The sequence below is a fragment of the Gossypium raimondii genome, chromosome 9 (genome assembly GCF_025698545.1).
Source record: "Gossypium raimondii isolate GPD5lz chromosome 9, ASM2569854v1, whole genome shotgun sequence".
Taxonomy (NCBI): Eukaryota; Viridiplantae; Streptophyta; class Magnoliopsida; order Malvales; family Malvaceae; genus Gossypium; species Gossypium raimondii.
This window is the reverse complement of record NC_068573.1, coordinates 1,210,414-1,354,592: the sequence shown is the minus strand read 5'-3', so window position 1 is coordinate 1,354,592 and position 144,179 is coordinate 1,210,414. Positions and strand designations below refer to the sequence as shown.

The following is a 144,179-nucleotide window of genomic DNA, read 5'->3' as shown; positions in this document are numbered from 1 at the left end:
TGTGAATTTGGATTCAGTCAAGAAGTACTTCACCTAAAAAAAGAAAGGCCAAGGAAAAAACTCGCAAAGGGCGCCTTGAGACCAAAGGGGTTTTAAGTTGAAAACCCGAAAAAGGGCAGCTCAAATTTGGATTGAAGATTGAACATGTGATAATCAGGTCTTCTCAGAAGGAAGAACGTTACATCTTGGGACATCAACAAAGTACTCTGGATCTCCTAAAAACATATCAAGCTCAAAATGGTCTTTAAAAAGTTAGTGCAGAGAAGCTCATGCTACAATATCTAGGGCACCTAGTTTCATTTTACTCATTTTGTATTTTAGCAATGTTTGCTATTCTGATTAATCTATTCATTTCGAGCTCTGCTCCCAATAAATTTCAAACTTCTCCATTATTACGACCCTTTTCAAGCATTTTCATTAAAATAACGATTAATGGATAAATAATATTCAAGTAAAAAGATTTCTGCATATTGCTCTGAAAGGTTTTCTAAGTAATACAAGGGCCTGAAACAGGACCAATAGTCAGAACTAACCAAATCTAAGGGCTGGAAATATTTGGGAACGAATAGTTTGAATTACGATTATTTCTTCGAATTTCCTGTCAAAGATACCAGATCTAAACAAGAAGGCATGACAATACATTAGTGAAGGAACCTTGAAAAACAACAAGCAATGTCAACCTAAGCATTAAAAAGGGAATCATTCAAAAAAAATGACATTCTGCATGTACACAAATATCATTCATATACATCTAGTTAGGAGCATTTGATTCATTCTAATCATAACATCCTAATCGCTTGGCATAAATATAGTCTCATAAAATGGATTCTACAGGTCATGTTCCCCAGAGAACATTGTAACAGATCAGTGAAACCACAAATCCTATACCCCTAAAGTTGTAGTGAGACAGATTGAAGTCATCGTGATGAGTCTTATCTCCCTGAAGTTGCAATAGAGTAGATTAAAGCCACAAATCTTATCTCCCTAAAGTTGCAGTGGAGTAGATTGAAGTTACAAATCTTATTTCCCTGAAGTTGCAGTAGAGTATATTGGAGATACAAATATTGTCTCCTTGAAGTTGCAGTGGAGCATATTAAAGCCACAAATCTTATCTCCTTGAAATTGCAATGGAGTAGATTAAAACTACAAATCTTATTTCCCTGAAAGTTGCAATGGAACAGATTAAAGTTACAAATTACAAATCTTATCTCTCTGAAATTTTAGTAGAGCAGATTGAAATGATAAGTCCTATACCTCTGAAGTTACAGTAGGTCGGATTAAATCTACCATAGTAAGTATTATCTCCCTAAAGTTGCAGTGGAATAGATTAAAACTACAAGCTACAAATCTTATCTCCTTGAAGTTGCAATGAAGTAGATTAAAGATACGAGTCTCATCTTCCTAAAGTTGCAGTGGAGTAGATTAAAGCTACGAGTCTAATCTCCCTGAAGTTAAAGTAGAGTAGATTGAAGCAACCCCTGAAGTTGCAGTAGAGTAGATTGAAGCAACAAATCATATACCTCTGAAGTTGCAGTGGGTTAGAATGAAGCTACTTGAAAAAGAGGAGCACCAAAGAGATCAAGATTCGGCGAAACCAAACGAAATTGGTCATTTTTAAAAGTCTTTGCTCCATTCTCGTTACACGACAACGAGCAAAGAGGGGCAGCTATGAAAGCCCAATTTCGCCCGGCCCACTAAACAAAATAATAATAAATAAAACAAAATATTAAAGTCTAATAAAAATAAATAATAGTCCATTTACAATATGGCCCAATATGGCCCAAATAAAAAAAACCCTAACCCAAAGTTACAAGCCCAATAGCCCTCATACAATCAAGAAGGTGATTTTATTTTTTGTTTATTTATTTTTTTCCGAAAGCAAAAAAAGAAAATAAACATATATATAAAAGGGGGGAATCGAAAAAAAATCAAAGCTTTTTTTGTTTTTTTTTACCTTTTTAGGCTTTTAGCCCTCAGATCCGAGCTTTGGAAGTCAAAAGGCCAAAAAAAGAAAACTTTTTCCATTTTTCGGCCACCGTGGACGGCGAGCCATCGCAGGCACTCGACAACCGTCACGGTGGAGCTCGACGGCTCCCTTGGCTGGACTTGGGGGCTATTTCAGAGAGAAAGCAGAGAGGAGAGGATTTTTTTTTAAAAGGCATGAAGGAAATGAACTTTTTCTGAAATTTTTGGCTTATATAGGCTCCCAAAGCAGCGTCGTTTTGGGAGTGACCTCAGACGCTCAAATCGGCGTCATTTTAGGACCGACCCGATCATCCGACCCAATAACCTCAGGGTCTGCGTGTTTTTGTTACTAGGGTATAATTGCAACCCTAGTCCTTCCGCTTTTTAGGCGGTTTTCAATCTGGTCCTATTTCTTTTTTTTCTTTTTTTTAAAAATTTACCGTTTAATTTTGTCTTTTTCCATTTTGGTCCCTTTTGAAACGGTGTGTTTAGGGGAGTTTGGGATAATTTTCCATTTAGTCCCTATTTCTTTTCACGCATTTTATTTTAATCCTTATTTCTGTTTTATTAGTTATTTTTATTATTTACAATTTATACTCCCTAATTTCATTCTAGTTCCAATTTGATCCTTGGTTTGATTAACTTCAATTTTTTACAAACTATTTTATTTATTTATTTATTATTTCTTTAACCTTTTCAATAATTAAAATCCATTTATTTATATTCCTTTTATATACTTTCATATTTTATTATCATTGTTATCATTGTTATTGTTATTGTTATTGTTATTATCATTGTTATTTATTTATTTTCCTTTATTATTTAATTAACATTAAAATAGTAATTAATGTGATTATTGCCATTGTTATTATTTGGTGCTTTATTATTATGGTTATATCATCATTTACTAGTATTTTTTTTATCGTATATCTTCGTTTCAATTTTTCATTTAATTTTATTATTGCTACAACCATATCACGAACTGTATTCGAATATATTTACCCATTTCTATACTATGCTCAAGTAAGTTAAATACACATTTCTTTAAATGTTACATTTGTTTTTTTACTCGATGTATAAAAAAGAAAATTTTTAAATCGAGGCAAATGTTCATTATTTTTAGAATTAGAAGAGTCATGTTTCTAACTTACGGAATATGACTTCCTCCTAAAACCGAAATAGTCGAACATCTATTTCTAAAAAAAAAAAACGAGATTTAAGTAACAATCCAATAGCGTTTGTTCTCGCTTTCGAGAATTCAAAGTATTGTGTTCTAACTTACGGGGCATGGTTTTTCTTCTTGATCAACTTGAAATAAGCCCTTTTCACGAAAATAATTTTAGTTAAGTAATGTCTTAATACAAAAAGGGGATCGTATTTTAAACTCTCTTCAAATTTTCAATTATCGACGCTAGGACATCAAGTAATCAATTAGGTATCAATTTTAGGCGTAACGAGGGTGCTAATACTTCCTCATGCGTAACCGACTCCCGAACCCATTTTCTGGATTTTGTAGACCAAAAATTATTGTTTTAGTAAATCAAGTCTTTTATTAAAATAATCAAATTACGAGGTTATCCGATCACAACTCATAAAAAAAAGATTGGTGGCAATTTCCATTTTCATTTGTTTTAAAACCAAAAGTCAATTTCAAAAAAGTTTCAATATTTATAATTTTTAATTTTTAAAAAAATATTTTCGAAATTTACACCCAATAAGATACTATCATCTCCAAGGCCAGAGTCAGTCAACGTAAATGACCATAAGCATGCTATAGAGGCATGAAATTTAGATAAGTAGTTTCAAAGAAAGAGAAAAAAAAAAAAAAAAAGAGGAGCACTCAACATTCAGAATCAATTAAACCATAAAAGCACAAAAATACAGAAAAGAAGAAGGATTTATATTCGTCTATAAATTCATAAATGTATGTCTCTATTGTAGTTTATGGTTAATATTAAACCTTTCCATTACCAGAAATTTCAATGTTCCTAACAGGTCCCTTAAACCATTTCCTAGCATCCACCCACCACCAAACCATTACCAAAGACAAACCCACACCTAAAGCAACAGGTGCATAATTAAATGTATCCCAAGTAATTGGGTAATATGTTGGTAAAAGGAACACTGAACATGTGTAACAAATCCAGACAAATGCTACAAGACAAACTGGTCTTCTTGCTCTGCCTAAATAAAATGGACCAGGTTTGAAATTCTTCTCTGGCATTACCATTCTTGCAAATATTGGAACTGCATACCCACCCACCCATCCAATGGTGCATATTGAAGTTATGGCTGTAAATACTACATTTACTTTCAAGATTGGTAGCCCCATTACAATACATATAGCTGCACATAACCATACTGCATTTGATGGAACTTTGCGCTTTGGGTGAACTTGTCTCCATATTGATGAATAAGGGATCCCTTTATCTCTTGATAAAGCATATACCTGAAGGGTACCAATGGTGACATAAGGCTTGGATTAGAGGTTTTTTTGTCAAAAACACTCCAAAATGGATGAAAATTCTTTTTTTTTCCTAAATAATGCAAAATAATTTTTAGAAAAGAAAAAAATAAATCATGGAAGAAATATATAAATTTTAATTCTTTTCTAAATTTTTTAATAATTTTTGAATTTTTAAATAATTTAAATATTTTTTATAATTTTGAAATTTTTACAAAATTTTAAAAAATATTCCATAAATATGTAGCAAAAGAAATATTTCATAAACTTTAAAATTAATTACTGATGTGGCATACGCATCGACCGCTAATGGCATGTCAGCAAAGTTAACATTTGTTAACTTTTCCGTCCATTTCGGATTGTTTTGCCAAAAAAAATACTAATTCAAGAGTTAAAATAAGTTTTTTGTAAAGTTAGAGAACTAAATAAATCATTATACTTACAACTCTGGCTGCACTGGTAGTGATTGAAAGCCCACCAAAGAAGAAAGAGCCCCAAATGACAAATAGTAATACAATTGCTCCAGCAGAATTATGATACCTCCCATGGAATGCATCATACAGTATTTGTGCTGGCACAAATGCACCCGCAGTTTCATTGCTTGGATCATAGAGGTAACTAAAATCCTGAATAAAACAAAATATAATGACATTGAAGAGCTATCTATATATTCATATGTAAACATGTATATATTCAGAATCTACTGATAATTTTCTAGACAGTAAAAGTATTATGAAACTCTTTATATTAAGACTCATATTGTATCTTGTCCTCTTTACTAAAAAATGAGTAAATAAGTCACTATATCTTAGATTAAAGAGCAAATTGATCTTTCTGTTACAAATTTCATCTATCCTTATACGTGTCAATATAAGGCATACATGACACGACACATGTCATTACTCCATTAGTCATGCTAGTTTTTAACCGTACAAATGGATAAAAAATTTTAATAGAATGACTAGTTTGTTTTTTTATCTAACATAAAAGAAGTAAAATGCAATCTAACTCTTAATATAAATTGTTATAGTACTTTTACCATTTTTGGACATACCTTAATGCTGAAAGTAAGGGCCAAAATATAAGCCCATCCAAATACTGCAATGATCCCAATGCTGGAGAGAATTGAAATAGGACCATTCTTATCAGCACCTTTAGTTTCTTCAGTCAAATGTGCTGCTGCATCATATCCATACAATGAATATTGACTGACAAGAAAAGAGAGGATGACTGCATAAGGTTTGCTTGATACTCCTGTTGAGTCTACCCCCATTTCAAAACTTGTGAATACATATGCTGCAGATTTTCTAGTCATTGCAACCAATGGGAGCATTATAACTATCACTAAGCCACCAATTACCTGTCAGGGAAAACTTTGGTTTAACTAGCTTATCACTATATCTGAATTATCATCTTATTGCACATCAAAGTATATAAATGAACCACAAGTTGATACAATGAAGGCTGTAAAAGTTACCATAGAGACCTATTTATTAAGAGTCACATGATATTTGACCCCCTCTACTTAAATATAAACAAATTAGTCTCTTCACATTAGATCAAAGAGCAGATTGTCCTTTTTATTAAAATTTTTGTCTATTTACTCTTATGAATAATCAGAAAGTGAAATGTGGCGTGCCATGATGCTGACATACAGAGATTAATTTTTAACAGTAGAAATGAATGTAATTTTTAACAAAAGGATCAATTTACTCTTTGATCTAATATACAGAGACTATTTTGCCCATTTTTTTAATAAAGGAGGCAAAATGTAATCTAACTCTGAGTACAAGTGCCTCCGTGATATTTTTACTAGTGAAAGACACTATGAAGCCTTAAAGTACGCAAACGTAAAACTTGTACCTGCCACCAAATTGAAATTATGTCGATGAAAGCAATCACTTCTAATGCAAAGGTGTTGAGTACTGCCCATATTAAAGTAAGGCTCACATACATGCATAAGAAGAGCCATTTTGGAGCAAAATATCCACCATCTTTATTAGTTCCAGTGCTTAATAAGATGATGCTCTGCAGTGTTTGTGATCCTGCATAAGCCTTCCATATCAAACACAAACACAAGGTTAAATTCAAACAATTTACTAACAGATTGGACTGTGTATTGTTTTGTTTTTTATCATTTTCAAGTATACCTGAGTACCTATGCCAGCAATAAGCCCTATGGTCTCAAGCCAAGCACAACACCATGATGAGAAAGGACCCCATTTGGGACCAGCTAAATGAGCAGCCCAAAAGTAAAGAGAACCTGTAGTCTGTTAAAAGTTTACAAGAAAGAGCAAGTCATTTCCCTCTAGTTGTAGAAGCTCTTTTAGAATTAGCTGCATTATGATTTTTCATGGTTGGATTAGGAGATGGATTCTGTCATGTCTATAATTGTATACAGCATATTAATGCTCTCACAGATCATGTTAGAAGGTAAAAGTTACCATGGAAGTCCTGTGTTATGAGTCAGATTGTATTTTGTGTCATTTATTAAAAAATTGGACAAATTAGTCCTTGTATATTAGATAATTTCATCCATTTCTTTTATTAAAAACTGATGTAATTGACAAAATAACTAAATAAGTCACCTGTACCTTATGCTCTGACATATAAAGATAAGTTTTTAAAAGTAAAAATCCATGATACTTTTACCTATGTTAGGACCATTTGGCTTCATTTTCGTGCAAGGCTTTAAAACATCAAATACCTTGGAGGCTAAACTAAAATTGTTTAACCTCTTGGGGCAGATTTTCCAATTGAAAATGAAAGACAAAAATGGAACAAGAGTGAGAAAGGAGACAAACAGGAAATGAAGAACAGATCTCAGCCATTGCAACTCCAACAAAGCAAGTGAAGAAAGAGACAACAACCCAACCCCAAACAAGACTAGCAGGACCTGCATATTGAAGGCTTGAACCATACAAGGGAGTTATCCCAGTGAATAGTGTCATTGTTGAAAACGAGATCGCAAGAGTCTTGAACAGAGTCTGCAATTCATAAATAAAGGAACAAATTAAGAAGTTACTGCATGTATGAAAACAAAGAACAAAAGATTAAAAGAAAGAAAAAAACAAAAACCATTTCTCTTCTGAGTTCTTGCTTATATCCAAGTTCATTAAGTCGTTTCTCCCCAGAATCCATTTCTTGGAATTGTGTTGGTTGCTGGTTGTGCTCCATCTAGTTTCAGGTCTAAATGGGAATTAAAGATGGTAAGATCCCAAAAAAAGAAAGAATCAAGATGGAGCTAACTAGAGAGAGAGAAACTAAGACAGGTTGACTCATGCATATACATATATTAACTACAAATAATACCATCACGCATTGACTGCTTCGGTTTATTATTATTATTTTAATATAATAATATTCAACTTATAATATTATTTTTTTATTAAATTTATAAAAAGATTTATGGTTCATACTATTCTTCAATATTAACATTATGTTTTTATAAAGTTAAATTTCAATGAAAATCTTAAAACCAAAAATATTATTTCATATCAGTTATTAATTAAAAATAATAAATGCAATAAAAATTAAACTTATAAATATTAGAAAGAAAAATACTTTATATTTAAAAAAGCAAGTTGTCGATTAAGTCTTAATTTGTTTGGCATGAGTATTATTGTCAATGCAGGAGGACACGTTCGAGTGCGCTCAAGCGCATTATTCTCCTATTTATGAGTTAGGGAAGAGCTACGAGTAGTTCTAGACATTATCTCCAAAAAAAAACATATATAATCGGATTGAAAAGAAATTAAATGTGTTTCTTTATGAGATTTAATATTCAATTTCATGTATGAAATTATAAAACAGACTTTTATACAATTTTAAAATTTTAAATTTATTCTAAAAAACTTTAAAACTTCTTTTAAATTTAGTTTTTTAAATAACATGATATATCAACTTATTTATTAAAATTAAAATATTTTTAAAAATAAATAACAATGATGAAAACAATTAATATAATTCCTTCAAAGAAACAATTAATTTGAGTGATATAAATATAGCTCAACAATAACATTGTAAGACATCAAAACAAAATAAAAGTTAAATTTTTAGGAGATAATTAAAAAAATTAGCAAAGAATAAAAATAATATATTAATTAAAAATATGGAAAAAAAATTTGGCACTATTTTATAGAACCAAATTGTCCATATTTACTCCTAAAAGAGTTATAGATATATTATACAATAGCTTAAAAGGTTTTATTAAAAATGAAAATATTGATAAAATTGAAAGAGAAAAAAATGAAATTAAAATGGATAGAAACAAACAAAAAAGAGAGATATTAAGAACTAATATAAAAGTTTTTTTTTTATTAACTCAATTAGTATTGGTATTAAGATCGATCATGTTCCATGCTATACAAGATCTATTTTCAAACAAAAATAAGCTAAGTTTCTAAGTATGATTTCTAGTAAGTATATGCGAAACTGTTTTTAAATTTAGATTTTTTGGCAAACAGGTTCTGTGAACTGGGTCTCATACCTTCTCCGCGAATCTAGCACGTGACACGATTTTTCAGATTAAGTCTTCTTTCTGTTGTAAACTCTGTGTTTTAAGCATACTTTGCTGGTTCTTGATTGTTCATTGAGTTCACAATGAACTCACCCACTCCTTTCTTACTGTGCAGGTAAGTAGGTCGCGGATGATAGTGGTGAGGTAGAAGAAGGGGAAAATGTTTTGACTAATAGATATAAATTGTATGTAAGTTTGTCGATTAAGTCTTAATTCGATTAGCATTGATAATATTGTCAGCGTAAAAAAACAAGAATTTGAATGTGTTGAAATGCATTTATAAGTAATTCTAGACATTATATATAACTTCAAATTTTAAATGATATTAAAAAATACATTTGCAACTAAATAAAAAAAAGCGCAAAATTTATTTATAGAATAATATTCAAAATGCAATATTAAAGTAAATACATGAATAATTATAACATTTATAAAGTAGATTTAATTAGTAATTTATTTGTAATTTATGAATATTATATAATAATTTAGTTAGAAATATTTAATTTATCCTAATAATTTTAATTGGAAATGAGAAAATGATTTTATTAGAAATTTAGTCTAATTTACCCTATTTATTTTACTATTTAAATTTGAAGTTAGATTAAAATGCTCTAACTGTCCCTTTTAGTCTAAAATGAGTTGAAAATACTATATACACATTTACTAAATTAAATATATATATTTCAAATAGTAAATTATATGTTTAAAATGCATTATATCACTCTATTTCATAAATTAAATTCACAACATTTTGGAGTGCAATATTTTATTATTTGTTGGTTTCAGTCTTTTTTTACTTAAAGATTGGTATAAACAATATAGGAGGACGTGAGTTTCAACGCATTATCCTCTTATTTATAGGTTGAGGAGGGGCTATGGGCAGTTCAAGATGTTGTATCAAAAAGAGTAAATATGATAAAAACATATTATGAGATAATGGCTATATATACATGGTAAAAAAATATTTTTGAAATTAATGTTGCTCATACATTATATTTATTTGTTATTTGAAACGGACTGAATCAAACATTCAACAACTCTTACCCTTACAAGGAAAAGACTATAACAACACATGTAAGGGAATTAAGGTTATTCATACAAATTCTCATTTTTCTTTAAATATTTTTCCAACAAATTTCAATTAAATGCTAAATGTATTTCTGTTTAATTGAACTGAAACATTAAATTGTCAGTCTAATGGATTACAACATGAGAATTAATTTTAATATTAGATTTATTTAAAAATAGAAATAAAAATTTACTTAATTTTGAACATATTAAAAAATCACCAGAGATCCTAAAATCAAAAAAATAATAATTTGTTTAAAATTAATAGACTTAGTGATTAGAATAAAATAAAAGATTTTCATGTGTTACAAAAATAAAATTGAGTGTTTGAAAGACAATTCTCATGACAAAGTTTTGAAATAAAAAGTGAATTTTGAGGTTAAGGATGTATAAAAAAAATAGATAATTTAAATATCAAAATTCAAAATATAAATTAAAAAAGTACACTAACCTTCCTATTTACATATACCACAAACAACTTTCTTTCATTAGGTCAACTCATCAAACGCAAAGCAAATCCCATATACATATATACTAAATCCATCCCATCGCCTCATTCATTTTATAGAAAGTGATATGTGATCAATTTCCGAGCTAACATCCTTGTCCATCATTAACTTCACCATATAATATTATTCCGTAGAAATAAATAATTTTTTTAATAAAAATATTTAGTTTACTCTAAAATGGAAAATTCCTTTAAAACTTAATAGAAGTAAAATTATATTTTGGCCCCCTAAAAATGATAAAATTTAATTTAATCTTTTAAAATTATAAAGATATAGACTATTAAAATTGTAAATTTACATTTTTATTATCGTAAAATTATGATTTCTCTAAAAAAATTCCTGAATTAACGCATGTGGACGATTTAATTTTATTTTATTTTTTAGTAAAACAAACAAAATACAATTTGATTTTTAGTATCTTGTAATTTATATAAAAGTAGTGAAAAGGTGCGTGGTTATTTGTTCCCCCAAGCAAGCTGGTTGCTTTCAGCATGTAACATATGAATGTGAAGTGGTGGAATATCCTAACTTGCAATTCGGAGACCCTCTAAAAGTCCACATCACGAGGGCGCGTAACTTTTGGAAAACGGAACCCCTTAAGACGTACCGACTTTGACTTTAAGCTTTTCGTAAACTATATATTATTAACTTTATAGATTGGTTATTTAATTTTAAATTTTTTTAAAATGGTCACTATCACTATTTGAAAAGTTTTATTCAAGTTATTGGGTTGTTATTTTGTTTTTTAAATGTCTTATTAGCAAGCTTCATACGACGATTCAATGATCGGTACAGTAGATCAATACTCATTAATACGTAGAACATGCCTTAGATCCAATTAGGAACAAAGTTAGAAATTTATCTTTAGAGGGGCCAAAATTAAATTTTAAAATTTTAAAGGTGTTAAAGTATAATTTTTCTTTGTATTTGCTTGTTGATTTAGAATTTTAAATGGGTTAAATTGAAATTCTTTTCATATTTGGGGGCCAAAATGTATTTTCAACATTAAACTAACTTATAATTTTAAAATTTTCAAGAGACTAAATTGATAATTTTCCATTTTGGGGGGTACCTACCCTCTTGGTGTCGTCCCTAGCTTCAATTCGATATGATGGTTAGTATTGAATACCGAAAAAGAAAAAACTATTTGGATTTTGATTCGTAAATTTGTGATGTTCAAAGCTGTTTCATAAAAAAAATATTGAATTGTAGAAAGGAAGGAAAATGATAGCTTTTGATTGGTGCAGGTGGTGCAAATAAAAAATGTCATATAATAGTGATTTTAACAACCCAATTGTTTAAATAAAAATTTTCGAATAATTCAATGACTAATTTATAATTTCTTAAAATTAAGTGATCAAAATGTAAATTGAATGATTATAATTTAAATAATTGAGTTACTTTATATGAAAATCACTTTAAACATTAGAGCAACATGGTCAGAGTTGGACCATTTGTTTGACTGGGACACTAATCTCTTGTTCGCCTTTTCTTCGTCTACTTGTAACTAGATTTAATTATGGGTTGGGTTAGATTGAGATATATATAAAAATTTAGATTCAATTTTAAATTCGGTTTGGCCTGAAAAATGAATCTAAAACTTTACTGAAGCCTAGTTTAGATAAAAAAAAAAAGAAAGATATACTTAAGCTCGGTCTCAATTAAAAAAATTCATATTATTTTTATATAAAACAAATTTAAAAAGTATAATACATCAAATACACTAAAAACATTAAAATAAATATTTTCCAAAAATTAAAAATACATTAAAAAATTATTTATACTTAAATAACACTAAAATATGTGCAACTTAACAAGCAAATGCCTCTAAAATAGTAGCAAAATTAAGAATAAAATAAGAGTTATATAATATTCAAATAATAACAACAAAATAATAGTAATATAGTAGCAACATGATAATAAAACAATAGCAAAGCAGTAGTAATTAGTAAACAACAAAATAGCAACAGGGAAAAAAGTTAGCTAAATTTGGGTCGAACTCAAGCCAAAAAATCTTACTCAAGGCCCGACCCATTTAAAAAATAGACTTTATTTTATTGTCTAAACTAATTTTTCAAACCTATATTTTTATTCAAAATCTCCTATTTTCCAAACAAATCTTCAAATCTGGTTGAGGTGTACCCCAAACTCACCAAACCGTGAACAAAAGAGGAAATCAAATATTGTTCCAAACACACCGCAATTAAATGAATCCCTTCACTTAACTCTCATACTTTAAGAAAATATCTACCTACTTTTTTAAGGTTTATGCTTTAAATAAATATCTATTTACCTTTTCAAGGTTTGATTTTAAAGTTTATTCATTAAATGAATTCTAAATTAAAGAATAATTTTACGTTTTATTAATTATTACTAAGTTTCGATTAAAGATAATAAAATTTTGATTAATTATAAAAACATTTTAATTATTATTAAATTATATTATAAATTTGTTTTATGTTAAATAAATATGTATTTTGGGTAAATAATTGGTATATTGGCATAATATCTTTTTTATTCCACAAGCAACTTTAAAAATTTGAAGTATGTCTTTGTTTTAATATTTCACTATACATTTATAGAACACTTGTCAACCCTCTAACACTACGTATGGAGTTTAAAAACCCCACTAATTGTGTACCAAATATTTTTACAAAGAATACATCCTCAAAATAAATCATTACAAAGAAAATTTATAAAATTATACAATATTATAAGATATTTTAAATATTATAAAATGTTATAAAAATATGAAAATATTATATAAATACTATAAATAAATTTAGAAATTATAGAAATTTTCAAAATATATAAAACTATAAAAAATTTATTGAAAGTTGTATATAAAAATTTATAAAAAGTTATTAAAAGTATTAAAAAGTTATAAAAATAATAAAATATATATATAAGAAAATTATAGAAAACTCTTGTTGTTTTGAAGGTTTGGATTTGGTTTTAATGGAGAGCTCAAAGTGTGATGGTGATTAGACTTGTATGAGATGCAGAGGAAGGATATGAGAGATAATAAGTTTGTGATGATTTGGGTAGGTGATGCGAGGGAAGTTTATAAAGATGGAAAAACAAAAATGAGTAGTAATTTTCTATTAAAAAGTATTAAATATTATAAAATAGGAAATATAAAAAATTATAGAAGTTATTATAAATGATTAGGTATTATAAATATTATAAAAAATATTATTCCTTTTATAAATTTAATATTTTTTTTTATTTTTTAAAATTTTTTTATATATTCCCTGAAAATCAATTTAGCCCTTATAAAATAATTAAAAAATTAATTAAGTTTTACCAATAATTTTATTTGTCAAATGCCACATCAGCACACACATCATCATTTTTTCATGTCAATTGTCACATCAATTGTCACGTCTACACTTAACAACCCATTAGGGGGTTTGACGGAAAATAATATTACAAGCACTCAAGTTATTACACTTTTCAATTAGGGACCCAGTTAATTTTTTTAATTATTTTGCAAGGTTTTTTAGTACTTAAACTTAAATATTAGTTTGTCTTTTGATTTTTTACCGGTTGTGCATTGTATTAATTAGATTTTACATTATAATTGATTGAAGATGTATTTATACTCATATTTTAAACCCATGAAGTATGTGTAACTGTATTATCTTTGTATTAATAATAAAGAAAAAAACTTTGATCCAATCCTAATATCCTTACATTATCCTCAAGTACGACTTTCTGTATCATTAAAAAAGACTGGTTCAATCTTTAATATCCTTACACTATCCTCAATTATCAAACGGGAAAATGTGTATACTTTTTTTTATTAATGTATAACAAGATTTAATATAGCATAACTCCAAATAGATATTGAAATAAAAACCCCAAAAGAAATAAAAAATGAAATTAAGATCAACACTCTTGATCAGTAATTAATATAGCAATAGAAATACATAATTTACAATAATGTTTGACAATCACTAGATACCAAAGGAGTTCAAGCATAGAAAGATTTTAGGCCAATTCCCTGTTGACTATCATCCAACCATGTATTCACACAACGATTTTCCAACCGATGAAAAATTAGGAGCCTGTTGTCGTCCAAGGTACTATTATAATAGCTGACGAAATAAATTTACCACTTCCAATATGGGAAGCAAAACCCATCCTCATCTCACTAATTCTGGGCCATCCATGGTGCTGACAAGGTTATTTGAAGTCGATGTCTGTCTCTGTCTAGGTCTTCCCCGTCCTGAAAACCACCGAAACCAGCAGGGTCAAAGAAACATTTTTTTACCAGTAAAAGTATCATGGAGGCCCCTGTACTAGGAGTCAGATTGTATTTTATCCTATTAATTAAAAGAATAGACAAATTAGTCCTTATATGCTAAATCAAAGAGCAAACTAGTCCTTTCGGTTCAAAATTTCATCAATTTCTACCGTTAAAAACTGATGTGGTTGACAGAATAATTTGACAATTACACTAGTGTGCTACATGTACCTCATTCTGACGTATAGAGATTAATTTTTAATAGTAGAAGGACCAATTTACTCTTTGATCTAACGTATAGGAACTAATTTGCCCTTTTCTTAGTAGAGAGGACAAAATGCAATCTAACTTCTAGTATAAGGGCCTCTATGGTACTTTTAACATTTTTATCTTACAATGCATACATGTTGAAGTTTGAGTCTCTCATTGGGGTGTAATTGAGCAGAAGTGAGCCCATATACTGCCAAGCTCGAGCTCGACTCGAAATTCGGAGCTCAATACTCGAATTGAGCTTAGTCAAACATCTATTTTCAGCTCGAGCTCAGCTCAAGATATAATCGAGCTACTCGAGCTCAAGTTCGACTCAATAATTAAACTTTGGGTTAATAATATACATTAAGGACAATAACGTAATTTAATAATATAAAAATATAAAAATTTCGAAAATGCTTGCGAGCCGTTCGAGTCAAGTATTACTAAGCTCGAATTTGGCAAGTTCGGTAGCTCGAGCTAGAGCTCGGCTCGATAATTACTGAATTGAGCTCGAATTTTTTTCGAGTCGAACTCAAGTAGCTTGTGAATACCAGTGTCTCAGTTACACCCCTAGACTCTCTCATCAAATCTGGAAGTATTAAACTTGACAATGAAACAAAAAAATTTAATCAAAATTCCTCATATTCAACGTTTGCTACATTGTCCTAGGTGAAAATGGTACAACCCTTCATCCTCCTAAAATACAAAATTCTACTCTGCAAGTGGTTAATGGAGTGGGAAGAGATTGAGAATCTAACCAGAATCCTTCTTTTTCTTCAATGAAGTCTGCTTAGATTTCTTATGACCTTTCTCTATCTTGGTACAAATATCTTCGTATTTTTCAAGAACCCTTTCTTTCTCTTCAAGTAAACCTAACATCTCATATGCATCTGCTACCCTTTGAACTATTGATTTGTCTGTAGGCTTGCGACCAAAAGCTTCCAAGCCTTTGAAAAGCTTTATGATAACAATTAAAAATAGACCAACACAAAATATTGGAAAAACTAGTTAGTTATGAGAAAATAAGAATAAGCTGAACTTTTAATTAAGTAAAGCTCGAGAGAAAAAAAAAACGAAAACCTATCAAAGATCTGAAAACCACCTGTACAATATTAAGTACTAACTTTTTAATATGCATATAGTTGATAGCTAGGGAACAAAAACATACCTTCACAAGATTCTCCAGCATGTTGTTTCGATAGTATACTGATATCATGAGGCCGCATAACTGCCAAGGCACTGAATGTAGATCAGCACCTACTTTCTTCACCCAGAATTGATGAGCTTCATCTGCTCTATTATCCATATCTAAAGCTCGTAATAATTGTCCATATGTTCCCATTGTGTTTCCCTGCCCCTTGCTTAGCATCCATTTAATAACCTAAGAGGGAACAATAGTTGTTGAACTTGAATTCATATCCAAAGAGTTCACTTGACATGACTCATTATATTTGATGCAGGAGGTATTCTAATATGCAATTTGCAAAATTTAATTTACCTTGTCTTTTACAAGTATAAGAATTATTTATGTATTTATTCTTTCAAAAAAGCAGAAAGTAGAGAAAAAGAGGTACTTGTAATGTGGGGAAGGCAGCAAGTCAAGCTTGGTATAGAGGTTGTTACCCTCTTTAAGAGGTTTGGGGTCCAAGATTGAATCCTCCCTCCCCCTTGTATCTCCCATATGTACCATAAAAGTAAAAAGTGAGGAAGGCAAATACTGAATGAAGAGCCCTAATCAAACTATTCTGATAAAAGTGAAACTGTAAAGTTAAACATGTGGTACAGTTGGTAGAAACATCTATTCCTGTTAAAATGAAAAACAATTCTCAATAATAAACATCTATTATCGTTGATATGTGCAGTTCTTGCCCTAACCTACATCAAGAAACAAAAGAGCCAAATGCCAAGAAAAATGTGCTCTTCTTACTACTAATTCACTTATTGATTCCAGAGCCCCAAGTAACCTGGATGGTATCTTCTTTCTTAACTTGAAATATAATTGTTAAGCATCTAAGCAAAAACCAATTGGAAATAGGCAAAAAGACCCCAACTTAATAGATGAACAACCTCAAAGGGGTGGTAAACCTCACATGGGGTTGGACAAGAAGAACAGAACATGCCTAAGCTCCAATACCAATGCTAAGCATCCACCTAAAACCATTTCACAATAGATAGACTCGACTTGAGGTCGACCAGTTGAAGTGGGATACACCTCTTAACAAACAAAATAGAATCACAACTAACCAGTTCAAGTGACTTTGTAGCGTCCGATACAAAGAAAAATAAATCATCCAGTGAGAGAGAGGGAAAGCTGATTAAAATTAAAAAAAACCAAATTGGAAAGAGTAATTGCTGATACCTGAACAATTCTATGCCACTGATGCTCCTTCTCAAGAGCAAGGATTACATTTTTAAGAGGTCCAATAGGAAAATTCTGCTCCCAAGCAACCCATGCATCAAGAGCACTGTAGATAGCTTCTTTACTGTCTTTAAGATCAAGAAGCTGCATAGATGGAGTTATTTTAGTAATTTAACAACCCAGTTTAGCATGAAAAATTAAAGCCAATAAGGAAAAAAAAAAAGAAGATGACATGCTGTTATACTTACTGTGGTGACAAGAAACTTAATTTTGTCCTTTCTTGAGACATTCTGCCCAATTTGGAGCTTCTGTTGACCTCCAACATTTGGCTTGGGATAAAGATTCGCGACTTGGTTATTACATTGATCCTTAAATAATTCCCATATCGGTTAAGGCAGTCAAATAAAATGAACTCAACAACTCAAAAAGTTGAAGAACTTATCCAAAATAAAGCAGCATGTAAAAAACAGATTAACAAATTAATAAGATAAGATATCTGTGTAAACCTCTATTATATTTGATAAATCATGCTTGTCCAAAAGATAAATAAACCCTTTTTGTACAAGAAAGAAATATGAAAAACTTCAAAATAATTGCTTAACCCTTCTTCCAATCATAGAACACCGTACTCAAACATGTTTCAAACTTTAAGGATCTGTCATGTTCCCTTCATTCTATTTTTTGCAAGTCAAAAAAGTTCCTATGCTATTTATTCCTATAAAAGTTGATATACATGAGAAATGAAGGAAAATAAATAGAGATAAGAGGATGGCTTGAAAGATTAAATGGAAATTACAGAAAGATGATATTTGATGACAAATTGAAAATTAAAATTTGTGATAGATACCTATGTTGCTTTGTTTCTTCATAATCCCTAAAGAGTCTGTATTTGACATAAACCTAGACACTGTACGTAAGTATGACCTTGCAAATTTATAACAGGAACGAAAAAAAAACTTGCAAAACATTTCTGAGTATACCCATTCCAGACACATAATCGTATTCAACACTTACCAGGTGTTTGAGTGACATAGCTAGTTAATCATTTTAAGTACCACATAATATAATATTCCAAATTAAAACTTTAGGAATATTTAGTAGTTTAAATAAATTTATTTCATTCAACCAACAATATTTTACTTTTAGACCACATTATCCTAGTGTCTTACTAATGGACCTTCTGTGCCATCTTCTATTATGTAAAATCTCATTAGTTGTAAAATCACTACAAAATAATATATTACAACTTCAAAAACCTAATAAAAGCAGATTCATGCTTCTTCTCTTTTTAAGCAAATGCAGAATCAAGCTTTAGTTATTCAATATTTATCTTTTTTCAATTTATCAAATAAAATTAACTAAAAGTTGGTTTTTATTTATTTATAAAATTTGATTAAGAATGAATGAACCTCCAATTGAAACTCATCCTTACTAGGAGTGTAGGGAAGCCAAGTCTTGCTCATACATGTATGTAATTGAGCTGTTGACTTAATAACAAATCTCTCTGTCACAAAGTGTATGAGCTTGATTTTATCTTTAATGATATGAGGCTAATTGAATAACTTTTAGAATCAATATCAAATTTGAAGAATAAAACTCTATCAAACTTAGCCCTATTTTAAGTTTTTGCGAGTGAAGTTCAAACATTTAACTCTGTTGATCAACTTGGTTAGAGTATACCACTAACAGTAAAATGACAAAGGCTTCAACTTTTTGAAAAATTACAGCAACTCAATGGCAACATATCAAAGAACTTACCTTCACAACGTGGTCACAGTGTGCTTCTCTTCCTTGTCCTTTTGGGATAACCTATATAAACATAGTTAAAGAAATGAGCAAATCAGACGGCCTAGTTATTAACTGTCAAGTATCTCCCCCTTTTATTTTTCTAATATATGCATAAATACATACACATATTTATAAATTTTATACATTGATTACATGAAACCAGAAAAGGGTAACTCAAACAGAGACCGGTTCTTTACTTGGACTAAGAGAAAAACAGAGAAGTTCAGAAGCTGAGAATCTGAATAAGGAGTAGACATTAACCAGCCATCAAAGAATAGCAGGGTCTTCAAAGTTAGAAATATTAGCAGAGAAGGAAACCAAAGTTCTAACTAAAAAAAAAGTTGAATTACATTGAAAACTCATTTCGTAATTTAATCAAACAGGTGATGGGGGTGACAGATTTTGGCACTAGTTATGAAAGAAAACTTGAAAATAAAAATATCACCTCATATGTAGCAAAGGAGCAACCTCTCATCAACGTTGATGTTGCAGGAAGAAAAATCCTTTGCGTGGAGTGTCCAGAAATCTATAAATAATAATGAAACAAGTATGTAGCTTTTAATTATATAAAAATGAACATAAAAGTGCATGATTTACATGGAAAAGGAGAAAAGAAAGAGTACTTTTTGCAATGCAAATCGCAGCATCAGAACGGGTTGGATTCGATATGGCAATGGAAGAGCTAAAAGCGTGGTGGTGGCGCTGGTCTTTCAAGACGAGAGCAAGAAACAGGTGGAACTCGTAAATATGTTTATAAGTACCTACTGGTTACTGGCTAATTTCTTGTCATTCAAAATAATAATAATGGTATAACCGAAGACAAAAGAGGGAGTGAACCTGCTCGGACTGAATTAGGTCGAGACGGGTTTACCGTTTACCAAGGGTGGGATGTATTTGGGTCGTCATTACAATTTGTATTTCGGTTTGAGTTGCCTTTGGGCTGGAATTACTTTTTATTTATTTGTATTTGGTAAAAGTATTACTCGATCGAGTTTAAAAATGATATTAATTTATTCTAATTTTTTATATTTTCTTAAACTCAGTTTAAAATACAAATTTAAAATTTACTTAGATTTATCTATAATTGTAAATTGCTAACCCAAATTCATTTAGTTCATCCATAATTTTCTTAAAATAAAAATTATATTTATATTATTTTTTATTTTTTATTTATTACAATTTTATATATAGTCATCTTAATATTTTTTTAATGTTTATATTATAGTAGTATTATAGATTTAATTTTTATGTGCTATAATTTACATAATATATAAAAATAACATAATATAAAACATTACAAACTTAACAAAAGCGGGTGGAACCGAGCCGAGCTTGGGCCTTGAATGTTCAAACTCAAGCTCGACCCATATTTTAAATGGGCCTAATTTTTTTGCTCAAGCCCATTTTTCGAACTCAATATTTTTGCTCAAATCCTCTCAAAATTCTGGTGGGCTTTCGAGCTTGGGTGGATAACTTAACCATGAACAAACTTAGCATTTGAAAATTGGATAGTTAAATCAATCTCCCGATCCTTTCACAAATAATTTTGCCCAAATCCAATATCCTCTTCAGAATAATAAATTTCCTCCATTCACAGGTCAGTATCCATAGACAATTTTAGAGGGGGAAAGGATCAATCCTTTTTGATTTCTAATAGCTAGTTTTTCTTAAGGGCCATTTTCAAAATGATCGATCCTTTATGTTGAAATGCTACAATTACTTGTGTATTTAATGTTTCAACGACTATAATCACTCTCTAGCTACTTCAAATGACTAGAATTCAATGAGAGGATATAAATGAAGGTCCCTAAATATTCAAATGAGACCAAGATATAAGTTCAAAAGATTAAAAAGCAAATATTTAAAGATTTCATCCTTTATTCTTTCTATATTTAAATTTAATTTATAGACACTTGTTAGAGTTAAAGTTCTTATTCTTTGTTCAAGTGTTTATTTGTATATATTTTCCTTCAAAAGATAAAGATATTTGCAAATGTTCTGCCTTATTCGAAATTTGTAAATGTTATACATTATCATGAAAACTAAGGTAAAGTAACTAAATAATTGAGTAAAAATCACTATAAATTCTTATATTAATTTTTTATTTAAAATATTAAATACCAATTCACCTCCATCAGAAATGGGTCACTCATCAAGCTTGAAATTCTCGATCTTGTTTCAAAGAACCTCATTACGTGAAAAATCTTCCGTGCGCACACACAAATATCTAACTTTTACCAAAATTTTAACATTTTTTTGTTGAAAGTATTGGTATTGCGCACATACAAATATTTAATTCTTTTAGAAATATAGGTACAAATTAGAGATATTAGTAAAAGGTTAAATTTTTTGGCACAGCAGAACTGTCCGAAAATTTGAGCTCTTCTTTGCACATGTAACTGTATTTCCTACTAATGGAGATAGTTCAAAGTATGGTCATATGAAGATAACAAACAGAAATAGGATCATAGAAGCACATTTTGCAGCTGTTGATGTTGAAGAGTCTATCTTGTTTGAACTTAGAAAACAGTTTACAATGCAATGGCAAGAGTATGGAACCCCACAGGAGAGGCATGTTGTAGAACCTGCCAACTCTTTCAACAGCAGCAACTCTACATTCCTTTAAACATCCACAAAGTGCAGGGCCGACTCGATTAATAACAAACGAGCAGTGGTAACTCAATGATTTGCCCCTTCTGAATGTCATGGAAACAAAAGCAAAAACACCAGTGTACGTTAAACTTAAATAAGATATAGAGTTAAAGCTCATATATTTTGGCAGCCATTTATCTTTTATGGCAGACAAACGCACTTCTTCAGTGCTCATCACGTGATTGTAATGTTGACTGTATGTTAAAATTCTAGGATGAGCACTGAAGAAGTGTATTTGTCTGCCATGACGAGAACACTTAGAAGGTGAAAGCTGAGCCATGATGAAGAAGAAGATCACACACACAGCTGTTCTCAATGGTCAATGCAGATCAGAAAGATGAGCTTCTTCCATGTATCAAAGCATTAGCAGAGTGGTAGAACAACGAAGGCTGACATTTTACCATTAATTAGATGGAACTAAATGGTAACAGTCAGCACCAGCTCTAGCGATAAATTCATGGTCAAAGACTAGTCCAAAAGGCAAGTCAAGATATGCAAAAGATTGCCAAAGAGCACAATACTGGCTGCTGTCTGAATAAAGTTCTTAAGAATATCAATAATGTACCAGCAATATATGAACAAATAGTTGATATGCTCCAAGTAAACATTCGAAAGTGGTCATCGTAACCATAACTAAATCCTGAAGGAGAGTGATGATACTAATTCTAGTCACAGGGGCATTAAAACAGCCTCTGTTACTCCAGAATCCAGGGCCTGAATGGTAACTTACATCATCCAACTTACTTTAAAGTTTGTCAAGTAAGACATTATTCACAAGGAATACAGGAAAAACAGAAACTCAAAACTTGCTAATTACATGTACTATTGAAATATAATCATAAATCAAGATGTGCATTCCATATAGTACGAAATGGTCTGTACTTGCCACCAAACTTCAAAGCAACAAGTTCAAATAAGTTAAAAATTTTGGCTAAGCACTTCGATTTGTGCAAGGCCTATTAGCATATGCAGCTAGTACTACAATGATTTTGGATCATCTAGATGAAAGTTTGCTCAGAAAATAAAAAGCGGAAGGGTAACAATTTAGTTTAAGTGAGACAAACGCTACAAACTTGGAGGAGAAGTTTGATGATGCTGGTGGTGACCTGAGAGCTCAATATTGCTAGTTCACTGATTTTCCTAGTGTTTCCCTGCCATTGTGTAGCATCATCTAATAAAAGACTAATAATTGATAACATATTTTTACTTTACTAAAGCATACAAGAAGATGGGGGTTTTGTTCTGACAATACCAAAGAACAACTAAACAAAATTTAAACTCAAAAGCAGCAAGCCAAAGAGGTAGAGTCATAGAGAGTAGAGACTAGCACGGAACAAAAACTTACCACATCAGACCACGGCAATTTATAAGATCCCTTTGCTACTATCTGTGAAAAGTCACCTTTAGTCAAGGGACGGTTGAGGTATCTTTTTCATTTTCTAAGCCACAAAGAACATCCACTTGAGTCCCAATATATCAAATATCAAATATCAAAATCACAAACAGAGCAAAAAGAAAAGAGGAGACCAATATCCCAAATTTCCCACACCATGAATGGTCTCCTACTCCCCATTTGGCTCTTGAAGGCAGGGGACCAGCTGTAGAGAGAGAGAGAGAGAGAGAGAGAGAGAGAGAGAGAGAGATGATGGTTACCGCTTTACCTTTCTAATGAGTATTGTTTACATCTTGCTAGAGCATCATAGTGATGGTTGTCCAATCGCCATGGCAATTAGACACATGGAATAGCTTATTTCTTTTTAGATTCATATAACAAGCAACAAAATCGTTTCTCATTCAGTAATTCTTACAGTAAAGGCTCTTTCTCTTTCACTTAAGTTCCCTCTCCATCATTCCATGATACCATCAATTCACCTTCATAGGTTTAGAAATTAATGGGACCTCAAGACATCTGATGCCTATAGGTAACACATGATATATAAATGTGTGTGTGTGTGTGTGTGTGTGTGTGTGTGTGTACACGAAGCTCAAACATACAATACTTTTTTCACATCAGTTCCCTCAATAACTTCCAATTATAAACATCAATCTGATTTAAAAAGTCTAATCCAACCATACTGGGATTCTCAACAAACAAATGAAGTTGAAACTAAGTAAACACTGAACAAATCCTGAGGGGCAACAAACAAACTAATAGATTTAAACAAAAAAATGAAAACCAATTTGATGTCAAAAATCAATCAAGATAATAAGCTTGGTATTCAGCAAGTTTCAATCAACCGCCATTACTTTCATCAAAATCCAGCTGCACCAACAAGACAAAGATAAACAGAGTATGAGTGTAAAACCTATAGATCTTACAAATAATTCTGTATCAAACTTCTATTCCTCCAAAAATCTTACCTTATTATTATCCAAACACGGAGTATCTTTAGGTAGGACAATCCAATCTAGAAGTAGTCCACATATAAACAAGCAAAATTAGAGGCACCTTCTTCAGATTCATTTTGAAGTCTTAACACAGTTTAGATACACATGTATATTTGCATTTTACAATATGTAAACTCTTTTCATAACATTGTATAACTCTTTTCATAACATTGTATACCATTAAATATGTAAAGAAATTAGATTCAAATGCTGCTTACAGCAATCATTCTCCAAATTCATTCTTAACAATCTAATACAAATAAAAAGCTAAGTAAAGAAGCATTCAAAATAACATAGACCTTCAAAAGATCAAGAACAACCCAAAATTGAAAGGTAAAACCAATTACAAAAGAAATAATAATGAGTACTAATCCGGAAGAACAAGAAGCAGTAAAGTTGAACTTAAAGTTTACTAGGTGGTACTAAGTAAAAAAATCATTAAGCTGCTAAACTTTTCTTCTTTTTCTTATCCTTGACCTTGATGTCAATAGAGCATAACTTTTTTAGTGCAGTCTTCTTTTTCTTGGTTGAGATATTCGCATTGATTTCATGTTTTCCATCAGCCTCAGAGTTAGAGTCATTAATATGTTCTCGATCATCCATGTACTGAACATCGTGTATCCTCCCCTTGTTTTTCTTCTTCTTCGTCTTCTGATGGGAAGTATCATCTTCCTCTTCTTCAACTTCCTGTTTTTCCTCCTTAGAAGAAGTATGGTGATCAGCATCAGCGAGAATCTTCAAACGCAAATCAGGCATAGCTTGAAAAAGAGGTAAAGCCAAGCTATCGAGCAACTTCAAATGAAACGACCTGATATTACCCCACTTGCTCGGCACACGCTCTGCAATCCCATTAATAGCAGCAATCACGTTTTCAACAATCTCCTTCTTTTCCAACGAAAGCTTCGCCACCTTCACCACACAGCAAGTTCCGCTACCCAAGAATAACATAGCAGAGGAACAAGCATTATGGATCTGCTCCTTCCAGTTGTTATGCTTAAGGTCCACAGGCACTGGAATCTTCTTCTTCTTGAAAAACTGCTTCCCCAATAACCGAGGCAGAAGTGGGATAATTCTCTTATCAGCGAAAAACATATCATATGAATCACAAAGCTTCCTTTTGGCCTCGAAGGGCTTATAATCAGTCTTGAGCTTGGACAGCTTAATGACCTTGTTGATGGGTATGTTTTCCGACTTGATTTTCTTAGACGCAGCGTCTTTGGTGATACCAGACTTGGAGCGGTCATCGATGAACAAGCAAAGCTCGGCGGGATCATCGATGATGGGGTGAGGGAGAGGGACTTTGATGGGGTTAACGCGAGCCTTTTGAGGGATTTTCTTCAGGCTGACGATGAGATATAGGAATTCATCCTGTTCAAGAAGTTGGGGTTTTTGGGCTTGGGACTGAGAATCTCTCCATTTGAGCAGAGCATTCACAGCCTTCTCCACATTCAATTCGGATAAAGCAGCCGCTACCGCTACTCCCATGTTCTTCGCCATCTTCCTTCCTTCTTTCTTTCTTTCTTTCTATTTTGCTAGGGTTTTATTCACTTTTTCCCCAGCCGCCAGTTAGGGTTTAATAAACGTCACAAAAATTAGTCGCTTAGCCGGGTTAATGTTTTTATAATTATTTGATTTATATTTTATCATTTCTGTATTTTTGAGTAAATTACATAGATAGTCATTCAATTATCAAAAATTTTCATTTTAGGCATTTAAAATAAAAAAATTATAATTTAAACACCCACATTACATGGTTCATTCATTTGAGTCACTCTCTTAAGCTAATTATTTATATATAATTCATGCAAAAACAATAAATTTAAGTTATTTTTGGTGTTTTATGCCTGTTTGAGATTATTACCTTTTTCTTTGCCTCATTACTAGTTTGTCTAGAAAGAGGCTTCGGGTTGTTTAAATTCAACAACCCACTCTATTCAGCGGCAAAACTCTAAACTTGAGTTCAAACAACAGGGTTCATCAATTTAAAAAAATGGATATTCCCTTTCCCAATAATACTTATTTCAATTCTGAATTCGCACATATATTTTGTATTGAAATGATGACTTGATTGTTCTTGCGATGTTAATTCCAGAAATGGAACAATCTCCAAAGCGACAAGGATGTTAGTATTTCTCTGGCTACGATTCAGGAAGCAAAGGACAAAAATTTCTCAGATCAAGTACACCTTTTGAAGCCAACTGTATCCAAATTTCCAGTCGCAATGTAAAGCTCGGAGAAAATATCTGAAGAGGCTGAAGATGCATTGAAGAAGAAGTTGTAACATATGGCATTCATTGACAGGTTCATGTGTCAAAAAAATCGTGTCAAAATTTTGTTTTTTTTAATGTAAGTAACCAAAATGACTTATACAAGGTCAATGGTCATGCTCATACAAACCAAGCTTCTGCATTTTTTAGTTTTACTTTTTAAAATTAAGTTCTAACGTTAAATATATATTTGCAATAGATAAAAACTAATCTATAATTTATATGTAACACCCTTAACTCATTTCTGTCGCCAAAGTCGGGTCATGAAATGTAACACCCCAAACTCGGCCTAAACGTTATGGCCGAATCTGGCGATGTCACATTGTAACACCCCTTACCCGTATTTGACTTCGGAATAGGGTACGAGGCATTACTAGAACACTTACACTTATAAACGTATTAAACCAAGTTATAAAATTTCATACAGATTAAAACTTTCAAATTATTGTCTTTGAATCGCTAATTAGGGCTTACGAGGCCCAATATATACTCATTCAATCCAAGCCTTATAGCTACCACCATTGTAATATATTAAATATTCAATATCTCGTAACGATTCGCTAATCTATCCCATATACTTTCACACAGATTAATTCACAATTCACAAGTCTTATCATTTCAAAGCTTATAAGACACATGTACATATCTATACTAACTCGTATGAGTCTCATACTCATTCAAATGCTCAATAAATCCGTTAAATCATTTCAACATCGAAGAATCCACATTATGTCAGAAACAATACTAATAACAATCATAAATCTTTTCATATTAATTTCATGTATCATTTACTGAACTTCAATTATCATTTCATAAATAGGTAATTCACTAATACATCTTGCCATATACAATATCCAATTGGTGAAATCACTCAATTGAATTCAACTTCAACAATCACAATAAATCTATCACTTGAATATGAGTCCATGTGACACTTATCAACTTTGTCAAATTAGTGAACGTCTTACGGAATTGAGTACTTATTTTCTCGATGCCATAGTCCAACTATGGTCTTACACGTAATCACATAACATATACTGATGCTATAGCCCAGCTATGGTCTTACATGGAATTACATATCACTTATTGCCATGGTCCATTCATGGTATTTTCCGTCAATTCGTCTTTATCACTGAACGAAAGTATTCAACCCTGCGTTCTACTCAATTTGAACTTTCATTCCAATTTATCTATCTTTCTCAACAATCATAATTCAACCATGAATATATATATATATATAGAATAATACATTATGTCATGCATAATATTAACAAATAATTGTTTGGTTTTAGCCATATGAATTTACAATTCAATTAATAATAACTAATTGAAATGAAACATTATGTCATTTCTAATTCAATGTTTATCAAATATAATCGGGCATATGACCAATTTATATACAAATCATTCATATATTTCATTTTTCCTCCTTCTCCTCTCCATTCCACATCCTTAATGTACATAACACTCTTATAAATAACATTTTCTATAATTTTACTATTCACTCATATGTATATTCAAAGCTGTCTATCCGAGACAGAGTCACTAAATTATTTTTATTTGGAGCTACAAAGCTCCAAATTAAGATCCGTTAATTTTCCCTGAAACTATATTCACATATCTTCTTACCATAAAATTTTCAGAATTTTTGGCTTAGCCAATAAGTACAGTTTATTCTTTAAAGTTTCCCTTGTTTCACTGCTCGTCAGTTCTGACCTCTCTTTACTAAAAATTAATTATCTCACTGTACAGAATTCGGATGGTACTTATGTTTATTTCACTTGAAAATATACTCATTTAGAGTTCTAAACATATAAAGTTTAGCTCGTAAATATTTTTTTACAATTTTTAACAATTTTCCAAAGTCAGAACAGGGGATTCCAAACTCATTCTGACCCTATCTCACTAAAGTTAAAATATCTCAAAATATATAACTCTGTTGCTTGCTCTGTTTCTTTTATGTATAAAAAGACTCATCAAGATTTCATTTCATATCTTATTCACTCTCTAATTTTATTTCCACCATTTTTGGTGATTTTTCAAAGTCACACAACTGTTTCTATCCAAAACTATTTTGTTGCTAATTCTACTATTTCACAATTTCACTTTTTCACTTTCGATCAACATTCAATTCAATTCCACACATATATTCATCATTCAATTACACTTAGTCGTTACATGATCTCATGTATTTTCACTTAGTTAATTTCTCCTTGAACACTCGGAATATACACAGATACGTAGAGAATTAGCACATAAGTGCCACACTGATATGTAGCCGAAGCTACCACTGATATGTAGCCGTAGCTACCACTGATCAATAACACTGGAAATGTTCACGGGCCTGCTCACACAAACTGTCAGGTGTCTGCAACACATGCTAGATTACCCAGCACCCGGGACTCACTGTAACACTGTAACACTGGTCTCTAGTGACATGTCACTTGTATCCACTTCTATTCCTAAGTTCAACAGGGAATTTACACTTAACACTTTATTTTAAACACTTTATCACTTGAATAATTCATGAACAATTTTCCTTCCACATTTAATATTAATTCACATATCAAATATAATTCACAATTTATAAAAATATATTGCTATTATTTACACATAACTTACTTTGGTGCAACAATATAAAAATTTAGCAATTTAATCTTTAATCTTTTCTTTTCTATGATCAAGGACGATTCCACTTCTTTCTTGATTTATAATAGCACATTTGACTTATTTAATACTCACATTTATCAAAACAGTCCTTGACTCAAACTTTGGAAAAATTACAATTTTGCCCCTAAACTTTTGCATATTTACACTTTTACCCCAAAGCTCGTAAATTAAACTTCATCCCTTATTCTTATGTATTATGGTATGCTGAACATTTTTTGCTTCTATGGCAACATCAAATTCCCACTCTAACACTTACTTATGAACATTAGGTATTTTTACCGATTATATCGTTTTACTCGTTTTCACTTAAAATCACTTAGCAAAAGTTGTTTAACATAATTTCAAGCTTCATATTCTACCATAAAACATAAAAATAAACAAATTTCACCTATGGGTATTTTTCCAAATATAAACCATAGGTTAAATTATTGCTAGAATAAGCTAAATCAAGTTACTAAGACTCTAAAAAACGTAAAGAACATTTAAAACGGGGATTGGAATCACTTACTATAGAGCTTGGAAGCTTGAAAACCCTAACTATGGCTTCCCCCCTTGTGAAATTCGGCCAAAGCTTGAAGACGGAAAATTTTTTGGCTATTTTGGCCTTTTTAATTCTTTTAATTACTAAATGACCAAAATGCCCCTAACTTAAAAATATCCTATTTCACTTATCTTATATCCATTTTTGTCCAAAAAGTTAACCAATGGTCTAATTTCCATTTAAGGACCTCCAATTTAAAATTTCATAACAATTGGACACTTTTAACATGTAGAAGTCAACTTTTGCACTTTTTACAATTTAGTCCTTTTTACTAAATTGAGTGACCAAACGTTGAAATTTTTGAACGAAATTTTCACAAAATCATTTTGTGAAATTGTATACCATAAACATATAATAAAAATAAATTTTTTCCTCATCGAATTTGTGGTCCCGAAACCACTATTCTGACTAGGCCCAAAATTGGGCTGTTACACGAAATATTACGATGTCAATTTAAACCTTTATTATTACTTACTCATAAATATCCAACCATGAATATAAGAAATTAATCACACAGCAATTATAACAAACATACACTTACGAGCCTTAAATCGAGTTTACGGGGCCTTAAAAATAGTTTTAAAATATTTTGGGGTGGATTCGAAACAAAATGGAAAAGTTAGAAAAAAGCTGAAAATTTTGAGAATAGGGGACATACGACTGTGTGTCATAGCCCAGACCGTGTAGACATTTGAAACCCAGACACACGACCGTGTCCCAGCCCCTGTGTCCACCTGTGTGTGCATTTAATGTTGAGTCACACGGTCGTGTCGCAGGCCATGTCTCAGACCGTGTAACTAACTATTTTAAGACACACGGCCATGTACCAGGCCATGTGAAACCTGCACCTAAATCATTACAACACACGGTCGTGTGACAGCCCATGTCCCCGGCCGTATGCACCAAAATTTTCTTATAAAACAAGGCAATTTTTACATCTATCTTGGTTCTCAAGCCAAACCTAAAACCACATTAAAACCATGACCAAAATTGTCCTTAAGCAATTAAAAAATATATATACATATCAAAATCCTACAATTCATGTGTCTAACCAATATGCCATTCAAAGACACATTAACAAGGATTTAACATTCAATAAAGCAAGATAAGAAGACACATAACTCAAACCAAGCTCTCACATTCTAACATCAACCAAATGACCAAACATATATATATATATATATATATATATAGACATGAGTACATATATGTAGACTTTTTTTCTAATACTAATTCAAGCACAACAATAGCATAATACCAAAGTGACCAATTCACTAGAATAACCACCATGTGAAAACATTTACATAAATAACTCCAAACATCTATATATAACTATGTTTTAAAGTAACATATCATTCATAACTTATAGAACTACATTCAATACAAGTAACCTTCACTAGAATAAACCACAATCAAAATATCGTTGTTTCAATATCAGCAACCTAGGTACATGCCAAGACACAAAAGAAATATATCACCAACTTGAGTTCAGGATTGATGTGTTAGATACCGAAATGTCAATCAAAAGTAGGTACCTAACCTACACATGAGGTAACGATCAATTAAAAAATGCTTTGCTTGACTCAAAGAGCTACAATTTCATTTAATAACCATCATTTCATAAAATAATTCATATAAAGCTTAATCCAATTTGGTTATCATTGAATTCAACCCCAGTTTACATAATTATATATATCTTTCTTAATAATTCTCATTTACCAATCTTCTTTAATGTTTTGATTAAACCTGATTTGTACGAGTCATTTAGTGGATGACACTTAGTGCCTAACGGATAAACCGTAATAGAGATTTGCACCCAGTGCTAGTCAGATAACCGACGATAGAAGTGCCTAGCATTAGTTGAACAAATCGACAAAAGTTGCGTCCAGCGCTAGTCGGGTAAACCGAAAAATATAATGGTGTGTCCAGTACTAGTTAGATAAACTAACAAAGGTTATGCCCAGCACTAGTCGGATAAATCAACAAGTATAATGGTGTGCCTAGCACTAGTTGAATAAAACAACAAATATTGCGCCTATTGCTAGTCGAATAATCGACAATAGTTGTGCCCTGCACTAGTTGGATGTACCAATGATAAGTTGCGCCCAATGCTAGTTGGATAAACCGACAATTTCAACTACATAATTCCACATTCCATCAATTCATAATCAATCTTTCACATTAATCAATTATGCTATATCCAATGATCGAATTTCATAACATTCAATATAATTCCATTCAAGCAATTTAAATTCTAATAATTCATTGATTCATTTCATAATGCCACATTTAATATGTTGGGAATCAACCCGATTAAGCAGTGAACAATTAAAAATAGCGGAAGAAATTGAGAAATTGAACACAATAATTTAACGTGGAAAACCCCTCCAAAGAGGATAAAAAACCACGGGCAAAGATAATTCTACTGTAATGGCAAAAGAACGAAGAGTACAAAAGATGGAGATAAAAACTAAACTTCGAAAACCCAAAAATAAAGAATCCTCAAAACGTAAACACAAAATTCTCTAAATGTGTTATGAGTTCTAATCTCTAATGGATGTGTTTTCTAAGGTTGTAAAAAAGCCTATTTATAGGCTAAATTCATAGGTCAAATAATAAAATAATCTAGACTAATCAGAGTTTGATTGAAACAAATAAATAGAGTTTAACTGAAAGATTATTTCTTAAATTTGACTAAAATAGGAGTTATACTCAACAAATCTTCACCTTGACTCATATTTCCACAATGTCATCTTTGTCAAAGCCCGTCACGAGCCTATCTTGAACTATGTAGGGAATTAACTAAGTCGAATCTGTGCTTCAAAACTGGAAGACTTCTAGCCTTCGACTTATACACTGCCAAATTAAAACTAACCCGAGTCTGATTTTCACGAACACGGTGCCCTAACTTTTCAAAACTTGCATCTAAAAAAGAACTTTTCTTCAACGAAACGGTTATACCTTTTTCCCTCTTATGACCAAGTTGCATCCGCTCCAAACGAATTGGATTCGATTCTGTAACGGATGAGGGACGTCTGATTTTATCGGTCACTGTAGAACCTTCCAGAATATAAAGACTGCCAATTCTTTCACCTTTTAACAAAATAAGAGCTCCACGAGATATTTTAATGTCGCTCGACTCGATGTTGATTCTGCATCCTTTCAAGTCTAAAATACTCAATGAGATGAGATTCTTTCGTAAATCAAGTACATACCTAACATCTAAGAGTGTCTTAATTTTCTCATCGTGTATCCTAATTTTAACAGTACCAATACCAATTACCTTACTAGATGAATCATTTCCCATGCGCACAACTCCACCTTCAACCGAACTGTATGTGGAGAACCATTCTCTATTGGGACACACGTGGAAAGAACATCCTGAATCTAGGATCCACTCGGACGTGAGCTTGGAGTTATCACTCGTTGACACTAACAAGAAATCATCACCGCTTTCATCGGCCAAATTAGCACCAGCTACATCTTCCTCGTTACTCTTAGCAGCTCTTTTATTTCGCAGTTTATAACAATCTGCTTTGATGTGACCTAACTGTTTACAATAGCGATACCTTTTTTCTTGTTTCTTTGATGCTACCAAAACGGAAGCTTGCCTATCTACCTTGCTATCCAAACCAAACTCATTGTCGAGTTTGTCTCTACTCAAAAAATGGCCCTTCACTTATTTGAACGAGAGTTTGTCTCTGCCATGAATCAGGGCCTCCCTGAAAGACTTGTATGAATGGGGTAAATAGCACAATAATAGCATAGTCTGATCTTCATCGTCAATATGAACCTCAACGTTCTTTAACTCATTTAAAAGAGTAATGAATTGACTGATGTGATCTCTAAGAAGCTCACATTCGTTCATGCGAAACGTAAATAGATGTTTTTTCAACACTAAACGGTAGCCAGAGACTTAGTCGCATACAGAGTTTCTAACTTTTTCCACAAGGCGGATGGGATATTCTTCATCAATACCTCTTGTAATACCGTATTCGCGAGGCACAACTGGATTGCAGACAAGGCCTTTTCATCAAGCTCTTCTCATTCTGTTTGATTTAGATTCTCAGGCTTTTTCCCGGTAACAACCTTTTTCAAGCCAGTTTGAACTAGAATTGTTATTATCCAAACTTGCCATAGATTGAAATTTGTCTCACCATCGAACTTTTCAATTTCAGACCTTGTTGCTGCCATATCTGAACGGGCTGGTCTATGAAAATGGAACCAGCTCTGATATCACTTATTGGGAATCGATCCGATTAAGCAGCGACCAATTAAAAATAGCGGAAGAAATTGAGAAATTGAACACACAAATTTAACGTGAAAAAACCCCTCCAAAAAGGATAAAAAACCATGGGCAAAGATAATTTTACTATAATGGCAAAAGAACAAAGAGTACAAAAGATGGAGATAAAAACTAAACCCCGAAAACCCAAAAATAAAGAATCCTCAAAACGTAAGCACAAAATTCTCTAAATGTATTATGAGTTCTAATCTCTAATGGATGTATTTTCTAAGGTTGTAAAAGAGCTTATTTATAGGCTAAATTCATAGGTCAAATAATAATAAAATAATCTAGACTAATTAGAGTTTGATTGAAATAAATAAACAGAGTTTAACTGAAAGATTATTTCTCAAATTTGACTGAAATATGAGTCATACTCAACAATATATATAATTCACAATTTTTTCATTTCATAATTTAATCATTTGCATATATATAAATATAATTAAGATATCAAAGTAGTAATTAAATATTTAAATTAAATAAATAGAGTTTGAGTTCAAAGACTACGAACTTACCAAATTTACAATAGTTTCCGCTGATCGAGGTTGATTAATCGATAACTTTCTCCTTTCCTCGATTAACGACTGCTTTACTTGTTTCTTGATCTAAATACAATAATCTAATTCAATTAACTAACTCAAAACTTCAATAATTCAATCTAACTATCAGTTATAAAATCATATTTCAACATTTAACCCTTAATAATAAGTCGCTACACAACTAAATCCTTAACATAAAAGTTAACTTCATCTCATCCTTATTTAATTTCCATAGCTAATCGAATACACATATAATTCACTATCAGTCCCTAAATTCTTGAAATTTATAATTTAACACCATGACATTTTAATTTATAACACTTAACTTCTTTAAAGCTAATATTAATTAAATCACTACTTAAAGTAATAATTTCTCATACCATACAATTTAATAACTCAACCAACAATTTCCAGCAAGATAAATAGTCTCAAAACAATCCCTATGTTTATCATAATTTATCCATTTAGTCCCTCAATTAGCAAATTTTTATATAAATTAGTCCTTAATGCAAAATTTCCTAAATTCACTCTACAAAGTAGTCTCACTTAACTTCTAACCCCAAAATCTATCAAAGCAACTTCAAAAACTTAAATTTCTCAAAGATAACATATCCCACAACATTAACAATTCTAAAAACCACAACATGGGCAATCTACCTTATGATCACAAGGTTCCAAAAACATAAAGTTTATGCAAAAAGGACCAAAGTTTACTCACCAATTTGAGTTCCAAGGGTTAAAGATTAAGGCCGAAAATGCTTCTTCCCCTCCTGAGTTCGGCATGCAAGAAATACTATCAAAACCCATATAAATATTGGTCTATTTATTTAATAAGTCCCTTAATCTAATCCCACTTTAAAACTTAATATTAATTACTATTTTTATTACTCATTTAATTTAGTCCTTGTACTTAATTTTAAACATTAATAATTAAAATTATCTAACTATCATTCAATTCACTTCTAATGTACTTAAAAAAATAAATATAATAATAAATATTTACAATCATGGTTCTCAAAAACGGAGTCTCGAGGGTATGTTTCCTGACACCTCTGACTTTCGAGTTGTTACATTATATCTATAATGTATAATCTATAGCATATATTTATATTATATTTAAGCCCCTGACGAAGTTAGTGTCACGAGCCAACCGAAAACTAACTCTATTAGAGAAATTATGGAAATATCTTTTCGTTATTAAAATAAGTTATATTATTTAAGGGTACTTTAATCTTTTCATTTTAACAAAAATCAATAAAAATATGCATATGATGATATTTGAACCCACTAATTGGACTAGTGGTTCGGTATCATAGGTGAGAGCGCTTTTGTGTAACTCTAAAGAACCCACCGTTATTCTGATAGTACATGAATTTTATGCATTATTTAGGGACTAAGAATCTAGGAGACCTTATGATGATGTTTGGGAAGATATAACAGTAATGGGTCAAGAGGTGCACGTCACCCCTAGGAAAATTTGTGACTTTTACAATGCACTATATTATGTGTCTTATTTTCTTAACAATACTGATTTAACACACTTCAAAAACATAGACATGGATACCATTGTGAATTATCTGATCAATGGTAGGGGTGAATGGAAGCACCGATCGGGTACTGAATTCTCATATTCCTTTAACCAAGCGATCATGTTTCCCATAGCAAAAAAGTGGATGTAGTTTTCATGCACTCGAATTACACCTATTTTAAACGTATCTAACATTAATAATTTTTGAGTCATTTTGTTATATGTTGTTTTACAAAAGAAACAAGAATGTATCGTGAGGTGGATCTACCATAGTATGAAGTGGTGGATAAGGGACTAGAAGGTCAGGTTTTCATTCCCCACTTAGTGATGACACTATGCAGAAAGGTTAGGGTTCCAATGACAACAAACGAAAAATTTATGAGGTTGAAAAAGATCTTAATTGGAGACTCAATGTATACTCAATACGTCAAGCTTAACCAAAAACAAAAAAAAAGATTAGAACCAGCGGAGGAAACAGAAGATAGATGTACCAACATCCCTGAAAGGAAAAACAACATCAACAACATGAAAAAGGAACTGAGGGAAGCGATATCCTTGACCTTGAATATATCATTTGGTGGATGCAAGATATGGGACAAATTGGACAAGAATTTGCAAGGCAACACGTTATGCAAATACCGAATTTACCCCCTAAAAAGATGCCCTGATACAACACCACCAACAACCTGAGGAGGAAGAGGAAGAAAATGTGAAAGATGAAGAAGATAATGAGGATAAAGAGGAGGAGGAAGAGGAGGATGATACGGAGCATGATGATGACCACGATTATGATGCAACATTCTAACCGCAATAATCTTCAGATAGAGAGCTAGCCATCCGCAACCTAACTCGACAAGTACATGCGTCGGGTGCAGGCTCATTGCGAGCCGAAGTTTCGGGAAAAGAAAAAGCTCCGGTGGGGGGTGGCAGCCACCCCATTTTGACTATTAAAATGTTATTTTAAATTTTTATTTTAGAGACTGTAAACAATTATCTTGGATGATTTTTTATTTTATTTTAGAGTAGGAGTAGGTTAACAATAGTATAGGTATTTTGTTTTAATTTTTCTATACAGGAACCTACACGAGGAAAGCACTACATTTACGAGCTTTAACGAACAAGGAAGGAAAAACTCACCATAAGGCTACGACAACGTCACAATCAATCGGGTAACTTCTTTCTTACTCTTGACGGTTGCGTATTAGGGATAATGTGCTATCTAAAGTGGGGGTAACATAGTAAATATATGTTAGGAAAATTATGTATTTAGTTCATACTTTTATTCTTTGTTTTTATTCTTATTTTTCTTGTTGAAAGTGTGCTTGTGCTTGTCGAAATACAAGTGATTGGTTAGGAGTATGAATTTAGGTTGATTCTGTTTACTGTAAATTTGGCATGATAGTGAATTATTTTAAATTATCAACTATTAGACTAATTAGTTCTATATATTACACTGTGAATATACATTAAGTAATTAAGTATACCAAATGATAGATAAAATATAGGGAAACGAGCATTCGAGCATGAATAATAGATGACTAGAGTTGTGATTACTTAATAGATTAAATTTACAAATATTGAGATACCTAGGGATGACCTAAGGCATTTTTTGGTATAAACATAGAGCCAAAAAGTCAACCTTATTCGTTGACCTTTAAGACCTATAATTGAGCAAGAAATCACTTCTCGAGTAACCTCTATACAAAGTCTGAGGCCAAAATGTGAATTGTACTTGTCCTTTTTCTTTAGTCCCCAAATTGCACGAACTTAGACGTCAGGCCATACTTATTAAGGGATACGTAGAGACATAAATGTATTTTTGAAAAATTAAAGTGAAATAGGAAGAAATAATGTGATACAATAATTATAGGTCAAGATAAAGTGTGTAAATAAAGAAAAATTTAGAAAAAAGTCAAAACGAGAGGAAAAAGTACCAAAGCAATCAAAAAGAATTGTGAGTGAGAAAATAGTAAAAAAGTCAAAGTAACCCAAAAACAAGGTCACAGAAATAGAAAACTCAGTCATTAGTGCACCAAAACTCGTTAAGCTGACCATCAGTTGCTATGATTATAATGTGACTTCCTACATGGAGAAATATGGAAGGTGAGAGAATGAGAGATAAGACAGTGAGATGGAAATGGACACAAAAAAGGGTGAATATGGAACAATGCGATGTGTCAAACTAATTTCGTGCTTGAAACCGTTTTGATGCTCCCTATTCTTTAATTCCATACCAACCTTCAGCCTCAGAATGTTACTAGCCGAAAAGTCCTATGTGACCTAGGTAAATCTATTTTTGAGTTGACATTGTATTGAGTGATTGTAATAATAGTTGCATGTATTCTACTAGTATTATTGAAATTCCTATGTAATTTCTTGATGACTAATATATTTGATGATCTTTTTGCTTATATGCTTTGTAATATGTTGAACTGAGGTGTTTGAGGTTGACAGTGGTAAGTCATTCACATATCATGCCAGAATTATGTCTATTTACGATTACTCCTACTTATTTTGCTCCAAAACTAATCTTTCTATCATACTTGCTCAAGGGCTGTCATTTACATTATGTTTTTTTGTATGTTTTCTTGCTTGAAGACAATCAATGACTTAAGTATAGGGAAGTTTGATCTGCCGTATTTTATTGTAATAGATTAAACTACTTTATTCACTTAATGAGCATGTAGGAAAGCAATTTAGTTATGTTTTCGTTTATTTCTCACTTTCAATCTTTAGGTAATAAAATGAGCGATTCCGGTAATTTATACGACCTTGGGGGCCAAAGTAGGCCTAAAGGTAGACTAAAATGTTTAGTGAGTGTGTAGGACATTATTCGGAGGCACGAAGATAGTAAACTGCCCACAATGTTGCAACACGGAGCTGGATATCACAATGTAGTGAATAGAGTACCAAAAGGAGCAGTGTGCCAACGGTGTCACAATACAGCCACAGGGTGTCACAATAGAGCCCTGAAGACATACCCTAATTAGTAAATGATCTGTCGTAATTCAGTGTAGCAGATTAAACTAGTTTTCGCATTTGAAGAGCTTGAATACAAACACTTTAGTTAAGGTTTTAGTAAAGTTTTCGTTATCTTATTTAAATTCAAGTAATTGTGTAATTTGAGTCTTTATTGACCTTAGGGTCCCAATAATGCCTAAGGGTGAGCCAATATGCTTTACAAGTGTGCAGGAGACCATTAGAAGGTGTGCTAACTCGATACTGGCTGTTGTGTTGCAACACAGAATGTTGGATGTCACAACATAAGGAGCAGAATATAAGAATTTTAAGACTACCTTCGGTGTCACGACACAGCCTAAGTGTAATACCCCCTAAGCCCTCTCCCTCATCGAATTAGGGTCACGGGCATTACAACCAATTAGAACATTTAATTACATTGCAAGCTGTAGTAAAAGTGAACTAATATCGTCACAATAATGTCTTATACAATTGAACAACTAATCATGTTAAGTAATGCTAAACTTGGTCTTCCACTGTCTACACTCTTATCACTATTTATACCTTCTTGAATGCTAGAAGTTAGGTACATGCAAGACTATTCCAATTATTAGCATCAGAGTATTGGTCCATACTCTGACTATTTATTTTCTTTATCTTTGATGCTATTAGTAGAATGAACTTAATTTAAGGTTGCTAATCTATTCCAATTCAGGGTATAAGTTACTCTTATAACCCCTATTTTTAGTCTATGAGACCCTAAAAATAGTTTAGAAATAGGCAATGACTAATTTGGAACAATTCTAGAAGTTTAGGGTCATTTTTTAAGATTCCCAAAAACATGGGACACACGCCCATGTGGAATGCCCCAAGCCGTGTGACTCTCGAAGTTGAGACACACGGCCATGTCCCAGCCCGTGTCCTTGCTCGTGTAACTCACTAACTTGAGACACACATACATGTCTCTGCCTGTGTAACTCACTTACTTGGGTCACACGCCCGTGTATGTTGCTCAAGTGTGACACACGCCCGTATGCCAAGCCGTATGCACCTAAAAGTACCGTAAAACTTAAGTTTACCATTTTCTACTTGCTTGGACACTAAGCAACTCAATTACCAATCATTTAACTTATTCAAAACATGATTAAACATGCCCAAAATATACCAAATTCATTACCTAATATGTCTAACTAATGTACCCTCATTGGTACCATATTTTATATGTTCAAATACATGAACAACACATCAAACATTCAAGACTTCCATTCACATCACATTTACCATATTTCAACTAACTTTCAACTTCTAAATTTACAAAATTTGAAGCTAAGCACATACCAAGAATTATGCTAAGCTATCAAACTTTAAACTATCACATATCAAAATATAAACTAGGCTAACATACCAACATAGCCTCAACCACAACCATATATACATTTAACCATCCTTTCACTAGAAACTAAGATAACAACACCTCATCAAAGATATCAACAAAAGACTCCCTAGGTACATGCCATTACAAAATAAGATATCACCACACTTGAGCTCGGATTTTGTTATTTGATGTTGAGTCGAGGATGAGTCGAATAGTACCTAGCCTACGCACGGAAAATAAAACCGCACGCTGAGTATAAATCAGTGGTATTTCTATTATCCGAATAATATAAACTTGATATAAGCATGTAAATGCAAAATGCAACAAGTAGGCTATGTTTAAGAGTTTCAATTCAATAATATAATTTTGCTCATTCCTTATTCACATATACTAAGAGTTCACATATTCAAATAGATATATACATATCAATGGCGTTTCATATGACATTTGAATATATCAACTCATACAATGACATGATTCATCTATTTGATCACTACTTGAATTCATTTCAAGTTTCATATCTTTTTTCATCATTTCATATTTCATTTCTCATTTTATATTCAATTACCATCTTTGCCATTTCAATATTTTCTCATCTTATATTCATTTCTCATCTTTGTCATTTCAATATCAATCACATAAACTTATTATTTAATTTCCCATATTAACACGACTCGGACTTGGACGGACACACAGATCCAACCAACACACCAGTTTGACACCTGGTGCCTCATTAGATAAATCCGAAGTAATAACTGCACCTAGCACTATATAAATTGACACCCAGTGTCTCATCGGTTAAATCGAAGCAAATTGGCACCCAGTGCCTCATCGACTCAAAGTCGAAGTAATCCCTAAACTTTTCCTATCCTATGATATACCATTTATATTCGACTCAGTCTGATACAGTTAATAGGGTTACATTTCACTTGTCAATACAACCAATGTCTCAATTTCACATATATATACATCTTATCAGATATAAACATATATTCAATTCAATCTCCATATTTTCAAATTCATAATATACCAAATCAATCCATTTCAATCGACTACGGATTCAATTCAATTTCAAAGTAAAAAAGTATTCACCTCAAGTGCTTACCATATGCAACAATTCAAAATGCAATAATTTATAACTTAGTTCGGATTATAAAAACACAAACCGTGAATTCCGAGCTATTCGACGTCGATTTTATCCTTCCCTTTTTTACTTGAGGATTCCGGTACGACATTAGCTATGGAATAAAACAATTAAACTGCATTAATATAACACAATTAAATTTCATATTAAAATTTAATTTTCACACTATATTTTACTTATTCTTCAATCTAGTCCCTAAATTGAGACTAATTTTAACCTACATATTTAAACTCAAATTTTTATACTAATTTCACTCTAAGCTAAATTTAGCTTCCTCTTTTCCAATTCGACCCCTTAATTTTGAGTTTTTTACAATTTAGTCCCTATTGCTCAAAATCAACAATTTATTTCACAATTTAATCCTTTTCCATTTTAACTTAAAAATCTATCTATTTAATCCCTAATACTTAAACTATTCAACAATGTCAACATCTAAAATCTTAAACTATTCAACAATGTCAACATCTAAAATCTTGAACAATACTAAATTTACACCATAGGTCAGGTAGCCCTAGGTATCGGGATTCCAAAAACGTAAAAATTACAAGAAAATTACTAAATTGCATTAACCAATTTGAGCTTAAACCCCAAAAATTTCCTAGCCGTACGTGGCTATCTTCTTCTTTTCTTTCTTTCTTTTAATTTGCATGCACTCATCTTTTTCTTTCCACTTTCTTTCTATTTTTTTTGTTATGTTTTCATTTTATCATTATCATCATTATTATTATATACATTAAAGTTAACATAAATATATTTATAATAGGCACATGGATTTTATTTAGCCCATGGTCGGCCACCTACACACCATCATTAATTAAGTGGCATAATTGCTACTTTAGCCCCTTTAGTTTATTTCAATATATAATTCAACTTTTAAATTTAACGTGATTTAGTCCTTGTACCATAATAGCTCCTAATTCGCGATATTGACTTAACCAGAATCTAATTCACTACTAAACTAACCTCATAAATATTTAATAATAAATATTTACGGATCTGATTTACGAGTATGGAGTCCCGAAAATACACTTTTTGACACCCCTGACTATCAGGTCGTTACACTGAGGATGTCGTGACACAACCCTGATGATACCTTGAAGATGAGCATACTGCCATCGATGTCGCGACACAGGACCTGGTGTGTCGCGACATTGACTCTATACAAGAAATAATTACAAGCCAAGGGCATTTTGACCCGTACAATCAACCTTAAGCACGAGAGTGGCAACTGACTTAAGGTTAAGGATGACAACCACTCTAAGTCTATAAATAGGCTCATTTAACAAATGTTACAGACAACTTTTCAGATTGTATAATTTTCTTCATAGTTTTAGTTTTTAGTTTTCTCTTTTCTTAGCCTCTGGGATTATTTCAATTTTGTTGTTTGCTTTCATTGGGAGATCCGATCTATGAAACTCAATCAACTCTATGTAGATTCGACATTATCTTTAATACAATTCAGGCTTCTCATAAAATTTATTCTCTTGATTCATTATTCATGCCTATTTTCTATAACAAGTTTATCATGTTTACGAGATTCATGAGGAACTAATCATTTTATGGGGAATTAGTAAGTGGATGTATGTTTAATTAATTGTTGTGTAAGGTTTTCTTAGCGGATTAACTGTTCAGGAGAGTAAGGACTCAAACCCTAACCTTGAAGACTCTAGGAAATCATTTAGGTGAGAATTAACCCAAAATTCGTATGGCCTATCCGTGAACACCTTAGCCTCGAACCGGTTTGGATTGTGAGGTCAAGAGTAAGTAGTTCTTACCGACTCGTTATTCTGGTTAAAGATCAGAAGATCCTGTTAGGGTATCAACTACTTGATTGAACAAGGAACCCGAAGCTACAGTTAATTATGATTACTGAAGCGAGCTAATCACCCATGCTCAGATCTAACTAAATTTCCATAACAAATCTTCCAAGTTTTTCTATTTATATTATTTTATTTCTTTAGTTATTAAAAACCCTATCTTTATGTTTAGCTGTAATAAAGTTTATTTAATGTACTAATTCATTCTATTTATGCTTAGGTTAAGATTAATTTAGTGCTCACCTCCCTTGGGTATGATATTTGGAGTACTCATCTACTTCGTTGTAACTATATTACAACATGAAACGTATATTTTTAGACACCGCCATTTTAACATATGTTGTGTAGGATTTTTACTCTGGACATTGGTACGACTGGAGGCGGTTAGTAAACTGCCATCAGTGTCGCGACACAGGCCAGAGGGTGTCACGACAATGTGTCGCAACATCGATGTGACGAGGTCACTTAATGGTCTAAGAGTGTTTCCGTCTGCACAATGAACTTTAACACAGAATAGTCAGTCGAATTAGGTCAAGGATCAGCGGTCAAACCTAGGCCTATAAATAGAATTGCTCTGAACAGTTTATGGACAACTTTTTACTTAGTTTTATTTTTAGTTTCAATTGTAACATGGATTTCTTTTCAGTTGTAGCTTTCATTTTAGTTTTATATTTTGTTTTTTGCGAGGATCAGATTTTAGATCAATCAACTCTTCAATGGATTACGATTCACTCTTTTATAATTACATCAAGATTTTTCTTATCTATGTTTTTTTATCTGTTCTTAATGTTTTTATTTTCCATCAATTGCATTGTATGTGTTAAATCCATGGGGAACTAATCCGATAAGGGAGATTAATGAGTGGATGTGAGATTAATTAACATTTATGTAAGGTTTCTTAGCGGGTCAGCTGGTTGAGATAGGCAACGAAAGAAGCAATATGGCTTCGAAAGTTCTTAATCAATCTTGAAGTCATTCCTAGTATGAAAAGAGTATAACACTGTATCGTGATAACAGTGATGTAATAGCTAATACCAAGGAAATAAAAAGTCACAAGAGGACCAAACACATTGGTCGGAAGTATCACTTGATATGAGAGGAAATAGCAGTAGGAATAATAAATGTGGTGAAAGAAGCTTCTAAAGATAGCCTTGTGGATCTGTTTACTAAGACTCTTGTAACTAGGAGTTTTAAGAAACATGCCAAGGATATAGGAGTGCGAAACATGACACATTTACTTCAATGGGGCAAGTGGAAGATTGTTAGGAAATGTGTCCATATTGTAGTAAAAATGTAATTGTTTTCTACATATTTGAACGATGAATAAATAAATAAAGTTAATTTTATATTTCACTGTTATATTTTTTGTGTTTCTGTCTTTCATGTTTTTGCATACATAGCAAAATTATGACAAGCAAATATTAGCTCATTGATTGTGTAAGTTCAAACTGATAATAAGTGGCATTGTAAAAATGTTTATATTGCGAGAAAGATAACTTACTTTAGTAGATAAACTAAAAAAGTTTATAATCCTGTAAAAGAATCAAAGTGAACGTTTGATTCAAACATTTAGATATAAGTGGAGGCTTATGCTCTAAAGATGATCGAGCCTATAGTCGATATGTTAGGTACATGACTTGTGTATGGCATGGCTTTAGGTACATGACTTGTGTATGGCATGGCTTTACTAGAAACAATGGAATTCGTAACTCAATCAAAGATTTAACGATATCCTTTCATCGACATTGTATGGATTGACGACTATGGAATGTGGCCACGGATTGCTTATTCTCAAACGAACAATTTATCACAGTCATTTGTTGACAGTGATCATATTGATCATTAAGAGGAAATAATGGTGACAATGAGATAAATTAGGATTGTATTGAGTAAACGTATTTAACTTAAAGGAATCAAGGATATCATATGAGGGTAACACACACATGACGAGGTCATTGGACAAAGTAATTAGATGAATTATTTTCGTAAAAAGTATATAATAAGAAGTTTTCAATCATGGTACTTCTTGTGGACTGATTCCATAATTAAATAAATTGTGAATTATCAAAAAGATGCTTCTGGATATAATTGCAATTACTAGAGCCTAATTGTATATGTCCAGTTGTTCCGTCTGCTAGCTCAACAAAAGCTAGATCGGACTGCATTTGAATAAAAAAAATCTACAACTTTGGAAATAATTTAATTGAGTCGATTTATTTGATATGAAATTAAGTTGGGAGGTCGTGAGAATTGTTCAATTAGAGAACTTAATTAAATAATTTTCTTGAAAAATTACTTTTGGAAAATCTCAGTGATTTTTGAGAGAATGAATTTTGATCAAACAAAATTAAATTAATAAAATTAATTAAAATAAATATGATATTTTTTGGAAATTAGTTTTCAAGTCAGACAATTGGCCTAATGAGTAATTGAACTTAAAAATTGGACTTGAGATCGAAAGTTGGAATCAAGAACCAAAAATCGAGATTAAAACCTAAACTTAGTCGAACTGAGCCTAGTATGTGAAACCGAGCTGTCGATCCAACCGGTGGCTAGACCAGACCGGTTGGGTAATCATTGGCATGAACCGGTTAGGTTGTCACAGGCTTGAACCGAACCAGCAACGGTCGAATTGCTCGATGTGTCGTAAGGGTATCGCACCTACGATGACACCATCGAGCACGACGATTGTGACGGTAGCATTCTGGTGGCCGGCGGATGATCGACGGCATTCTTCGAAGTTGAGCAGTGGGAGAATTACACTCCTATTAGGACTCTATCGGATAATTTAATATTAATATGATTAAGTTTGTCTTAGTTGAACTATCTAAACTCTCTTTATATAAAGAGAGTCCCGTGTCATTATTTTACACAAAACTCAAGTTCAAGAGAAAGGAGTAGAAAGAAAATTCTCTGAAGAAATTATTTTAGAATATTTCTAGAGATATTTTTCTTATTTATAACTTGGCCTAGAAACGTTTGAGCGTGTTTTCAACTTAAAATTTGATCCTAGACATATCTAATCACTCACAAGTAGTTAATGATTTCGAGATTATTTTAAAACTCATAAATTGATTTTTACCCTATTTATAAGATTTATTTAAATTGATTCCACGTTTAAAATCTCAAACATTTTTGAGATTTCAACTTCGCATGTGTTTCAATGACATCTCTCATCCATATCGAATGTTGAGACGAGTAAGGAGTATTATAGCATTCTTGGTGTACGAAGTTGTGGCCTTGGAAGCAAAAAAATTCTTGCTCTGAGGCAAGACACGAATGATATAAGAGGAAAGTAATAAGTAATTCGTAAAAGAAAAAAGAAATTACGAAACAATTCTCAAAAAATTAAATAAGTTTACCTCTAACCTATTAAATTGACTATAGCTCATCATAATCTCATGTTAAAAGTGTTTATAGGAGAACTCCCCACAAATACATTTTAAAGGATTTTAAGTAATAATGAAACTATTAATTTATTTAAATTACATATCACTCAAGTTAAGTTTTGTTCTTTTGAGAGCCATAAGAGTAAACAAACAATTTTTTAAGCGTGAGTTTGGATGGGCGATTGGGTGCGATGCGGTGCGTTTAGCTTATTTTTTGTCTCACGCTACAGTATTACTACTGTATCTAACCTCACCACCACCATTGTTTTTACACTAACCGCAAGTAAACGCACTGCTCATCCAAACCCACCCTAAGTCAAAAGTTTTTTTTATTTTTTATTACTCAAAAGTTACCGCTTTTCGAGTTAAATGATAATTTTTAACTTTTATATAATATTTATATTAAATATACAATTATTTTTATATTGAAATTTATTTGAATATATAACATTATTTCTTTGAATTCGTAATAATTATATTTTAATATTTAAAATATAATTTATATACTCAAATTAAAATTTACAAATAATTAATATTAACTACTTAAAAATATTTAAAATTTATATTACAAATATATCAAAGTATCAATAATGAGTCAAAATAAATTATTTTTATATACTTCTGTCACAGCGGAAACTTAAAATTTTGAAAAACCTAGTCATTTTGTGATATTTATAACAATATTTTTTTTTCCAAAAAGTATAAATGCTTTGTGTGAAACAGATCCTAGATGTCCTCGGCTTTCAACCAAACAACCTTCTCCACTATTCTCGGACTACATCACTTCGAGTGTGAGTTTGAATAATCACGAATAAAACACAAATTCAGAAACATTTTATTAATATCAGTGGGAAAATATATTTCTCTCAATAGAAACTGACAAAATTGTTATTCCCAAAAAGTATAATTTATACTCAGAAACTAAATTATCACTATTTTCGAGTAGAATAACAATATCTCAAAGTTGTATTATTTTAGCCCTACTAGTGCAATCTATTTATAATGAGAGATAGAATAATCTTGGTTGAATTAGTAAAATACAAATAATACTTATATGATAGAAAAACTAGCCCCTTAGTTCAACTAGGAGAGAGGGGCGGCACACCCTAGTTAAATATACTAGGTTGTCACCCCTCATATGTATTATTGTCCTCACATGATTTTTGCATATAAATCAAAATAGAAGCAAATATTAGCTCACTAGTTTTCTAATGTTTAACTAATACTAAACGGTATTACGTGGTTGGATTGTAATATGGAAAGGCAACTTATATTAGTAGACGAACCTAAACATATTTTTAGTCTAATTAGAAATGAGCAAACCAATTGAAATACTAATATGTCGTCTATCAAGTTCAATTTGGGAGATGCCTTGTTTTGGGCATCGGAGCTGATGACTCCCAGAAGATAGAAACATAAATGTAACTAACTGGACTGACAATACATCGGACAGGACCCAAGTAGAATAGATCCTGAATTTGTTTATAGATTTATTCACTTGTGACGTTTAAAGCGTGACATACCTTAATCCTGAGTGAATGACAGACTATGTATGCGTGACTCGTATACTTTGATATAAGTAAAAGCGTGAGTTCAAATAGATAAGGAATCGAAAGCTGGTACGTTGGGTATACAACTTCTGCAATATGTAACGTCATTCACAATAGTGAAATTCATAACCCGAGATATGAGTAAATGATATTATCTTAATGGCATTATATGATAAATGAAAAGTAAATATGACCGTGGATCCTTCGTCTTTGTGATAAATGACTTTATTATTATTTGATAGTAATAGACTTTTCATAAAGGAAAATGTAATGGTTATCATGAGATAAAAATAGGATTATATTGGGACAACAGATTTATCTCAAAAAGATTAAGCATATCCTATGAGGGTGACACACTTATGACAAGGTCATTAGACGAGTACTAATAGAGTAACTTTCGTAGTGGTGTGTAATTAGAGAGAACTTAGTCATGATACTATAGTAGAATGACCTTCGTGACTAAATGAGTTATAATTAATAGGCAAAAAGCTTAAATTTAATTATAAATCATTGAGTCCTAATTACATATATCCAATCGATCCCTCCGCTAACTCGTTAAAACCAAAAATAAATTACATGTTAAATCAAATTACCAAAAATGGATAGAAATGAGAAACATTCGAAATGAATATGATTTTCTTATTAAATGAAAATGACCTGAAAAATTAATTTATGGTTTTTCAATTGTTATTTAATTAAATAATTAAAATTTGAAAATGTAATTAAATTAATTGGTTATTATGAATTCCTTGAATGTAGAAATATTAAATATATTTTCTCATAGATTCTTTTATGGTAAAGTTGCAATGATTTTAATGGAATTAGAATTGGGTTAAGAAAATAATTTAATTAAGAAAATTAATTATTTAAATTAATAAATAATGTCTATTTTGAGAAAATAGAAAAGTATGTACTAAGTTAGATTCAATTATAAAGTGTTGGGTTAAAAATCTAGGAAGCACATATAAATGAACCCAATACAGCAAAGGCTTCCCTATCATAATACTGTTGGAAAAATGGGTTTGGAAAACGCAACGGAAAATAAATATAGGAAAAAACCAGAGTTTTAATTTTTTTTCAAAACAAGATATTGGTTGTGATATCTAAAGTAATAAACACTTAATCAAAATTGTACTTTTTCAATTCGTCTTGGATGAGCATTTCGACCGAGTAGTCTTCTCCGCTATCCTCAAGCTCACGTCCGCCGAGTGTGGGCTCGCTTCGAATCGGAAAAATTTCACAAAAATTACTAGTGGGTAATTTTACAATTTCTCTAAACTTTTGGGTTAAGTTGTAAATCAGAAAAATATCTCTAGAAATTTAGAAATTTTCTAAAATAATCTCTTCATATAATTTTCTCTCTACAACTTTCTCTTGAATTCAAGTGTGTGTAAATAATGACCCAAGACTCTATTTATACTGGGAGAATTTAGAGAGTTCAACTATGATTAAACTTAATCACTTTAATATTAAATTAATATAATATTTATAAAGATAAATATTATATTAAATTTACTATTAAGATAATCACTTTAATATTAAATTAATAAAATACTATTAAGATAAGTATTAAATTTAATTTAATAGAAAACTATTAAAATAATATTATTTTTGGAATAATTAATCTGAAATCAAATTATCTGGTAGAGTCTTAGTAGGAGTGTAACTCTTACACTGCTCAACTACCGATGACCAACTGTCGCCGACACCAGGACGCTGTCGTCATAGCCATCAACACCACCATGTCCGGTGATGCAGATGCAACACCCCGAGCCGGTTCGATCTGGGTCAGTGATGACCCGACCGATTCAGTCTAGTCACCGGTTGGACAATCGGCCCAGTTCGACTAGTTTTTGGGTCTTGGTCTCATTTTGGGCTCCTAGGCCCAATTTACAATCTCAGGTCCAATTTTGAAGTTCAACTACCCATCGAGCCAATTGTTTGACTTGAAATTTAACTTCCGAAAATATCATATTAATTTTAATTAATTTGATTAATTTAATTTTACTTGATTAAAATTAATTTTTCCAAAAATCACTTAGATTTTCCAAATTATTTTTTTCAAGAAAATTCTTTAACTAAATTCTCTAGTTGAACAATTCTCGTGACCACCTAATTTAATTCCACATCGAATAAATCGACTCAATTAAATTATTCTCAAAGTCGTAAAATTTTCTTTTAATTCAAATGCAGTCCGATTGAGTTTTTGTTGAACTAGCGGAGGGACCAATCAGACATATACAATTAGGCTCTAGTGATTGCAATTATATCCAGAGGCATCGTTCCTATAATTTGTAATTACGTAATCTTGGAGTCAGTCCACAAGAAGTATAATGATTAAAAACCCCTTATTGCATAATATTTACAAAAGCAGTTCATCCAACTGCTTTGTCTAATGACCACGTCATGTGTGTGTTACCCTCATATGATATTATTGATTCATTTGAGTTAAATTTGTTCACTCAATACAATCCTATTTTATTTCGTTGTCACCACTGTGCCTTCTTAATGATTAATATGATCATTACCAACAAATGATTGTGATAAATTGCTCGTTCGAGAACTAGCAACCCGTGGTCACGTTCTATATTTATCAATCCACACAATGCGAATGAAAGGATATCATCAACTCTTTAATTGAGCTAAGAATTATAGTGTTGCTAGTAAAGTCATGCCATACACAAGTCATGTACCCAAGATACCGGCTATGGGCTCGATCATCTTTAGAGCATAAGCCTCCACTTATATAAAAGCTCATGAGTTGCATACGCATGGTCAGTGACTAACTCAAGTTTTAGGTAAATCACAACATAAATGTCACAAGTGAATTAATTCACAAACGGATTTAAAATTAATTTATCTTGGGTCCAATCCAATATATCATTCTACCAATGAATACATCTATGTCTCTACTCGTAGAGTCAATTGCTCCGATAGCCAATACTAGTAATCTCCCTAATTGAAATTGTAGACGACGTAATAATGTTTCTCTGTATTTGAATCAAATGCTCACTTTGATTCTTTTATGGAATTACGGACTCATTTAGATTATCTACTGAAGTAAATTGTCTTTCTCGCAATATAAACGTTCTTTATAATTCCACTTATCTTCAGTTTGAACTTTAGACAATTAATGAGTTAATATTTGTTTCCCATAATTTTGCTATGTATGCAAAATATAAAAAACAGAAAATACAAAAGATATAATAGTGAAATGTGAAATTAACTTTATTTACTTATTCATTCATCATTCAAATAAATAGAAAACAATTACATATTTACTACAATATGGACACTGTAATACCCAAATTTTACCCGGCCCGAGCCCAACTATTAAAACCCACATACATTTCAGAAATAAATAAATATTTAAATTTAGCCCAAATGTCCATTTACACAGCCCAATTACAATTACAATTAAAAAAACTAAAACTAAACTCAATACCTAAACTATTCAAATACTAGCCTAACCCGGTTGCACAAGCCCAACAGCCAGTAGCCCATTACATTTCAGGAAGCAGAAACCCTAAGGATTCTAACTTCCCCTTCAGCTGTCGACGCCAACACACGTCCGCTCCTCCCACGCGCGCCACGCCACCACCTCCGTACGACTGTACCTGTAGAGGACAAACAAACAAAGAAAAAATAGAAATCGACAGCAAACAGGGAATAACAAAAATAGCAAATAGAAAATAGAAGAAAAACAGAAGAAAATGGGTATTTTCGGGGGCTATAAAACCCCATTTTCTGTATTGTTGAGGGGCCTTTTTTTTCTTTCTTTTTTTTCTGTTTTACACGGAGATTGAATGTAGAACACCCACGATTATTGAATACAAAGAAAGATTCTTAAAAGAAAAAAACCAGGAAAGATTGATCATTTTCTTTCCAGAAGGTGGTTTTATTTCTTTTTTTTAGCATTTTTTTCTTTACTGTTTCTTGATTGTTTTGATGGGTTTGCATAAATCGACTAAAAAGGAGTAGTAAATAGAGGAGGAGAGACTTACCTTCTCGAAGCACGCCGTTAGATCTCTGCTCGCTTCGCCTTGATCGGAGTTTGGGGCAGAGGTTTTGAGAATACAAGTCGTTAAGGTTCGAAGTGGCAGAGGAGAAAATGTTTTCTAGCTTGCGGCTGAGATTGAAATGGCAGAAGGTTGTTTGAATCAAATTTTAGGGACGGTGCCGTTTTAAGCCTATGTTAGTGGCTTTAAAACGACGCCGTACTGGCCTGTAACTGATGATCCGACCCGTTTGCATATGTGATCCGCGTCTTTCTGCGGTAAAAGGGAAATTTTGCGCACTAAATCCCTCTGAGTTATTCCGGCTTTGTAATCAGATCCTTTATTCTATTTTATTTACGAATTTCCCTCCATTCTAGTTTTAAATCCAATTTAATCCTCTTTATTTTAGTTTATAGTTTATTTGATTGGATGTATGTTACTTCATTTTATGTAATTAATTTTAGATATAATATTTCTATATGGTTTAGCTTAATAATATTTTAAATTTATCATCAATATAATTAACATTATTTCATCTCGCGGTTGTTTCTTAAATTTATTATATACTATAATTTTAAGTCTTCATCAATTATTACTTAAATTTAACATTTATTTTTTATGATTTCCTATTATTATAATTATTATCTTTTAGCTTTCTTTTAGATAAGTTACTTTTATAATTCATTTTTAAAAACCCTACTTACATGTTTTGTTTATTTCAACCTTTTGTATTGTTATTATGTATATATTATTTATTTGAATAATTATATTATAAATTTCAGTTTTCTACTCATACCATATTTACTTTAGAATCATGTGAAATCTATTTCAAACTTTTATACGTGTTATTCATTTTAAAATTTTGTATATATAATTTATTAATTATATAATTCACCTGCTTTCATACCATTTGTTTCTTAATCTATATTTTGAACTGCTACACTTTATTTGTGTTTATTCGCTTGTTTTAATTAGTTCCCTCTTATTAGTCTTTGTATTTGTTTATTGGTTATTTGTTATTCATTAGTGTACATTCTATTTTCATGTCTATATTATCATGGTGTTTCATTAAAGCACTAAAATCATTCTATTTTATAATTTTCAAAAAAGCCTGGTTTTCATAGTTCTTGAGATAATTGTGCCCTAACTCACTGCGCTTCAATTCTTCTAAATAGCCAAGTGCTTACTTTGTTAAAACCGTGTAATTTCAAAATAAAACTTTATAGATTTCAAGATGTCGGATCCTAACTTACTGGTTATCTTGATTTTAAAATAAAGGCAATATTTGGTGTTTAGGAATTTCAAGAAATTGAACCCTAACTTATTGGATTCTAATTTCTCGATTGACCTAAATAACCAAATATCCTTTTCAAAACATGTGAATTTTTAAAATTTTAAAAGACGATTTATTTCTTACTGAGTGCGACAATTTATTTATTTGAAATGAGTAGGGCCTATTATTCAATTTGATTATTCAGGCTTTTATTTCGTGGGATTGTATTCTAAAATCTTTTCAAAATTTCGACATTAAGACTTTAAACAATCAATTCGGTACCAATTTTGGGCGTCACGAGGGTGCTAACCCTTACTCATGCGTAACCGACCCCCGAACTTGTTTTCTCAAAATTCGCAGACCTAAAGTTATTTTCAAGGTGATCCGATCACACCACAATAAAAGATCAGTGGCGACTCCCATTTTCATTTTCAAAGTCGATCCCTGTTTTTTTCAAACTTAAAAAATGGTTTCGACAGACACATTTCTCAACAAATACATATGAGGGAAAGTACACCCTATTAGCCCCTCTTTTCCCTAGTTCAACTAGGAACTTATTTTTCGATTAAATAGATTTCTATTATTTAATTAAGAGTTTCACTTTTTCTCCCTATAAATAGATGACACTGGTAGGGCTAAATATACAATAAGTTATATACAAATTTTAAGATATTGTTATTCTACCCGAAAATAGTGAGAATTTATTTCTAAGTATAAATTTTATTTTTCGGGAATAATAATTCTATTGGTTTTTATAAGAGAAAGATTTACTTTCCTGCTGAAAGTATGAAAATTATTTTTGATTTTGTGTTTGATTCATAATTATTCGACCCTACACTCAAAGTAGTTCGTGGTACGAGAATAGTAGATAAGGTCGTTCGGTTGAAAGTCGAGAATGTCTATGATTTGTATCGCTCAAAGCACATGTATTATTTAGGGAAAAGTTCACAAACTGGCACGATTTTCAAAATTTTTATTTTTTGTTGTGCAAGAAAATCGTTTTGGAACTGAATTTTTTCAAGCAATAACATCACTTAGTATTAGTTAAACATTAGATAACCAATGTGCAAATATTTGCTTTCATTTTGCTTTGCATGTAAAAACTATCGAGGACAATATACAAGCATATTAATGTAATTGATTGGTATTTTTATTAACCAATTTGTTTGAAAAAAAAATACTAGTATACAAATCAAATATACTACACATAGGGCACCAGGTCCAATAGTACCAACTAGCAGTGTTGTTTGAACCAGACAGGATCGACCGATTGAACTGATAACTGGCGGGGGTACCTGTATGAACTAGTTGAATTGGCTAAATAAACAGTTGAACTAGAATTTTTTTTATTTTTAATATTTTTTAATCAAATTGGTTGGACTAATTGAATTGATCGAACCGTTGAACCAGTAGCCTGATCGATTCGACCCCCAGTTCAGTTTAAAAAATGTTGTCAACTAGATAAAAAAATTAGGTACAAACTAGGTACTTTTAACAACCTGAGGCACAAACTACATATATTAGAGGTGTTCATGGATGGGATTGAGTTAGGTTCAGTGCGAGTCGAGTTGGGTTCGGGTTAGACCTAAATATAATATTAACACATTTTGTATTTACCCAAGCTAGACCCAACCTAAAACATGATCCTAATTTTTTGCTCAAACCCGTTCATATTTGCAAATGGCTAACCCATACTCATTATAATCCTGCTTATATTATTTAAAAAAATCTATTTCTATTATTTTAATTAATATTTAATAATTTATTATTGGTTAAAAATTATATATAATTATGTAAATTTTTTAATATTTACATTATAATAATATTATATATTAATATATATTTATAAATTACATATTTTTATTATTCAAACTCAATTTTTGTATTTAAGGTACTTCAAATTTGGAACCAGGTTGGAGCTTGCACTTTACCCGACACTAGTTTAGCCCTTAGTTTCCCCAATCGGCAAGCCGCTTATAATAAGGGCAAACATTTGACCAGAGGAATGCATATTCAAATCAAATTCAATGGATTTGTTTGAATAACACGACTTAAACAGCTTAAACCTTCTCTTTCCCGAGAAAGATCACAGTTGTTCATTTGATTATCGATGGCGGTAAATTCAACCCAAATGCTATAGAAATCGAGAATCTTCAAAGTGCTGATCCCATGGAGGAAGGTGATAAAAGCACTGGTGTTGGTGGAGAAACCTCTACGAGGGTTTCAGCGGGTTCAACATCTTGGTTATGTGCTAGCCGCCAAAGATTCACCATCGAACTCAGGCCTGGTGAAACCACGATAGTTTCTTGGAAGAGGCTTATCAAAGATGCCCAGGACACGTCTCCTCATTTGACTGCCCCAAACACTGAGGATTCTCTGGTGAGAGTTTGCGGTCCAAGCCTATCTTGCTAAATTGCTTGTTTTTACTTCTATATCTTTATTTTCTAGGATTGGATTTTGGACTTTATTGAAATTAACTTTGCAGGAATGGAATGTGATTATTAATTCTTATGGTAAATTTAATTATATGGGTTGGCTTTGGAGCAAAGTGTTATAGGTAAATGTATGGTTCTTTGAAATTAAAACTGCTTTGAATCCAATTAATTTTGACTTAACCACACTCCTTATTGCTTGACATTCAACAAAAAAAGAAGCAGCAATGCGACTACCTATATTTCAGTATGAAATCTGATTAATACTAATTGTGTTAGGATTCCTTGCAACCATTGGCTTCTTTGTTGTCGGAACTAAAAGGATGTAAATTCCCCTAACTGTCCATGCTTTAGTGGCTAAATGCTAATTCTTTATACCTAATAGGTTGATAGATTTAGTTAGTTGGTTTCTTGTTGTGGGTCGTCCATGAAAATATTACCTATGGCATCTTTTTAAACATAAGTCAGATTAATCTTGTATTTGTAGTGTTTACTGTTTTGAACTAAAACAGAATAATTGCTTAGGTTTCCTTTACCCAAAATAATTTTGGCAGATAACACTATTACAATCCGCTTCATGATCTAGAATGTTCTCTCTGCCTGGCTTAGCTGTAAAAGGCATTTGCATTCCTGAGTGGGCCTTTGTGGTTCTATAGGGTTTTATGATGATTTCTCCAACTACATTTTTTCAAATAGAAACAGTTATACTATACAAATCTATTTGTGATTCTTTGGTTTTTGGATGGGCAATGAGGTAGTATTTTAGATGAAGATCCTGTTTCATTTTAAAATTGCTGCAAATGAACCCACTTAAATGTTAAAATTTGAACAAAATACTGAGTGCTTTCGTGTTACAATTTAGCCACTAGTGGTTCACTTGATGTTTGTAAACTTTAGGATGCCATGTAGGGTAAAGCTAAGTTAGCCAGTTATAACTATTCAATGTGGTAAGCGTGAATCTGGGCATGATCCTTTTTCCTTAATCTTATTTAAGACCGCTTTATATTATGAGCAATAATTTCTAATTAATACTTGCTTTTGTGTCCTTGGACATAAAAAAGAAAGAGGAAGAGGCAATACCCCTCTAACTTGTTTCGTGATCTTAAGACATTGGACAAATGATTTGATAACCACATCTTCCTGTGTAGATCACTTAATTGCTACAACTTGTTCTCTATTGCATATATTTCTTAGACTCCATTTTAAAATTCAAACTCTTGTCCTTTGTTTCTTTGGTTATCTAAGACTAGTTTAACTAGATTGGTCAAGTACTGATGATTTGGGATGTAGTTTTTCCATAAATGACTAACCAAGCTGGAATTGAAGTTTGATACCTTATCAAATGCTTTAGAGTGCCAAAAGATTTAGTCTCAAAGGTTGCTGTGAATCTTTGACTTTTAAGGATGTGTTTGTGTCATAGAAAATGACTTAACAGAAAATGTTTTCTTTCTATATTGTCCTGCGTTTGTTTGATTGAAAGCAATTTGATCAACGAAAAATGACTTACAGGTCAATAGAAAATAAGTTTTTTTTCTTTCTAAAATTGACTTACCTTTTTTTAAAGCGCAAGTCATTTTTCGAAAAAGAGCTAGTTTATTAGTAATTTTATTTTTATATAAAATTAACTTAAATCAAGTTTAATATTATCATATTAATAATAAAATTTTAATTTTAATTTTAAAAAATATTATAATATTCAATATTATTAAACATATATATTTAATCATTTATATTCAATAATATAAGGGAAATTATTTGGTACTGCAAGTGAAGTTTTAGACTCCACAAGTATGGTAAGGGGGTTGACAAATGTCCTTTAGGGGTACAGTAAAATATTTAAAATAAATATTTTAAAAAAGAGACACATGTCAGTTTTTAAGACTTGTGGAATAAAAAATGCATTGCCAATATACCAAATATTCATCTATATAATAAATTGTTAATATAATTTATTAAATTTAATATTAGATTTTATCTTAATAATAAATTTTAACAATAATCATTTTAAATTTTAAATAATATTATCAATATATTATTTGAGAATACTTATATTAATATTTTAATAATAAATATATTATAACTTACAAATGTTTTATAGTTTAAAATATGAATATTTTGATTACATAAAATGAGTGTTCGTTTAAATTATGCTTAGTTTCATTTATCCTTCCAACTCGATGTGTCATTATCTACTCCAATATATGTAATTTAAATTAAAACTTAATTAGGAATTGTTTATTATGAAGTTTATATAAGATATTAATTATTATAAGATATTATCTTATTATAAAATAAAATTTGATTGTCAAAAGGACATGCTACTATAATATTTTGTAATAAATATATTTATGTTGTGTTTGTTTCATTAAAGAGCAACTTTTAGAAAAAGTTCTTAGAAAATTTTGCCAAATAATGAAAAATATTTTACACAGAATCATCTAAAATCTAAAAAATATTACCCTTTTTAGGAAATCAATTTATTTTTCAGAAATCATTTTACGGAAGTTGTTTTCAATGAAACGGCTTCAATCCATTATTTTATAATAATTTTTACGGAAATTGGATTTGGTACTTGCCTTTGTACCAAAAATATCAGCACATCTTGCTAAATGTAGGTCGAACATTTTGTTATGATTCAATTGGGTTTTGTTTCTTGTTTGTAATTTTGCAAGTATAGCTTGGTTAATATCTTAGCAATAGTACTAAATCATTGCATTCCCGCGTTTTTCATCTATTTAATGATCGCTAAAAATGTTCATTTGTCCATTGTCACGCAGGATGAATGTTGTCGAGATGACAAGTCAACAAGTAAACAAAATGGATTACTTGTAAAGTTTGATAAATTGGAATGCACGTGAGTTTTTTCCTTATCTAAGTCATTCTTCTTTATTTACTTTTCATTTTTACATTGTTGGGATGCTCCAAGAAAATGATATTTTTTTTTTTGATTTTCTAATATAAAGCATGGTTGATAAGCAATATGCCAATTTTGAAAGATTCTTTATTTTTTAATGGCTTAAACAACAAAATGGTACTTAAACTATACTAGTTTTCTTAAATTGGTACCTAAACTTTTTTTTTTTGGTCAGAACTGGTACCTAAACTATTAAACCGTTACCCATTTTACCTCAATTGTTAGTCCCATTAGAAAAAAAATTTAGCCAATCATAACTTGCCGCGTAGACCTTTTCCACATTGAATGGGAGAAATCATTTTACGGCTCCTCTCTGTTAGCTTATTCCTAGTGGAATTGAGCAACTCTTGTACCTTTTCCACATTGAAACTGAGAGAAATCATCACAAATCCCCTGAGCTACTCCTTCAAGTCATTTGTGTGTCTGTTGACCACATCGAGTGTCTTCCTCACGTCCCCTATTGACTCTTCGAGATTGATCACTTGTTCTTTTACAGCTGACAATATGTCTTTCAATAGGATTGGTTTTCTGTCCCCTCAATGGGTCTTCCTTGGCTCACTTTGATCAGCTTCTTTCGACATCTCTAATGGTGTTTTCGCAACCTTAGCTTGGATACCAACTGTCACAGGGTTAGACTTTTAGTCTCATAATCCGTGCGGCCTTAAACGATTCTTTTGCTTCAAACACGCCTAACTCAACCTAACCCTCACAAAGTAAAGATTCTCGTAGAATTCCTACAAGACATCAATTTATATAGCGGAAACAACTCGAGCTAAAAAAAATGCTCAAAGAACAGAATAGCCACAAAAAAATAATGTACGAAAGTTGTTTAAGTAAATGTTCTCAATTTAGTATTCACTACTAAAGAATGAAATACAATGGATGAATTACAACTGAATGGGGGACTCTTTATTTATAGTAGAGCTCCTTCAAATCCAACGGTCTAGTTAAATTTACATCTAAGAATGAGATGAAGTCTATCCCTACAATTAATAGATTTACAATATTATATAATCAAATCACGTCTAATTTTATCAAATATTATTTTTTTCAATCTTTTAAAATTAGTTTCCCTATTTACCGAGGTAGTCTAATTTTTCATATCTGTTTCATTGGGTCACCCAGTCTTTAAATAGACAGGCTTTTTCATCAGTTCTTTGAATCGAGTTAATTCTCGTGGGTCAAATAAGCCTTATCTAACCAATAGGCTTCCATGGGACCTATTTGTGCCATGATCATGGTCTTCAAACTATAGGCCTTGAAACTTGAACATAGAAATATTGTTGATTTGAGATGATCTTTAAATATAACTATGATAATTGAGGAAGGATAAGATGGTTGATATGGTTGATTTGTATAGTTTTTTTGAGCATATTTGGATAACCTAATTGGTAATGCCACAACATGACTACACCATCCTTGTTGGTATTAGATAATAAAGCTACACAAGTTGATTTTTAAGTTTGTCTTTTTGAGAATTCAACTCTAAGATGGATGAAGTGTTGAAAGTAAAAAAAATGTATAAGAAGTAACTATAGGAAAAAATGTAAAACTTTAGAAAAGAAATATGAGGTGACTTGGGTTTGAAGGCCCAAAATATTGAATCCAATTGAAATATTTTATATTATATTCTTTTTCAAAATTATTTATAATTGATGATAATTAAAAAGAAATGTAATAGAGAAATGTTTTTGTAAAAACTAAAATTAGTATAATGTATTTATTATCACATATATATATTCAAACCAATTATTGTAATCATATATATTATATATTCAAGCATATATATAAGATGAGCCCTGCACTCACCTCTCGGATCCTTTTGTCGCGTATCCTCTAGTTGAGTTCAAATCAATTTACGAGTCAAATGTCTAGATACGTACTTGTCGGACACCCATACTCCAATTTGAGCTACATAGGTTTAAAGAGAGATTGAAGGTTCCGTTAGAATTTTTTAAAATGTTTTGAGATATGAATTAATAAAATAATCATATTTATTGTGTTTTGACTTTAAAAAGAAAAAAAAATGAAGATTCAAGAGGTCAAAACTGGTTTTTTTTTATCTAGAGTTGAGCGCATTAAAGCAATCAGCTCTTTGAAATAGCCTTGCCTGGGAGGCTGTGAAGCAATTTTAATTACTTTGGCTACGCCTAAGTGCTTAGGCTTTAATGTCACAGCTTGCCATGTCTGGCTTGTGAGGTTTAGTTTCTCTTCTTCTATTTTTTTAAAGGAATTATTTAGAACTGGCTTTGGTACCATGTTGAGAACTAGGAATAGTAGGAGAAAAAAGTGTGTTGAGGAAGGGAATGAAAGAGCATTTTTGAGAGAATAAAGCTTTTTTCTTTTCCTTATTTTTGTTAATTACAATAGCCTAAAAATAAGAAACTATACAAAGCAGGATATTAGGCCCTAATAAAGGGTGTTATTACAAAAATGCAAGAACTAGTCCTAAATTATCTCTACCAACCACTAGTCAATAAATTAGTAGTAATGTATTTATACCAATCATTGATCAACATAATTACTCCTAAATATATTTACTACATCCCTTGATTTCCACATAAACCATGTTTTCCAATATGAGCTATTATATCGTCATATAATTACAGATTTGTGATGCATACTTGTTTTTGTTTGCTTATTTTTAATAGTTATTCATACCATACTTTTTGTTTGAGAAAATAATTTATTAATTTTATTGTTGATTTGACTCTTTTAATTGTATATTGATTTGGTCCAGAAATGAAATAGTTTTGTCAGTGGCTCAACCATCAAGAAAACGAAGTAAAAATATGGCTGAAGCTCAAGGAGAGAAAGTTGGTGATCACGAACCTAGTAAGCATGTGAAAGTAGAACAGGGGAGGCTAAATTTTGTTGCAACAAATGCAGTGCCTAGAGAACAATCTTTTGTTCTCTTGCAGAACTTAGATGCTAATAGTGAACATGATAAAAAATTGCTTGATCTCTTTAGTACTTCTGTAAGCTCTATTAGAACAACTACTAATATTGGAACTAAGTTTGAGCATTCTTCATGCATAGGAGTCTCAAATAAAGATGCTTCTATATCTCCATCAAATTCAGAGGATGTTGATAAGTATAGGAGAGTAACCGTCCATTCCAACAATTTAGAGAATAATACAAACTCTCTAGCTACAAATCAGAAGTATGTGGAAAAAAAGCCTTGTAAAAAACTTGAGTCTCCTGTCAGAAAATTGATGATTGAAAATGACGTGGAAGGAATTTCCACGAAGGTAGAGCAGAGGGAGAAATCATGCGGTGAACTGCCAGATCTTAATCTTCCTGTTTATCCAATGCAGTCAGAGGTAAGCAACTATATCTCCAAATTTCATAAAGAATATTTAGGATTTGGTCTTATTTTGTGAATTGTCACATTTAATGGCCATGTGTAAATTCATTGTTTAGGATATTTGTGAATGAAATGCCTTTGTTTTTGTTGAAATTAGAGAAAAATACTCTAATGTATTAAGGAAAAACTCTCTCAAAAGCATGTATTTCTTAGAAATATGTACATCTATATATACATGAAGCATTTAATCAATTAAGGAAAGAATATCTCTAATTAGCGTTTCTAAAAATCAGGTGTAATATCTAAAGATATGCTATTCAATGTTATCAAATAATCAAAGGTTCTCAACATTCTCCCCTCAAGTTGGTGCATATATATCTTGCATGCCCAACTTGTAAAGAAGATTATAATAAGTCTTATAGTTGAGCCTTTTAGTAAAAACATCAGCCAATTATTTTTCGGATGCTAAATAAAATAGACTTAAGGCACTGTTGACTACTTTTTTCTTGATAAAATGACGATCTATTTTGATGTGCTTGGTTTTATCGCGCTGCATTGGATTTTGATCTATGCTGTGGCTTCTTTATTGTCATGGTACAAGGTTGATCCATTTTCATTTAACAAATTTAGCTCCTCCAATACCTTTTCCAGTCATAAAAGCTCACAAACACCTTGAGTCATGCCTCTATATTCAGCCTCTGCACTTGATCGAGCCACAACACTTTGTTTCTTGCTCTTATAAGTGATTAAGTTCCCTCCCACAAGTGTACAATTACCCATTATAGACCTTTTGTCATCGTGAGCCAGCCCAATCTGCATCTGTAAATATTTCTATCTTGAGATGACTATTTTTGGAGAAGAGTATCTTTGCCCGGTGTAGACTTCAAATAGCACAAAACTCGCAATAATGCCTGCATATGGGCTTCGCGAGGATCATGCATAAATTGGCTTATCAAACTAACTGCATAGGCTATATCAAGTCGAGTATGAGCGAGATAAATCAATCGTCCGATGATTCTTTGATATCTTCTTTTATCCACCATTTCACTAATTCCTGCTTGTAACCTGTGATTACTCTCAATAGGTGATTCTGTTGGTTTGCAACCTAACATGGCAGTCTTTGTTAGAAGATCTAAGACATACTTTCTTTAGGAAATAAAGATTCCCTCTTTCGATCTAGCCACTTCTATTTTGAGGAAATATTGTAACTTTCCCAAGTCTTTGGTTTCGAATTCCTGAGCCAATTGTTTCTTAATCCGAGCAATTTCTTCTCTGCCATCTCTAGTCATAATTATGTCATCAATATAAACTATAAGAAGAGTAATCTTACCCTTGTAATGTTCTATAAAGAGGGTATGATCCAAACAACACCATAGCCTTACTAAATCTGTCAAATCAGGTTTTGGGAGATTGCTTTAGTCCATATAGGGTCTTTTTCAGTCTACATACCTTTCCTTTAGTGTTCTTATCCTTGAATCCTGGAGGAACTTTCATGTGATGACATCTTCTTTCTTGCTTTTTCAGTTTACTCACATGATAGTGAAAAGTCAAGGCATAAAGTAGATTGTAAGATGGCGTCTTTTTTCTTGCTTTTCTTAGTGTATGTTCTTAAATCAAGTCTATCCAACAATCCTCCACTAGTCTTCTCTTGAACCTAAGTCTCTGTTGGAACTAAATTCTACCTCAGAAAGGTAACAAAATAGGGTGTATCTTTCATTTTCAATAACCTCTCCCTGAAGAGATGGTTGTGATGAAGAAAAGTAAGGTTCATTCTCACGAAATGTTACATCCATATTTACATAATACTTTCTAGATGGTAGATGATAACATTTGTAACCCTTTTGTGTGGGAGATTATCCAATGAAAACACATTTGATTGCTCGAGGATCCAGTTTGCTCCTATGTCAAAGATGAATGAAGCAAACACAACCAAAGGCCTTCGGTGAAATTGGATAATCTGTCTTGCCCTATAAGGTTTCAATGAGACTTTTAAAATCAAGGACTCGAAGAGGCATCATATTAATGAGATAAGTAGCAACCAAAATCGCATCCCCCTAGTGAGGCTTTGAGAGGTTCATAGTGAACATAAGTGATCTAACAACCTCCAAAAGATGTTGATTTTTTCTTTTGGCAACATCATTCTGAGCACTTGTATCTGGACAACTGGTCTAATCCAAAATCCCATATGATTCTATATAATCATTAAAGTTATACTCGATTCCATTATCATTTTGCAAAATTTTAACCTTAGCATTAAACTGAGTAGTAATTAATTTATAAAAAGAACGAAAATATGAGAAAACATCACTTTTGGACTTTAATAAAAATACCAATGTAATCCGAGTGCAACAGTCAATAAATGTAACAAACTAACGATTACTAGATAAAGAAGGCGAGTAGGGCCCCAAACATCCGAATAAATAATCTTAAAAGAAACAATACTTCTATTATTACGTAAAGGATAGCTATTTGTTGTATGCTTAGCAAACTTACAGGCATCACAAATTAAAAAGTCTAACTGAGTTCTTGAAAACAAAGTAGGAAACATCTTGGCAAGAACAATAAATGATGGATGTCTTAACCGCCTATGTCACTGAATTATCTCTTGATTGACACCTTTATTGTCTCCAACTAAGGCTTGAGACATATTGGGCGATCGATCTAGAAGATATAAATCATTACACAATCTACCATTGCCAATCGTCTTCCCTGTTTGGAGGTCCTGAAAGACACGGTAATTAGGAAAGAATTTTTAAGTTTACAATTTAAGACTTTAGTGATAGTACTAACAGATAAGAGGTTAACTGGAAATTTAGGAATATGAAAGATAGAGGATAAAGTGAGATTAGGAGTACAAACAATAGAACCTGTTCTAGAGATGAAGGTAAGGGAGCCATCGACTATTCGCATGCTATCTTTATATAGACACGTAGTATAGTTTAACTAGCTTTTGTTTGACCCTGTCATGTCTATTCGCACCGGAATCAATAATCCAAGATTTAGAAGTAGATGGAGTATTTAAAACAGTACTTGATTTCGAATGATTAGACTTACCAATCGAGGTAGAGTCCAATTGAGACAAGGGGCGTTGGAGATGTTGAATCTCGTCCGAGGTAAAACTCCCAGTAGAAGTGGACTTGTCCTCTGTTGTCACAGAGTCTGACAAATGTGCCTGAGGTCGAGTATTATCCCCTTGTTTTCTACCACAACCTCAAGTGGGGTGACCATACAACTTTTAGCACGGATCTTTAGTGTGCCAAGGCTTACTACAGTAATCACACGTCAAGTGATCCTTGTTAAACTTACCACCCGATGGACCATCCTGATTAGGAATGAGACCAACTTTCTCAAAAGATGGATTATAAAGTATAACAACACGATGACTCTCCTCTTATTGTTCATAGGAGTATGCCTCATGGAGAGAAGGAAAAGGAGTTTTGCCAAGAACTTAAACTCGAATCTAATCATACTCAGTATTCAACCCAACCAAGCAATAAAAAACGCGCTCTTTTTCCACCATCTTCTGAAATTTTTCGGCATTATCGGTGCAAGACGCCTGAAAATCTTGGTAATAATCAAGTTCTTGCCACAACACACTTAATTTAACAAAATATTGAGAAGATATTAGCTCCCCTGTTTTGTATCGTGGACCTTATTACAAATCTCAAAAATTTGTGCATTATTTTCAACACGAGTGTAGGTGAGAGTAGCAGAATTCAAAAATTTTTTGCAACATCAACACGCATGGGTCTTCTGGTCTCCAGAGTTTGGGGTTTCGCTGGCGAGTGTATTTCGACTCCAATGGTACGGGCGGAGAGAGAAAAAAATAAGGCTAGGGTGGAAAGTACCAATTTTGTGTTTTATAAAATTTTTGGAACAAATTTTAAAATCAGAAAAAAAATCACAAAAATCTGATAAAAAAACTGATACCATGATGAAATTAGAGATAAATACTCTAATGTATTGAGGAAAAACTCTCTAAAAATTACGTACTTATTAGAAATATGTACAACTATATATACATGAAGCATTGAATCAATTAGGAATATATCCAATTTGTATCTCTAAAATCGGCTGTAATATCTAAAGATATGCTATTCAGTGCTATCAAATAATCAAAGATTTTCAACAGTTTTGATATAATTGATTCCTATTTAGAATTTGAAATTAAATTATTATAATTAGCTTTCATAGTTAGAATCCTTATTCTCATTCCATAGATTCATGTATCTATATCCTACCATAGTCTGTAATAGTGGGCTTTCGCATTGTCTTAGTGTTGATGCTCAACTCTTAACTAAATGTATATTAACTGAAAATTTAGCTATATCAGGTTAATCACAACTTTCAAGTTTTGGAATAATATTTCTATATGTAATATTATAGATCAAGTACAAAAAAATTAGTAAAAGTCATCTTAGCAAGCTGAAACTTACTCGGACTTGATAGCAATTAAATTGATCTATGAGCACTTAGCAAGTCATGCTCGAGTAGGATGTGAGCAGATTAACTTACATGCTTAGAAATGTAGATAATTTATTGTCGTTTCTTTTGATTTTAAAGTTATATCTGATGATAGATTCAAACCTCCTGTGTTTTTCTATCAGATTAGAAACATACATGACATGGGATTTTTCTAATGTCTGGCTAATGTACATGTGATTACATAACATGACTTGTGGAAAAAGAAATTAGAAAGTAATAGTGACTGGAAAATTACTCATACACAATTGATAGCTGTCTTCTTTCTCCAAACCATTGATGGTGGAAATGATAAGCTTTTGAAGTTGGACAAGGTAACAATTTATATGTATCAAGTTCTTGTTTGCTGAGTGGTTCCATGTTTCTTCTATTCTTTTAATTTTTATGTAAACAAGAACAGGACATCTAAGCAGTAGCTCTTTAATTAAGGAGCCAAATGTTAGCATGCATGAACTTTTGCAATAACCTAACTAATAGTGTTTTGGTTTAAATTGTCTCAAATATTGGTAGAACCCATGGATAGAAGATTTCCAAGTTCAAAAAATTGTTAAGCAATACTAATTGGCTTTTATACATGAAGGGGTAGAACGTTGTTGCCTTTTGGGGCCAAAATTGTTACTGCTATAATTTTTTAATAATTGAGCTGAGAAAGAATGTTGATGAACTAACTTCTGAATGTTAACTTCTTTCTAATGTATAAAGGTTGGTACATTTTACTTCTTGTCCTGGCAATTGTGTTTTTCATCTTTGTTGTTTCAAAGTTGTATAATGATTTGCATGTGCTTAGACTAATTAAGGTGATCTTATATTCAAAATTGCCAGAAAAGTCACTCTTTGCAGTCAAAAGATGTTTCTAATTTGAGGACAAAAGGAATAATGCTTGAAAGGGCAATGAGAGAGTTGGAGAAAGTTGTTGCAGAATGTGAGTTGTGTGGTTACTTTTGTATGTTCAATTTCTTGCTTACAAAGAAGTTTAAGATGTGTTCTCTATAACTTGCTACTGTCTACTCAATATTTGTAACAGCAAGACTATCAACTATGGAAGTTCAGGATATTGATGCTTCATCTACCACTATCAAAAGAAGGTTGCCTTGTGAAGTGAAGCAGAAGCTTGCTAAAGTTGCTAGACTAGCAGTAAGAATAAAATATATCATCCGTTCAACTATTCTTTAGCTCCTTTGACGAGGAAGGGTTTCACTTCTTGCTAAAAGCTATGATTACGTTCTAAATCATATTCTATGGTAATTTCAGCGCTCAAGCCAAGGGAAAATATCCAAGGAGTTAATTAACAACCTTATGAATATTCTCGGACATTCGGTGCAATTGAGAACATTGAAGGTATGAGCTTAGTCACACAAATTTGGAATTAGTGAACAGGAGCCCACTGCATCAAAATCTGGACAGTAAAACCTATTAGCCTAGTGCATAACATTTGATAGAAGTAAAATTTAATCAAATTTGACTATGGTGCCTTAAGGCCATATGAGCATGATTGGGATGCATGTATTTGATTATAGACCTATTATTTTTATATAAATGTATTTTTGTTTGTGTTTATGCACTTGCATTATGATTTGCTAGTATATTTTCCCTTAAATTTCTTTTTGTGTTACATTATTTATTCATTCTTTACATGAGGAAATAATTTAAAATTAGTTGTGAAGTCAAACCGTGTGCCTAGGTTCTAAGATGCAGTGCAATAGAGGAAAAGAACTTTAAACCCCTCTAGACTAGAGGTCTTTTCTAGGGCAGCTTGCTTTTTGTTGATAAGCGTTTGCCTTGAAAGGCAAAAGGCACAGAAAAGGCATGCATTAATTGAGTTCTTTTCCATGAAGCATGGGCATTGCTTCCTCTCACATCTGTTTCTGGTATGCATTGCATCTTGGGAAGATGTTGCTAAAACGAAGTATCCAATAATAAGATGTAAAGGAGTGGGAAAAAATGCTTATAATGCCGTATCAGGCTTTGGCCTTGACTCATCTTATGGTGCATTCTCCGGTGGAAAAGCACTTTCAAGCTAAAAGTGCTTCTCCACCGTAGAAGAAATGAAGAATAATTAGCTTTTGGAGTCAAAAGTGAAGTCAAAAAGTGTATTTTCAACCAAAAAGCTGGAATTTAGGTGCTTTTGGCTTTTGCGTTTGAAAGTGAAACTTATAAAAATATCTTTATTTATATTAACTATTTAAAAAGTATATAAAAAATTAGATTATTTTATATTTTATATTAAATTATATTAAATTATTTAAATCTTATTTATTATTATATTTAATTTTTAAAGTATTTTATATACCATTAGTTTTAGAAATAATTTATATTAATTACTTAAAAAGTATTTAAACTTTATATTTCATGTATCATTATATTAAATTATTTAAATACCATATAACTTAACAAATTTTTTACTTTCTACTATCATGTTTGAAAAGGACATTTTAACCTTCCATCACAATTTTTGGTAGCAATGGAGAGCACTAAAAATTAATAAACTACACTTTTCTACAACACTTTTCTACCACTCTTGAAAAACACTTTTGAAAAGCACTTTTCAACCGCAACAGCAATGAAGAACTAACCCTCAATCTATGTAGATGAAACCCATATTAGAAAGTTAAATATTGGGTTGAAAGATAATGCAATAAAAGGTACACAGGTGTATGGCCGCTGCTGTCTATTTCATTGTAAAAAGGGAGAAACTAGGTACTAGGGTTGAACACCAAGTTTGGTTAATTGGGCTTTTATTTGGAAAGTTTAGAATTTATTGGGTACAATCTGCTGGCCTATAAAGGTTTGGGCTAGATTAATTTGATTTATATGCAATCCAATAGCACATATTTCCATGATAATAATACCAAATAAGGAAGTTATGATAATAAAAATTTTCCACTGCATTTTTTATATAGATATGCATATGTATGCGTGCTTGTGTGTAAACACATATTAAGGCTTTTTAGTGCTTATTGTTCATGATATCCATATATATAATAGGTATACATATTTGTTTCTATTTTGAGGGTTTTGATATAGATATCATGGTAAATAAATAGATTTGCATATGGCAGAAGACTCCCACTAGAATCTTCTAGAGTCTTGAAATAAAAGTTTGAATTACTTGTATCCAAGCTGTAAACGAAATGCATGGAGTTCTCTTTTGTATGTATGATGCAGTACACATTCATTGTCATGTCAGTATCCACATCTTGTAATTCTTTTTCCTATGCTGTAGCTTCTCTTATGTTTTCTTCAATAATGTTTCCTTCAATGAAAAAGAAATGATATATTAGTGTGTCATTTCAAGAACTAGGAAAGTGTTACATTGCCATGTATAAATTCTTCTTGGTGATGGAAGTGGGAGAACTTATAGCTAGAGTTTTATGATTTGTAATAATGTTTGATCTTTATAACACTATATACATAATTATGTCGACTTTTAACTTTTGCCGATTAGAAAAACTTATATACTGCAAGGTTTTAGGTATAAACCGTGTTCTCTCTCTGTCTAACAATTAAGATGGTTGCATGTTCATAACTAGGTTCATTATGTTTTAATTATGTACTTGCATACTAACCTTCTTTTTGCCCCTGCCTCAATCGATTGTTTGGATTCAGAGGAACTTAAAAGAGATGATTTTAATGGGACTCTCGGCAAAGCAAGAAAAAGCTTCTAGATTTGAACAGATCAAATTGGAGGTCATTGAAATGATCAAATCGCAGGTTTCCTCGAAAATCACTTTGAGCAATATGCAAATTAGTTCTAGGTGCTTAATTTCTTTCAATAGAAGTTCTCTTTTTGATTTCTTGGTTCCATATTGGTGTTTCAATAACTTTTGGCCTCTTTCTATCTTCATTGGTATTTTATATCATGAAAGATATGGATACTATCACTTTGATCACCAGCATCATACATTTTTCTTTCTCATAAGAAACAACACTTATACCAACATATAGGCTGGAACTTTGATCTCCATCTTATGTTGTGAGAATAATGTGATACAAACATTTATGGTTGCAAATTGTTATCTTGTCACTTATGTTAGAAATGCATTCTCATGCTAATATATTATTTAGTATATGTGCATATTCGGTGGAAAGTGATGATAATATTTTAGTTCTTTGCTTATTAACTGCATTGCTTCCCAGGCATCTATGCTAGGAGATGTACCAACTTGTGACATACAAGAAGTGGTTGGTTATGAAGAAAAAGTAGCCCTTAAAAAACAATACAGCATGGATAACGTCATTGAGGATAAAATTTGTGATCTTTATGACTTGTACACTCAGGTGCTTTTATCAACTAACTATTCATGTTCTCTGTATTATAAATAATTTTATTAGGTCACTAAGTTCTTTACGTTATTAATGGTTGTAGGGGATAGATGAAGACAAAGGTCCGCAAATCAGAAAGTTATATGTCGAGGTATTCATTGCTCCTATGAAATTTGGTTGCAGTCATTTGATCCAATTTATTTGTTTTTCTTTTATGAATGAACTGCCTCGATATATCCTAAGCATTGGCTTATTCTTTGTTGATAATTAAGTGCAAGCATAAGGTGTAGCATTATCAATCTTTGACCTAATTTGTGAAACATTGGTCTCGAGCCTTTTGACTTGGTTGTTATCCTGTCTCTCTGTTCTCCTTTTTAGTTCAAACTATTAAGGTGCTTTGAGCTGCCAAATTTTTAACTAGTAGTAGAAAATAGGTTAGGTAAGGTGACTATTTGTTTGTATTGTGATAGACATAATCTTAGAGATTGATAGACATGATTTTAGGAGTAGAGTTTAAAAAATTTGTATAATATAGGCTGTAATCTTATTCTTTCCTTTTTAGTATAGTTTATGATAGTATAAAATCCCATTCAAGGTTGAAGGAAGAATCAAGCTGAATTTTTAGAACTTCAACCTCCTCTTATTTGGCCTTTCCCTTTCTTTCTGCTCCTTTTCTGTTTCAGCATTCTCTCGCTACAGCCTCTACATTTTCTTCTCACCATTTTGTTTCTCTCAAGGCACATGGTATTAGAGCCTATCTGATCTCACTGCCCCTGTATTGGAAAGCCCTTCCACTGTCGAGTTGTTCAGCTGAATTCTGTCGACAGAAGCTGCGCGTGCAAACCACACACACTGCTACAAGGAATCTTCCTTTTCCCACTCACCGACGCGTGAGCACTATTTTGACCACCACTTTTTCGTCGGCTCTTTCTAATGTCTTGCCCTATAATTTCAACTCAAGTAAGACCCTCAATTTGTTATTCTGCCCCTTTTGAATTTGGGCATTTCTTGTTCCTCCCAACATGGTTGAAATCTCAGATTCTCTCAAACCTCTCTTTTATTTTTTGGTTAACTTGTTAATACTACTGTCAAATTACAAGATAGTAATAACTATGCTTCTTGGGCTGCTTTTGTTGAATTCTGGTTTATGGGGCAAGGGGGTAAAAGGATCATTTAGAAAATGGTGCTAGTAAAATTACTGAGAAAAAAAGAGATGCTTGGCTCAAAATTGATGCACAACTATGTAGTCTATTGTGGCATTCACTTGAGCCAAAGCTACTTGGTTTTAGTCTTCTAAAACGTGTTATAAAATTTTGGCTAAGGCCGACATTTTATACACCAATGGTATTCAGCGAATTTATAAAGTTGTTTTGAGCCTTGTTCATCTGCAACAAAATCAGCAGGATACTGATAGTATTTGGGTCAAGTTGAAACTTTGAAGGACAAATTTAATGTTCTTATGCCTCTTTTTGAAGATGTTCCTGATCAGGGACAATAGAGATTTTTTATGGTAATTGCTTTGATAGGACTATGACCAGATCTAGTCTCTGTCTCAGATTAGATTCTTGCTAGCCCAATTATTCTTAATCTTGAAGATGTGAGTACTCGTTTACTTCATATCTCATCAAACCAAGCCCAAGTCGTGGAAAACTCCTCTATGTTAGCCATATAGAAAACTAGCTAGCAAGGATATAATATAAGAGGAAAAGGCAGAGGATTCTAGCCCACTGCATTTATTGTGACGAAAGTTGTCACATGTGACACTTGTTGGGCTTTACATGGGCGATCTTCTTGCAATAATTGGCTTGCTGCTCATATAGTGTAGGTTCAAAGAGATGAACTTTTTTCTGCTACCAACCTCCCATGCACAAGGGTCCAAATCAGTCACATTATTTGGATCAAATTATTATGAGTGAAGAAGAGAGAGGAAGAAAGAAAACAGCTGCTGTTGCAGCTCTACTGTTGGCTGTAACAGCCGTGAAAAAGAAAGAAAAATAAGGAGAAGTAAAGAAGAGAGAAATAGATAAAGACTTGTGTGAAAATATTACTTGTCAATTTACATCAAGTTACATAGCCTATTTATAATAAAAACTAGATACAAAAATAAGGAAAGTCTAAGATATGATATGATATGATATGATATGATATGCCTAATGTTATGCTAATTAACCTAGAATCATGACATAATTATGCAAGATATCACAACATCACAACAGAAACAATAGTTTTCCACCATGGTTTCTGTTGCTCAACCAAGTAATTCTTTTGCTTGCTTAACTTTGTCTTTCTCAAATGGACCTTAAATACTTGACTTAGGTGCTTTTGATCATAACTTTGGTTCTCTTGTTTTATAGTTGTTTTTCTGTCGGCTCTTTTTGAGGGGGTCTATCTGTATCCGCTCCGAACCCGTAACGGATAGTAATTGTAACATCCTAATTTGAATATTATTCGAATACACAAAATCCAAATTGAATATCTGTAGATATCTAAATTTGTAATGTGAATTGTCATCCCTATCATCACCTTAATGTTATGCCTTTACCGTGACTATATCCAATCTGTCCATTCCTAAGATTATTACTGTAACAAAGGCAGAGCTTGGATGACAACAAGTTATGGAGGAAATAAATACTCTTCATGCTAATCATTGGGATCTTGTTACCTTATCATTGGGTAAAATTGCAGTTGGCTGTCTATTGGTTTACAGAGTTATCGGTTCTGATTAGATGATAGAGTGGCTAAAGGTGCAGCTGGTTGCAAAAGGGTTTACACAGATTCTTGGTCTTGATTATGAGAGATTTTTTCTTCAATTGCCAAAATTGCCTCGGTTCGAATCCTAATCTCTCTTGCTGCAATGAATCATCGGATTATTTATCAGCTGATATTAGGAATGCATTTCTCCATTGTGAATTAACTAAAGAAATCTATATGGAGCAACCACCAGGTATTGTTGCTCAAGGGGAGTATGGGTTTAGCTTTTTTGCTGCAAAAATCTTTTAATGGTCTAAAACAATCCCCAAGAGCAGTTCAACATTGTTATGCAAGAATTTGGGATGAAAAGAAGTGAAGCAGATCATTCAGTCTTTTACTGTCATACTGGCTACGACAAGTGCATCTATTAAGTAGTATATGTGGATGATATTGCTATTATAAGAGATGATCATGAAGGCATTACCCAACTCAAGTAACATCTTTTCAGTCATTAGTAGCTACTAACCTTGGTACTTGATTCGTACCTCATGAAGAACTTATGATTAATAATATATCAAACTCTTAGGGAGCTCCTAATGAGTACATTAGACTTGTAAGGAAGTCTTAAATCTTTGTAATTGAAATGAAACTTTGGCTTACTCTTTCTACTCCCAGTAGTCTTAAATAGAGGTTACATAGGAAATTAAAATTAAGAACTTTGAATTGTAATAAAAATAATTACTAAAATAAATCCTTCTAATTATACTACTGAAAATGAGGTTATTTGTCTTCTTTTCCATCTTTGGTGCCTTTGACTTCTTGTGGCCCATGTCCCTTTTGTTCGTTTACAGAGGCATCCATAACATTCTTATTTAGTTTGAGACCATTAAGAATTTCAAAATTATGTTATGTTCGTTTATTTAAAATTATTTGTGTTTGTGTCCATTTGTTTAAATTGAATGAACTTGTTATTGAAAATTAGATGAACATGTTCACAAACATTTAAAAATTGATTATGATTAATAAAAAAGAGAATACAAGTAAACATATATCTTATTTTTAGATATAAACTAATAAAATATAAATATTAATAATTATATTATAAATACATTAAACAAAAAGTTATTAATTATAACGTACTGATCATTAAATGCACTATTCATTCAAAGCCCTACTGTTAAGTTCTAACGAGTTTGTTTTCAACTTGTTTGTCCTCTTGACTCTGGCCTGGAGTTTTGATTTGTTTTACTTTTCCTTTGGTCTTAAATGTTTTGTTGTATGTGTGTCCTATCACATTGAAAGAAATCAATAAAACTTTTCTATCTTGAAGTAAGGAACTTTTAATTGAAGCCGTATGGACCTAGATGTTGGTAGTTGCTTATTATGCTTAAAATTTGGAACTCAAAATTCTGCTAGTAGTTGACTAGAGAATTTTAGTTCATTTTATTCTTCCAACTGTAATTAGATAGGAAATAAGCCACTTCTTTATTTCTTTAAGGTTCTCTTGCCCCTTTGTTGATTACCAATCAAATAAGCAATTAGTAGAAGTTTTCATCAACATTATTGAACTTTATATTGAGATGGAGGGGCATTGAAAATGGCCTATGTCTTAATGGAATATCACATCTGTTAGTAACTTTGCCACAAATTAAAATTAATCTCATAAATAAGGCGCAACCTATAATTCACCATTTGTTGATTACCAATTAAATAAGCAATTAGTGGAGGTTCATCAAAATTATCGAAATTTATATCGAGTTGGAGGGGTATTGAAAAATGGCTATCTTAATGGAATATCACTTCAGTTAGTAACTTTGCCACAGATTAAAATTGATCTCATAAATAAGGTGCAACCTATAATTCATCATAACAATATGTTCACTCTTTTCCTTGCTTCTATTTTACTACTTTTGTTGCCAGGTTTACCAACTGAGCTAGTTGGCACCTTTATATTAACCATGAAGCGCCAACATGGTAAACCTTGCAACAAAAGTACACCTCAACACGTACACTCTGCCGACACGGTTGGATACATACCGGACATGCCTTAACACGTTGGAATTCTTTTTTCAAATTGGACACGGTCAAGACGCGTGTGTAAAAGGGACACTGCTGGACACGGGTATAGTGATTTTTATTTTCCTGAAAGTATGTTTCAGAAACGAAAAAAGAAGAGAAGAAAGACAATGGAAGAAGGAAAGGCAGGGAAGAAGAAAAACCTTAAAAGGGAAAAAAGTGTGGAGAAATGAAAAGGGGGGCATGGGGAATAAGGAACTTTGGGAACCGAGAACTGAAAAAAGTAAAGTTTAAAAATTGTGGGCCCATTATTTATAATTATTAAAGTAAACAAATGTTATGATAATAATACATATAATATTTGTTTACTTAATTTAATTTTTGTATAAAAAGATTAATTTTGATTATAAATTAATAAACATATTAATATTTTTATTTGAAATGAAACATTATAATGTTAAAATATTTTTTATTGCTGTGTCTTGCCATACCCGTATCCTAATTTTTTTAAAATTTGTCGTGTCACTGTGTTCGTATCGTGTATTACATGTCCATGTCCATGTCCGTGCTCCATAGTATATTAATGACGTTCTTTTCTTTCATTGGGTCATTTTATTTATACTCTATATATGTCATCCAGCTTGCAGAATTGTGGCCAAATGGGATCATGGACAAACATGGTATAAAAAGCGCAATTTGTAGGGCAAAGGAACGTAGAAGGGCATTGTGTGAACATGATAAGGTATGCACATGTTTTGTATTTATTGCTCAATATTAATCTTTAGTTCAATCCTGCATTATAATTTGGTATCATTAGATATTGAAAAGAGGAGATGAGGATCAAATGCATTAATTTAATTTTTTTAGTTCAAAACTAGGAGTAAATAAATAGATACTGGATATAAAGTATTATGTTTTAATGAATGGAGGCCTTCGTCTTGATGGGGTAGGCTGTCAAAGGACTATATTTAAATCATTTATTTGCAGGTTCCGATCTTTGATAAAGAAGGTTGGGATGAAGGGGATATACTGGGCCAGATTATAGCCTTTATGATACTAATTTCTAGTTACCCTCTTATGGTCATAGATACTTCACAAGGAGTTGACCACCTCATGTGGGTAATAAGCAAGAATAAATAGCAAACCTAGGTTTTGATATTGTGTTAAGTATCTAACCTAGAACCAATAGGCTCTAAAGGTCTAACTTGAGATCATAGGAAATTTATGATTTAAGAGATGTGGGATAACACCACTTAACAAGCATAGTGGAATTTCCAATTGAAAATTTATGAAATGATTTTACTGGCGGTTGTTCCCACTAAATCAAATCTAGAAAACTACACAGGCAAATGTTTTATTATGATTGATGCTCTCTTTCTCCTCCATTGAACCGTGGAAAAACTAAAGTAACTTCTCTCTAGTTAATAGATATCAATAAAATTTGTAATTCCTGCAAGAAATTTGAACGGGAGTGCTGTGAAATACATACATTAAATGGATTTTAGATGCAATATTCAGTGCTCGAATTTTTTGTCCCTGATTCAATGAATAGAATGTGCCATTCTCTCATATGTTGGTGTTGGACTAAAATGCAGCATTGCACAGCATGCCTTTGAAATGTATAATTAACATCCTGTATAGAGTTTAATCACGAGAATCATATGATGCTGCAGTCTATTTATGGTTTGATTTTCTGCATTTTCAGTTCAATCAGTTTTTTGCTTATACTAGCATATTTGAGTCCTGTAGAGAATTTTATTGGTAAAAGTACCATGGAGGCCTACATACTAGGAGTCAGATTGCATTTTTCTATCTCTACTAAAAAGATGAGCAACTTAGTCCTTGTACGTTAATCGAAGAGCAAACCGATCATTTTTGTTAAAAGTTTCATCCATTTGTGCTCTTAAAAACTGATGTGATTGACGGAATAACCAGATAGTGACATATGTTGTGCCATGTATACCTCATGTTGATGTACAGGGACTAGTTTTAAACAGTAGAAATGGATGAACTTTTTAACAAAAGAACTAATTTGCTCTATAACCTAATGTACAAAAATTAATTTGCTCATTTTTTAGTAAAGGGGACAAAATGCAATTTAATTCCTAGTAAGGGGCCTCCATGATACTTCTACTAATTTTATCTACTCAGAAAAATCATGATGTAGCAGTCTACTTAAGATTTGGTTTGCTGCATTTTAGTCCTAGCAGCTACATTTAGTAACATAGAATGTCGTTCCTTTTATTCTAAAATTGAAAATTGTTGTAAATGTTTGGATGTGGTTATTGTTAAGGTTAGAGAGGACAGGAGAAAGAAGTCGGCACAGAAAATGAAGACCGGTGTTGTAGAAGCTTGTTCAGTTTCTCAATTGCAGGCTGAGCAAGAGAATCAAGCTTCTGCGTCTAGTGGTCACGTATTAGCTTTGCCTTGTATGACAATTTATTGTAAAGAAACCCTGGACCAGCACCTTGCTGCACCACTTGACAGTTGCAGTGTGCCACCAAATTCGAGCCTGGATATTTCTGAAGAAGAGAAGAATGAGAAAATGACTATCCCAATGCTGAAAAAGCAAATGAAGCACAAGAATAGAGTGAAGAAATTATCCATGAAACTGGAAAAGGGATCTCATAAGTCTCATAAGCAGGCTATTAGACATCCAGATGGTGCGAGTCATGAATTGGCTGCCCCCCCAAGCTGTGGACATCCTGTTTGATTTGGCTATTTTCAACTTAAATTTCACAACATGGAGAGTGAGGCGATGTAAAATTGCAAATTTGCATGTATAATTTTAGGGGATCAGCTGAATTTTGGTAAAAATATCATGGAGGTTATTGTATTAGGAGTCAAATTGCATTTTACTCTTTTTACTAAAAAAATGAGCAAATTAATTTATGTGCGTTAGATCAAGAGCAAATTAGTTTTTCCTATTAAAAATTTTATCCGTTTCTAACAGTAATAACCAAATAGCTACATATGACTTGTCACATGTATCTCATATTGACGTACAAGGACTAATTTTTAATGGTAGATATTGATGAAATTTTTAATAGAATGATTAGTTTGCTTTTGGTTTAACGAATAAAGATTAATTTATTTATTTTTTGAGTAGAGAAAGTAAAATGCAATCTAACATGTAGTCCATGACCTCTATGGTACTTTTACGCTGAATTACAGTTTGTGAAGCTGTGTTTCTGCTGTTTTTGACTTAACAATCATTTCATCATGGAGAAGATAAGTAGCAGCATTAAAGCAGCATAGAGTTTTCCTGATAAAAGAGCAATGCTAGATGATGATGATGATGGTGATGATTAACTTTTTTTTTGGCCAAGCACTAATAGTAGATTATTTATCTTTCTAAAATATTATAATTGCTATTGTTAGTTGTTTTGGGTACTTTGGCAGCAAATTAATTTTACTTTTCTCATACCAGATTTTTAAGAAAAGCTATTTAGATGTAATTGTTTAAACTATTTTAATTAGTGAATCTCGGATTAAGTGTAATTAGAGTATCCAATTAGATTTTTCAATGTGAAAGGTGAGAATTGAAATAATTACATTGAATGTTTATAAAAAAAATTACAGTTAAATTCAATTACATTATAATTTATCAAACGTTTTTGTACATAATTCAAACTAAATTTTTAGGTAAAAATAATGTTTTAAATTTTGAACATACAATTTATTTTAAAATATAATTATATATTATCTTATTAATATTGTATATTGTTTAAAGAAGATAAAATTTTATTGATTAGAGATGATTTTTATACATTTTGATTTATTAAATAATTAATTAAATCACTTAGTATTTATTTCTAATTATTTATATTTGACTAAATATCTATCTATAAAAACAAGGAGTATATGTTTGATGCTAGAAAATAATTTAGCAAATACGGAAGGCTTGAATAACGAGATAAATTTTTTCTCTCTCAAAATCTTATTAATTGCACTAATAATTGTAGAATATTGTATCATATAAGATGTGTACACACTTAATTTTGTGGGGGAGCATGTTAGGGTCTTGGCTTTATTGAGCAGGGGATTGCATAAGTTCTTTGAGCTGAATCAACATTTTATTGTGTAGGGGTTTGCATAAATTCTTTGAGCTTAATCAACATTTTAACCTAGCTTTAGAATTAAATTAATTTTTGATTTAGTTTTAGAGTTGTGTTAAATGATTAAATTGAATTTCATTTAAAAGTTTAAATCAAATTTATTTTGAAAGTTTTAGTAGAATTAGGTTTAACATAACATGTGGGACTTTAACTTATCCTTTTCTTTAATCTGGTACTTAAAGTTTTTTTGGGCCTAATTTGATACTTGAACTTGGCACTTTAATTCGGTATTGGAAACAAAAAGGTTCATTGGGCAACGGCTTAACATAACATTGGTACCTAAACTTGACACTTTTTTTCTAATTTGGTGCTTAATTTTTTTTGGTCCAATTTGGAACTTGGACTTGATATTTTTTTCTATTTTGGTACTTAAATTTAACACGTTTTTTAATTTGGGCCTTATTTGGTACATGAACTTGACTCTTTGTCTTAATTTGGTATCTAATCTCTTTTTTTGTCCGATTTGGTGTCGAAAGTTGTCGAATGTTATACAAATAACTCCAGTATATTAACGATGTTATTTTTTATGATGTAGTAAAATAATCAATATCGATCAACATGTGATTGAAGATATGATATTTTCTTTTGTATTTCAAATATCCAATTACTTTTAGTTTAATTTATTAACCTCAAATAATAAAATTTCTTATTTTGGGTTTTAAAATTAGTGTTTTTATTCAATATTAATTAGTTAAATATAACTCAATGCATATTTTTTAACACAAATTTTCTCTAATACTAATGATATTTTTGTAGCATAAAACAAATTTTTAATCTTGTTAGTGTTTTAGGTTATTTGTATAACGTTTAACAAGGTTAGATACGAAATTAAATGTAAACCAAATTTAGGTACTAAATTAAGAAAAAGTGTCAAGCTTAGATACCAAATCGAAACAAAAAAAGTTTAAGTACCACGTTAGTAAAAAGTATCAAGTTTAGGTACCAAATTGAGAATAAGGTTCTAGATACCAAAATTAAGAAAAAGAATTACAAGTTCATGCACCAAATGTTATATTAAGCCAAAGCAAAATAAAGACACTGAACTGTTTGTCTGCTTGGAATCGTTTGCAAGTTTAAATGCCAAAATTATCAGAAAACCATTAAGAAAAAAGAGTGCACTTTTTGAAGAAGAAAGCAAGTTGGAGAGATGTCGTTTAGAGGGAAGAGAAAGGGCGGAACGGATCATGCTTCTGACGAGACTGATGGCCACGCGCCTCCCAACAAAGCTTCTAAGATTTCAGCCGCCGATGACTCTGATGATTCCGACGACATCGTTGTCTGCGAGGTCACTCTCAACATTCTCTCGTTAATTCTCCCTTTATATTATATATTTGATGCCTTTTTTTCGAACGTATGCGATTCTAGGGTTTTGTATTTGGAGGGTTTTTTTTTTTTTGAAATTGTATATTGAACAAAATTAATGAAATGTGGAATTCTTTTCCCCCCCTTTTTGACTGCAGATATCCAAGAATAGAAGAGTTTCAGTAAGGAACTGGAATGGCAGAATTTGGGTTGATATTCGTGAATTCTATGTCAGGGATGGCAAGCAATTGCCTGGCAAAAAAGGTACTTTAAAAAAAAAAATTTCCAAAGATTATAATTTCAAGTTTGCTTTTTTTCTCTCTCTCTCAGGCTTGAAGTTTGATTTACTTAATCAATCTGTAATATATTAACAAAGGTGTCTTAACTTAGAAAGTTACAATATTTGTGTTATTTTGCTGTGTTTAGGACCTTGCAAACATGTTTATTTCATGGGATAATATATAATTTAGCCCCTGAACTTGTCCATTTATACCTAGTAGGTTGCTGAACTTGTATTTCGTCAACCAGGTTGGTCCCTCCACACTAACACCATTAGTTTGTTGTTGACGTGACATTTCTAACCAATTTGGTGGTGCCACATGGCAGCCTCTCAGAACTTCATGTGGCAAACATAGTTTATATATTTTTATTTTTAATTTCATGTTTGCCACGTGGCACACTTGGAGGCTGCTATGTGGCACCACTGGATTGGTTAGTAGGGTCATGTCAGCGCAACTAACAATGTTAGTGCAAATGTATCAACCTGGTTGACGAAATATAAGTTCAGAGATCAACTAGGTTAAAAAAAAATTAGGGGCCAACTAGGTACAAATGGACAAGTTCATGGGCCAAATTATATACCCTTATTTTATTAAGTATGGGTCTTTTTTTTTCAGCAACATGTTGAATCTAAATGTGAAGGCAAAGTGGCGTTATTAAATTGGGTATGTGACTTTCTCTTAGGTTGGTCCTTTCTATTATTGCCAATTGATGGTAAAAGTACCATGGAAGCCCCTATACTAAGAGTCAAATTGCATTTTGTCTCCTCTGAAAAAATGGGTAAATTGGTCCCCATATGTTAAATCAAAGAGCAAATTACTCCTTTTTGTTAAAAATTTCTTCAATTTGTACCGTTAGAAATTGGGGTAGTTGACAGAATAACCAGATAGTTATACCTGACATGCCACATGTATCTCATGCTGGTGTTTAGGGACCAATTTTTAACAATAGAAATGGATGAAGTTTTAATAGAATTCTTCTTTTGTTATTCCGTTTGTTATTCGTTGCTTTTTGTCTTGTATTTGTTGCTTACATAATCGGAGTTCTTTTTAGTTTTAAATATTTGATCTATTAAATTTAGTCATCAGTTAAAGTTCATGTATCCGTCACTTCTATCTTTAAAAGACTTGTGCATGAATATTTTGTTTTATGTTCAGGAGATTTAACATTGTTATTTTTTCAATACTAGAAGAAAAGCTATAATAAAAGAAAGTAGAGTGGCACTTAGGGACCTTTTAAGTCTTACCTTAAAAAGGAGTTTGCCTAGGCAGAAAAGGTGTGTGTTTGATTGAATAAGCATGACCCAAAGTGGCAGGAGGTATTATAGTTGATTTGCTTTATGACTTGGTCCCAATGTGTGCACTTGCCGCACTGCATTTCCCAAATTACACTTGTTATTCTGTGTTGAGATTAATGTACCTGTTTTCTTAATATTAATTTGGTTATTGAGTTTGTTTCCCTATTGTTTACTTCAACCAACATAAACAGACCTGTTAAAGTTGGGAACATCCGTTATTGTATACTTTATAAGGAGAAAACCTTATTTTTAGAAGTTATTGATTGTTGAGGAATTTTGGCATAATGCCAAATTTACCCCTCAATTTTTACATTTTTTCCAATTTAACCTTTATTCTTTTTTTGAGTTAAATTTGACCCTCTACCTTTTAGAAAAGGTCGAATTTGACCATTAACCTTTCAAAAAAGGTTAAATTGTTGTTTTTAAACGAAAATACTAACTAAAACGTTAACTTTTTAAACACAGTTGCTCGAATGACAATTCACATGAACTTCATGCTAATCTTTTTGAATTTTTATGAACTTTTTATATTTTTTTTGAATTTTAAATATTTTTGTTTTAATCTTTTTAAAATTATTTGTTGACATGGTATATAAGACAAATAGTGTCATAATTATGAAAATACATGTGGATTGCCATGTGGGTTGCCATGTAATGATTAAAAGCATTTGAAGAGTTCAGTTTCTGAAGCTTAGAGTTAGTATCTATCTTTCCCATTTTCTTTTCCTTTTCATTGTCAATATTTATGAACTAATATCATCTTATGCTCCTTCTAGGTATTGCACTAAGTCTGGATCAGGTATGAACTACAAAAGTTTATGCTTTATCTTTGTATTCTAGGGACCGTATCAAACTAGTCATTCTATTATTAAAATGATCAATTCAGTCCCTATATTATTAAAATGAATCAAATAAGTCTGAATTGTAACAGAGTTAACATTTGTTGTATAGAAAAATATTTTGAAAATGATTTTATTCAATTGCAGTTTAATTCCAAACAAAATATTTCGTTTACAAAACCATAAAAGCTTTAAAAATATTAACTCTGTTAAACAGTAAATGATATTTTTTAAATAATAAATGATAACATTATTTGATTCTTTTTAATAGTATAGAGACTTAATTAATCCATTTAATAATAGAGGGACTAACTTCATACAAGGATCCCATAGGTACTTTTACCTCTTACGATAATTGTTGAGACATTTCACTTATTTGATTTTCTTTTGGTTCAGTGGAATATTCTTCGGGATCATGCAGAGGAAATTGACAAGGCACTTGCTGAGAACTCTTAGGAAGTAGACAGTGTACCCTGTACAGAAGATGATGGGAGTCTAAGGTGTGTCGAGACTACTTTTTCTTTATGCTGCAAAAATGAAGTTGCTGGAGGTGGAGGTGGAGGTTTTGATTTTGACTGTAGTCTATTTCGACTTGTTTTTGATGTTGCTGAACTTAAAGATTTCATTAGGTGGACCTCCTATTAGTGTATTTAGTTGTGTAGCTTTAGCTTTAGACTAATATCTGTTGTATCTTGATGTTGGATGATATTAACATAATCTATTAAATGGAGAATATAGGCGTTTATAGTAGTCAGTTGAACATTTCCAGCAAAATTGATGCTATTAGTGGTTAAAAGTACCATGGAAGTTCTTGTACTAGGAGTCAGATCGCATTTTGCCTGTCCTATTCAAAAAAATGGGCAAATTAGTATTATAGAGTAAATTAGTTCTTTCTTTTAAAGATTTCATCCTTTCGCACTGTTAAAAACTGGCGTGGACCTTCTGCTGACTAGTTTTTAATAGTAAAAATGGATAAAATTTTTAATAAAAAAACCAGTTTGCTCTTTGATCTAATATACAGGGATTATTATTATTTTAATATAAGGGTCAAAATGCAATCCGACTTCTAGTACGTGGGCTTCCATATACTTTTACCAAAAAGAAGTCTTTTTCTGGTATTTTCTTTACTAGTTTCTTCCTTTTCTATGGAAATACTAGTGGTTATAGATGTAGATGAAGATGGAGGTGAATGGCTGTGACATGATGTTTTGTACCAGCACTAGATATCGGACGAGAATGTTGTAAGTTTGCCTTGGATACAGGATTACCAGCACTAGATATCTAGGTTTTCAATAAAGATCATTAAAAATAAGATTGCCTTGGATACAGGATTACCAGCAGGCAATGGAGAAGGTTCGGAAACGAAGATGAGACTGGTTTACATGCACTAAGGGACCGTCCACTTTCAAGATCAGTGTTCCAGGTGAGAGTAATATGCTTAATGCAGTTGACTGGGTTGAAATGGCAGCAAAGAAGCTGGAAAGAGAAGCTTTTGATAAGTTTCTCATGTTAATATAGGGTTTATGGACGACATAATGTTTGATTTAGCTCTCAATGTTTACATTTTTTGTCATTTTGACATTCCACTTTTTACAAAGAGTTGAATTTGACTATCAATTTTTCAAAAAGAGCCACATTGTTGGTTTTTTAATGGAAATACTGATTAAAACATTAGAATTTTTAAATATGACAACCTGCATGGTAATTCACATATTTTTCATGTATTTTTTGAATTTTGAAAATTTTTTAATATTATTTTAATTTCTAAATTATTTATTGACGTGATATATAAGATAAATAATTTGATATCAGCATGAAATGTAGGTGGACCGGTAATCTGTTATGTAGATAGTCACGTCAAAATTGTTAAAAATTTAATGTTTTAATTAGCATTTTCATTAGAAAAACGATTTGATATTTTTTTTAAAGGTTCATAATCAAATTTAGATAAAAAAAAATTTAAATTGACAAAATGTAAACTTTGAGGGGCTAAATTTGACGTTATGGATTTATGAAATGGTAGGGATAATGAGACTAGGTTGGATCAAAAGCTATCAAGAGGTGAGCTTTGGGGAGGGAGTAAGTAATACAAACTCCTGCATGAGTACCAGAGCAGTTATGTTAACCACAACTCAACTGCATGGGAGTCCACCACCATTGCAATTTCTCAATAAGTAAAATTCAAGGCAAAGCTAATGAGGTAGCCCATCAGGTGTGGATGGTTTAGCTTATCAATTTCTGCTAGTAATTAAATCAAAGAGAAAATTAGTTTTTTTGTTGAAAGTTTTATAAATTTTTACTCAGCTACAGTAGTTTTCAACTGTAAAAGTGGATAAAATTTTTAACAAAGAAATCAATTTATTTTTGATTTAACGTATAAAAATTAATTAATTTAATTTTAATTTAAAAACATATAATGTGATTCAGACCCTGGAAGAAGGAATACCCTCCTTTTTCTGGGGTGATGTCTCATGCGATTGCTGCTTTACTTTCAATAAAAGTTTCTATTTTATCTCAAGAACACCAATCAAATTGAATTTATTTGTGAGATATATCTCATCAAATACAAATTTTATTAGGAACGAAAATCAATAGAATAAGGTGTCTACAAAAATATCAAATTACTTCAACCTTCGACTCAAGGATCAAATTCTGTTATTAGGCCATAACTTTTTATTTGGTCCTCACTTTAATTTGATTAATTTTAGTTCTTATTGAAATTTTATCTTTGATCCAAATTGTAATAGTTAAATTTATTAAGTCAAATTATACTATTAGTCATGTATTACTATAAATTGTGGATTTAATTATTGTGTTTTAATTTGATTATTATATGAAAATGGCGAGTTGATATGATATTTTTTGCTGCATAAGATTTTGAAAAAAATACGGGTAAACTACAAAAATAGTCACTTTTGTTTGCCTCAGGTTACATTTTAGTCACTTATGTTTGAAATGTTACGTTTTAGTCACTTATGTTATTATTTTGTTACGAAGTGATCACTCTTCCATTAAGTTCTGTTATCTCCCTAACGGTTATCCTATTTGACAGTCCAACTAGATTTTAAGTTCCAACTTGGATTTCCTAATGGGATGAAAATAGATTTTTAATTAAATAAATTTAATTAATTAAAAATTTTAAACCCTAAATCTTAGTTAAAAAATCGTTCATCTCCCCCTTTTTTTAGTTTTCTTTTTCAGTTAAAAAAACCCCATGCCCATCAGTGTTAGTCTGATCCTTAACACCTGCGGCCTCACCCTCTAGCAAAGCATGGATTAATTTATGAAGGTTAAAACTTTCTTATAAGATTATCATCTTCCTTTGAAAAATTTGCGCAAGGTACCTTCCAACCAATGAGCTCTTCTCAAGGTGTCTTTCCAAAGCAGGGAATCCATTGAGTACCTCTTCCTTGAATGCAATTTTGTTTGGGCAGTCTGGTTTGATTCTTCCCTTGCCCTTTGATCCGACTCCCTTTAGATTTCTTCTCTATCTTCCTAGTTCCTTCATTGGCTCAACTCAAACAACATCAGCTCCATCGGTTCAAAGAATGTTTGCACCTATGCGGCTTGCACTCTCTAGATGATTTTGAAATCAAAGAATGAGCTCATTTTCAGGATGGTTGATCCTTCTCCAACAAGGGCAGTCATAAGGCCATGATTCCATAATGAATGCCTTCCCCTTTGACAACTTGCAAAGCCATCAATTAAGAATTCCTGTCTCAGAGCTCTCTCTTGCATTGTCTATTGCAGGTGAAATGGCATAAGTAGTGGAGCATCCATCCTCTCAACTCCTATCCATCCGAAACAACAAATTTGCTAGCAAAATTCAGGCCAAGCTTCTCACTCTTCACTCTATCCTTATTTTCCTCAAAAATCATAATATTTGTCTGTAGGTTCTTTGAAAGTGACAAGTATTTCCTCCAATTTGTGGGCGTTGGAAGCTCCAACCAGTTAATGCTGAGAAGGCATGTGAAACTGATGAGTTGAGACCCTTGAAGAAGGCCAAATTTGTGGTTCATGAAAAATGCTTTGATGATAATAGCTTTCTTAGTCAACTAAAAAAGAAAACTAAAAAAAGGGGAGAGATGAACGGTTTTTTAACTAAGATTTAGGGTTTAAAATTTTTAATTAATTAAATTTATTTAATTAAAAATCTATTCTCATCCCATTAGGAAATCCAAGTTGGCACTTAAAATCTAGTTGGACTGCCACGTAGGATTACCGTTAGGGAGATAACGGAACTTAACGGAAGAGTAATCACTTCGTAACAAAATAATAACATAAGTGACTAAAACGTAACATTTCAAACACAAGTAATTAAAATGTAACCTGAGGCAAACAAAAGTGACTATTTTTGTAGTTTACTCAAAAAATACAAAGAGTTTCGAGTATTTTTTATTTGTTTAATATGAGTTCAAACCATATGACTTCCATTCCTAATGTTATATGAAATAAACACGAGACATGACATAAACATAACACAAAAAAGTAACTAAAATGTGAGACAAAGACATGATAATGTGAAGATCAGTATAATTAAAATTTATACAAATATACAAGTATATCATATATCCTTCACATACCCCCCAATATATATAAATATTTATCTGGAGGGAGTTGGTATTGCATAAACTAAGATAATTTCTTCTTCATCTGTTTCCTCAATATTCCAAGTGGGCCAAACCCATTGTCTTTTACATTATCACTACAGCTACAGCTGCAAGTATTCAGATTAGTACCGCATTCAAGACACATACCTTTGCAGCTTGGATCACAAACTGCGTTGATTGTGATTTCTAGATGCACCAAGTCTCTTATGTGCTTCGAAATATCGATTTCTTTTCTTTTGGGAGGAAAATAAAGCCGATCATCCCAATCGATCGACGCATCATCATCCTCCGCTCGGTTACTTGCATAGGAAGATTTGAATCCTTGCTCAAAGGTTGCTCCTATATCAATAATTTCAGGCTCTTCAATGGGGTTTTCAGTTAGTAGAAGTGAGAAATTGGAGAATATGCACTCAGCAACAGGTTCACCACACCTTTTCAATATAAAGTTGGATTCAGTGCTAAATACAACGAGGAAAGAGGTGAATTTAATGCAGTAGAAACAATTCAAATTCAAAAGAGCTTGAGCCAATGCAATGTTACGGTAAAAGTACTATAAAAGCTCTTATACAAAGAGTAGATTGATCTTTTTCTATTAAAAATTTCATCCATTCATAGTGTTAAAAACTGGCGTGGTTGATGGAATAACATATAATGACACGTGTACTACATGCTGATATAAAATAACCAGTTTTTAACAGTAAAAATAGATGAAACTTTTAACAGAATGACCAATTTAATTTTTGATCTAATGAGTAAAATAGGAAAATTTCAATTTGACTCCTAATACAAAGGTAGATCCATAGTACTTTTACCGCAGTGACACATACAGATTTCATTTTGAATATGACGTGGATGAATTCACAAAACATGAACTAAAGGGATGAAGAAGTCAACAATCCTAATAGGTGTGATGATAACAATCACACTGGTAAAATTACTAAACCTCTTTAATTCCTTTATGTATGTTTGCAAATTTTATCATTTGAGGCATTCAGGGTAAGTAAATATCATTTTAGATAGAAATTTTCTGTAAGCTAGTCCATAGTCGTTACCTGTTCTTGAGGAAAACCTCCAATCAAGCAGAAAATCAAACCCTTTTGTAGGCATTGGATGATTTGCTTAATATCTAATCTTAGAAAATCACATTCCGTCTCATGTATATATATAACCAAAAATCAGATTCCACTTTACCCCTTTTACCAAAAAGAAAATGAATAAATTAATTTTCTTAAACTAGATTAATGAATAAACTGATACTTATACTAAAAATAATTCTATCATTTTTATTAGAAATTGGTCCATGTATATCACCACCACTAATTTTTTCATTTCTATGAATTGAGGAAGCAAAATATAAAGTTTAACGAATTGAAACTAATTAAGGAAAAGAAAAATACCTATTGCAACCGAGAGTGATGACAGTTTTAACAATCCCATCAAGCCTCATCTTTTGTTTCTTCCTTGTCACATCAATGGAGATCTGAACTGGGGTACCATCTGGAAAATCTTTCACATCTTTTGTAACCCGTAATCCCTTCAATGAAGCCCTAGATTTTGAAACAACGCTCGAAAGCTTTCCTAAACCCAACCTCTCTAAAGTTGTGCAATACTCCATATGAGTAACAGAAGGGTTTCTCTTATACATAACTGCTCCTTCCCATGGTGATTCTACGTTTTCAAAATCTTCTTCTTCGTCTACCCAATCAAAAGATATGGTGCTGTCTTCCTCGTTGAAAGATTGATTCTGTGAAGGGTTAATGGAATCTCTAACGGGCTTCAAATTATTTCTGAAAATTTGATGGTTATTTAGAGTTACACTCCATGGAAATTTGCAATGGCCAACGGAAGAACAGAAAGGAATCGATAAAGCAGGTTGCTGCAATTTTATATCATAAAAATTGGATGGACTAAAATTAGAGGGAAAAGCTATAAAAGATGATGACATTACGAGAGACATTTAGGTTTCCTTATTATCTACACCACATCAATTACTGCTTTTTCATTTTTGTTGCTAGCTAAACACATATACCGTCTGCCACAAGCCATAAATAAATGGCTAAATTTCAGTAGAGGTCACCCAACTATAATTTTTATCTTTTTTGATCACTTAACTATGAAAAGTCGTAAAATAATCACACAACTATTAATAAATTTCTTTTTTATCACCCAACTATGAATAGTTACAAAATCGCCACCAACTATTCAATTTTGTGCTAACCTGAAAATAGAAACACTCAAAAATCCTAAATAATTCTATGACCATTTTGTAACTTTTTAAATTTGAGTCACCAAAACATAAGCTTACTAATAGTTTAGTGACTTGGATGCAGTTTACCCAAATATTAATCGGATAGCTCTGCAGTAGGCTGAGCCTTACAAAAAGAAATACAGGTTAGAAGACCTACTGCAGACGATATGCGATTAAGAAAATGTCAATATTATCCGTCCACCTTTCGCGCCTCACCCGCCATCACTTCCCCTTCTCTTCCCTTCTCTTTCCTTCCTCTCGCCCTTATTACCATGCCTGCGCTCCTTCCCGCCGCAATCTTCGTTTCTCCGTGATTAAAAGATTCCCTTTCCGCTGCATTTGCTCTTTTCCAGCTACCAATTCGAGTATGTATTGGTTCAGGCATTTTATCGAACAGGTTCTCGTGTTGGACAATTATTTGATTTTCTTATTGGAAAAGTTGCAGATAGGAATCGGAATGTGGAAGTTGGCGAGGAAAAGTATGATGTTATTGTGGTTGGAGGTGGACACGCAGGTTGTGAAGCTGCTCTTGCGTCTGCTCGGTTGGGGGCCAAAACTTTGCTTCTCACCCTAAACATTGATCGGATAGCGTGGCAGGTTATCTTTCTTTTATCACTTTATTATTTTATTTCGTTAAAGCTAAGAAATTGCAAACTATGGCGGATATGTTCGTTACTGGCGTAAGTTGGTTTTGTTACTTACAGCCTTGCAATCCAGCGGTGGGTGGACTTGCAAAATCACAACTTGTACATGAAGTGGATGCGCTTGGTGGTGAAATTGGAAAGGTTGCTGATAGGTAATATCCTCAAATTTCCAATGTTGGCATATTTGCTAATTGTGTTTGTTTGCTTTGGGACGCTAAAGTGTAAAACTAAAATGTGTGTGGGTTTAATAAACTTTTGTAAATTTATTAGTATTAGTATTTTTTAAAACAACAATGTTTTATTTTTTATTTTTACATTTGGTAGCCATCTGCTTACTTTGATTGAGTATGGCTTTGTTTTCCAGCAACAATTTGGGAAGAAAAAACAGGCAGAAGCAAAAATTTCATTTGAGCTGTTGATTTCTAATTTATTTGCTTTAAGCCAAACCTAATCTTATTTGCAATCTATTCATTTGCATTTGGGACTTTGGTACTTTTAGGTGCTATCTACAAAAGCGTGTTCTTAATGTTTCAAGAGGTCCTGCTGTCCGGGCATTGCGTGCACAAACTGACAAACGGGAATATGCAATGCAAATGAAAAATGTGGTTGAGAGGCAAGTTTCTTTCTTTCCATTCCAATTTACATATCCGTTTGTAGCAATTAGCATCTATTGTCATTTTTTTATTAGAAGAATAATTAATATGTTTTAGTAGAATCTTGATTTTGTAACAGCATTAACACTATCTGGCTAACTGATTAATTTTCCTATTCATGATATTTTTAGCTTATAGTTAGGTGCCTATATTATGTAGCATTTGTGATTGAATTGTGATATTCAAAGGCAAATAGATAGACTTTGTAATTATGATATAATAAAATCGATAAAAAAACATAAGGTGGTCGCATGGAAAAGATAGAAAATCCATAACTGTTTTATTTTCTTTTGCAACATCACAAAAGAATTGTTGCCTTAGAAGTTAAATAATAGTTACAGCCAAACATCCATCTAAACCCTTTAAGAGCAACTATTTATAGGGCTGATGATAACAAAAAAGTCTCAGATAAAAATGAAAATTGTGCAAATAATAGTTAGTTTAAAATGTAGCTTCTCCTTCTTTCAGTTTTAATAAAAGGGGAAATTGATTTCTGATGAGCAAGCATAAGAATTTAGGAAAACTTATTTTAGAGTGGTCAATAATATTCTGAAGAAAGTTAGACTTTGATTTGTTATAACATTTTTTTATCTTTGGTTGTACTGACCCTTCTTTTTCCTGAGAAAAATATAAGCAACATATGCGTGCCCCATATTTTTCTGATGCATTTTTGTACTATAAAGGGAGTATGACTGAGCACTCATTGGTGGTAATCGTGTAGGTTTGTTAATGAAAGACCTTCTCTTGATTTGCTTTTAGATTTGAATTCTTAAGAGATCATAGGAATCAAATAAGAAGAAAAGATTCCAGTGCTACCCATTAGTCCTTGAGATCCATACCTGTGATTGGTTGTTTTAAAACTGCCACAGTAGCAATTATGTTGGAGAACTCTCTAAAAATGCTTCTCTTCCGTAACAAAAATATTAGATTTGTATATGCATATGGAGCATTCCTAGTTCCACTAGGATCTGAACAAATTCTCAGACTCCAACTAGAAACTAACTCAGCCTAGAACGGCTCAACGTCCATAATTAAACCTACTTACAAAGGAACCCATAAACATGTCCTTAGACTCAAATATTGCAATTTCCAATGAATCTAAAAAAAAATCAAATGCTCAAAACAAAAGGAAAAGAATAAGGGATTTGTATGATGGAAATGTTTTAGCCCTTCTTTTTATTTGTATTCTACCAGTCAAGTGTTAACAAAATCATTTTTGCAGTGATAATTCAATGCTGGATTAGACTGCCGTAATCCAAAACCTGCATCTGGTAAACTTCAAAATGGGTAGTTTATGTAAGAAATTCCAAAAAGTTGATTCTGTTAGTCTTTCCTTCTCCTTGGTTTATAGATTCATTTAGGAGCAATTATTTTATCCATTCCTTCATGCATTTGATCAAACAATTGGGTTTTGGTTTCAGCAATAGTTTCATCGACATGCTGCAATGTGGTTCAAGTATCTGTTGTATCTTTGTTTGCATATGCTCAAGTTTCATACGTATTTCTGTTCGTCATTCTGTTAACCATTGTTTTACTATTATTAAGGACAATTGACTCTGATACTAAATTGTTACACTTTGTTTGGGATTAATAGTTTAGCTCATCAAAGGGAAATGGAAACCTTTCAGCTCATTAAAAGGAGACTGAAACCTTGGGACTCATTAAAGAGAGACCCATTTATCTATAGGATTTTTTATTGAAATTTTGCTTCTGTTTTTTATTCCGTACGTCTTTTTAAAGAAGGACCAGTGTTATTACATATAGGAAACCTATTTTAGAAAAGAAACAAATCAACTAAAGTAAAAGCACAACAAAACCTAAGGAAAGAAATAAAATCGAAACCTAAACCTTAATTAGAGAATAAACAGTAATAGCCTTTCCTAACATAGATTTGGCCCATAACACCTACTTTGTGCTAGTAACTGTTCTTATAATAATGTGCTTATGACTATATTCATGGAAGAATGCTTTGTTTCTGTTCTTTTTGCTAATTGATGAGTTGGCCTTTTGTTTTCAGTACTCCAAATCTCTCAATTAGAGAGGCAATGGTGACAGATATTTTGCTTGGAAAGAATGACAATGTTGAAGGTGTTTGCACTTTTTTTGGTATGAACTTCTACGCCCCTGCTGTTATACTGACAACTGGAACTTTTATGAGTGGTAAAATATGGGTTGGTAGAACCTCTATGCCTGCTGGAAGAGCTGGTGAGTCTGCATCACATGGTCTGACTGAGAACTTGCAGCGTCTTGGATTTGAATCTGATCGGTTAAAAACTGGAACCCCAGCACGGGTGGACTGTCGTACTGTTGATTTTTCTGTTTTGGAGCCTCAGCTTGGAGATGAAGAGGTCCTTCCATTTAATCTCATATGTAGGTTCAGTGGATTAATCTTGTAAAATTTAAGATATTAAATCCTGCTTCAAAAATTGCCACCTGGTAACAGGGTGCATAGGTTAAATATCTTGGGGTCATAAAGTAATCTTCTTATATTTAACATCGTGAGAGAGGCGAAGTTTCTAGTTTCACCACAGTAAGAACATTATTTCAATTACACGTAGATCGATAGGTTACAGGAGCAGAAAAATTCCAGTTGATGTCCTTCATTTTTCTTGATTATAGAAACTACCTGTTAACAACATAAGATTTCATGATAAAATGCTGTTAGCTTGCAGTCTGCTTAAAACTTATTCTATCTTTTCCTACTAATAAGTTACTGATATTATTCTGGTAAACAAAAAGGAAAAAAATTACTCCCTGTTCCACTAAAAAAGTCACTGTTGACATATTTGGGGTCAAACTTTTTAAACTTTGGCCTCAACTATTTTAAATATTTTAGTTAATTAATTTAAAAAATGTTTAAAAACTACATCGAAAATTTTATAATATATATTTCAAAAAGATTTCCACAATAAAATATAAAGAGCAAGAAGTAAAAGTTAAAAAATTTTGATCATTTAAAGTCAAAATGTTACAAATTTAGTGGGTTATAAGGAGTACTGTTATTTGTTGTTCTTATAATAGTCTTTGAAAATTTTCAGGTCAGCTGGTTTAGTTTCGATCCTGATTTCCACATTGAAAAGGAGCAAATGTGTTGTTATCTGACACGGACTACTAAGAGTACCCACCAGCTTATTAAAGATAACTTGCATGAAACTCCTACCTATGGAGGATGGGTTGAAGCAAAGGGGCCTAGATACTGCCCTTCCATTGAAGATAAGGTAACTTTGTATTGTTTGAATTATACTTTTATTGGCTGAATTAGCATTGAAATGCCATGTTAAGCACTGTAGTGTTATATCTACTTATGGTGGCGTTTCACTTATCCCTAGTTGAAGTCTTCCCTTTTTGTTTCATTTTTACATGCATTCTCAGGTTCCACGTGATATCTTAAATTTTTAAAGAGCTATATTTTGACTTGTGTTAATTATGCTGTAAGATTGTAAACTTTCATGTACTTCAGTTTGAAGCTAGCTAATGGCAAGAATTCTAAGCTGTTTCTGTTCATATATATATGTATATATATACGCGCGGCTATATATCAACACCTAGAGGAGATTCTTGCTATCACATGAGACTTTTATTTGTAGACTATGTACTCATCTGCAAGTCTAACTCTGGCTCTATTCAAATTGTTTTTTTTTTCTTTTTAATTTCTTATAAGTTAGCTATCCATTATCTTACATAAAATGTCAGCATATTTTATTTTAATTTGTTTACCAGTGATCATCAAGTGTGAAAGAGAAATGCTGCCGATTAGTTTATGCTATTGCTAGGTACTGTGTCAATCCATGGTTTTGGACTTTTATTAACTTAACTAGTTTCATACAGATGTGAGATGTATCATAGAAATATGGAATTAAGAGCAATATTCATCAAGCTATTTTCTATATACATGGATGAATCTTTTTATACCTTTTCAAAAGATTTATGTTCTTATTACAGTTTAAGCCTGTAAAGATGCGACTGCATTGTTGGTTCAACCTAACTTGCTGATAGTATTTTTTTTTTCTACCTTAAAGAAAATGAGTCCTCTCTGTTTTAGCATTTCAATTAGACTTTTCCAGATAATGTAATTTAGTTTCTTTTTGTTACAATTTTTCACATGGTTTGTTTAGGCTATACTTGTTTCACATTGGTTTCTTTAGATTGTGAGATTTCAAGACAAAGAGTCTCATCAGATTTTTCTTGAACCAGAGGGTCGGACTGTGCCTGAGCTCTATGTGCAGGTAATGTTTTTGTGTCTCCTTTATGGGATTGAGAAACCATGTCTATCAATTAGATTTTGGAGCTTTAAACTTGCCTTCTAATGAATAGCTTAAGAACTACTAGTTTGTTGTATAGGTGAGTAAACCTATGGATTATTAGTCATGTCTTAACTTTTATGACTTTTCAATTTAGATGCCTTGAAATTCTTAAGCACAAAAAGAAAAAAAGAAGAAAAGAAGAAAAATGCTCGACTATGCCTTTTGATCTGACGATACTGTTTTCTCCAATTACATATGAAGTTGTCATTTATATGTTTTTGTCCTAGGAAGTTTCTGTCTTTCATTCTACATTGCCTTTCAAATTAGTATGAAACTTTGATTAAATCTTACTCTTTGAAAAACTTTTCTTCTTAAGTTCAATGCGAGTCATGCAACTACAACATGCATTGTAGCTATGTTGGGCATCCTATTAAGGGTATCCTAGGAAATTCTTATGTTTATTCTGCATTGCTTTCAAAATATTTGGAAAGTTGATTGAAACCTTTCTCTTTGAAAAATCTCTTTTTAATGAGGTTCTGAAATTAGTTTGATTCATGTAACGGGAATCCTATATTGGGCTGTCCTATGAATGTTTTATTTTCTGGTTCTTTTTCTATTGTAGTTGTTCTGTTCATTGTTTAAACATGCTGAATTTGTGCTGGTTTGTCCATTTATCTTATTAAGAGTCATGTGTTGCTGTTTAGTATGTGTTTGTACTTTATAGGGTTAATTCTGTTGCATCTTGTGTTTAACATAAATAGTTGATTGTTTGATCAACTTGACAGGGGTTCTCAACTGGTCTACCAGAAAGACTACAGTTACCACTATTGAGAACTTTGCCTGGACTTGAGAATTGTTCAATGTTAAGACCTGCATATGCTGTTGAATACGATTATTTACCAGCTCATCAGTGCTCTAGGTCTCTTATGACAAAGAAAATTGACGGTTTATTCTTCTCTGGTCAAATAAACGGAACTACTGGCTATGAAGAAGCTGCTGCACAGGTTTAAATATTTAACGGCCTGTTTAGTAGTGCTTAAAAAAAACACTTCTGGCTCCAAAAGCACTTTTGGAAGAAAAGCTGTGCTAAACAAGTTGCTTTTGGCTGAAATTTTTGGCTTTTTAGAAGTGTTTTTCAAAAACGCTTCTGAAAAGGAGAAGCTAAAACTTTTAGCTTTTCCTCTCCCAAAAGCACTTTTGGTGCTTAATTACTTTTTCACCCCTCTAATAACATAGTACTTTTTCTTTTTTCTTCTTGGTACTTAACTACAAATGTGTTAAAATCATTAATTAAAAATAATTTAAAAAAAATACTAATTACAAATATTTAATGGTTATATTTAAATATTTAAAATATAGTTTATATATTCTAATTAAATTTTATAAATAATTAATATTTATTGCTTAAAATATTTAAAATTTATATTTCATATATTAAAATATTAACAAGTTATAATAACTTTTTTATATTCTTACTAAAATATAATAATATTAACTATTAAATATTATTTAAATGCATATTTATTACTTGATAATAAGATATCTAAAATGGAAATTTTATTTCTCAAAAGTACTTTTTGACAGCAATGCTAAACACTCAAATTTTAAATCAAACTTTTCAAAAACACTTTTGAAAAGCACTTTTCAAAAGCACTTTTCAAACTTTTCAAAAGCACTTCTGAAAAGCATTGCCAAATTAGCCCTAAGTTTCCAACCTTCTTCTGTACATTATGGTGCCTTTACAAATTCATTTCTTTTATTGAACTTTTTCATGTATTAAGTATCAACAAATTATTGTGGTTCTTTCTATTATTTTTGTTATTTATTTATTTATTTATTTTTAAACAGGGCATCATTTCTGGTATCAATGCTGCTAGACATTCAGATGGGAAGCCCCTTATTGTTCTTGAGAGGGAAAGCAGTTATATAGGGACTTTGATTGATGATCTGGTTACTAAGGATCTTCGAGAGCCATACCGAATGTTAACAAGGTAAGCAACTCCAGATTTATAATGTTATGATAATTTTCTATACTTATCATACCATTCCTTTTGGCTATTTGATCTGGTTTTTGAAAATAGGGTGATTACACTTTCTTCTCATATGCTGTTAAGTCCAGAGAATTAAATTATTTATTCTTGGAAATGATCATGAATATGAGGATGCTTTCAAATTTTTTAAAATTTAATTTGTGAAGGATTTAATTGAGCAATTATACTTTATTGTTATTTCATGCTTTTTTAAAATAGGAATTAGAAAATTTCACAGCTTTATTTTTGGGAAAATATTCGGTACACTGCTAGTGGAATTTTTAGACTCCACAAGCAGGGTTAGGGGGTTGACAAGTGTCTAAGAGGTATAGTAAAATATTTAAAAAATGAATATTTAAAAAAAAAGAGACACGTCAATTTTTTAAAGCTGCTTGTGGAATAAAAAAATTACACTGCCAGTATACCAAATACTCGCCCTTTATTTTTTGGTCCTCTTATTTGTTCTTTTTACTTTTTCTCTCTCCATTTACTTTTTTTTCCTTCCTACTTCTTAACTCTGTTTCCCTTTCTTCTTTTGTCTACTTTTCCCTCACATACATGGTGTGTTTTCCATCTAGTTAAATCAAATAATTTCCTTCTCTCTCTGAACTCTCAATTCTCTTTCTATCTCTAGTTCTTAAGTCCCAACTTGCAGCCACCTCAATTTCCAATATCCTGTTTGGGCATCCTCCTGGACCATCACTCGTCATCACGACTGCTGCTCACCGGTGTTGGTTTGAGCCCAAATATGTTCACTTCTTCCTCTTCACTTGAACTTGATTTCTAAGTAGAATCTCTGGCTTATCCTAGATCTAACATCCTAGTCCACAACTCCTTTTCTCCACAAGCTTTACCTCTGCTGTGGAGCTGAAGAAGACATAGAAGAATGGGGGAAAACTTAGGGCCATCTTTTTAATTATAAGTGGGACATTTCATGGAGCTAATAATTATATGGTTTAAAATTTGAGGTAATTTAAAAATATTTAATTATTATTTTGGTGGAATAAGAGTATAAGACTACTTAAATCAAAACTTGAATAAAACTTATTAGCCGCCTAGTAGAGTTTTGAGAAACTAATCTATCTATAATATATATAAGAACGAGTTTGGAAAACTTTTGAACTGACCAATATAACCTTTTTTTGGTTCATTATATTACTGGATTTACTGTTTTAATTTTTTATTTATCATATTTATAGATAAGAATCTTTTTAAAGATTTATAATTAAGAAATCTAATTCTATTAAAAGACTTCTATTAAGTGAATTTATATAATAGTTAATAAAAATTATTTTATATTAAATTAAATTTAGATTATTATGTTTTACATAAACCAAAAAAGGAAAAAAAAAGGGAAAAAAATATATTACTTTAGTTTTAAATTGAAATTGACCATAATATAAATATAATATTTAGATTAGAATATTAAAATATATTACTCCCTTGATTGGCCTAGTAGCTAAAGGCTGTTCACCTATAGAATTCACCCGGATTTGAACCTCCTGGGGAGCAGTGGTAGCCTTTTATATGGGTCAGCTCCCTTTGGATGTAGTGTGTGTATGTGGTGTGGGTATGTTCCTACCGTGTGTGCTTGAGTACTTCATATTTCATAAATAGTAAATTCTTTTAATCTAATCTAAATATATTATATTTATATTATGGTCAAGTTTTTTACTATTAAGAAAGGGAAAAAAAATACATATTGAATATTGAAGAGTTTGATTTACAATATATCCATTTTAATAGTTTGTACAAATGCTTTAATAATATTATTAATTTTTTATTCAGCACTATATTTGAATTATCAAAATAATTGATATATGTTAAATATGTATATTAGTTTTTTTGAATGGTGTTTTTGTATTAATGACATGAAATAAAAGTATGTTGTACCTTTAATATGGTTAAAATGCTATAAATATGGTTTGAAATTTTATTATTATAATTTTGAAATGTTAAATAAGCTAATGTATTTTAACTATATTCAACAATTCAAATAAGGAATATTACTTTAATCTAATTACAGTAATTAAAAATATATTATTAAAAAAATTAACTAAAAAAGTTAAATGCATAAAATCACGTGCAAGGCATGTGATATCGAAATCTAATACCATTAAAAGCTGTTCAAACTGGATTCTATACTATGGTTCAGTTTAATTTTTTGGTTTCCTTAGTTTTTATGCACAGCCCTGAACTGATATACACATGAAACTGCTTTGCAAATCTTGGATAGAGAATAAAGCTAGAAGGAAAAGTCTTTATGTCATTCTGTCTATATGGTATTTGTTTGGCATGATTATTCTTAAAAGGACACTTGTGTTTATGAAGTTCCACTTTAATTTATAAGTTATGTTTTTTGAAGTTGTATCATCGATTTTTTCTCTTCTAGAAGACTTGGTTGTCGGGGTTTTTAGCATCATACTGAATAAATAATCTCGTCTATTTGTGTCTCTTCTTTTCCTCTTTCTAGCCGTTCAGAACATCGATTACTTCTTCGATCTGATAATGCGGATAGTCGTCTCACACCTTTGGGGCGTGAAATTGGGTTGATAGATGATAGACGCTGGAAAATATACCAGGACAAACAAGCAAGGATTTCAGACGAAAAGAAGCGGTTGAAAACTGTCAGGATTTCAGGTTTGTATTCTTTCTTTTGTTCCCCTCCATGAAGCCTTCAGCTTGCAAATTATACACCTTATATCAGGAACCATTTTCTTTTTATAGTTTGGAAGAAGACTAATAACTAACGCAGTTGGGTAAAGGGGAAACTCTCTTATACATGGGGAATATTAGTTTTTCTGTGGTGTTCAGTTTGCTTGCTGTATGAGAGACTGATTGATCTTATATATTTATGGATCATCATTATTCTTTCTGTTACTTTGCTTTTTTGATTTAAATATTTATTGTTTGATTAGTTTTCCAGGACACTGTTGACCCTTTAATTTTTTCGATATGCGTGATAAGACTTATTAGTACAAATCTATGAGAGTGAGGTCATAATATCTTGTGTGTATGTGAGATTTCTGTGCCCTTGAGAGTAATTTAACCAGAGCCAAATTGAAGAGAGCTGCCATTATAGTACACTGATATTGTTCCTAAACAATAATAGATTGCAAATATGGCTGCAAATTTCACGGCTGTTGTCAGTGGCCTCAATTTCTAGTATGCTTGATCATTGAATTCTTTGCATCAAATTTCATCATTCATCTGAAACTTGTTATAATCCTTCTTAGTATTTATAATAAACAATAATAGAAGTTTGTGATTTGTTGGAATTTAAAAATGGCTGCATTTTGTGATTGCTTTCCAGGAGGAGACTTGGCTGCTGATGTTTCTCACTTCTCTGGTCAACCTGTGAAGGAATCTTCAACACTAGAGAGTCTTCTAAAGAAACCACACATAGAATATAAACTTCTTGATAAGCATGGTTTTGGGAACGAAATGTTATCAAGAACAGAGAAAGAATGTGTTGAAATCGATATAAAATATGAAGGCTTCATTATTCGCCAACGAAACCAACTCCAACAGGTATGAATTTAGAGTTGCATGGTGAAACATCATTCTATGCCACCATAGATCTCCATGTATCTGCTTCTTTCTACACTCCTTGGCATCAGTATATAGTGAGGGAATTATTTATCATCCTTGATTTGTTTATTTTCTTTGTCACTTCCAACATTTTTGTTGAAGATGGTCCATCAACAGCATAGACGACTTCCCGAGGACTTGGATTACTATGCAATGACAACTTTGTCTCTTGAAGCACGCGAAAAGCTCTCCAAGGTCTGTAGCACCAAAAATTGGATTTGAAATATATTTTAAAGCATGCTACAAAAGGAGTGAAAATCATTTCCTTTTGGGGATCATGTTTAGGCATTCATCCAGTTGACAGTAACTCAGCAAGTGATTAATGCATGGTTGTCCCTCTGTCTGTGTGCTTTGAAATATTTGCTTTTCCAGTTTTACCAGACTGCATTGAATACAGAATCTTGAATCGAATTTACTAGACTTTCAGCTTAATGCATTTACTCATGGAAGAAGTTCACAATAGAGGGAATTTTCCTGGATAAATTGTTCAAATTTTTGTGAAGTTGGTTCTCATCAAATGAGGTTTGTACAATTGTAATTGAAATTTAATTCTAATCCCAACAGGTTAGGCCGCAAACTATTGGTCAAGCGAGCAGAGTAGGTGGGGTTAGTCCTGCAGACATCACTGCTCTTATGATTATACTTGAAACCAAACGAAGAAAAGCTCAAGAAGTGAGAAGACACCAGATACGTGCTTCTGTCATGGTAGATACTGTTGAAAATTTGTCTGATACATTAACAGAGGCAGTTGGTAAGTAGCAGCAGAATATAAGCCAGTCATCTAATTTGAACTTCTGCATGTCTCACCATCAGTGCAATTTATGAAGAACAATTCAGGAACACATAAATGCGGATGAGATCTTGAGTCTTTAACAATTAGAACCTTGAGGAACAAGTACTTTGAAGATTTTTCCGGAGGCTGCAATCTCTTATAGCATCTGGACCAGGAATTTGACCAGGAATTTGAGGTTAGTTTAAATTTTAGTTTGCTTATATTAATGATATTCGTATCTCGGAATATTCTCGTATCGTTTATGCCATTTGTAATTAGCACAAATATTCAGGCTGTAACTACCATATTCGTCCTTGATTACTTTGTTGAAGCTCTTTGGAATTGGAGTTAACTTGCTGCATTGCCATTGATGAAGGTTCATTATGCTTCATTTTGTACATTTTAGCAGTTCAATATAAATTTTCCAAGTATGAGAATGTTAAGCTGTCTTGGGTTGTTTCAAGTTAAAAATTGTCATTTTGTGCTTTTGTGCATTTGCAACCTCTATTGGCCCCAAGGTTCTTAACTACTACTATTATTATTATATAGGGAAACTTATGTTTGAGTAAGCTTACGTTTTGATTACTGAATTTTAAAAATATTACTATATAGTCACTTGCATTATTGATTTAAGCCCTTAATTCTTGTTATAAATTTGAGATCGAAATGTATATTTTCCTTTTATTCATTAGGCTCCGAAAATATATGATATTTTCATATTCTTGAAAAATTGAGAGCATTAAAGAAAACATGTTTGGTTGAAAATTTTAAAATGATTTTGGAAAAATGAAAAATAAATTAGGTGAAAAATTTAAAAACATGAAAAATTATTTTCAATTTTTCACAGAATATTTTTGTAAAATTGAAAATGATGAATATAAGAGTTTTGGTAAATGGTGGCAAACCTTGAACTTGAGAGCCCGTTAGAACCATATTTTCTTACTATCCCGATCATAACCAAAAAAGAACAGAATAATATGCATAATAAAAAACTGGCCCAGAAATTAGTGTTTTTTTTTTTGGTCAAATTAGTACTAAGCTTTAATTTCGTTGTTAATTTTGGTCGAAACTGTTAGCTTTGTTGAAGAAAAATCCTAAAACCAATCAAAAAGTTCATCGTCATCTTCCGTCTCTCTTTCTCCAATCCTTTCTTGCACCTCTTCACTCCTCCAGGCCAGTAGCATGCAAATGACACAAATTCTCCAATCCAAATCCGAACCCCTCTCCTCCCTTTCAACAAAAACTTGACCGCTTACATCTTCACACCAAGCTTTCTCCTGAACCCACCGCCACATCCCCAAGCATCCGTACTACAGCCCAACACGACCCAGATGATGATTCCATCACCCCATCTCCGATCCATAATAAACATCAAAAGTTGCGAAATACCAAACCCACTATTCAACTAGGCACAACTGATGGTTCCCATGAGCCTTTGTCGGAACGGATGCGTCCTGGTATTGTTTTCAAGGTTCAAATGATCGTAGTAGAATCCTTTGCATCCTCCTGGCATTGATCAGACTTCCATTGATAACTCAGCTCAAGAACAGTCTTTGTATCGATTTGTATCTTTTGTCTGCTGTTACTTATGGGGTTAAAGATGTTAGGAAGCTAGGAAAACGAGGGTTATGAATAATAAAAGGAGACGTTCATAGGTTTAATAAATCACAACAGGATTCTTTCTTGAAAGTGATTGACAATGAAAGCATTGTGTTTATGGGCGAGAACCCTTCGTCATGGGTGCGAGAGTAAAAAGAGGAAAAAGAACGTAAAAAGGATTTGTATAAATATGAATATTATTCCATTCCAATAATTTAATTATTCTTTTTGATCTTGAATTTTAAAATTCACCTAAATTTAATTTTTTTCAAAATAAAAATATTGATATAACATTAACTATTAAAAAATATAAATAATATCACTATTTCATACAATTCTTTCTAGAAAAAAATATTTAATTTAATTAGAAATAGGTCATTTTGGTTCAGAAACTTTTTTCAACAAAAATTGTCAAAAAATAACAGAAGTACCTATAGTTATTATCTAAGCCTAGAATTACAATTTATGAAAAGTTACAAGTATTTACATTACAGCCAATCAATGGTGCAAGTAACCAAAAGAATAGTATATTGAAATTATCGTCTCTTTTTGTGGTAACTCCGCTGCAGTTTCCATGACCAAATCATAAGGAACAATACGAGAGTGGATCCCATGGACAACCAGAAAACTACCAACCATTGTGGCATCGGCTTCGGGTATAAACCTGATGGGTAGGTTAACAATATCAAATTAAATGATTAAGGAAACCAACTCTCATAAATATTATATGGGGACTGCAACATACCATGTCCAAACTTGATACATATGAGAAGCTCGATGATGCAAATCGCGAGGGAAAGCCAACAAAATGCTCCTACCTTTTTCACTGGTTTACTGAAAGGGGAACAGGAATATTGTCAAAATATTCTGGCATTGTATGTACATGTCAGAAATAGAGAGAGAGAGAATGAGATAATACCGGTCTTGAAGGTATAAGTTGTACTCACGAATTGTTGGTATTGCTATTAGCCACCACAAAATCAACCTATAGACAATCACAGGGTTTCGAGGAGGAATCCAGAGACAAAACTTTAGAAAGAATGTATTAAGTTCTACTGTCAAGAAGACGATACAAAGGCTGAGAACTTGAATGAAACGCCATGGACCAAGCAAGGGGTGCCATTCATCTTTGTCCCACTGGGCTGGCGTAAATTGCCCCAATGTTCGTTTCACCTAACACCAATGACCAATGACCAATCACCATTTCATGACTTGGAATTTTTAACAAACTCTTATCAAACCTGAAGAAACACAGTAAAGAAAGTAATTACAGGTCAAAAAACATACTTTGCCAATAATGTTAGGCTGCCGACTTATTCCAACCCACTCATAGGTTCTGCCGTCAAAGTACCTGACAGTATGCACTCCAGCCCAAATGCCTACAAGAAAACCAAATAGGCTGAAGAATCATATTTACGCTTTGTTACCACACCAGGAACTAACAACAAAATAAAATTATATACTCATGATAACACAACAGACTACGACTTTGAGATCACATGAATAGAACAGACATGCAAAACTGTTATTCCCACTTAGGTTTCACATTTCATACAACTTAAGGAGTATGATCATATGTAGGGCTAAAATAAGGGTTTTCAAATCCACATCTGTCATACAAATAAATTAGGCTGGGAACCTGAGAACTATTCTGAGTGGGAGGAATTATCAAAGCACAAAATATTATCCTTACCAAAAATTAATTTATTTTATCACAGTATAAAACTTACTAGAAAACATTTGAATAATTGAAAATGGAACGTGGAAAAGACCATTTAGAAAACAAGTTAACCAGCTAATAATATTGTTCAGTCGCTTCATCCCTTTCAGTCAATTCCATATGCTACAGCCTTAGGCACAACAGTGATCAAAGGACAAAAGAACATATCGAAAACAAAGGGTAAATAAAATGGCAATGCGGGATCTTACCAAACCAATTACATGTAAAAATATCAAGAATAATGCTGTCCCACCAGCACTCATTAAAGTTGGGGAGCATGTGTCGGAAGGTAAGCTGTATATGGCATCATAATAGTCAGTTTATCGATGTAAGACAGACCACACATACAAGCATTAACTTGTCAATAGTAATACTTCTAAACGGGAAATCAGAACAATAAGAAAAACTATAAGCATGTCCTGTGAAAATCTAACCTCCATAAACTCAAATCCAGTTGAGAGGACCCAGAGAAGTGGCTGATTGCGGATTAAAATGGCCTTGCCCCACCAACCTAAGATGTGGGCTAGAACAAATTCATCAAATAGAGTTTCCTATAAATTGTTTTTTTTTATATGAACAAAATTAGAATTGAGAAATAAAATACCACAGCCATTGCATCAAGAAAGACTAGCTCAAGTATGCATTAAAATAAATACCTAAAGAAAAAGAGGTAAAAGAAGGGGAATAAAGTAGAGCATTCAGGTTGTGCAAGAAGATCCATACATAAACATTCTTAAATCTGCTAGAGGGATTTTCAGGAATATAAATGCGACAATCAGCACCATAGGATCGTTCTGGAAGCTCTGCATGAAGAAGCAAATAATAATGAAGAAACTTTATTATAATTAATAACAGCAGAGCAAATATGAAACTAAATATATTTCAGAGCCAAAAGCAATACCAACACCAAGGTCAGGATGGAGAAACTTCATGAATTGCCTAGCATCATCACGTGTCTGGAAATGAAATTCAGAGCAACCAATCATTTATTCAACTTCAGATGACAGCATGCATGTCTGCGTGTGTGTGCACAGACAGAAACATTCCAGAACAACACCAAGTTCTGACCCCTTACAGACACACACACACACACACACACATGTTTCACTTTTTCTCATATGTATGTGTGCTGTATAGAGAGTATTTGATGTTTGTAAGTAGTGCATCTCAGCTCCTATTTGCAAGGCTGAGCAACTTTTGATAATTGACATCATGTTAACATTACCAAATCCTTAACTTGTGAAGGGGCAGGGCTTTATGCTAACAAATACAATTAGCCGGGTTTCCTATGTGATCAATTAAGATTCCAGGTATAGTACATAATGTCGACCAACAAAAAAAAAACAAAAAGCTACAATAGACAAATGCAAATATGTACACATGATATACAAAAATAAATAAACTAAGCAATGGACAATAATACAATATACATAAAGAAAATAAATAAATAAATAAATAAAAGCTGCACCAGGAAACTAACCTGAAAAAGCAAAAAAGTGAGTGCAACAAGGTAAACAACAGCCATTCCATGAACTAAACGCCAGACTGCAGGATGTGGCCGAGTAAGGACCCTGCAAAGAAGTTTGACTTCCTTTAAGTGCCCAGAGCAATAACACTAGCAGTCCATTAACCGTAGAAATAAGAAATGCAGCTCACTAGAAGATAGCTTTGCAAATAAAAAAAGATTAAACTCCAGAGTCATCCATAAACAAATTTATAAAATTCCATCACCATCTTCTCCAGCCAACACAATCATAAAGCATTGCTTTCACATCATGAAAAATATTTTTGACATAGGACAGATATACGAATACATATTTCAACTTCAAATCTCACACCCTGCCTCCCCTCACTCCTTTATAAGGTTCAACCTTTTTTGAAATGTAAAATGCTGAACAAATAAAGTCACCCAGGAAATAAAATGTGAACATGTATACAAAAGCAAATAATGATGACAGAGAGGAGTTAGTTTTCTGGTCATCATAATATGGAGGCCACATAGATGATGCATTTCCTTTAAGACTAAGAGACTCCAATTGAGAATCATTGACAAATCTTGAAGGCAGAAATTTTCAGCTTTTATCGTGAAAGCCTCTGATATTGAAAGATCTATTTATCTATATATACACACAACTGAAAGGAAAACTCAAAAGTCTGTTTCTAAAAGGTTACAGAAGAGAATCGAGTCTGTAGCTTTCTAGGAAATTTCTTAATGAACCAGAAGAACTGTAACATCAATCAATACAACATAAATTACTTCTTTTAGGAGTGAGGGGGATTTATACCTGCTACTAAATAGTAAAGAATCCATGTAAAACAATTAAATAAGTGAAGCCACTTGGAAAATAAAATGTGAACATGTATGCAAAAGCATATGATGATAGAGGAGTTCGTTTTCCAGTCATCATAATAGAGACCACATAGATAATGCATTTCCTTCAAGCCTAAGAGAAACCATTGAAAGTCATTGATAGCTTTTTAGGAAATTTCTTAATGAACCAAAAGAAACATCAATCAATACAACATTTTTTTTCTCTCATGGGAGGGGGATTTATACCTGCTACTAAATAGTAAAGAATCCATGTAAAACAATTAAAAAAGTGAAGCCACTTGGAAAATAAAATGTGAACATGTATGCAAAAGCATATAATGATAGAGGAGTTTGTTTTCCAGTCATCATAATAGAGACCACAGAGACAATGCATTTCCTTTAAGCCTAAGAGAAACCATTGAAAGTCATTGATAGCTTTTTAGGAAATTTCTTATTGAACCAAAAGAAACATCAATCAATACAACATTTTTTTTCTCTCATGGGAGGGGGATTTATACCTGCTACTAAATAGTAAAGAATCCGTGTAAAAAATTTAAATGAATGAAGTCCTACAGAAGAAATCAAACTAATAACTTACGTAGAAGGAGCCTGCAGCAAGCAATAAGTAAGAAAAACTGCAATCATTGCCCATACACCCCTATAAAAAAGAGCACATGTGAGATACTTAAAACATGTCAGCAAGTAAAAAAGCAAAGACATAAAACACCATTAGATATAAATAGAAACCTTTTTACAGATGTGACAAGATCACCAGATTTGTTGCTCTCAGGATCAAGGGCTCCACTTGCCCAGCTGTGAAACATATAAAGAATAAATAAATGAGTGCTCATATAAAAATTGAGACGTAATTTTACATTAAAAGAAATAAAGAAGTTTCTTCTTTAACAAAAAAAGGAAAAAGATACATATTCAGGTTATTTATAGATTTCAGCCATGTATCTAGCAAACAGAACTTAAACAGCAACATGCAAAACTAAAGACATGATGCTGGATGCAACTAGTAGAAGACAATGATAAGAAATTATCATTGTACTAAATTGAAGAAACTGTATAATGACCGAGCTGCACTTAATAGATAATCCCAATTGTTTCCCTTAGATTACAGTGACTTCAACAAGGTCAAAATGGAAAAAGAAAAACAACTATAGCTGAATAACATTAGTTCAGTTATAAAGATTCAAAACATACAAGTTTCCATGAGATTTTCTTAAAACTTTTAAAAATAATCAACACCGAAATGAAGTCATTGTAACAATAGTGTCCTTTTTAAAATGCAGCTCCTTGCTCACAATACCAATTGTTTCCCTTAGAGTACAGTGACTTTAACAAGGGCCAAACAGATAAAGAAAAACAACTATAGCTGAATAACATTAGTTCAGTTATAAAACTTCAAAAACATATATGTAAGTTTCCACAAGATTTTCTTAAAAATTTTGAAATAATCTACAACTCCATAGAGTCACTGTAGCCATAGTATCCTTTAAAACACCGAAGAAGCATAATATTTTCCAATGTAATCTTGCCATCCTAAACATAGTACATGCAACGGAAACAAGTTCCAAAATTAAAAACCATAAGCAACCATATGGTTGATGACCCAAAAGATTGACAGCCATTCACAACAAAAATAAGAGCATAAATTCAAGCCAAGAACTACAAATTCTCGCAAAAAAAGAAGATTTTGTGTTATTGAAAGATAAGCGACCAACAATATAAAAGATGTCTAAAGCTAAAAAGGGGGAAAATGCAGAATTTTCAGTTGAATTTATGCTAACAAGAAATATATATTAAGCAGGGCACTTACATTAGAAAGCATGCACCAACAAATAAAAATGAAATAGTACGAGGCTTGTATGCCCATGCAGTCCATGGATCTAACTCATCAATGGAACAAGATAGATCAGGATCTCCATTTTCCTGAACAAGATGATCCCTTCTCCTCAATCTACTATGACCATTAGGTTCCATAGGCTCTGTGTTTCAGAAATACAACTTGCTTACTGCAGAACTAAGTAATAAAACATCATTAGTAATATTTACTTGAGAACTTCTAAAAATGGCAATCTTTCAATTAATAGCAAGAGAAAATCTAACATACATTACTGTACATAAATAAATTGGTGACAACAACTAAAAGTACTAAGCCCAAAGGAGGGCATTGATAACATATATGAATGTGAAATGCAATAAATTCATTCGCCAGATCTAGCATTAAAAGAACTTGTCTTATTAAGCAACTTTAAGTAGGGCAAAGCACAACCTTAATATAAGTATTGAAGCATCTTCAACGCAAAGATTACATAAAACCCAAACTCACACCAATACAGTTGGTGTGGTGGCATAGTCAGTTTATTGTGTCATCTTAATTCTAGGTGATGACTTGGCCACTACGGAAGCTATAAGCAGTGTAATGAAGCATTTAATTCGCAGTACTACCAAAGACGAGCCACTACCCTAGTGAAAGATGCGAAGGAATAACCCATAAAGGATGAAAGAAAAACAAAACCCTCCCCAGTTATGTTAATCAGACTCGAGTGCGAGTGTCGAATATGAGTATGTATCCTACATGAGCATGTTCAATATTTTTAAGTTTTTCCATATATTTGGAGGCTCCATAAAGGATCCTCTCTCCATGCCCATGCCCATGCCCATGCCCACATATGTATTGGAACGGATATTTCAAGAAAAATGAAAAAGTCAAAGGAACATAGCACCTTAAAGCTATGAGTCCATGCAACTTGCCCGAGAATTGAAACTCACATTCAACACTGGTTCATATGATGTGACAATCCACTTTACTAAAGAGAAAGTGATATTCTACATGATAATCTACCTACCACATTAATTATTAAAACAGTTGCTTTATTATCTTTATCATATTCAAAGCTACCGGTCATTTCAACCATCAAAAAGCAAAAGATTTCACGACAAGATAAAAAGATCCAAACTTCAAGCTGCTTCTCAAAAACCTCTTTTGAGAAGAGAATCTTTCCAAGGACCATCATAGTAGATTTTAGCAGCTAGAACATTAAGTACTTCTCACATTGAACTAAGAAATGAACATTTTAGATCGTTACATCAAAACCCATAATGGAGATATCAAGTTCAGCAAGTATTTAAAAACAGAATATTAGTAGGTATATAGGCATTATGACACTTGAGATTTATGCTTGCATTTTTATGTCTTAGAAAAACTTCAAATTCAAACAGAAAATAAACCTATAAAAGGGAAGAGACAACAACTTCACCATGATATCTAGGCTTAAAACCTATGAAACACCGACACGGCTCTTCCCCTCTCGTACCGGTGTCGTACATACGCCCGACACGTACGGGACACGCCGAAATACGTCAAAGAAAAAAGAAGTTGGACACGATCCTGACACGGCTCCGGGCGGCGAGCAGATGAAGAAGAAAAAGGAGGAAGAAGGGTTGTGGCGGCAGAAAGAAAGCAGTGTGACTAGGGTTAATTTTTTGGTTTATTAAACTCAGTTTTAGCTGATGAGCTTCGGGTGTATTTCTGAGTTCGGCCTTTGGGTTATTTATTTAACTTAAAATATTTTAATTAATTAAGATTAAATTAAATTAACAAATGCTACTATTATTTTAACATAAAAAGAATATTTTTTATTGTGGAGTTCTACCGTACTTGTATTCTCATTTTTTTTTTTTGAAAATAATCGTATTATCTGTGTCCCTACTCTCATAGCTTAAAATTATTCCTAAACCTGGAAGCCAAAGTAACACTATAGAAAAGGAAAAGAACATATGCCAATAAACCTCCCAAAGATTCCATCCCCACTATATAAAGGCAAATTCCATCCCCACTTTCTCTTAACAAAACAAATGCAAATTCCTTTTTGATGCTGAAAAACAGAACAACTAAATAATCACTTTGACTAAGGTGAATTTGAAAAATGAGAGGTTTTAAATAAAAATATAATTTCGAAAAATTAGTTTCGATAAAAAATAAGGCTCGTCTTTTAAACGAGCCCGGCCTCGGGTAAGATTTCTTAGTCCAGGCCCAGCCTTTTTTTACGGTTGTTGTTTGGATATTGTATAACTGTTGTTTTATTATTAATTTTGCTATTATTTTATAGACATTTGTTTGTTAAGTTTCAACTATAATTATTTTAATATTTTTAGCGTATTTGATATAGTATTTTTTAAAATTTATTTTTAAAGAAAAAAATAATACATGTAGACTGGACTGAGCTCGAGTTTAGTATTTTTATCTTGATCAGATTTGGATAAAATTTTAAACCTATTTTTCAGACCGGATTGAGCTCAAGCCTAAAAAACAGACCTAAAATTTTAGGTAAATAAAAAAGAAGAACATGTTTGATAATTTTTCATTGCATGTAATCAGAGAAAATTTACTGATAAGGGATTATTGGCGTAAGATGCTCATGTATTTATCGATGAAAGCATGGCTCCGAAATAATCTCCACTCACGAAAGTCTCACTTCGGAATAGAATCTTTCGGTTATAAGAACATAAAATACCCTAAGTGAAAATAAGAACGAAATAAAAATCTAAGAATAAAATAAAAACCTGAGAATAATTTCTTTCTCCCTAAAATTGTGTGTTTAAATTGATTACAATGGCCTTTATATAAACTAGGAATATTAAAGTGCCTAAGTTATCCTTGAAGTCCTTAGATTTCAACTAGGATTAATACATCTAATTTCCCTCCAAAACGTAATTATTACATGCAGGACTTTTTGGGCTGTGTAGGGGTGGTGTTGCAATACAGCACGGAGCATATCGTGACATCGAAGGCAGTTTCATTCCATGACTTGTTTTTGGCTTCTGTCTTCGATGTTGAGACATCAGTGTGTTGGAGTCACGACATAGGCATCAATTTTAGCCCGAATATGCATCTTTAGCTCCTAATTTGTCCTACAAGACCGGGTAACCTTATTTAGATATATAGAATATAATAAAAACTAATAAAAAACATAATTTACTACTTTAAGCATGAAATCCTATATATATACTAAGATGCTTTGATTTAACTATTAAATTGCATAATAACCCGATACGCCACTTCTTGGTGTAGTCCTGGCATCAACCCTCATGGCGCAGACCCACATCAACTTTCTTGTAACATAACACACACAAAAAAGTTCATAAGAACTTAGTGGGGAAAACATCATTTACCTGAGTCATATTTGCATATTGCATTTGATAATTTAGATTGATAATCCCATCATTTTTAACTTTCAACTTTGGCTCTTGCGAAAGCTTCCTCAAGTTCTATTCATTTATACGCACCAGTTATTATACCTCACTCTGAAACTATTTGTAACAGTCCATTTTTTAGTGATGTTGGAAACAATGGTTTTGAAACCAAAAATCTGATGAGTGAGTTCGTAAATATTATCATTTAATATTTACGAGTCAAATATTGTGTTATATTGAATTTTTAATATTATAATTTTGCTAATTTAATAAATAGTTAAGTACAAGTGATTTGTCTCTAAAGTTGAGTAGTTTTGAAAAATGAAGTATCGGGACCTCATTTCTATAAATCGAACCCATAAATATTTTTATTAAATATTTACAGGTTATTATATAGGTTTATTAAAATTTGGTCCAAATATTTTAACGTTTAGATAGTTAATTTAGTAAAAGGACTAAATCATAAAAATTATAAAAATTAAAATCGTAAAAATTATTTTAGTAATATAGTAATGTTTATTTATGCTTAATAGCCATAAAATCATGATTGGAAGGCCAGATGTTGCAATTAGGCCATATTAAGGTAGCATGCATGGTTAGTGGGTTGTTTTTAAGTATTTTATATGTTAAAAAATTGTTTAATTAAAAGTAAAACATGTTTTATAGTAAAACAAAAGTAAAAGCCATTTTTTTTATTTCAACTTCTTCCCCATTTCCTTCTTCAACGGAAAAACACCATAGCCAACATAGGAAGCTTCAGCCAAAGCTTGTTTCAATTGCATGGTATGTGTTTTTAACCCATTTTTAGTAATTTTTATGTTTTTGATATCATTGTAGCTTAATCTAGCTAACCCAGGGACTAATTCGTAAAATTGTTAAATATTTTGAGTTATGCCATTGATGAATTTGTGATGTTTTTGAAGTTTGGTGATATATTTATAAGTTTGATAGTTAAATAAGACTATTTTGTAAAGTGATTTTGGTTGATTTTAAAGTTTAAGGATTAAGTTGTTAAAATAGTAAAGTTACATGAAATTATTGTGAAAATTTGATAAATATGGGTTGTATAGGGACTATATAAAATTCAGCTAGCATTTATTTGGTTAAATTGTGATAGATTTGAAAGTTTTGGGTTTAGAGACTAAATTGAATAAAAGGTAAAAATTTAGGGTAAAAGTGTAAAATATTGATTAAGGGTAAAATATGTGAATTTAAGTATTTTAAAGAAATTGAATTGGATAATTGAATTAAACTATTATATTTAGATCAAGAAACAAATTAGTCGGTTGATAATCGTGAGAAAGGAAAAGTCATCGAGTTGTCGTCGTCGAGATGTCGGTAACTACTGTGTTATGGTAAGTTCGTAAATTGATTAGACTAATTAATTGATGTTTTTGTGATTTAATACCTATTTATGTATGTTGTGATTGAGTTTATTTGTTTGATAAATGGCAAGTGATGAAATGGATTAAGTTGCAATGTTAATTAAGTTAAAAGTCATGTTTGAAAATGGGAAACTACATGGATAAATTCTTGTGATGAAATAATGTGTATATAATTAAATGATATAGATACGAAACATGGCCCGTATGAACCTTGTGAATGCTTAAGATACAAATGACATGTCATTAGGGTTATTACCATTTTAGGTGCTGGTCTTGGTTGTCCTACCAATGGTTAAGATCCTACATTTGTTGCAGATTCTACACAGCTCGTGTGAGTAGCATCGTGTAGCTTAATATCCCGATCTACAGCTTGTGTGAGCAGGCCCATTTCATAGCTTGCGTGAGCATTTACAGTTACAGCTTGTGTGAGCATTGTTCCACGTATTCAATGTTATTTCATTTTGGTTCATTGGCTGAAACATGAGTAAATTAGAATGGTTATATGAAATGGTTTATGGAAATGGATATATGAAAGGAGACATTTGAAAGGAATTGAATTATCATGGCATGAAATGTTATTTATTAATTGAATGCAAGTTGGCATATGTGTTATGTTGTATAGTAGCTTTATTGATATTAAATGATTATGACTAACCATTTGACATGGTAGGGAATTTGAAACATGGAAAGAAATACTAATTTGTATGTTAATTTCAATAGGTATGCTTTTAAATGACAAGTATGTTGTGTTTAATTATTCGAATTTACTAAGCTTTACGCAACCTTACCACATTTTGGTTTTTTCTTCTTTGTAGGTCGTCAGGTTCGAGTTGTCGATCGGATTGCTTTTGGAGATCACACTATCCATCAACTATTTTGGTAGCTATATACTTATTTCGACCCGGTTATAAGTGGCATCTAGATAGAGTTTTGGTATAAATATATGCTATAAGTATTTGGTTATGTTTTGAGCCTTTTGGTATATGAACCAATGTATAAGTGGTACGTTTTAATGGTTGTGTTGGTGGTTGTGATTTGTAAATTTATTTGGTGTTGTTCATGCTATCTTGGCAAAGAAATGTGCATAAATTTTGGTCATTTAGTGAACTTAGTTTCATGAATGTGAACATGATAAAATGATGATAATTTTTATGGTTGAATAAGTATAGAATGTTAGATTTTTATGCTTATCTTGATCATTTGTGGTAAAATGGTCATTTTGTTTTGGTAACTTATGAACTTTGGTTGAGTTGTGCTTGCATTTGAAAGTTTGGTGTCAATGGATGATTTTAGCACTTGTTACTTGTGGTTTAGAAGATGAATATATAAACATGACAAGTTAGTTATGTTTTAGTTTGGATGGTTAAAGTTTATGTTTGAATTGTGGTGCCAATGAGGGCATATTGGTTATGCAGTTAGGTTGAATGTTATTTGACATATTTTGGTACATTTTGAATAGGTTTAAGTGATGATAATTGCATGGCTTGGTACCTAAGGAAGTGTAGGTGAAAAGGCTTGTGTTTGAAGGTATTTTTGGTGTACACGGCCTGTGACACAGTATGGCACACTGATTGCACTAGAAAGAACATAGGTTTTCCCCCTTACTTATTGGTTAAATTATTCCCATTTAGTTATCCTTAGCATACATTTTAGCATTTTCAGTTTAGTAAATTGTATTTTATAACTCAGTGAATCCTAGCCTATTTTATCCTTAATTTTTCTATCTTTTTGCATTAATGTCACTGCATAAGTGAATTCCAGATTGGGTCCAAAATTGTCGTCACACATGACGGCTGTCTGGATAAGAATTAAAATTGTATGAGCTGTCCAGTTTGGTATAACCAACCTGTACATACAAGGACTGAATAAATTTGAGGAAAGGACACCTATACTGTTGGAGGACATAAAAGGTGGACGTGAGAAGAAAATGAGAGATTTTTTTTTTCGGGATTATCATCTTCATCATCCAATCTTAAAGCTTACAACCATGGCAGCTTAAGCCTCTCATGGGTGAGCCAACGTGAAAACCAGATGCAAACTAGCTTCTGAAGAGTAGACCTAAGTGCGAGACAAGAGGGAATAGAGAGATTCAGTCGAGTTGCCTAGGAATAGTATTCTCCACTCGATTCTTTCTTATTTCTTTATGAATGTTGGTGATTATTCTCCGTTTTCTGTTTGCATGGAAGTACACATGAATTCTTGATTAAATTTTATCTTATTCAATCTTGTTTTTATTATTTAATCTCGAGGTTTGAATGTTTTTTAACACAGAAGTGTTATTTTAGTCACTGACACTGGAAAGTGCAGTGGCAGTTTGAGCCAACAAGCATTACAATGGAAGTTAAGTGAGGATTAGATGAATTTAGTCTACTTGTTCCTAATAGTTCCGTATTGCCATCATCGAAAGGTGATGTTAGTATGCATGTTTAAGTCTCGGATTAAATAGAGGAGTGACGCCGAGTAAGATTTACATTGAACTTTATTGTTTCGACAATCACCTATCTGTTTATACCTTGTGAGCATTTAATATTCTACTGAAGATTCATGTTGGGATCCCAGTTTACCATTATCATATTTTATTTTATTATTTTCAAGATATTGCATCGACAACTATTCTCACAATTTATCTCGTTTCCATCTAGTTGTTGCACCGACATTAATAGACAAAAGACTACCATACCTATGGGATCAATATCCGACAGACTCACATCTGTCTACTATACTTGTATCGACAGTGTACGCTTGCACATTATTGCTGTGACGTTAAACAACTGATCAAGTTTTTGGCGTCATTGCCGTGGATGACGTTTGTTTGATGCTTATTTTTGTTTTTGTGTGTTTTTGCACTTTATTTTCCTTTTATAATATTTAGTATTTACTAATTGGTTTTTCTTTGTTGCTAATTCTTTAACTTTAATTTATGTGTTTTATGACCCGAAACAAATAAGATTTTGTTGCCAATTTTTATCCAAAAATTGAAAGGATTGTTCAGAGTAGACTTTGAGAACAAAGAAATATGGGTATACCAGGGAACAATGGAACCATACCCCTGATGCAACAACAAAATGTTAATAACCCATTGTTGTCGCAAGATGCTTGCATACAAAATAGGACTATACGAGATTTTGTAGTACCTGTTTTGGATGATTTACAACCAGGAGTTGTTAGGCTAACAATCCAAGCTGGGAATTTTGAACTCAAACCAGTAATGTTTCAAATGCTGAATTCTAATGGACAATATGTTGGACTGCGACATGAAGATGCGAGAGAACATTTTAAATCTTTTTTATTGATCTGTGCTTCTTTTAGTCGACAAGACGTTCCTGATGATGCCTTAAAGATGCAATTATTTCCTTATTCCCTACAAGGAAGAGCATGTACTTGGTCTTTTGGGCTACCTGTTGGATCAATTACTTCTTGGAATGTACTAGCAGCACAGTTTATTTTATGATTTAACCCACCGACAATGAATGCTCGTCTTCAAAATGACATTACTGCTTATCATCAACTGGATGATGAAAATCTTCACACCACATGGGATCATTATAAATCTTTACTTTGACGTTGTCCCATGCACGACATTCAACCAGAAACACAAATTGAGATTTTTTATAATGGGCTGAATTCACATACATGGAATCTTGTCGATGAATCAGCCAATGGACCTTTACTGGATTGTACTTATAATGATGCTGTGAGAAATCTTGAGAGAATTGCTCAGAATGATTATCAATACCCTATCTCCAGAGCTGCATAAGCAAAACCTACTCCAGGAGTTATCAAATTGGATGCAATAACCGTACTAAGTGCTCAAGTTTCTTCTATCACAAACATGATTAAAAATATGCAAGGGACTAGTGGAGTTGCACCTATACAAGTTGCTTAGCAAGTTGACGTTCCTACTTTTTGTTGTGAGATTTGTAGTGACAACCATATCTATGAAGATTGCCCATAACATGCAGAGAATTCCTGTTATATTAGTAACATCCACAATAATTCTTATGGTAATTCTTACAACAACTCTGCACGCAACCAACAACTTTGGGGAACTCATAATGGTGGATAAAATGCTACGACATTCAGATATGAGAATACATCTACTCAGGGCAATTATAATCCCAGACAAGGGAATTACAATCAACAACAACAAAATTACAATCAACACACTCAGATACATCCACAACAAGGCCAGACATGTACACCAAAATTTGATGCAGCCATAATACTTTTCAATACCAAATCAGCATGTTTAAGGACATCGATAGCAACCGTACATACAAGCTTCTACTTCTGACCCGTTAGTAACTCTTGAGGCATTAATATGGGAGCATATTACTCGCATCGAAGTAATCGTACAATGGAATTCATCTTCCATTCGACCATTTGAGACATAATTAGGACAACTTACTTCAAATCTGAATACTCAACCACCAGACTCATTACCTAGTGACACAGAAAATCCTAGTCTGAGGGGGAAAGAACATTGAAAGGCCATCACTCCTAGGAGTGGTAAATAACTAGCGAATCATTTATTGACTTTACTGTAGCACCTCAAGATACAGATGGAGTGATCACTGGTGAGAAGGTTGAATCTGAAAAGTTTGTCAATGCAACAGACAAAGAAGTTCCACGAATTGTCACTCATATGCCTAATGTCCAACCTTCGAAATTGTTGCTGCAATCAAATATACTAGTGCGAGCAGATATATCTCTACCTTTACCCTTTCCACAAAGATTCAGGAAGAATGAGCATGACAAGAAGTATCAGCAGTTCTTGGACACACTGAAGCAACTATAGATCAACATTCCTTGAATAGATGCTCTAATACAAATTTCGAGTTATGGGAAATTTATGAAAGACCTCTTGTCCAAGAAAAAGTAGCTCACTAATATTGAAACTATTGCACTCATAGAAGGATGTAGTGCTATTTTGACAAACAAGTTGCCCCCTAAATTGAAAGATCCTGAGAGCTTTACCATCCCATGTTCAATTGGCAATCATTATTTGGGTAAGGCTTTATGCGACTTGGCAGCTAGCATTAACCTAATGCCACTATCTACTTTCAGAAAGTTGAGAATTGGTCACATGAAATCTACTGCAGTGATATTACAACTAGCCGATTGCTCATTGGCTCAACCTTAAGGGCAAATAAAAGATGTATTAGTTCGTGTGGATAAATTCATTTTTTCGAATGATTTTATCATACTTGACTGCGAGGTAGACAAGGAGGTTTCCATAATCTTGGGACGACTATTTTTAGCCACCGATCGAATGCTTATTGATGTTTACAAAGGTGAACTAACCATGCGACTTAATGGTGAGCAAGTCACCTTTAGTGTTTTTGAATCTATTCAATGTAAGGACAAAGAAGAATTCCATACTGTTAATGTGTTAGATGATCTAATTGAGGAAGAGTTCAATGACCAAAGCACAGTAATTTCTAAAGAGTTTGCAATGACATCTGATGCCGAATCTTTAGACGATTGTGACAACATGGTTGAAGCTAATAATCTTGAACTCAAGCATGGATGACAGATTGAATCCTTAGGCCTAGCCAACAGAACAACCCCAATTTCTAGACCATCTATTGAAGAAGCTCTTACTCTAGAGTTGAAACCACTACCTCATCATCTTAAATATGTCTTCCTAGGTGACCACAATACTCTCACAGTTATTGTTTCTGCAACACTAGATGCAACTCAAGAAGAGAAATTGGTCCATATTCTCAAGCAACATAAATGAGCTATTGCTTGGAGTATTGCTGGTATTCAAAGTATTAGTCCTTCTTTTTGCATGCATAAGATCAAGTTGGAAGATGAAAACAAGTAATTGATTGAACAACAAAAAAGATTCAACGAGAAGATGAAAGAAGTTGTCAAGAAAGAAATCATAAAATGGCTTGATGCTGGAATAATTTACCCCAATTCTGATAGCAATTGGGTAAGTCTAGTGCAATGCGTGCCTAAAAAGAGTGAGATCATTGTGGTTCGCAACGATAATGAAAAATTAATTCCTACACACATTCCCACGGGATGGCGAGTTTGTATGGATTATCGCAACTTGAATGCAGCTACAAAGAAGGATCACTTATCGCTTCTTTTTGTCGACCAAATGCTGGATCGACTTGTTGGAATGGTCTATTATTGCATTTTAGACGGCTATTCTGGGTATAATCAAATTGCTATTGCACTAGAGGATCAGGAGAAAAAAACTTTAATAAAATTGCTATTGCACCAGAGGATCGGGAGAAAAAAACTTTCACTTGTCCCTTTGGTACTTTCGCTTTTCGCCGTATGCCTTTCGATCTTTGCAACACACCAGCCACATTTCAAAGATGCATGATGGCAATATTCTCAAATATGATCGAAGACTCTTTATATGTGTTTATAGATGATTTCTCAGTCTATGGGAATGATTTTGATCATTGCGCTGATAATTTGGATAAAGTATTGAACGATGTGAGGACACACATCTTATCCTGAATTGGGAAAAATGTCATTTCATGGAAACTGAAGGTATTGTGTTAGGACATCGCATCTCTTGTCAAGGCGTTCAAGTAGACAAAGCTAAGGTGGAAATCATTGAGAAATTACTTCCTCTAACAAACATGAAAGGTATTCACAATTTTCTTGGACATGCAGGGTTTTACCGAAGGTTTATTAGAGATTTTTTGAAAATTGCAAAGCCCTTATGCTCATTGCTGGAACAAAATAAAAAAAGTATTCTTTGACGATGCATGCTAGATGCCTTTATTCAGTTAAAAAAGAAGCTAGTGAATGCATCCATTGTCATTGCACCAGATTGGTATCAACCTTTTGAAGTTATGTACGATGCAAACAACTCTGCTATGGGTGCAGTTCTAGGACAATGAAAGGGAAAATATTTCATGCCATCTATTATGCTAGCAAAACTCTTACAGAGGCTCAACTCAATTATACAACTACAGAGAAAGAACTACTAACTGTAGTCTTTACTTTTGATAAGTTTTGTTCCTATCTTATCGGTGCAAAGGTTATTGTATTCACTAATCATTCGGTGTTGAGATATCTCTTTGCAAAAAAGGATGCCAAAGTAAGACTGATACGCTAGATATTACTGTTGTAAGAATTTTACATTGAGATAAAAGACTGTAAGGATTCAGAGAATCAAGTTGCAGACCATCTGTCTCAATTGGAAGTTGGTAGCGAAGACGGAAACATACTTCAACTTGTCGACGCATTCCCAAATGAGAAGTGATTTGCTGTAGATGCAACTTCTTGGTATGCAGATTTGGTTAATTATCTTGTGTGTGGAAAACTCCCATTGGGTGTCACAGGCCATAAAAAAGAAATATTTTTTCGTAAAGTAGTGAAGTATCATTAGAATGAGCCGTATTTATTTAAGTTATGCAATGACAACATCATTCAACATTATTTCCTAGAAGAGGAGATGCTTTCAATCCTAAAACATTGTCATGATGCTCCTTATAGAGGTAATTTCGGTGGTATGAGAACTGTGGCTAAAGTTCTGCAATCAGGATTCTATTGGCCGATATTATTCAAAGATGCCCACAATTTTGTGATTCAATGTGATAGGTGTCAGCGCACCTGTTCTACATCCCGACGCAATGAAATGTTACAGCAGCCAATTATGGAGGTTGAATTATTCGATGTTTAGGGTATGGATTTCATGGGACCATTTCTGAGCTCATTTGGAAATCTTTATATATTAGTAGTTGTTGACTACATCTCGAAGTGGGTGGAAGCTGTTGTAGTCCCAAAGGATGATGCAAAGACAGTGCTAAAATTTTTTCACAAGCATATACTCACCCGCTTTGGCACACCAAAGGCATTGATTAGTGATCACGATACGCACTTTCATTGCAACCAAGTGGCAACCGCACTAGAGAGATATGGAGTTAATCATAGAATGACTACTACTTATCATCCACAAACCAATAGATAAGCCAAAGTATCGAATCAACAAATTAAGGAAATTCTTGAGAAGGTTGTAAACCCTTCGAGGAAATATTGGTCTTTCCGATTGAATGACGCTTTATGGGAATTGCGAATAGCATACAAAACTCCATTAGAGATGTCTCCATATAAATTAGTTTATGGGAAAGCATGTCACCTGCAAGTTGAATTGGAACACAAAGCAATGTGGGCAATTAAGCAAGTGAACATGGACTATCAAGCGGCTGGAAAGAAAAGACTGTTGGATATCACTGAACTAAAGCAGATTTGGATAAATGCTTAGGAAAAGACTAAACGATGGCATGAATAGATTATTTTGTAGCGATAATTTATCATGAGTCAACAGGTTTTATTATTCAATTCTTGACTCAAATTGCACCAAGGTAAATTACGTGCACGTTGGTCTAGACCTTTTGAAGTTGTCGATGTATTTCCTAATGGTGTAGTCACAATTTGAGATTTACGTGATGGACATCAATTCAAAGTAAATAGACTGAGGCTGAAACCTTATTTTAGCAACAGTGATCAAAAACAGGAAGAGACCATTAAATTGGTCAAAATTTTTTAATTTTTAACGTGATTTTAGTTTATTTTATTTATGTTGTGTTAAGGTTTGTCTTCCTTTTTGCAGAATAAATTAGGTACCTTTGTTGACGCATTAAAATTTTGCTATCGGCGCATTCAATAAGTATGTACTACCATTTATATCTCATCAGAATTCAGGAAAATTCAGATTCCACCGTTGGATCAAAAATCACTCAGCCGTTTGATCCTTCTGAGCAGGCACAATTTCTATTGGACACAACTCTACACGTCAACTTTATATCTCTCCACAAAACAACATGCCTCTCCATCTTCCTCTTTCACTCACTATAAATCCTCTCCCATTGTACTGACTGTCACGCATTCAATCAACCATTTTTATTTATTTTCTCTTCTCAAGATCATATCTTTTTAACTTTAAACCGTTTTCCCTAAACAAAAGATGGCAAAAACAAGAGGCTAGATTAAGAAAGCCACCAAATCTGTTGGAGAACATGCGTCCTCTGTGACAATAGTCTGTGAATCAGAATCCCCCAAGCTAGTGCAGACAAATGAGCTAATAATATTTTTGAATAAATCGGCAAAAGAACGATTTCACGAGAACATTTTGAAGTGAAACTTCCATCTCGAACAGGGCATTTCCCTTTCGCTACAAGAAGGCTTGGGTAAACAAGTCTACAAGACCATCTCAAAGTTAAAGTGAGAAACTTTTTGCACCCATCTTGAAAGCTACTCGCCTTCACTGGTACGTGATTTTTATGCTAATCTCTAAGATCATGAGTTAGAGTTTATTTTGTTTGAGAAGGTTTAATACCATAGGACGCTGAAAAAATCAACGAACTGTACAACACCAAGGTTGATGTCGACGAACACTCTAAGCTCATTAATGACATCATAAATGAAAAACTAGACATGTTGGTGAGAGACTTGTGTGTCGAGGGAGCAGTGTGAATGGGTTCCCATCAAAAGAATTATATGATGCACCGTCACTTCCTGATGCTACAAGGCAAAATTTGGTTTCATTTTGTCAACTGCAGGCTAAAGCCCTTTAGTCACAGCACCACAGTCACCCTCGACAGAATGTGTCTGATACATTCTATCGTTAAGGGCAGAAAAATTAATGTAGGCGCAACACTTCACCAAGAAATTATTGACTGCGCCGTAAGGCAGACTGGGATCTTGGTTTTCCTATCACTAGTGATGTGATTGTGCCAACAAAGAGGAATCGTGCCCCGTGCTGGTGGGGAAGTCTTGGAAAATAAGGGCCTAATCAATGAAGCTTCTGTAGAAAGAATGACTCGTGGCAAGGACATGCCGATACTAAATAAGGCAGAAACCAGTAAGACAAGAAAGGGTAAAGCCAAAACCGACAGCAAAGGAACAAACCTATATGCAGAGACATCATTATGGTGCAAACTGAAGGATGTCAAAAAAATGGTACATTCCATCAACAACAGGTAGATCAGGTTTGTCGCTACAGTAGAAGATATGGAGAAATCCCAATATTTGTTTTATACTTATACTAGTGTCTGGAACAGTTCTATTGTAGCCACATTGGGCCGACTGAGCCCATCCTTACTACCGAAATTCCCAGTGTTTCCACCAATCATTCGAGATTATGACCTCTCTTCCTCAGATGACGACTTAAAAGATCGAGACCGATCGGTGACATCCCCACCTATTGTGCAGGTCTCTGATAATGAGAAAGAAGATGAATCCAGGGACATTGACGAATGCCTGCGAAAGATTGATAGCTTATTCGAGGATGGTATTTTTGCTTATCATGAGGATACTATTGTTGAGAAGAAAATTGTTGCTATAGAAGAGGAAGTTGTTGTTGAAGAAGAAGAAGTTGCTAAAAATGAGAAAGAAAAAAAGAAGAAGATTTTGTTGAGAAGACTATCACTGTAACCGAGTCTGTGGGTGCATATATAGATAATTTGGAGTGAGCTAGAGCGAGACCGACGGAAGTTATTGAGGTAACCAGTAAGGAGCAATGTAATTCATTGGCAATAGTGGTCTACATTAGAGCACTCCAAGTGGCCTCTCCTACACAGGAAGCAACCGATGATGTCGGGGCAGAGTTGGGAACTGAGGAGCAACCGAAAGACCGTACAAAGCCCAAAGAAAAGAAAAGGAAGCACTTTAAGGATAAAAAACGAGAGAAGGAGGAGAAATAAAGATCATGCAACCATATCGACGATTGCAGATAACTAAGTTAGTTTATTTTAAGCTTTAGTTCTAGTATTCATGTATTGCATGTAGCTGTAAGTTTTATTTTGATAAGTATACATTGTCATTACATTTTTTTTATTGCTATTACATTTTCATGTTAATACATTGGGGCCAATGCAAACTTTAAGTTTGAGGGAATGCACATGGGGCTTGAAAATGCACCCACATTTCAAATTTTTTCTTTCGATAATGAAGCATGCAAGGTTTTATTATAGTTAATGAAAATTGTTCAAAAATTTCTGTTACATTTGATGCTTAATTCTTGAATCATGTGAATTATCAATGAATGAGTTGGATAAATTTGACAGATGGTTGGAGCTTCAATTCTTTGATGAATGGATTAGGTTGCATTAGTAGTGGATGACTGCTATCATTCTTTAAATCTTGAATGAATCTGCTTTTTGCAGCTGCTTATATATGTATATGTAGTTATAAATTACAGACACTCCAAAGTGGGTGTAGTATGGAATGTTAAAAAAGGAACACTTTAATACAAGCGTTAGAAAAATCAATCTGGCCAAAGGCTGTTGCTGCAAAAGTGTGTGTCGGCGCAATTATGTACTCCTTAGGGGTTTGTTGCAACCCATCGTTACTTCTCAAGAACAAGGGTACAGTAATGCAACAATATCCCTTATTTTAAAAAAATATAGATAATATAAATACCTAGTATTGTGCAATAAATGTTGTAATGGTAGATAGAACTTAGGGTTTGAAGCGTGATGCTAGCGTTGATGAAGTTGCAACCTTATTCGTTCATGCTTATGGATTATCGATGCAATATTCTTCCATCTAAATGTGATTCTTCCATTGAAAATTTAGAGGGTTCAAGTTGCTAGAATGATCATTTGCCTTAGTAAAATTTTTGTAGCCTTGCTAGTTTTGTTTTACTTGAGGACAAGTAAAAACTCAAGTTTGGGGGTGTGACAGCATTAGAAAGAACATAGGTTTTCCCCTTTACTTATTGGTTAAATTGTTCCTATTTAGTTATCCTTAGCATACATTTTTGCATTTTCATTTTAATAAATTACATTTTATAACTTAGTGAATCCTAGCCTATTTTATCCTTAATTTTGCTATCTTTTTGCATTAATGTCATTGCATAAGTGAATTCCAGATTGTGTCCAAAATTGTCGCCGTACCTGACAGCTTTCCGGATAAGAATTAAAATTTCGTGAGCTGTCCAGTCTGGTATAACCAACATAAACGTACAAGGATAGAATAAATTTGAGGAAAAGACACTTGTATTTTTGGATGAGGACATAAAAGGTGGACGTGAGAAGAAAATGAGAGTTTTTTTTTTCGGGATCATCATCTTCATCATCCGATCTTGAAGCTTGTAGTCATGGAAACTTAAGCCTCTCATGGGTGAGCCAACCTGAAAACCAGATGCAGAGTAGCTTCTGACAGAAGACTAAGTACGAGACAAGAGGGAATAGAGAGATTCAGTCGAGTTGTCTAAGAGTAGTATTCTCCACTCGATTCTTTCTTATTTCTTTATGAATGCTGGTGATTATTCTCTGTTTTCTGTTTGTATGGAAGTACACATGAATTCTTGATTAAATGTTATCTTATTCAATCTTGCTTTTATTGTTTAATCTTGGGGTTTGAATGTTTTTAACACGGAAGTGTTATTGCAGTCACTGACACTGGAAAGTGCAGTGACAGTTTGAGCCAACAAGCATTACAACGGAAGTTGAGTCAGGATTAGAGGAATTTAGTCCACTTGTCCTTAATAGTGCCGTATTGCCATCATCAGAAGGTGATGTTAGTATGCATGTTTAATTTTTAGATTAAATAGAGGAGTGACGCTGAGTAAGATTTACATTGAACTTTATTACTTCGACAATCACCTATCTGTTTATACCTTGTGAGCACTTAGTATTCTACTAAAGATTCATGTTGGGGATCCCAGTTTATCATTATCATTATCATATTTTATTTTATTGTTTTCAAGATATTGCTTTGACAACTATTCTCACAATTTATCTCGTTTCCATCTAGTTGTTGCACCGACATTAATAGACAAAAGACTACCATCCTTGTGGGATCGATATCCGACAGACTCACATTTGTCTACTATACTTGCATTGACAGAGTTGGAAACGCGAAAATATACACTCTTTTTCATGCTCTTGTTAACTCAAATTCATGCATTTTCGGTAAAATTCGTGTCGAAAAATAAATAATAATTATAAAATAATTAAATTGCACTAAAATTATGAACATGTTGAATTTTAATTAATTTTATATAAAATTTTGATTAATTTTGATTATTTTAGACTGATTTGCACAAAGAGCGAAAAACGACTCGGTATACAATACTAGAAGCGCAAAATCGAGAAGCAATTTTGAAGCATCAAGGTGAACTAATTTTTCAGCCTAAGATGGTCCAAATTATGTGTATTGATTCATAATATTATTAATTTTAATTTTAATATAATTTAATTTGGGTTAAATAAATTATTGTTAATTAATTATGAAAAAGGGGCCCAGTTGAGTTGAATCGAGAAAACCGATCCAACCGAGCACTGGGTAGCCCAAAACTGTCCTACATGATGACCCAATAAGCTTTCTTTGCTGATTATTTGGCTTGTAAAATGGCCCTTGAAGACTCCTTCAAATTGCATTCAAACCCCTATACTATTTATGCCTTTCTAGATTTGCCCCTACCTTAAAATATCATGTTTTAAATCTTCAAACATGCCACATGTGTGGCCGGTAATGGGGGGAGTCTTTATATGATGATTTTAGCTATTTTTAGCAGCCTTCTCAACCTATAAATAACGCCCTTGGGTACTCACTTCAAACACATCTCAACCCTTCTTATCTCTTCACTTCTCTCTCATTTCTCTCTCTTCAATCCTTTCCATTGTTCTTCATTTTCTTCCCCTATTCCCTTGCCGATTTCACCTCTTGAAAAAGAGTCATTCAACCACCATTTGGAGCAGCATTCAAGTTTTCATAGAAGCCTCGATTCGACAAGAACAAGCGAAGGAGGAGGAGTGGAGCAAACTAGTCAAGCCATGGAGAAAACACTGGATTTGATTCTTATTCGCTATCCTTTTAATTTTGTTGTTGTTATGATGAAAATGTCTATTAATATATGTGATGTTGATATGTTTTATTTAATTAATATGGCTTAAATTTAATTCGTGTTAGTTTGATTGCAGTTCGTCTGCTTAATTTATTAAAATTGTGTTTGTGTTGTTATAGGTCTCGGTAAGATGTTTTATTAAGTAAAAATATGACTAAGTTATTCTTGCATTACAATTGTAAGGTAACTAATGAATTAATTATTTAAACAGATTGAAATTGTAATTTATTGACACGATACTTAATCAGTGCATGTTTAATCATCTAAGGTAGCTGAGGGTTAAATTAGCAATGGTATCTAACGATACATTAGCCTTGCATAACTAGCAAGATTATTGTGAGTAAACTGTTTCAAGGTAGAAATACATTGTTACCGCACGTAATCTTTTATGTGCTTATGAGATTGAATTAATTGTTTGAATTGACATAGAGATATGTACAACAGATTATTTTAATTTCATAAGTATGCATGTGCATTAACATATTTGCTTACTAAAATTTGTTTAATCGGTTGAATTGACATAGAGAGATAGTCAAGAGATAAATGGATTTTTGTAGGTGAGTATGTTCATAAGCTAGCAAATCACCGAGTTGCCGTGAATTTGTTCGTAACAACATGAACATAAGTTTAATAATTCTAAGTTAAGAAATCTAATTAATCTAACACAATTATGTCATCTTGATAAAAATCATCTTTTGAAATCGTACATTGGAACTTTTATTTTATTTATATTTATTTTACTTAGTTTAAATCCTAGTTTTTAATCACCTCTTCAAATCAAAATATTTTTCTTCACCAAAGTGTTTTAAATTGCATTCATAAATAATTCTTTTCACAGTCCCTGTGTGTACGATAACTCGACATTTACTTGTCACTTTATTACTTATTATGATTGTATACACTTGCAGATTTCCATCGTTCCAAGTGTACGCTTGCACATTATTGCTGTGACATTAAACAGTTGATCACACATGTTCGTGTGCCCTACACGGTTGCATGACACAATCATGTGGCCTATTTGATTTTGGTGCAAGTTTGTCCACATGGTCATAGAGAGTTACATGGCCTAGGGACACAACCGTGTGACCCTGAATTACACGGGCACAAATTGTTACACAATTTGGCCACACGTCCATGTCCCACACGGTTTGAGCTCTACCACACGGCCTAGCCACATAGCCGTGTGATCCTTGTTTTCATTTTTTTCCTAAATTTTTGTAAAAGTTTCAAATTAGTCTATAATTGTTCTCGGTTTGTTTTAAATACTTTATATGCTAGATTTAAGCTTAGATATGAATGAACAACATGGAAATGATTGTAATTTTATTATGAAATGAATTATTTGTTAATTAGGACAAGATAGTAAATAAGTTGATGTTTTACTGTTGTAATACCTTATAGCTCGGGTCGGGTGAACAAATCGAATATAGGGTGTTACACTATTTCCTTCTCATTTACTGTCTTCGATACATCAGTCACATCTTTCAAAATTTGAGCCAGCACCTCATCACGATTCAAGTAGTAATAGATACATAGGTGACAGGTACTTGATCTGCCATAATTTGTTGTAGTAGATTAACCAGTTTCCATGTTTTAGGAGCTTGAATACGAGAAATTCTAGTATGTTTTAGTTAGTTTTTAAATTTTACTTTGAATTAAATAAAAAGTGCAATTTGAGTCATTTTATGACCTTAAGGACTGAAAGAGGCTTAAGGGAGGACTAACGTACTTAGTAAGTGTGCATGACACCATTCAAAGGCATAAGAGCTCGAGGCTGGTCGTAATGTTGCAACATAGGAGTCCAATGTCACAAAATAATAAACAGAGTGCCAAAATTCTAAGACTGTCTTTGGTGTCACGACACAGCCAGTGGATGTCGTAACACACCCTAGAAGTTGAACTTGAGCCAAGCAAACTGCCTTCGATGTTGCAACATAGGCACTAGATGTTGCAACACCAACCCTATATATGAAAGCATTACCGAGCTGAGGGAATTTTGGTCCGCACAATGTAAATTAACATGAAAACGTCAGTCGACCTTGGGCTAAGGATGACAACCAACCCTAACTCTATAAATAGACTCATTAGACCCTTGAGAAGGACAGTTTTCACAGTTTAGAATTTTCTTTGTAATTTTAGTTTCAGTTTTCTTTTCTTTAGGCTTTAAATTTCTTTTTAGTTATTCCCATTCGTGTTCTTCAGAGAACTTATTTATAGATGCAACCAAACTATTGTGGATATCTTCACTTTCATCAATCAAATACAATTAGGATTCTCTTAAACCTTATTCTTGATTTATTCTTTACGCATATCTTATTTATCAAGTTTATTGTGTTTATGCATTCCATGAGGAATTAATCTTCTTATGGAGGGATTAATGAGTGGAGGTGTGATAAACTAATTATTATGTAGGGTTTTCTTAGCGAATCAACTATTTGGGAGAGGAAGAACGTAAACCCCAAGCTTGACGACCCTAGGAAGTCATTTAGGTGGGAATTGACCCAAAATTGGTATGTCCTATCCGTGAACACCTTAGCCCCGACATAGTTTGAACTGTGAGGTTGAGAGATAAGTAATTCTTGCTGACTCATTAGTTTAGTGGAAGATCGAGTGATCTTGCAAGGTAACAACTAGTTGATTGAATAGAAACTCGAAGTAGGAGTTAGTTATGACCACCGAAGCGAGCTAGTCACCCATGCCTAGATTTGATTAAGTTTAGATATTTTTTTTCTGATGTTCACTCTTTTATGCAATTTTTATTCTATATTTATAAAAACCAAAAAATCTCTTATTTATGTTTATTCGTAATATAATTTATTTAGATTACCAATTAATTCCATTTGCATTTAAGTTAACATTAATTTAGTACTCGCCTCCCTTAGGTACGATCCTCGGAGTGCTCACCTACTTCATTATAAAAACTATATTACAACCTGACCCGTATATTTGTGGACATCGCCTCATTCTTACATCTTTAGTTGTATTCACAGTTTGGACATTGGTACATTTGGAGGCAATCAAGTTGTTGGGCTGTTGCCGGGGAGGCAACGTTACTAGCTTGATTTTAATTTTTGCGTTTTAATAGAATAATTAGGAAAATTTTAAATTATATATTGTTATTTTTTAATTAATTTAGTTTACTAACTTCTTTCTTTTCTTTGTAGATCTCAGTGCATGCCTCGGGGAAGAGGAACACCCGTCTTGTCAGTTACTGATTTATAAAGACTAAGTCAACAAAGATCTTTTAACTGTGGATGTGTCTGGTTACATGTGGTTTGACGATGAGATGAACTATGATGGTGAAATATATGATGAGAGAGAGAGTATATGAAGAATAAGAGATCATGGAAAATCAACAATTGTTCATGATAGAGCCAACTCAACGCGGAAACAAAGCCTTAACACACCAGTGGAGTGATGACCAAGGTTCTGATATAATCGAACATCCACATGAGTTCACGGGTAATTTGCATGAGGCACTTGAAGAAGATCATGGTATGCCTGAACATTCAGACAAGCCTCCTTGCAATTCGTATGAGATGTATTCAAATGGAACCACTAGGATGGCCAACTCTGAGGTATTATCAAACATGTCAGACATGATAGTGCAAATGATGAGAATGATGCAGGAAATATTTGAAGCACTGCCTCTAAGGTAAGAGGACATATCTAACGTTCACAACTTGGATCATGAGAACTCTTGCGTAATTGATAAGCATAATGAGATTCTTGGTAAGATTCAACATGAGCTTATAACTAAAGATTATGGAGATGAGTTGAACAGAGTCAAAACAGTCTTTGATCCAATTGACGTAGCAATAGATCTAACCATAAAGGTAGAAGTGAAAGATGAATTAACCACTAGCATGGAACTTAAACCGATATTGAATGAAAATGTATAAAAGCCAATAAGTTCCTGGCCGTAGCAGGGAAGCTGCCAACTGAATAGGTCGAAGAGTCTAATTTATTCTCATTTGACAATAGTAGCAAGGCTCGAGCAACCAAAACTTCATGCTGCATGAAAGGGAGGAAGCTGGAAGCAATAATTCCCTCAAAACAATTTGGGGGTTGGCTAGGATTTGGTATTAAATGGCTCACAATGTGGATGTCATGTCAGTTGAAAATAAGGCAAAATCATTGGAATAGACCAAGGTGGTTGGTTTATATACATCAAAAAAAAAACCGTCGGATCAGGGTGTTGAGAACTAGTTAGAGGTTCTTCTATGGTGGCGACACAGGTCGTCCCAGCTTTTAAAGAACTTTTATTTGTTGTTTTAAATTTTGTTTCATTTTTTTACTTTAGTTTTATTTTATTTTACTCATTAATTTTTTTTCTTTTATATTATATTACATATTTCATATTTCTTGTCATAGTAATTTTTTTGTAGGTACTCTTTGTCTGCTTGGAGCAAATGAATCCTGATGCCAATACAACAAGTATTCGACCTTCTAAGGGAGGTTTTCTTGTTTGCACTTTTATCATTTTACAGTTGGGGGAAGTACATCAAGACTAATTTATATCAAGATTTAATTTTCTTTGAATTGTTTAAAATTAGGTTGTGTATGTTTTAAGCACTTTGAAATTCAAGAGGAGGGGCCGAAACAGCGCTTGTGTCGCAACAAAGATCCACCATGTCACGACACCACTCATAGGTTCAAGAAATTGAGCAATCCAACTCGATGGTGCGACATAGCACCCCTGTGTCATGACAAAGTAATCAATAAACCCCAAATTTAAAAATTTCAAGGTGTGTCACTTCAAACCCCAATGTCACAAAAACAATATCCTGCCAGGGGTGACGCGACATGGAACCCCTATGTCACGATATTGCTGCAAATTTCTGCAGGGTCGACCCGACCTGTTATGCAATCCATCAGTTTTTAACCTTATTTTACCCGATTTTTTAACATAGAAACACCTTAAATTTTAAACTAGAACACTTTCAACATATTTTGAACTCCCTCTAACCTTAAACCCTTGTAAAATTCTCCAAAACCCTTTTATTTTCAAAACTTCTTCTTCTTTTGCTCTCTATGCTACTGCAATTTCTCTTCTTTTTGTGTTTTCATTTGGTGCAAGTTAATTACTCTACATTAACGAGGAATTTACAACAAGCTTCTGGAAGGAACCACAAACTTCCAAATCGAGGTTAAGAGTTTCTAACTTTACTGTTCTATTGCATTGTCCTTGTTGATTTTGAAATATAATGCTTGATCTTTGGTTATTTCTTTTAGTTGGAATATTATTGAAAATGCCTCCTAGAAAATTTAGAAGAATTAATGTACAAGAAACCATGTTGGTTTTGGATCCCTTAAAATTTCAAAACCCATATGCCTAGAAATATTTTCTTGAATTACAAGGAAAATATTTATTCAGGAAAGGGGGTTCGAACCATCAGTGATTTTGTGTAAAGAAATTTGGGCATTAGTCTGGTATCATCGGTGGGAGCATTTTTGTGTCACTCCTAAAGAAAATGTTGTTATTCCCATAGTCCAAGAGTTCTATGCCTCCTTTAGGGATTAGGAGACAAGGAGAACGTAATGGTAAGAGGTAAGGAGGTACGTGTTACTCCTCGAGAAATTTGTGAGGTGTAAAGTGTCCCATACTATGAAAACTATTTTCTTGATAATACAAATTTAGACACCTTTAAGGACATAGACATAGATGAAATTGTTAGATACTTAACTGAATGGAGGGTATATGGAACCATTGACCAGATACCGAACTACCTACAAATTTTAATCAAGCAATTATGTTCCCAATTATAAAAATGTGGATGCAGTTCTTATGTACTCATATTGCACCTACTTTCAACATTTTTAATGTCAATACTTTTCGAGCTATTTTGTTGTACGATATTTTGCAAAAAAAAAAAGATATGTGCTAGGAGATGGATCTATAGCATCATGAAGCGATGTATTAGTGGCCAGAAGGTTAGGGTTTTCTTCCCTGACCTTATGACAACACTGTGCAAAAAGGATAGAGTTCTAATGTAAGAAAATGAGCAATTTATAAAGCTAGCAAAAAGCATGATTGGAGATTCTATATACACCCAATATGTTGAGCTTCATAGAAAGAAAATTATAGAACGAAACCAACAAAGAAAAGAAAAGATGGACGTCCCCGCATCCCTGAAAAAAAACCAACATCAAAAGCTTGAAAAGAAATAGAGAGTGAAACCTTAAAAATAGAGTGGATGATCAATTGGATGCAGGAATCAAGGCTTTTCATTGAGGAATTAACACGACAAAAAAACATGAAAGAACCTAATTATTTTCCAAACATGTATACATCCGGAAAATTACAAACTAGATTCGAGAAGTAGAGAAGCAAAGACAAGGAAGGGAGTAAGGATGAAGAAGAAGAGGAGGAAGAGACCATACAATAAGAATTTGAAGAGGAGGATGAGGACTTCGAGGTGGCATTCCAGTCACAATATCCTACATAGATAGGGATCATCATTTGTAGCTCAACCTAACACACACATTCGACAGGTGGAGGGTCCTCTTGAGGACACGTGTTGGGGAAAGGAAATGCACCAATGGAGAGGGGGCAATCACCCTATTTTGACGATTCTGATGATTGATCGAACTTTTAATTTGAGTTTATTGTAATGATGTTTTGGATCATTTTTAGTTTATTATTTTAGGAGTATGATTAACAGTAGATTTCTATATATTCGATTTCTTGTTATTTTCAAGCTTTAGTGTAGGAACCCTACATGAAAGAACCACAATAATTTTGAGCTTTGAATGAAAAAGGAAGGAAGCATTCACTATTAGACTACAACAATGTCACGATCAATCAGGTAACTTCTTTTCTTATCTATTCAGGGTTGCACATTAGGGGCAATGTAGAAATACAAGTGATTGATTAGGAGCATGTATATAGGTTGATTGTATTTACTGTAAATTTGACATGATAGTGCATAATTTTAAATTTTCAATTTTTGAACTATTAAGTTCTATATATTACACTATAAATAAGCATTAAGCAATTGAATATACCACATGACATAGAAAATATAGGGAAACGAGCATGCTAGTATGAATGATAAATAGTTAAATTTGTGAATATTGAGATACTTAGGGATGACCTAAGGCAATGTTTGGTATAAGCTGAGAGCCAAAAAGGTAACCCTATTTATCAATCCTTAGTAACTATTTTGAGCAAAAAAAAAAAACACTTCTGGATGAACTTTCATACAAAACTTGAGCCAAAATAATTTGTACTTACCTCTTTTCTTTGGTCCCAAATTGCACGAATTTAGATGCATGGCCATATGTATTGAGGGTTAAGTAGATACATCAAGGCAAATTTTGTAAAAATCAGAGTGAAACAGGAAGAAGTAGTATGATATAATGATTATATGTTAGCCAACCTGTGCGGAAAAATAGAAAAATTCAGAAAAAAGTTTAAACGAGTAGAAAAAATACTTAGGCTGCAAAAACATTGTGAGTGAGATGTGTTGAAAAATTCAAATGTGAAAAAGTCATAAAAATAGAAAAATTCAGTCATAATTACTTTATTATGTTGTGACTTCCTATATGGAGAAATAAGGGAGGTGAGAGTAGGAGAAATAAGGCGGTGAGCAGGAAAAGATTATTAAGGGGGAGAATAAGGAATAATACGATGTGCCAAACTATTTTTTTGTTTGAAACTATTTTGATGCTTCCTATTCTTGAAGTCCATACCTGTCCTAAGCCTCAGAACGTTACAAGCTGAAAAGTCATATATGACCTAGGTAAACCTATTCATGAATAGACATTATATTGTGAGATTACAATATTGATTGTTTGTATTGTGCTGGGATAATCAAATTACCAGTATGATTTTCTAATGGATTCATATATTTGAGGACCTTATTATTTGTAATATGCTAAACTTATGTGTTTGAAATTGAAAATAGTAAGTCATTTACAAATCATGCAAGAATTATGTGTATCTATTATTTTTCCTAGCTATATGTTCCAAAACTAATCTTTATATAATAATTTTTCAAGGGATATCTTTTAATTTTCGCTTTTACATTTCTTTGCTTGAGGATGAGAAATGAATTAGGTGTGGGGGAGTTTGATTTGTCATAATTCGTTGTAGCAGATTAAGCTAGTTTTCATACTTTAGGAGCCTGAATACAAGAAATTCTAGTATGTTTTAGTTAGTTTTTATATTTTAGTTTCAATTCAATAAAAAGTGCAATTTGAGTCATTTTATGACCTTAGAGGCCGAAAGAGGCCTAAGGGAGGACTAATGTAGTTAGTAAGTGTGCAGGACATCATTCAAAGGCTTAAGAGCTCGAGGCTAGTTTCAATGTTGTAACATAGGAGTCCAATGTCGCAACACAGTTAGCAGAGTGCCAAAATTCCAAGACTATCTTTGGTTTCATGACACAGCTAGTGGATGTTGCGACATACCACTAAAGTTGAACTTAAGCCAAGCAAACTGCCTTCAATGTTACGACATAGACACTAGATTTCTGACACTGACCTTGTATATGAAAGCATTATCGAGATGAGGCCGTTTTGGTTCGCACAATGGAAGTTAACACGAAAACGTCAGCTGACTTAGGGCTAATGATGACAACCTACCCTAACTCTATTAATAGACTCATTAGACACTTGAGAAGGACAATTTTCATAGTTTAGAATTTTCTTTGTAATTTTAGTTTCAGTTTTCTTTTCTTTAGGCTTTAGATTTCTTTTTAGTTATTCCCATTCATGTTCTTCGGAGAACTTGACTTGTAGACACAATCAAACTATTGTGGATCTTTGCACTTTCACTAATCAAATACAATCAAGATTCTCTTAAACCTTATTCTTGATTTATTCGTTATGCATATATTATTTATCAAGTTTATTTTGTTTATGGATTCCATAAGGAATTAATCCTATTATGAGGGTTAGTGAGTGGAGGTGTGATTAAATAATTGTTATGTAGGGTTTTTTTTTGCGAACCAGCTATTTGGGAGAGGAAGAACGCAAATTTTTGGCTTGACGACCCTAGGAAGTCATATAGGTAGGAATTAACCTAAAATTGGTATGGCTTAACCGTGACCACCTTAGCCTCGAACTTGTAACATCCCAAAATTTAGTTTAATGAGAATGTAGAACTATATAAAAAAGAAGGAGTTTGCTATGTGGTTAGTTGTTAAATGTGAAAGTATGGAATTTAATTTGAGGTCCCAAGTTCAAATATCTTCCTTTGCAAAATAATTAAATTTTGCAAAAAAAAATCCCTTGTTTTTAATGTGTTTGCCATCCATACCCTTGTAACCTAGGTATAAATGTTAATTTTACATAAGATAATCAACCTTTATTCCTTTTTCTCTCACCATAGCCTTCCCTTCCCTCTCATCTCTTCCTTGATCTTCAATTTTTCTTTCTTCCTCCATTGTTGTCGTCGCCCATAACACCTAGTTTTATCAACTTTTTTCTTTTCTTTTTGCCATAAGATTTTGCATAATCTCCTCCATCATATTGCTTCCATTTTTATCTAATTAAATCAGCCCAAAATATGAAATATTAAGTCTCCAAGATTGATCCCTATTGTTTCCAAGAAGTGCCATTGTCGCTCATAGCATCTAGCTTGTGTAAGATCTTTCTCTCTCTTGTTTTCTTGCTAAATCTTGATCAATAAAAACCTAAATTTCTAGATTTGAAATTTTGGGGATTTTTAAAGATTTAATGGATATTTTTATCTAATTAAATCAGCCCCAAATATGAAATATTAAGTCTCCAAGATTGATCCCTATTATTTCCAAGAAGTGCCATTGTCGCCCATAGAATCTAGCTTGTGTAAGATCTTTCTCTCTCTTGTTTTCTTGCTAAATCTTGATAAATAAAAACCTAAATTTCAAGATCTGAAATTTTGGAGTTTTTTAAAGATTTAATGGATATTTTTCAGCTTTTTAATCAATTCCTACAGTGGTTTTAGATCACCCCAAAATTGGCCACAGTGGGTGGTGGTGAATGTGCCTATGGACAAGAAAGGGGGCTGTTGTTCTTTAATTCTTTCCCATATTTTTCCAGCATGATTTGGGGTTCTTGAACCCCTCCTAATCATCCTTGAAACATGTTATAATTAGGAAAAATCATTCTTGACCAATCAACAAATCGGATCTAACAATTCGTGAAGTGTAAGTGTGGGTAATCGTAAACTAGTTAATTGTTTCGAAATAGATTTTGGGAAAAGGGTTATGGATTGATTAAATGAAGGATTTTAATCAAGATTAGCTACTGATTTTCCAATATGTAAATGTGTTAGGTTCTGACCCAAATGCTCCAAATCTATAGTAATACGAATTGTTCACGTGTATGATTCGCATCAAAACAGTGTAAGAAATCTAACTAGTTTGGATTCGAAAAATAATGGTAATTGTGACGATTGGATTGAACCCATGAGTGGGTGTTTAGGGGCTGTATAGTAGGTGCAATTATAGAGTTATATACTGATTTCTTTTAATTTAATTAATTTAGGTCCATTTTAAAGTTTATTAAAGAAACCACAAGATTCACTAGTGTGTTGCAAAAGAGCGTAAACAAGGTGTGGGACCTAAACTCAATAACTTGTTTGATAATAATAAATTTTATGATTAAATTGTTGGTTTGGCTTGCTAATTGGGCTTGGCTTAATATCTAAGAAATTAAATTTGTAAGTGGCTGAATTAGGTACGTTACGAGCCCTAACTATTTGGCATGGTAGCATTGTTACTAGTTTGATTGACTGATTGAATGATTGACATTGTCATGAATGTTTGGTTAATTTAATGTATGATTGGTGGTATGTATGGAATGTTTATGAATAAAAATAAGGCTTATGCATGATGTATTCGTACAAGTGAATTTCTATGATATGTTTGAAAGACTATTGTACATGCACACAGAAAAGAAATATGAAAGTACATGAATTTTCTTTTTGGGAATAATACCATATTTATGGTAGTTTGAAAGTTGGATTATTGATTCCATATTCTGAAAGTATGTGATAATTGAGGGCATGTATTGAGAATGCCAACTAAATGTGAAAAATATTGATTTATGTCTATGTATGAGATAGTATGACATATTGTATGTGCATGGGGTTGGATTATGTGGATGATGGGAGAGTTTCGTGGAGTTTTGGCGGCATATGAAGCCCGCATTTATACGTAGTCAGTACAATGCACCTGGAGTACCGAGGGGATTTGTGATTTTATCGCATTATATGATATTGACAATTTTATGGTGGTTTCTACCACATCGAGCTTTGCTCGCATACGTTGGAGTTTGGCAGACGGGTTCTGGAGAACTCGTGGTGTGTAGCGGATGGTTTGGGTAGGAATTCATAATTGCATTATGTCATGATCATGTTACATGAGAATGTTATTATGAATATTGTTTGTGTTATTTGGTTCTATGAGAAAATGCTTGAATGTATGTTATATGCTGGATTGTTTATACTTACACTGAGCTTGTTAAGCTCATTCCATTACTTCAACTTCTCAAGTAATGAACGAACTTAGGATCAAAATTGGCATGCAGATGTATGATGAACTTCAGATTCGAAACACCATTATGATTTTATTTATTTAGTTTTCTATTTTATTATTATTCAGTTTTTGGATTGTAAAATTATTTAAAACTGTGGTTTGGGACTATTTTAGTTTTGGGGATTTTCATGCATGCATGATTTTCATTCTTAGGATGGATTTTCAGATTTATAATATAAAAATTGAACTATGCATGTTATTTGGCTAAGTTAATAATTGGGATAGTATGGTATACTTTCCGCTATAACCAAGATAAACAAAATATTTTTCAAAGGCAATGATGTGTATTGAGTTTTTCAAAAAACCACACCTAATTCACTATCTTGACTTAATAATGGTTAGATTAATTAAATGAACATTTTCCAGAATTAATGAAGGCAATCGCAGTTTTATAAAAAGTGTGCTTTTTAGGTTTTAACTATCGATAGAGTAGGTTCGTCGCTTAGGTGACCAATGTGACTTTCATGATTCGGCCATAATGCCTAGGCCGGGTTTGGGAGGTTACATTTAGCCGACCTAAATCGTGAGGTCAAGAGATAAGTAATTCTTGTTGACTTGTTAGTTTAGTTGAAGATCGAGAGACCTTGCTAAGGTAATGACTAGTTGATTGAATAGAAACCCGAAATAGGAGTTAGTTATGACCACCGAAGCAAGCTAATCACGCATGCCTAGATTTGATTGAGTTTAGATATTAGTTTTCTAAAGTTCACTCTTTTATGCAATTTTTATTTCTTTATTTATAAAAACCTAAAAATTTCTTATTTAAGTTTATTCTTAATATAATTTATTTAGATTACTAACTAATTCTATTTGCGTTTAGGTTAACATTAATTTAGTACCCGTCTTTCTTGGGTATGGTGCTCAGAGTACTCTCCTACTTCATTGTAAAAACTATATTACAACTTGACTCGTGTACTTGCGGACACTGCCTTATTCTTACATCTTTAGTTGAAGCATTCACACTCTGGACGTTGGTATGTCTAGAGGCGGTCAGTACTTCCTTTGAACATACCAAGTTCACATCCTTATTCAACATACATTTTCAATATTAACCCCTTCCTTCTCTATATCCCTTCAATTTTTTATTTCCGACTGTGTTTCAGTCTTATGAAATACTTTACCATATAGTCAATAGATATATTTCGTCCTTATTGATTTCATTGATTTCGTTTAAAAACTATACAAAACTCGCCACAAGGGGAATTGATTAGGATACTCCACGAAGGCCTTATTGTGATATGCCACAAAGAACATCCTTGAAAGTTATTCATTGAAAGTCCTATTAAGACAAGCCTCAAGGGCATTCCATCTGGAGTACGCCACAAAGGCTATCCTTACAAGATTCACCATAGAGGCTGTCCCTTCATAATTTGTCATTAAGGCTATTCTCTCGGAGTTTTCCAAAAAGGCTATTCTTCTAGAGTTCGCTACAAAGGATATTCTTCCAGAGTTTTCTACAAAGACTATTCTTTTAGAGTTTGCCATAAAGGCTATTCTTTTAGGGTTCACCACAAAGGCTATTCTTTCTTGATGTGTTTACGATATGAATTTTCCTAAATTCATATTATGTGAGGTTTACCCATCATCATCCTGGGACATGTAGAAAACCCCATTGGTTAATCATTTCCCTTTAGTTCATTTTCAAAAGGCGCCATTGTCATGGCCTAATATACATGTAAGGTTACCAATCCAGGCTAAACCTTTAAAATGAAAATAGATTACCAGTCCAGGCTAAATCTGTGTCACATGTATCTTCGAGTTCACAACTAATGCTGGAGCTTAGTTTCAATACATATTTAGTTGTAAACTGTAACACCCTTAACCTAAATCTGTCTCCGAAATAGGGTTACAGAGTATTACCAAATTTTACAATTTAAACGAATAAAAAATTCAAACATTTCATAACATATAAAATTTATGTCAGAAACCAATCATAATCATGCATATTATTCCTAATACGATCCCCCGATGCCCAAAATACACCTTAGAGACAAATCGAGACTAAATTGGAAACTCAAAAAAAATTTCAGAAACATTTAAAATTTTCAAAGCTGTAGGGGTCAAACGGTCGTGTGACTTATACTGCCAAGAGACGCACCCGTGTGGGCATTCGAAATAGGGACACACGGTCATGTCCCATCCCATGTCCGTGCCCGTGTAACTCACTGACTTGTGCCACATGGCCAAGTCACACGCCCGTGTACTAGGCCGTGTGAGCATACTGACTTGCACTCTTTAAAAGATACAGGGAACACGTGGCCGTGTCACTTGGCCGTGTGTCACACACGGCTGAGACACACGCCCGTGTCTTTGCCCGTGTGGACAAAAATAGACCATTTTACAAGCCACATTTCTCACCCAATTTGGCATCCGTCTACACTCAACATTTTGCATATACACAAGTCATAAATATGCATCCAAAACAAGCCAAAATCAAGCCTTAAACATGTAAAATCATCACATACAACCAATATGCCCTTAGGCACCTCAATTAACAACTTATAACATGTAAATCTAAACATTCAATATATCCAATTGTTTAACTAACTCATATGCATATTCGTACCAAAACTTACCATGTAGATCATCAATCAAAACATACCATTTAGTAACATTTATGTACTTGATCTGTAATATCCCGAAAATTACTACTGAAATACCCAAAAAACTACTACAGTAAGAAATTAGGTATCATTGATATAGTAAAATAAGGAAATAAAGTGACAAAAAGGGAAATTTTGAGTTATGGCAACATTGGGAAGTATATTATGATATATTAATTCAAGAAAGGATTAAATCGCAAAAGTGAGAAAACTTTTGTTGACCAAGAGTAAAGACTCAAAATTTGAAGGGGTAAAGTGTAAATATGAAAAAGTTGAAGGACCAATAGTGTAAATATTTTAATGGTGGAATAATTTAGAAACTAAGGAAAATGGATGAATTAGGACCAAATTGAAAAGGTGAAGAATTTTGAGGGACTAAATCACAATTTTACCAAATTAAGTGATGACTCAAGGATGGAATTTTAAAAGATTATGAAGGGCAAAATGGTCAATTAGAGAGAGAGAGAACTCTAGAAGGTAATGATGATGTTGGTGATATTTTTAATTAATTAATTAGATAAATGTTATTTCATTAATATTTTACTAAGATTTTTAGTATTATTTTCTTATTAAATAATTAATATAAAAGGGAGGAAAGATGAAAAGAAATCATCATCTTCCCATGCATCCAACGTGAGAAGAAGAGAGAAAGAAAGAAAGTTTTGCTTTATTTACAATTTGGTCTTTCCACAAAAAATTTACCATTTTCACCTAGAAATCAAAAGAATTTCCATATCCATCAAGAGAGAAAGATAACAAGGAGACTATGGGGAGCTAGAATATCAAGTTATATTCAAGAAAGAAAAGCTGGAGGAGAGAGAAAATCAAGTTAAAAGTTGAAACTAATAGGACAAGGTAAGAACCTCAAGATTTCAATATATTTTTAAGTTTGATATTATTGAAAAAGCATAGAAATGATGTTATAGTAGATTTTTATTATATAAGGTCTTATGTTCTTGATATATTAGTGAAGGAAATAAGTGAAAGTGATGAAAAATATTATAGAGAAAGGAGTTATAAACTTAGTAATCAACATCTTGCACTAAAACATTTTTGGACAGACAGAAGATTAATTTTGAAAAATCACCATAAATTGTGGAGATTGAATTATAGGATGAAAAAATATGAAATTAAATTTTATTGAGTCTAGTTTCTCATAGAAGAAACAGTGTAAGTAATGTAATTGTAAATCATGATATATAATAAATTTTGTGAGACAATGTCGAATGAATTCAGTTCCCTATTTTGAGTTTGGAAAATCATTAAAATTTGAGAAAAATAATTAGGGGCTCAAATTTATATGTTTAAATCCTTATTAATTCTATTTTCAATAGAAACAAACATTAACATCATCAAAATCCCGTACGAGGAGATAATTAATTTTTAGTGAAGAAGGGTCGAAACTCTCAGGCAGCAGAACAAGGATGACTTTAAAGAATAAACTGCACTTATTGGCTAAACCATAAATTCTGAAAATTTTATTGTGAGAATATCTGTGAGTCTATTTTCATATAAATTTTTTTTATCTTAATTCGGAGTGTCGTAGCTCAAGATATAAATAATTTAGTAACTATGACTCAAGTGGACAACTTTGAATGAACATATAAATAAATGGTGAAATTATAGATAATGTTATATATAAGCATGTTATGTACATTAAGGATGTGGAATGGAGAGGAGGAGAAAATATATAATTATTCAACTAGCATGAGTTTTCA

General features: G+C 32.5%; 8 protein-coding genes and 1 long non-coding RNA gene across 30 annotated transcripts; 3 read left to right on the top strand and 6 right to left on the bottom strand.

The window, feature by feature from the left end:
- Nucleotides 1-3,844: 3,844 nt before the first annotated feature.
- On the bottom strand, nt 3,845-7,707 carry LOC105798068 (amino-acid permease BAT1 homolog). The gene is made up of 7 exons (XM_012627968.2): nt 7,508-7,707; nt 7,234-7,416; nt 6,580-6,699; nt 6,293-6,484; nt 5,484-5,789; nt 4,873-5,055; nt 3,845-4,414 (listed from the first exon to the last, which is right to left on the bottom strand). The coding sequence occupies exons 1-7, from the start codon at nt 7,604-7,606 to the stop codon at nt 3,920-3,922; spliced, it is 1,578 nt and encodes a 525-aa protein (XP_012483422.1). The 5' UTR covers nt 7,607-7,707; the 3' UTR covers nt 3,845-3,919.
- A 6,691-nt stretch (nt 7,708-14,398) lies between these two features.
- Nucleotides 14,399-20,094, bottom strand: LOC105798067 (pentatricopeptide repeat-containing protein At4g18975, chloroplastic). Its single transcript, XM_012627966.2, has 8 exons — nt 19,797-20,094; nt 19,619-19,699; nt 19,144-19,194; nt 17,634-17,753; nt 17,386-17,529; nt 16,195-16,407; nt 15,785-15,983; nt 14,399-14,756 (listed from the first exon to the last, which is right to left on the bottom strand). The coding sequence occupies exons 1-8, from the start codon at nt 19,818-19,820 to the stop codon at nt 14,674-14,676; spliced, it is 915 nt and encodes a 304-aa protein (XP_012483420.1). The 5' UTR covers nt 19,821-20,094; the 3' UTR covers nt 14,399-14,673.
- A 4,316-nt stretch (nt 20,095-24,410) lies between these two features.
- LOC105798066 (uncharacterized) lies at nt 24,411-25,792 on the bottom strand. The gene has a single exon (XM_012627965.2). It carries the CDS (start codon nt 25,708-25,710, stop codon nt 24,652-24,654), a length of 1,059 nt encoding a protein of 352 aa, XP_012483419.1. The 5' UTR covers nt 25,711-25,792; the 3' UTR covers nt 24,411-24,651.
- Nucleotides 25,793-51,483: 25,691 nt separating this feature from the next.
- Nucleotides 51,484-52,438, bottom strand: LOC105798065 (uncharacterized). Its single transcript, XR_001134905.2, has 2 exons — nt 52,284-52,438; nt 51,484-51,896 (listed from the first exon to the last, which is right to left on the bottom strand). It is a non-coding gene; the product is annotated as an uncharacterized LOC105798065 (long non-coding RNA).
- Nucleotides 52,439-55,464: 3,026 nt separating this feature from the next.
- On the top strand, nt 55,465-78,556 carry LOC105798062 (ubinuclein-1). 6 transcript variants are annotated; one of them, XM_012627957.2, is made up of 12 exons: nt 55,465-55,929; nt 58,760-58,836; nt 61,637-61,731; nt 61,939-62,219; nt 67,508-67,607; nt 67,710-67,819; nt 67,937-68,023; nt 70,292-70,396; nt 70,823-70,963; nt 71,052-71,099; nt 76,296-76,397; nt 77,949-78,556. In XM_012627957.2, the coding sequence occupies exons 1-12, from the start codon at nt 55,720-55,722 to the stop codon at nt 78,366-78,368; spliced, it is 1,776 nt and encodes a 591-aa protein (XP_012483411.1). In that variant the 5' UTR covers nt 55,465-55,719; the 3' UTR covers nt 78,369-78,556. The 6 variants fall into 6 exon arrangements, with proteins under 6 accessions (XP_012483411.1, XP_012483410.1, XP_052476732.1 ...); XM_012627956.2 differs by having other exon boundaries at nt 61,936-62,219; XM_052620772.1 differs by adding an exon at nt 71,686-71,908 and having other exon boundaries at nt 61,637-62,219; nt 77,954-78,092.
- Nucleotides 78,557-80,782: 2,226 nt separating this feature from the next.
- LOC105798064 (RNA polymerase II transcriptional coactivator KIWI) lies at nt 80,783-85,873 on the top strand. Of its 5 annotated transcripts, XR_001134903.2 has the most exons (7): nt 80,787-81,058; nt 81,234-81,339; nt 83,428-83,450; nt 83,887-83,990; nt 84,649-84,731; nt 84,820-84,913; nt 85,514-85,873. XR_001134903.2 is itself a non-coding variant. In XM_052620667.1 (5 exons), exons 1-4 carry the CDS (start codon nt 80,921-80,923, stop codon nt 83,944-83,946), a joined length of 327 nt encoding a protein of 108 aa, XP_052476627.1. In that variant the 5' UTR covers nt 80,787-80,920; the 3' UTR covers nt 83,947-83,990; nt 84,820-85,107. The 5 variants fall into 5 exon arrangements, 2 of the variants coding, with proteins under 2 accessions (XP_052476627.1, XP_012483417.1); XR_001134902.2 differs by lacking the exon at nt 85,514-85,873 and having other exon boundaries at nt 84,820-85,107; XR_008188664.1 differs by lacking the exons at nt 84,649-84,731; nt 84,820-84,913; nt 85,514-85,873 and adding an exon at nt 81,972-82,019 and having other exon boundaries at nt 80,783-81,058; nt 83,887-84,240.
- Nucleotides 85,874-88,003: 2,130 nt separating this feature from the next.
- On the bottom strand, nt 88,004-90,102 carry LOC105798063 (large ribosomal RNA subunit accumulation protein YCED homolog 1, chloroplastic). Its single transcript, XM_012627960.2, has 2 exons — nt 89,498-90,102; nt 88,004-88,531 (listed from the first exon to the last, which is right to left on the bottom strand). Exons 1-2 carry the CDS (start codon nt 90,055-90,057, stop codon nt 88,123-88,125), a joined length of 969 nt encoding a protein of 322 aa, XP_012483414.1. The 5' UTR covers nt 90,058-90,102; the 3' UTR covers nt 88,004-88,122.
- Nucleotides 90,103-90,491: 389 nt separating this feature from the next.
- LOC105798061 (uncharacterized) lies at nt 90,492-102,725 on the top strand. 5 transcript variants are annotated; one of them, XR_008188663.1, is made up of 15 exons: nt 90,492-90,713; nt 90,788-90,945; nt 91,053-91,144; nt 91,492-91,605; nt 93,663-93,993; nt 94,684-94,863; nt 95,791-95,871; nt 96,675-96,893; nt 97,738-97,880; nt 100,393-100,559; nt 101,233-101,450; nt 101,613-101,705; nt 102,075-102,261; nt 102,338-102,478; nt 102,615-102,725. XR_008188663.1 is itself a non-coding variant. In XM_012627951.2 (14 exons), the coding sequence occupies exons 1-14, from the start codon at nt 90,530-90,532 to the stop codon at nt 102,355-102,357; spliced, it is 2,181 nt and encodes a 726-aa protein (XP_012483405.1). In that variant the 5' UTR covers nt 90,492-90,529; the 3' UTR covers nt 102,358-102,725. The 5 variants fall into 5 exon arrangements, 3 of the variants coding, with proteins under 3 accessions (XP_012483405.1, XP_012483408.1, XP_012483404.1); XR_008188662.1 differs by having other exon boundaries at nt 102,575-102,725; XM_012627951.2 differs by having other exon boundaries at nt 90,794-90,945; nt 102,338-102,725.
- A 1,491-nt stretch (nt 102,726-104,216) lies between these two features.
- Nucleotides 104,217-111,465, bottom strand: LOC105798059 (CDP-diacylglycerol--serine O-phosphatidyltransferase 1). 9 transcript variants are annotated; one of them, XM_012627945.2, is made up of 13 exons: nt 111,182-111,465; nt 109,738-109,941; nt 108,660-108,725; nt 108,511-108,570; nt 107,082-107,172; nt 106,503-106,557; nt 106,258-106,404; nt 106,036-106,124; nt 105,811-105,895; nt 105,169-105,260; nt 104,801-105,054; nt 104,627-104,715; nt 104,217-104,545 (listed from the first exon to the last, which is right to left on the bottom strand). In XM_012627945.2, exons 2-13 carry the CDS (start codon nt 109,899-109,901, stop codon nt 104,418-104,420), a joined length of 1,320 nt encoding a protein of 439 aa, XP_012483399.1. In that variant the 5' UTR covers nt 109,902-109,941; nt 111,182-111,465; the 3' UTR covers nt 104,217-104,417. The 9 variants fall into 9 exon arrangements, with proteins under 9 accessions (XP_012483399.1, XP_052476620.1, XP_052476622.1 ...); XM_052620660.1 differs by having other exon boundaries at nt 109,738-109,906; XM_052620662.1 differs by having other exon boundaries at nt 109,738-109,933; nt 111,182-111,464.
- Nucleotides 111,466-144,179: the final 32,714 nt, after the last annotated feature.

What these genes read in the sequence shown, in the direction of transcription:
- LOC105798063 (XM_012627960.2), bottom strand. Translation starts at nt 90,057, where the DNA reads ATGTCTCTCGTAATGTCATCATCTTTTATAGCTTTTCCCTCTAATTTT. An exon ending in ATCACTCTCGGTTGCAATAG is followed by an intron (nt 88,532 to 89,497) that starts GTATTTTTCTTT and finishes TATATTGAAAAG; the next exon opens with GTGTGGTGAACCTGTTGCTG.
- LOC105798064 (XM_052620667.1), top strand. Translation starts at nt 80,921, where the DNA reads ATGTCGTTTAGAGGGAAGAGAAAGGGCGGAACGGATCATGCTTCTGAC. An exon ending in ACGACATCGTTGTCTGCGAG is followed by an intron (nt 81,059 to 81,233) that starts GTCACTCTCAAC and finishes TTTTGACTGCAG; the next exon opens with ATATCCAAGAATAGAAGAGT. An exon ending in GCAATTGCCTGGCAAAAAAG is followed by an intron (nt 81,340 to 83,427) that starts GTACTTTAAAAA and finishes TGCTCCTTCTAG; the next exon opens with GTATTGCACTAAGTCTGGAT.
- LOC105798068 (XM_012627968.2), bottom strand. Translation starts at nt 7,606, where the DNA reads ATGGAGCACAACCAGCAACCAACACAATTCCAAGAAATGGATTCTGGG. An exon ending in TTGCTGGCATAGGTACTCAG is followed by an intron (nt 6,485 to 6,579) that starts GTATACTTGAAA and finishes TTGATATGGAAG; the next exon opens with GCTTATGCAGGATCACAAAC. An exon ending in TAATTTCAATTTGGTGGCAG is followed by an intron (nt 5,790 to 6,292) that starts GTACAAGTTTTA and finishes TTTCCCTGACAG; the next exon opens with GTAATTGGTGGCTTAGTGAT.
- LOC105798066 (XM_012627965.2), bottom strand. Translation starts at nt 25,710, where the DNA reads ATGGCGAAGAACATGGGAGTAGCGGTAGCGGCTGCTTTATCCGAATTG.
- LOC105798061 (XM_012627950.2), top strand. Translation starts at nt 90,530, where the DNA reads ATGTCAATATTATCCGTCCACCTTTCGCGCCTCACCCGCCATCACTTC. An exon ending in TTTTCCAGCTACCAATTCGA is followed by an intron (nt 90,714 to 90,787) that starts GTATGTATTGGT and finishes TTATTGGAAAAG; the next exon opens with TTGCAGATAGGAATCGGAAT. An exon ending in CCATACCGAATGTTAACAAG is followed by an intron (nt 97,881 to 100,392) that starts GTAAGCAACTCC and finishes TCCTCTTTCTAG; the next exon opens with CCGTTCAGAACATCGATTAC.
- LOC105798059 (XM_052620660.1), bottom strand. Translation starts at nt 111,251, where the DNA reads ATGTACGACACCGGTACGAGAGGGGAAGAGCCGTGTCGGTGTTTCATA. An exon ending in CTGGATTTGAGTTTATGGAG is followed by an intron (nt 105,896 to 106,035) that starts GTTAGATTTTCA and finishes TGCCATATACAG; the next exon opens with CTTACCTTCCGACACATGCT. An exon ending in AACTTATACCTTCAAGACCG is followed by an intron (nt 104,716 to 104,800) that starts GTATTATCTCAT and finishes TTCCCCTTTCAG; the next exon opens with TAAACCAGTGAAAAAGGTAG.
- LOC105798062 (XM_012627955.2), top strand. Translation starts at nt 55,720, where the DNA reads ATGGAGGAAGGTGATAAAAGCACTGGTGTTGGTGGAGAAACCTCTACG. An exon ending in CAAACACTGAGGATTCTCTG is followed by an intron (nt 55,930 to 58,759) that starts GTGAGAGTTTGC and finishes ATTGTCACGCAG; the next exon opens with GATGAATGTTGTCGAGATGA. An exon ending in TGCAATTGAGAACATTGAAG is followed by an intron (nt 68,024 to 70,291) that starts GTATGAGCTTAG and finishes GTTTGGATTCAG; the next exon opens with AGGAACTTAAAAGAGATGAT.
- LOC105798067 (XM_012627966.2), bottom strand. Translation starts at nt 19,820, where the DNA reads ATGCTGCGATTTGCATTGCAAAAA. An exon ending in GCTCCTTTGCTACATATGAG is followed by an intron (nt 19,195 to 19,618) that starts GTGATATTTTTA and finishes ATGTTTATATAG; the next exon opens with GTTATCCCAAAAGGACAAGG. An exon ending in GAAGAAAAAGAAGGATTCTG is followed by an intron (nt 14,757 to 15,784) that starts GTTAGATTCTCA and finishes GGTGGTTTTCAG; the next exon opens with GACGGGGAAGACCTAGACAG.